Below are 144,179 nucleotides of genomic sequence, written 5' to 3'. Positions count from 1 at the left end.
CTTTCTCAAGAATTGAAGGCCAAATTAAAAGCACTTCGCACCACATAAAAAAAGAAGTAGATAAAAGCTAATTACACGGAGGCAAGATTTCTGAAACAGAATGAGGTATGGTTACAGAATAATTTTATATATCCAACTATGGTCTTAAGAAGCATTCCATCTACAAGTTCAGCGAATATTACTCCACTGAGATCTGTCGGTACAGATTTTAATACATTGTCTGTAAGATCCAAAAAAAGAAGAGTCCAACCATTAATACAACACTTTTCTTCTGACGAACTAACCTATGCAGCTTGCTTTGCTTTATACGTAAGTGGCAAATGCAATACTGCGCTATGACGGATCGGTGGAGGGACGGAAGAAAAAGTCCCTGAGGTGGAGGGCGGCCAGGGAAAGCGGTCCTCCACGTTCCGATACGCACACCCACGGACGATTTCTTTTTAACCGACTTCGAAAAAGGAGGAGGTTACTCAATTCGATCAGTATATTTTTTTTTTTTTTTTTTTTTTTTTTTATTATTTTCTATGTGTGCCCGCCGATTACGCCTAGCTGGATGGACCGATCGGAACGAAACCTTTTGCATCTGGTAGATTCTGACTCCCCATTGGTACCATTATCAAAAAATTTTTCATTTTTTAATTGCAAAGTGTTGTTATTGCAAAAAAACCGGCAACTTTTGAAATAAACTTTTCTCGATTTTAGTGCGCTTTTAATATCTTATCAGGGACATGATTCTGAACAATTTTGTTCATATAAAAATTTCGCGGAGAGCTTCAGTTTTCGAGATATTACCGAAAAATTGTTGAAAAGTTTTGAAATCAACTTTGAACGATTTTAATGTCCTTTTAATATGTTATCAGGGACACGATTCTGAACAACTTTTTCCTTATCCGCAATTAAGGGGAAGCTTTAGTTTTCGAGTTATTAGCGAAAAACTATTGTTACTAATACAGTATTCACTCCGTAAATGTTACTTTTGCCGGTCTCGATTGTACATTTACGGTAGGTCCTACATTCTTTGTAGTGTGCCGAACGTAGAAAGAGACAGCCATACAAAAGACAAAGAGGGATAGAGTTTCGAGCGTTCGGCAAACATGAAAGACTCGTGCCTGTTGTGTCTTTTAAATTTAAAAATGAAAATTCTTTATTTTTGGTTTTCCGTCAATGGAACTTTTACCATCGTATTTGTCTCGTTTTTCTGATTAAAATGATACCAAACACGATATGATTACGATCGTAATTACTTATGTAACAAGCCATAAAAGTTTGGGATGTAACATTTACGGTAGGGGTGCGAATTCCTTCTAAAGGCTTGCTATACAAGTAATTATGATTTTAATTATACCGTGTTTGGTACCATTTTAATCAGAAAAACGAAACGAATACGATAATCAAAGTTTCATTGGTGAAACCCCAAAAATAAAGAATTTTGATTTTTGAATTTAAAAGGCAGAAGACGCACGAGTGTTTCATGTTTGCCGAACGCGTCAACCTTGTGCTTCTCTTTCTTTTCCATTCGCCGTCCTCTTTTATGTTAAAAATTTTAATCACTCGTTACACACACAATTGTTAACGTAATTATATCATGTTTGGTGTCATTTTAATCAGGAAATCTAGACAAATACAACAGTAAAAGTTTCATGAAAAAATAGTAAAAAATAAAAAAGTTACAATCTTTTCCTTTGCTTGCATTAGCATGTGTCTCACCGATATTCGATCCTCGTCGTTTTGGCGACCGATCGTGTTTCATTCTTGACTGATTTCGAGGAGGATCCCCCCAGTAGTGGGGATACAATTTTAACATTTACGGTAGAGATCTTTTTAACATTTACGGAGTGAATACTGTATATTGAATTCTATGTATGCCTCCGTGCCTCTGGTGGTGTATGAGTCAACATGCAGTCGCCGATTTTCTTGTCGACAACAAACACGTCTTGTTGACAACAAACACGTCTTGTCGACCGAAAATCAATATACATGTATAATAACTATTGTTATTGCAAAATCCTATTCTTTGGTATTGTTATGTAAGAAATGCACCGATCGCGATGAAACTTTTCGAATCTCGAAGATCTTTCCAAGATGATCTCATTTGTAACAGATATTTATGGGACTCGTTAATTGTTAATAACTACTGATATTGCAAAAGATTTATTCTTACCCTGCAAGAAATATGGCGACCGTGATTTTTCAAAGTTGTTCCTGTAAGTAGACTTCGTTAATTTCTTTATCAATTGGCCGCAAATAAAAGAGAAGGAAAAAGAAACAGACTTGGCTTGTTTCTTTACGTGTCAGTCGCTGGAAGCTGATTTGCAGTGTTTGTTTGCAAAAGCAAGCGTCGTAATCTTTCCATTTCTACGAGTGCTCGCTCGTCATGAGGTTTAACTAGGATTTTGTTTGGCGCTAAATCAGATAAAACTAGACCATCTAGACTTTTAACACGACTAAGTGCAACGTAAATTTGACCTTTTGCAAAATTCCTTTTGCCAAGATCAATTACAGCTTTGTTTAATGTGGTCCCTTGTAATTTGTGCACTGTTACTGCCCAACTTAAAATAAGTGGTAACATTCTGCGTTCGACGTCCCCATAACCTTTTGTCGCCTGAAACGTTGCTGAAACTGGAGATATTGGAATGTAACCATCAATATCTTTGAACCTATTTCCAACAGATTCGTCGTCAAATTTTATAAGAACTGAATCCGGCAATTCTCCCTGTTCTAGTTGGTCTCTTCTAAGTGCCGGCCATCTAAATTTCTTAACTATTCCCATTGCACCGTTTATCAAACCATCAGAAATTGATATATTTCGCCGCAGCATGATTCGCGATCCCTCGGCTAACGTTATTGTATGTAACAGTCCGCCACAGTTATTAACATTTGTAGGAATAACATTTTCTGGTGGCCTTTTTCCATATGTAGCTGCCTCACGGGACTCGTCTACTACATCAATGATGTACATTCGATGTGATTGTGCTAATTTATCGGTCATTTTTGTATTATATTCATCGACTAATTTTATGGTTGGGAATATTCTTACCGCTTCACCATCCTCAAACTCTCCGGTTAAGGGAACTCTTCTTCGTTCGCATAGTATTTGTAGTTGAAAGGTTGTCACTTCCCCAAACCGTAGGTTATTCAGTAAGTCGATAAACTCGACGTCATCCCTTTGTCGCATGTTAATGGTGAGTTCGCAGAATGAAAATTGGTGCCATAAATTAATTTCTGCGCTACACCAATGTGGCTGTATAAAACACCAGTGTCCTTTTACTGGGGGCAACTGCATGATATCGCCAAACAGAAGTACATTTACGCCACCAAACAGTTTATCATTCATTTTGAATTCTTGCAATCTTAAATGAATTATTCGCAAATTCTCGTAAGATACCATTGATATCTCGTCAATAATCAACCACCTTATGTACCGCCACTTTCGTCTCTCCTGTTCGAGTCTTTGTCCAGTCAGTCGCCGATAGGTCATTGCAGTACCTTTTTCAATAGGCAACGAGAACAAGGAGTGCAGAGTTTTTCCGAATATTTGACGGGCAGCGACGCCAGTCAAAGAAGCTACTTCAATGAACAATGGTTTTATCATCATATCAACTGTGGGATTATAGCAGCGTTTAATATGTTCAACAAGTAATTTTAAAATAAACGACTTGCCACTACCAGCTCCTCCGGTAATAAAAAGTAACATTTGTTCTGTATCTTCATCATCATTCTTTTTAATATCTTTCTCAATTACTGAGGAAACTGATTTCAATAAATCTTTCTGTTGAACGTTAAGACTTCGAATACTATTAAGGAACACGTCTTCTGGCATTGCAAGTGTTTCTTGCTGTTGATCCTCATACAAATCAACTTGATCGCAATATACTGTTTCGTCGGCATGAATGCTGACTGGTTCTCTTAACTGTTCATTATTAGTTTCCCCTTCGTGTACAATGTTCAAAGCTACAGCCTGGGCCAGCGCCGCTTCAATAATTTGTTCTGCGTGAGTAAATTGTTCAGCGGTTGCGCTTCCCAGCATAGGTTTCAATTCGTGTCGCCGTCGAAGAAAACATTGTTCCGAAGATTCGTTTTCGGACATAAGTGTACTTTCATCACGAAATGGAATGTGACACACTATCAAGTTATAGAAATATCCTTCTCTATCACTGTTCAAGGTATAATATCGGTGGCGAAGTACAGCTGGTTTATTTCTTATTCGCATTCGAGTATTGTCCTTCAATTTTATAAACCTCGACCTCGATGTTTCTTCATCGTCATTTCTAAGTTCTGCGTCTCCATCCTCTTCTGTCCACATTCCACTTGAAACTGTTTCATATCGGACAGCAAATTCAGCTAAGCTCAAATTCTCTAGACTGTCCGGTCTCTTTGCGTAACGATCGAATATGTTATTGAAAAATGATGTTTCATATCCTTCGAAACGCAAAATTCTGTATCTCTGCTCAGGCCGACAGCTGTTTATAAATACAGCTTTTCGCGAGCTCATTTTAAGAGGCAGATGGCATAATCGATAAGCACATTCTGCAGCACTGACCATTCGTTGGGACAGAATTGCCATAGATACCGAAAATAATTGATTCCAGACGGTACCGCCGCGGCGTTTCGCACGGGAAACGGCTTCTTTAATAACGTCTCCTGTATCCTGCGGCTCGCACTTACTTGCGTATTTAGCAATATAATATGCAACTGCTGTAACATTTCCGCATGGTTGAATATCCATGTTTGCTTCCCAAAGCTTTAAAAGAGTTGGATTGTAATTATTTAGATAGAGTTTCGAGCGTTCGGCAAACATGAAAGACTCGTGCGTGTTCTGTCTTTTAAATTTAAAAATTAAAATTCTTTATTTTTGGTTTTTCGTCAATGAAACTTTACCATCGTATTTGTCTCGTTTTTCTGATTAAAATGACACCAAACACGATATGATTACGATCGTAATTACTTATGTAACAAGCCATAAAAGTTTGGGATGTAACATTTACGGTAAGGGTGCGAATTCCTTCTAAAGGCTTGCTATACAAGTAATTATGATTTTAATTATACCATGTTTGGTACCATTTTAATCAGAAAAACGAGACGAATACGATAATCAAAGTTTCATTGATGAAACCCCAAAAATAAAGAATTTTGATTTTTGAATTTAAAAGGCAGAAGACGCACGAGTGTTTCATGTTTGCCGAACGCGTCAATCTTCTGCTTCTCTTTCTTTTCCATTCGCCGTCCTCTTTTATGTTAAAAATTTTAATCACTCGTTACACACACAATTGTTAACGTAATTATATCATGTTTGGTGTCATTTTAATCAGGAAATCTAGACAAATACAACAGTAAAAGTTTCATGAAAAAATAGTAAAAAATAAAAAAGTTACAATCTTTTCCTTTGCTTGCATTAGTATGTGTCTCACCGATATTCGATCCTCGTCGTTTCGGTGACCGATCGTGTTTTAATTCTTGACTGATTTCAATTGTGGCGATACAATTTTAACATTTACGGAGAGAATACTGCATTGCATTGGTATTGTTTCGCCGACATATACCGATTTGTTTATGCTGTGTCTTCTTTTTCACTGGCTGTCCTTCTTTACGTTCGAAGCGGTCGGCAAACTTGAAACAATGTAGGAGCTGATGAAGAGTGGACGGCTTGTCCCAAAGCGTATTGCACTCTTGTTGCGTATTCTATATTTACAATCTAAATGACCTTAGAACGAAACGTATAAACAAAGTATGGAATCCTGGAATTTGCCCCACCAATTCTCTTCCTTTGGAAGTCACATACCGCAGATGTTTTATTCAGTTTCAGTTCAACCGCCATACTGTTGACAGGTAAGTACTATTTTTCATTTTTAAATAAAAATAGGGGATGAGTGCTTTTCGGAACTTTATTCACAAATGCAAATAGATTATTTTTTAAATAATACAATTTTTTTGCAGAAATATGGCTGCGAATGAAAATACTCGTAAGTATAATTAAAATTTCAATAGAAAATTAATATAATGCATGATTCAGCGATTTACTTGCCAGCGTTTTTCTCGTAAATGACTGGTAATAGAAAAAAATGAAAGAGGACAAAGTGATAGTGTTTTTTATAAACAACATAATGAAGTATGTATTTTTTTCGTGTTTATACTATTTTTTAAGATAGTTTTTCACTCTTTCAGAACAAGCTCTTATGAATGCACTACAGCAACTGCAGCTGCAGCAGCAGCAGCTGCAGCAACAGATGCAGCATATGGGCGAGGAAATGCGGGCTCAACAACAATCGCTGCAGCAGCAGTAGCAGCAGCAGCAACAGCAACAACAACAAGCGCTGCAAGAACAGCAGCATCAGCAACAGGAGGAAGGTGCTAAGCCGTCGCGGGGTAAGCATCACAGATTCTATCACACAAATGACTAACACTACAACTACCGAAGGGGTCAAAATTAATTGTTTAAAGTTTTTTATTTTTAAGTTATGAAACTTGTAAAATTGTTTCTTGAACGCTGGTAGTTCTAGTGTTAACCAATCCGTGTCGTACATAATAAAGAATTAAGTCCAAAAATGTATAACCTATCTAACAGTTCAAATTTTACATTGCAGCCAGGGGGACATTCGCTGGAACGCGGCGGAAGCCTTATCGTCGCGACAGAGGCCGCGGTGGTGGAAGAGGCGGCGGTGGTGGAAAAGGTGGCGGTGGAAGAAGAGGCGCCGGCAGAGGGGTAGGCTACCCCACTACACTTTATCAGTTTTTCAATAGTAACAAATAATACATTTTTTAATCATAATAAATAAAAAAATTGAAAAACGAATATCCATGTTGTCTTTTACTTAATTATGTTCGTGGCATTTACGCAGACAAAAAAAAAACCCGGAAAAACTATCTCACAGTATCCTATACAATTCTCCTTATTCCACTAAAAAGCGTGAAATAAAATAATTTTAAGAAAAAAAATACGCCGACTTCGAAATGCACTAAAAAGTATAAAATAATTTCTATTTCCTAATGAAGTAATTTCTATTTCATTCAATCATACAATTACGTCACAGATATGAATGAAACCTATTTACTCGTTAGGTAGTGTATTAAATACATTTCAACCTTTTCGGAGGCGGCGCAAAATTAAAAATACCTCAGTAAACGTTGCTGCCAATAACCAGTTGATTGTGGCATGGCGTATTGTAAATTAACAAATCCTGAGAAAGAATACGAACCATTATAGATATATCTGGTAATATACGTAAATGTAACGACTGCATCTTCATTTCGCAACGTTTCTGATATAAATGAAATTGAATCGACTTTGTTCGCATGTGGAAGCCATGGATCTAAGAACCTATAAACGGAGCCCACGACGCGGGGATTACCAAATTTGCGGCAGATGGGCTCTATCTTTATAGTATATGCGGCAATCGAGTCTTTCCGTCGCATACTCTATGAATCTAGATAGACCATAGTTACATTCTATACGCACTAACACCTACTTCGCGGCGTGCTGTCGAGTTATATGTATAGAAAAAAAAAATAGCTATACAAGCTTTGCCTATGTTCGGCTGTCCAAAGGTTGACATGTTCAAGAAAATCTTTTAATTTTGCGCCGCCTCCGAAAAGGTTGAAATGTATTTAATACACTACCTAACGAGTAAATAGGTTTCATTCATATCTGTGACGTAATTGTATGATTGAATGAAATAGAAATTACTTCATTAGGAAATAGAAATTATTTTATACTTTTTAGTGCATTTCGAAGTCGGCGTATTTTTTTTCTTAAAATTATTTTATAAAGGGGCACCAGTGCGAACGCACACGTCCGGGAGAATCGCCCTTCCGGCTGCTCTTACGGGAGCGGTTCTCAAAGGGGGACAAAATTGAAAGAGATAACCCACGAGTATCGATACGACAAACTTTATTGGGGCCGAAGCGGAAGATAACGAGAACGAGCCCCTCCTGGTACAAAGTTCGGTAAGGGAATTGGGTCACGATCGCTAATTGCGGCAAATATATCGCGACACGAGGGCTCACGGTACACGCGAGTGATACAAAAATCGGAAATGAAAAGAAAACGCAGTGCGCTTTGAGGAGCACGCCCTCTTGGGGGTCGTGGACAGCAAAGGGAACGCTGGACCTAAATGCAAAATACAGCGGAGAAAAAAAAAGATAACCCGAACTGGGGTCAGCGGCCCAGAATCGCAGAAAACGGGTGACGTAAATAAATACACGATATGTTCCGCGAAGACGGTCCCTAGGGTCCTCGACGCCGGGGCTGGTGGTCCTATCGCCAGGAATCACCCACATGCACACACGCTCTTACACAGGCTCAAAGATCTTACAAAAGGCAAAGATCCTACCTTTCCAATCCGTGTTCGGACGGGCGACGTTGTCCTCCGTCAGGCGGGCCCACACAATCGTTTGCACACACACACAAAAAGAAAAGAATAAAAGAACAAAGATAAAAAGAAAAAACGGAAGGGGCAAGGTACAACAAAGAAAAAGTTCGAAAGTAACACGGGGCACAGCGGAGTTTTAAGACGCTCTCGTCGCGGCTCGCTAACTTCTGTCTCGTTATCCGCGGTTCTACTCCTCGGTGCGCAGGATTCTCCCTCCGCGAGGATTTCGGCGTTAGGGATGGGCCGTCGTTTCTTGATTTCGGGCCAGGTCTTGGGGCCCCTTCGGGTGGCAGCTGGGGTGGCTCGTCCTCCCGGCCTGGCGTCTCTCGATGTTGGCTACCGGTCGCCCCCGCGGAGTTTGACGGGTGGCTCGGCGACCGGTCAGCAAGCGGCTGTGGTCTTCTAGCTCCATCCCGCGCCTCCGTCGCTCGGGTTGAAGTTTTTCCCCGCGACCGAGTGCCGCGGACTCCTCTTCTTCCGTTTCTTCCTGCGGCCGCACGCAAAGGGGGCTGAGGGGGAGGGACGCGCAAGTACAAAAAAAAAGAATAAAAAAACTCTCACACTTTCCATACACCCCGCGGCGAGGGGTTTGGCAGGGCGGAGGAGTGAGGCCGGCGGGCCTGGTGGCCACTCGTAACGAGGCATAAAAATATGCTCGTTACAGCGCAAAAAATAATAAAAACAGCAGACGAATATGTAAATGTCAGCGGAAAACGAGTAACAAGACCAATTAAATACACTTTAGAGGAAGCGTTATGTCTATTCATCGATGGCGATTACACTAAAGAGAATTAAAGTTCCATATCGTAGGAGCAAAAAAACGAAATGCTGATATCTATCCATCATACAATAATATTTGAGAGGCAAAGAAAGAATGCTATCCAACATCTATTAAAGTGAGCGACATTTCTGCTGAAGTCAATGTTCAAAATCTTGCAGACCACACAACAGAAAGATTATTTGAATATTTAGAACACACTATAGATAGTGAAAACGTACCAGACTATGTAAATTTTTTATTGAAATGGGGCTATGATGGAAGTTCAGATCACTCCACATACAATCAAACATTTTCAGATACTAACCAAACCGACGAATTTTTATTTGCAATATGTATGGTTTCCATTATTTTAAAATCGAATATTAATATAAAATAACATTTCAAATTAACGATGATAGATGGAAAAGCATTTAGTGCGATTATCGAATCATCAACTCAGTCGTGTTCAATTTGCAAGGCTACTCCGCGAATTATGAACAATATAAATATATTGAAAACATTGTCTATAAACATTGACTTTTACCAGTATGGAATATCAAATTTACATGCGTGGATAAGATGTATGGAGTGTATTTTGCATATTTCATATCGCTTGGAAATCAGAAAGAGACAAATACGAAATACCGATAAAGTACACTATGAAGAAAGAAAGAAAATGATTCAAAAAAAATTAAAAGAGGAGTTACACATACTAGTTGACACCCCGAAGCCAGGTTTCGGTACCACGAATACCGGAAATGTGGCCAGAACATTTTTTCAAAATTATGATACAGCGGCAAATATTACAGGTACATATTTCATTATCTTACAAAATAAAGAGTAAGTAGTAAGTAGCAAAGTAATTAAATAATACAATAATAAATAACATTACAGGTGTAAACGAAGAGCTAATTAAAAGAATTGGAGTCATCTTGGTGGCTTTGTACAGCTATAAGCAAATTAAGTTCATTTTATTTCAACAGTATGCAATGGCAACGTTTAACTTATACGTATCAGAGTACGACTGGTTTTATATGCCATCAAGTTTGCATAAAATATTATTGCATGGTGCAGATATAATACAAAGTGCTGGTTTGCCCATTGGAATGTTTTCGGAAAAAGCAATGGAGGCACGAAACAAAGATTTCCGAAATATCAGAAGAGACTACACCTGAAAATTTTCGCGACTGGAAACATTAACGGACCTTTTTCAAACTTTACTATAGACATCCGATATTTTAATATTTTCAATTTCGGCAGGAAACAGAAAAATTTATAAAACGCGTTCCCGTTTTAATATTTTCAAAGATGAAATAGAAAAATTAATATTAGAAGAAGACCTACATGACGATGATGATGACGGTGATACATAAATAATAATAAATAAATTTTAGATTAATAAATTAATATATTATAAATACCTAGTAAAAAATGTATCTATTTCTATTAATAAAAATTGTTTCCATGTTAAAATTATATTTACGTTAATAAAAATTATGCTTATAAACCGAACGTCCACATTGAGAGTATAGTATATTCATTAACTTTTTGAAATATAACTTATTTTTGTTTTATTTTTAATTTTATCGGTAAGAAAATAATCCGGTGTGATTAAATGTAATAATAATACTTGTTTTAAATGCTGGAACGTCGCAGCGGCCGCTATACTTTGCTTTCAAGTCTTGAAATAACGCTAAAATTGGCCATGAAATTCTTCGCTCTGGCTCACTGTGCGCCGTTTTGAAATCCATAGTTGGATCCATAGTTATCCAGAACTGCACCTTGGAAATGCAATAACGAATAGAAACGAAATCACTTTTATCTGTGCCATTAACGTCTCCACTAAACCAATAAGAATCCGGATTCCTGAAGTAGAGTTGCAACCATACGAGGAATCAACAATCAAAAACCTATACCATGAAAGCACTGATCGAGCAAAGGAATTATTCAAGGCCCTGCGTTTAGACCGCTTAAACGAAGAAGAAACAGATAATGTCAAACGTTTAATACAAAACAATGCAGACAGGTTCAGTTTACCCGGAGAAGAATTACCAACTACGAATAAAGTACACCACCGAATGATCACCACAGATGAGGCACCAATTAATGTGAAACAATATCGTTACCCTCAGTGCCACAGGGATGGAGATAAATGTACAAATTAATGATTTACTACAAAAAGGAATAATCGAACACTCAACATCCCCATATAATTCACCTCTATGGATAGTCCCGAAAAAGGAAGATTATCATGGACAGAAAAAATGGAGATTAGTAATCGGCTTCAGGCGACTAAACGAAAAAAACTATTGGCAATGCCTACCCTCTGCCTAATATAACAGACATCTTGGATCAGTTAGGAAGCGCAAAATATTTTTCAATTTTCGATTTGAGATCAGGATTTCACCAGATCCCGATGCATCCAGACGACAACACACAAAACAGCATTCTCTACACAATACGGGCATTATGAGTTCAACAGAATGCCATTTGGATTAAAAAATGCCCCAGAGACTTTCCAACGATTAATGGATAATGTATTAACGGGTCTCCAAGGGTTGGAACTATTTGTCTACTTGGACGATATAGTTATCTATGCAAGCTCGTTACAGGAACACAAAATTAAATTCAATAAATTAATGGAAAGGCTAAGAAGCTAATCTTAGTTTACAACCGGACAAATGCGAATTCTTGAAAAAGAAGTGGCATATCTGGGACATATAATAGACAAAAATGGATTGAGGCCAGATCCTAGGAAAATCAAGGCAGTCCAGGAGTTTCCAGTCCCAAAAACGGTAAAGAATATTAGACAATTTCTGGGTTTATGTGGATATTACAGAAGATTTATCAAGGACTTCTCCAACATTGCAAAACCACTCTCTGACTTAACTAAAAAAGAGCGAAAGTTCGAATGGACTAAGCAGCAAGAAGATGCCTTTACGTACCTTAGGGATGTTTTATGTAAAGAGCCAATTTTTGCATATCCAGATATCTCAAAGCCGTTTAATATAACTTAATATAACTACATCCTACTAAGTAGGATGCTATTCCTACATCTGGAATAGCGATAGGAGCAATCCTAAGTCAAGGAGAAATCGGAAAGGACCAGCCAATTTCATACGCCTCGAGAGTCCTGAACGAAGCCGAAACAAGATATTCAGCAATCGAAAGAGAGCTTTTGACGATTGTCTACGCCGTAAACCACTTTCGCCTATATGCCTAGGGTAAAAAATTTTCTTTAATAACAGACTATAAACCATTAACTTGGATAAACAAAGTCGCCGATCCTACATCCAGACTGTTGCGCTGGAAACTAAAACTAAGCGAATATGATTACGAAGTAAAATACAAAGCCGGAAAATTAAACTCCAACACAGATGCACTACATCGAGCCCAAGAGAAATTAAAAAGAAGAAGGAATGACACCAGTACAAAACGCGACCATGGGAATCAACAACAACCAGCTCAAGAAAAATCAAGAGGAAGAAGGAATGGCACCAGTACCCTACTCGAATACGACAATTAACATCTACCGATTCATTACCACAGACGAAAAAACGAAAACAGTATTCATCAAAAGATATTAGCTCAGACGAATCTAACTACTACGACACGGACGACTCAGAAGACAAATTGGCAGACAAGATCAAGAGGAAAAGGCCCTTAAGTTCAAGCACCTCACACGAAAAACACAGAATTAAGAAAAAACATAAGAGAAGTGAAAGAGAAGTACATGTTGCAATCCATCAACCACCCTCAGAATTCAAAGAAAAGACTCCTCCGCCATTAATTTTGAGGAAAAATGATCCTATAGTAATTGCAGACGAGATAGAAGAATTAGACTAAATATATATTCAAAGATCCACCAAAAATCGACTCCTCTTTTGAAACACCTAAAGAAGAATCTTCAAGACCTAAAAAATTAAAAGAAAAATCAGATTCAAGCCCCATAAGAACTGCTCCCACAATTCCCATTAAAATAGTAAAAGAAGATGGACAACTCACCGTTAGAAAATCAGGACAACCGAAAGTAATATCAGAAGAACTGGCTCATACATATATAGAAGAAACAAAAGATCATTTACGGATAAGAAAAGGAACAGTAATAATATTTTTGGACAGGGAAGGAAATCCTACTGACCCGCAGTCAGAAGAATTTATAAAGAAAAAGAAAATTATGATACCTAAATGCAACACCGGAAAAATAATAGAAATTAAATTGAGAAAACAATTAGTACTAGGAATAATAGCACCAATTAAAGAAGAGTTACCTCAAGGCTCAAAAACTCTCTCCCTTTTACTTCAGGAACGAAAGATACAAGAAATTAGCATGCCAAACAGGGAACACGTTAAAAAGATCTTGTGCATCGTCTTCAGCAATACACATATAAAAATTACACTGTGTACAGGGAAAATACAAATACCTCTGCAACAAGATAGATTAGAAATTATTAAAGAAAATCACGAAACTCCACTGGGAGGCCATAAAGGTATTAAGAAAACTTACCATCGTATAAGATATAATTATTATTGGAAAAACATGAAAAATGATGTAGTAGATTACGTTAAAACCTGCATTGACTGCCAACGAAACAAGCTTGTACGTATGAAAAATAAGAAACCAATGGTTATCACTGACACCCCCATCGAGGCATTTGATAAAATATCTCTGGATATCTTAGGACCACTTCCACTCACCAAAAGAGGCTACAGTTACATATTAACAATACAAAACAACTTAATAAAGTATTCTGTCGCAGCACCTCTTATTTCATTCACCACAGAAGAAGTAGCAAAAGCCTTCACAGATCACTTCATCTGCAAATTCGGATGCCCAAAGGCAATTTTAACAGATCAAGGCATATGTTTCACCAGCTAGTTAATGAAGAAATTAGCAAAAATTTTCCAAATTAAAACGTGCAGAACTTCGTCTTTTCACCCTCAATCCAACGGCGCAGTGGAAAGAAGTCACCACGTATATATCGAATATCTTAAACATTACATTACAAACAAAAGCAATAGGATGAACGGTTACCTCAAGCTATCTTTTCTTATAATACTAGCGTACACGAAGGAACAAAATTTACACCACATGAATTAATATTTGGTAGAAAAGCGAGACAGCCGTCAAAATTCGTCATCGATGAAGACACCAACACCTTTCCGGATTTCGTCGACAATTTAATTACAACTCTATACAATCTTTGAAACACAGCCAGGAACACTTTGCAGCAAGCTAAACATAGGCAAAAATTTTATTACGACAAAAAAATACGTCCTGTATACTACCAAACCGGCGAAAATGTCTTCCTACATAATCCGCCACGAAAAAATAAACTACAGAAGAAATACACTGGCCCACATATTATATCCAGGAACATTGATGACAACAATGTAGAAATACAAATTAGGTTGAAAACCAAAAAAAAAAATAGTTCATAAAGATCGTATCAAGAGGGCGTACGTATAAGGATCGAGAATCAATAATAAGGAAAATTCAGCCTTAAGGACGCAGGATGCGCATGCGCAACAAAGTTGCTTTCACCTTTGCGAAAACCAGGGATACAAATCGCACGTGCCGCACGATCAATCGTAGGAAGAAGGGAAAAAAATGAAAAGGGGAAGAAGAAATGCATAGAAAATCATATCTAGTCGACGCAATTTGTGTAAAAGATGAGGAAATTGTATTTTCATACAAATACGACCACTAAATGCAACGCATGTGTGGGGTCTGTGGGATACAGACCGGACCCAAAACCAAAAGCCGATGGTGGCATTCAAGTAAAAAATCAAATATACTAATTCAGGGTTTTTCCGTCTTTGAATAATAATATATAGTCAATAAAAAATATATATATATATGTTACGGTGAAAGACCGAAATCTGGTGAATGTCCGAAATAAGAGTAGTTAGCATACATATTTCGGCATACATATTTCGGACATTCACCGGTGAATGTCGACATTCACCAGATTTCGGTCTTTCACCGTAACATATATGTATATATAATACATATAATATAAACAGGGGCCCACTACCATATAATAAAGGAATATGCAAGGGAAACGACTCGGTGCATGAGCTGCGGAAAAATCTTTAGCAACCTACAACCTGCAATATCCTGCACAGAATGTAGAGACCGCATAGCGGACAGTGGCGGATTAAAGGTCCACAGTGCCCTAGGCAATCACTTTATCGGCGCCCCTGTACCGGCCATAAATGGCCATCATAATACTATAAATTTTAACTAGTTGTTTTTGCAATTACGATGACGTTGTATCATCAAACCCTAGACTTTAGTAGACCAGGACCCTTGTACTTACGCTAATGCGCGAATGAAATATGACGTTATAACTGTGAAGAAATCAAGAGGGACGACAGAACGAATATCGAAATTCATAATTCCTCTCTGCTCTGGGAAATAGGCCTTAATGTATATGTGTATTGACAGATGATGGTGTGTTATGAATATATCACTAGAGAACGTCCCGCGATTTCATCCGCGTAGATCCCGTTACCGTGGGAATAGGATTGCTTTCGACAGCAATCAAAGCATCGTGAATTTCTGAAAATGACTCTTTTAAGCTTTTACAAGCATCTGCTCGAGCTGACCAGCGTGTGTCAGGTGGATTTTTGACAGTAGGTTTATTTTTCTTATCATTACCTAGACGTATTTGTGATTGTAGAGTTTCCCATCTTTGAGTTGAAGCTGTAAAAAATGTGTAAATTTCTTGAAGGAGACCAAAAAACCAACAAGCTTCTTGAACGCATTCAGCGGCACATTCACCCACTAGGTTCAGTGAATGTGCGGAGCAGGGTATATAATCTGCTAGGGGACATAGTTCTTTTATTTTCGCCTGTAATCCATTGTATATGCCAGACATATTTGCAGCGTTATCATACGACTGGCCTCTACAGTCTAATATATTAATTTCAAACATGTCTAATGTTTTAATTATAGCATCTGCCATGTCTTGTGATTTGTGGCCGACGTGTGCGATAAACTTCAGAAAACGTTCAACGGGCGTACCATCGGCTTTAACATACCGGATCACGAGAGTTAATTGGTCAATGTGGGAAATATCTGGTGTTGAATCCACTATCATTGAATAATATTTTGATATTTTGATTTCATCTTTTATTTGTGTTAAAATTTTGTTTGCCATCAACTCAATAAATTCGTCACATATTGTAGAACTCAAGTAATTGGTACATCCCTTTCCCTTGCCGCCATATTGAGCAATATGTTTACTTAAAAACGGATCAAACTCCGCTATGAGTTCGAGCGTCATTAAATAATTTCCGTTATGAAGAGACCCAAGTTTTTCTTCATGTCCCCTAAAAGATAATCCACGCGATGCTAAAGACTTTACAGTCGCAACCACTCGTTTCAAAACTTCACGCCAATAAGTTAGCTCTTCTTGAAATTGAGCGACGAGCTCATGATCGACACGACCGACAATGTCAGATCTACGTTGCAAAGCCGAAACACATGTTTTATGTTCACATGAGTTTTCGTGGCTTTCTAATCTAATCGACGCGTTCTTGCAATCATTGAAACCTACATCTTGTTTTCCAAAGCTAGTTCCACCACCGAATAATAAACAAGGTCCACAAAAAACTTTCCCTGTGCTTGGAGAGTAAATAAGCCATTTTCTTGGACGTTTTTCTCTATTTAACAATTTCCGTTGAAACATTGTTTTTGTCAAAAAACGTGAGACTTTATCTTCATATATTCTCTTACTCAATGAAAAATCTACGTTTATATTTTGATTGAAACCATTTAGTGCAATATATTCTTGTGTTTCGTTATTGATACTCCACTTGGCTGGGTCACAATCCACGATAATTATTGTATTTTGCGACTGCTGACGAAGTAGACGGCGTGGGCACGAACAAATCTTGTGGCTGTATAGTACTAGTAGGAGTTTCGCATTGAACAGGGTCGGTAGCAGACACACTGTGAATAATAATTAGACAATTCCGAATAATCACTTTTTGGTTTTGAAAAAAATGTCTCAATATTTTTCATGTGCTTTATTACATTTTGATGTCTTTCTTCTTTTTCTTTAGCCTTCCTTTTATATGATGCACCACTAGGTTTTTTTTTCAATTCACTCATTCTTTGAGAAATACTCTAAAAGGTAATGGATACACACAAATACCACAGCAAGAACGTAAACAATAGAAGCGCGCGTAACTGACTGACGACAACAAAGCTTAGTTGCCGCCCCCGCGCCTCTACCCCGCCCGACGCTCGAGAACGACGCGACGATGCAACAAACGCGCAATATTGCATAATACGAGTATATCGATGCTTGTGCAATATAATCTATTATAGATTTAGATTATAGATCAGCATTTAGTTCTTAATCGTCGATATGTTATTTTCTTTATTTATTTAAAAATTCTGAGCTCGCGCGCCCCTTGTAACTACACGCCCCTAGGCACTTGCCTAGTTTGCCTTACGGATAATCCGCCTCTGATAGCGGATAACAGTAATACGAGTAATACGAGTTATGCGATCGCAATAATACATCTTGCAATAACTGATTCTTTACTCATCGCGCATAATGTGTAATGTGTACATGGCGAGGAACTTTCGTAAACGAATTGATGTGTAAAAAAGGTGGATATTTTTAACGTTTCGATACTAAGGACTGGACAATCGTGGTGCTTATGTGATTGTGTGTTTGTTTAGTGTGGATTTCGGAAATTGTACTATTATTATACGGAAGACATCAAATATGACAGTCACCCTTTTTACTTGACAATCCCATAGAGCGGGTATTGATATGCTCTTGTGGATTTTAGCGAGTAAATAGGTTTCTTGTCATACGACGATATACTTCAAAATTAATGAAGAATTTTCGCATCGTAAATTCACTCATGAGGTAAGCGTCCCAGTATTCTTTAATTTTATGTCGTTAAACAAATAGTCATTTTTTTTAATTATCTAAAAAAACTGCGCTTTATCTTTACCTTTATTTTCGCTTAATCCATACAATTAGTTTCGTTAATAAATTTATACTTATTAATAGTTGTGAATTTTATAACTACTTATCGGCTGACATATTACCAATGATGGTAACTATGTTACCGATATCGCGCGATTTGTTTGTTCACGACCAGGGTCAACCGTCACGCTTGCATCCGTCGCTCTCGCATCTGAGCGCGCGCTATTCTCGCGCTCTGATTGGTCAGTATTTTTCATTAATAATTCAAAAACTAAGCTTTAACCAGCATTTTGGTAAAGGAAAAAGTTGTTCAGAATCACCCCAGCTACCACCCCCTGAAATTATGCCCACCAGTAGCCGAACACCCTGTATATACAGGGTGCCCCGCAATTATTGTAAGAACCGAAAGAGGTGGGTAGGTGGGGCGATTCTGAACAACTTTTTCCTTTGCCAAAATATTGGTTGAGGCTCCATTTTCGAGTTATTAGAAAAAAACACTGACCAATGAGAGCGCGCATAGACCGGGCGCGCGAAAGCGTGAGCGACAGCTTCGAATATGACGGCCGATCGTCGTCGTGAACAAACGTATCGATACCGTCGGTATAACGTCGGTATAACGTCGGTATATCGTCGGTATGACAGGAAGCTATTAGGTGAAAGGTAAATTGAATAATGAATTAAGAAGTTAAGAATAATATTAAGTTCTTCGTAATTCGTGAATGGGAGATAAACCAATTACAGTGTGTTAAATTCGTTTGTACTGTTGTACGGAATTTTTTAAATAATGTAGCAAGTGCTAACTTTGCCTTTCTACGTGGTGATTTATTTACTTAGTGTGTTGCTTTGAAATGTTACAATAATTCTGTCTTAAAACTATTGTGCTGGTCTTTTTATTAATTTTTGGATGTAGGCGTGTATTCGGAGGTAAGGACTAAAACTCAGGTGGGAAAAATCGTTGTCCAATCATCTGTTTTTGGTAACGCGGGGGTTGTTCTTCCCTTTCCTCGGGGTACATGTTTTGGAAAAACCCAAGTTGGCGTGCAGGTAGTGACAAATTTTGCCGATGGTTTATGGTGTGGTTTATGAGAGGGAAGTAATTAGATTTTAAAGCGGACCGTAATTTAGGTTTTTTCCTTGACAAGCGTGAATATAAAAATTAGAAATTGGGAAAAAGACCCTTCCTGGTTGTAACCTAACGGCGCTCTTAACACAGTGAATATTCGATATGTGCACAAATGATCTGTACGATATGTGCACCAAAGTTATCCCCACCACTGGGGGGAAGACCCCTTCAGACGCCGAGAAGCTCGATCGCCGAGAAATGTAACATGATCCGGGGTCGGGTATATCCGTGAAACAATACATATGCAAATATAAAACTTTTTTATTTTTGATTTTTTCGAGAACCAACTTTTACCAATAGATTCTTTACATTTTTCTGATTAAATAGAGACCAAACACGACATAATTTGGGCTATATTTACTGGTTTAATTGACGATGAAAGTTTTTCACGTCGAAGAGGATAGCGAGTCAAAAAGAAAGAGACGCTACGATCGTGGCAGTCGGCAAACATCAAAAGTCTATTCAATTGTTCACAATCCTAATACGTTGCTAACTTTTTTATTTTTTATCAAATTTTTATAAAACTTTCTCTATCATGTTCGTGACATTTTCCTGATTAAAATGAGACCAAACACGACGTAATTCGAGTTATATTTACTTGCAATATCTTATTAGAGTAAAGTCATCGATGTACGCGTAACATTTGAAATTACAAGCAAATATGTCCCGAAATATATCGTGTTTGGTCTCATTTTAATAAGAAAAATGTCACAAATATGATGGAAAAAGTTTAAAAAAAAAAATCAAAAATAAAAAAGTTTTATTCTTGCTTTAGGAGTGTCCTGGTAGGTCACTGTTTGTTTACGTTCAGTCTCCTTCGCTCGAAATGTAGGAACTGTACGATATCTGCATCAGTTCGGTCCCTAGAATGGTGCACATATCGAATATTTACTGTAGTTGTTGTTTACCCAGACCAAGTATCTTGTATTTATTTTAAGCCTTCAAAAAGGAAAAAGAATAAATTCACGAAAATTCATTCTGTCGATTATTCTAATGAAGCAAATGAATAAATTCACGTTTCAAAGCGAATGAGTACCTTCCCTACGAAATGGGATAAAATTGGAATAAAATATCTAATGCAGTACCTCATTGAAGTGAAATAAATCAATTGCTGCGTACGTATAATTCTAAAAATACGGAAACAACTTAAATAAAACTTACCCATTGATTCATGAAAAAACTAGCTTCGATAAAAAATATTTGTGTCACCGGGTAGATCCACCGATCAGAGCATCAACAGTTGATATCCTGGCAGGGTCAATGAACTCTCAATTTATTTCACTGTCTCTTTCTAATAATTGCACAACATAAGCACGACCGGTAAACGGACCGAATGAAAACGCGTGAACAATTATTCATAGATATGTATGTTTAACGATACGCTATATTCTCATTATAAGGTATCCGAATTGAGGAATCGATATTATATTGTATTTTATTAGAAGACATTGTTAGACTGGCCACGGATCGCGGTTTCGTTCTCGATCGCGAGGCATACGTTGCGAACGGTTGCCATGCAACGATGATCTGTTGAACGACTGCGGCGTCGATCGACAGTCATCGTTTATTATCGAAAGAAACGTGTCGAAATAAAATGTATCGTTGGTTTTAATCGAAAATTCAGTTTTCTTGCTTTCAAGATAGTATAGTTTAAATCATTTATGAATTTTCGTTCACGTGTTTTCATTCGTCTTATTTACGTGTCGGACTCACAGTGAAAATTAGTGCAAATTAGTGAAAAATGACAGAAAAAAGTGATAATGAAAACTAATAATGAAGGGTGACAGTGATAGGTGACAGTGAAGTTTCTTGAGAGTTTTTTCAGAGCTTCTGTTATTTATGAAAACAGTAGGGATCGGTGGATTGGCCCAGTGACAGAGATGCATTTTCATCGTGATTATTTGCGGTTCAATGGGTGAGTTACATTTAAATTTATTAATTATTCAATTCAAATTTTCATTTGTTGAATAGAAAAGTTATTTAATTTTTTAAAAATGAGAATTTGTTCTTTTTCATCATCACAATATCGAACGAAAATAATTTTCCATATTTTATCCGTTACTTCTTTGCCATAACGAATAAACGTATCGAATAAATTCGATTTATTCTGATTTCGTTATTTCTTATTCAGGAATGAATGGTAATTCAAGAATAATCCAGATTTTTTATTCATTATTCGATGTAACTTTCATCTAACAGCTTTCTATTATACCGACGTTATACCGACGTTATACCGACATTATACCGACGCGGTATCGATACATTTGTTCACGACGACGATCGGCCGTCACACTCGAAGCTTTTGCTCACGCTTTCGCGCACCCGGTCTATGCGCGCTCTCATTGGTCAGTGTTTTTTTCTAATAACTCGAAAATGGAGCCTCAACCAATATTTTGGCAAAGGAAAAAGTTGTTCAGAATCGCCCCACCTACCACCTCTTTCGGTTCTTACAATAATTGCGGGGCACCCTGTATATAATATCAAAATCGCAACAAAATTAATAAACATCGGTAATTAATAAACTAAACAAAATATTCGAGCGTTCCTGTATTCAACATCCTCCTCCCCGTACAAAATGAAATTAACTTTGTACACTCGGCGAGGAAGATATTAATTTTATAATTTTGTGAACTGGTCGTGTAAGTTCCCCCGAAGCAGTCAGTAATTGACGAACGAAACTACGTTAGTGAAAATATAATTAATTCGCGAATATAATATCTCTTGTAAGAGCGAGTCAGATACGTCTTGCTTCTTCAATAGACAAATTTATAATGAATATTCGGGCCTCGCCCAAGCAATGTTCGCAACACGCTCGGGCTTTTCCGACTTTCTCCGAATTCTACCCTTATCTACCATAGCGGCTTTGCTCCTAGACCAGCTTAAAGGTCCCGGAGAACCGCCAAGCGGTTTTCCGTCCACTGCCCCTCATTACCGGAGATTTTTGACATCTTCTACTGTGGGACTTACCAGCCTCAGGGCGATACATACAGTACCTCCCCTAGCCGTTGGCCTGAACGACCCCAGGTTTGCCGAAGCACCCCCTGTGCACGCAAGGAGATCACTAGCTAGGCATCGTTTCTAAGAAGTTTACTAATGCTATCTCGCTCGCCCTTACTTCGCACTTCGATACAAAATAAAGTTGGCGCTACATTCGCTTTTACAATATAATATTCACAATATTACGCACAACGAATAACCATGGTTATTTTACATTCACTCACACATAACCCATACTTATACAATTTCACTTAAAATCTAAATAAAACTAAATAATTCTACGATAAGTATTTAACACAGTCTTCACCTTCACGACCCTCACTTGATCGTCCGATCCTGGAAAAACCTTGGAGATGGTCCCTCGCAGCCAGGAATTTCGCGGGGCGTGGAAGTCCACAATCAGGACTAACAATAAGTCACCTACGCTGAGGTGTCGATTCTTCTCGTGCCATTTCGTCGTCGGAATCAAAGTGGGAAAATATTCCCTCAACCACCTTTTCCAAAAATTATTTGAAAGAGCTTGCGCGATTCTCCATTGTTTCCTTGAGCAAATTGCTTGCGCATCGTATTTTCCTAATCTAAACTCTCCTGATGATGTACTAATCGGAAAATTGTTTGGTGTAAGTGCCCCGTTATTATTTGCATCGACAGAAACGTGAATGAGCGGACGCGAATTAACCGAATGTTCTATTTCTAATGAGTCCTTCCCATACTCCTCCCATCTTTTCTTTATCTCCTAGTATTTTGTAAGTAACATCGCAGTCTGTATTGACACCTTCTTTGACGTCCCCTTTCTCTGGTTCTGTATTCATGTCCCACATACTACGCATTACTCGACCCACATGCATCGGAGGTGTGCCATTTATTGTACCTTTGTACAACTTAGTCTTGTTCCCTTTGCGGAGCAAGTCTCCTAAGAGGATGTAGTGAGCGAGTCGTGTATTGGCATCTGCGAATTGTATGAAGCGATGCCCTTGCTCGAGATGTTCTTCTAAAGTCTTCACGGCCCTCAACAGTTGTGCCCCATCGTCCACGCATTTCTTCTTTTTGGCCTTGTTCTTCGGCCCAAATTTTGTCCCTTATCTAGCGCACCTGTTCTACCTTAGTTGTTGATCATGCCTTCAACCTCGGCCTTGGTAAGCAGTTGGTATTTTCCAAATAAGGATCTGCCGTACTTGCTAGTCAAGTGTCAAAATGCCTCGTAAATTTTGCTCAAAACCCCAGAGTCCATCCCCCCGGGGTTGACATCAAGACGTTTCTTTTTGGAACTCTCCTTCCATTTATCTGTACTCTGTGTGTGGCAAAATGTGCTATTGTGGTCGTTTATACTCCACACTCTGCCCATATACTCAGCTATCAGTCCGTTGCGAATATTCTTGGAGGAAGTATAATACTAGACTGGCGCCTCGCTATCGTCGCAGCACTATACAGATTGTCAAATTTGGATACGGCGGTTGGTAACAACCGCATTTTCCTCTTGCTGAGAAACCTCGTTGAGAATCATTCTCGAATTTTGCAGTCCCAATTCAATTCGATTGCTTCCACATCCTACAGTAAGTCCAGATTTGAACTCTACAGAAATTTAACAAGACAACCTGCCAATCTGTAAGACTTGTCTCAAGTCTTAACTCAATTTTGGAATGACATTCCACAAAAAGAAATTAGGGCTTGCATTAACATGAATAATAGGCTGCAAGGGATAATTCAACAACGCGGAGGAAACATGCGTTATTAGAATTCAAACATACACACACACAGATACTCACACACAAATATATACAAAAATAGGTTCTTGTCAGAGCCATATGATGTGCAAAATCTGTCCAGCAACCTCTCCGAGGTGCATGTCGGGTAATGCTAATGTCGGCGGTATATGCCATAAATGCAAGGGTTTCTTTAAAGTTCTGTATCTTTGCGGGAAAAAATGGTAGCGGTTTTTCACATACTGGAAATTAAAGATGAAGGTTTGTACTTTATGCTGCTGTAAACAGTATCACCAAAAAAAAATGTGGCAAGTCCATGCATTTCGTCAAACTTTGTAATTTTCAATATTGCAAACATGATCTCACATTTACGGTGTTATTGTGGTAGTGATGCATCAAATCTAAAATCAAACTGCAGGGTCTTAAAGTAGAGATCTCAAGCTTTAATTTGAAAAAAAGAGCATAACTTTGCGATGATTTTTCACGGAGTTATCATCAGTCAAATTTGGCCAATTTTTGCCTAAAATTTTTCTATGCCATATTTCTTTTGAGCAGTGTATTTCACAATGATAAATTTTAAAACAAGGATCTATGCACAAACCCACATTACAGTCTTTGCACTCATACTTAGATTCATGTCTTTTGTCGTTTGCACTGCAAACGACGCACCGTCTACTTCGATTTGTCCCTGTCGATTTGTAAACGGAAGGAAAATGTCTTTCCGTTAATCTTCCCGGATGATTATTGCCTGTTAAATGTTGACGCTTTGTAGCTTCGTGATATTTTCCCAGTATTTCCCTGATTAACTGTAATTGGAATTTTGCCATGGATATCGGTTCTTTCATTTTGTCTTTGTAAAGGCAATAGGCATTCCACACGCAAATGTCTAACAAGTGGAAGAAAAATTTGCGGTACCATTTTAAGGTTTTGCGTGTGGAATCTACCGTGCTGATGACCATGTCTGCTTTATCTACTGCGCCCATAGAGTTATTATAATCCAATACGCATACAGGTTTTCGTATAACTTTCTTTCCTCCGTGTTTGATTATCGTTCCAAATTCTGACGTAAGCATGGTAGACAACATATACACTTCTTTTTTATCCATCCACTTTGTGACTAATAAATTAGTGCATGATCGAAATGTTGCCTTTCCTCTTTTTAACCGTTCGTCAATTTTCGGCATTCCCTTCCTCCGTTTTCTAACCGTTCCGCACGCATTCGTGCAATTATTATGTAGAAAATTGAATAAAGCAGGACTTGAATACCAATTGTCCACATAAAGTGTATGACCCATTCCAAGATACGGTTTCATGAGTGTTTCAACTATTGCGCCAGATATTCCAATATCCTGATTTTCACTATGTGCCATTGTAGATGATCGAGCATAAACAAGTAAATCTAGTACAAATCCTGTCTGACAATCGCTGAGAATAAAGGATTTTACACCAAACCTATTTCTTTTGGACGGGATGTACTGTTTGAAAGACAGCCTTCCTTTATATAAAAGCAAGCTTTCGTCAATGCACAGACGTTCATAAGGTTAAAATGTTTGACTAAATTTTGTTCGTAATATATCAATGACGTTCCGTATTTTGTGTAAACGATCATTCGTAGGATCGACCGTATGGGTGAAGTGCAGCATCTGTAATAATTTGAGGTAGCGGTCTCTGGTCATTATTTCTCTAAAAATCTCACTACGAAGGAGTTTATCTTTACTCCAGTACTCTAATAGTGATAATTTTTTGTTGCGTGTCATTAAAAATGACACAGCAAAGAAACGGTATAATTCAGCTAGCCCTGTTCTTTCTGAATTGTTTATATTATGATTATTCTTTTGTGACCAATATTCATTTGTTTCTCTCGCAATCAGTTCTACGAGCTCTTCAGAGACAAAAAGCTGGAAATAATCTAAGATTTTGGCTGATCTACTGATGGTTTCTATAATTCCTGAATCTTTTGACGAAAACTTATGTATTTTAGGGAGAAATCTTTTTGACGTCCATATATCACAGCAACTGTCATTTGCTTCAATCTTCTCTGATTCTGAGTCGGAAGTACTACATATAGTTCTTTTTTTTTTCTTTCTCTGTAGTGTAACATTATTTTGATTTTGATTATCTGAATCGTTTTCTGAATCAGTAGATCGGTCACGGAATAGAATTTTTCGTCGTGACATTCTGACAAGGGGGTGCAAAAAGATTTTATAAAACAAACTAAACAAAGCTCCAAATAAAATTTTTAAATAAATATTACGAACCTTGAAAAATTAATAGCTGTTATCCAGTTTCTTGTAATGCTTCAAGGAAGATTTCTTTTTATATTACTGTATAATTTGGACCAAATACTTCACTCTCGAATAGAACACACGGAAGAAATTTGTTTGGACGTACAGAAGATATTAATTGCGTTTGAAATATACTTTTATTTCAAAGGACTGGTTCGTGCTTTGAAGCTTCGCGAACACTGTTTGTTTGAAGAAGAATGGAGCGTGATTGTTGTCCCGATTGCTTCGAACCCAGTGCATGTCTTATTTTTGGAGTAAAACAAATGAAAACGAACTAAAGAGTGACAAGTGCTATTGATGTGCTACGTGCATACGAACAAAAGAAATAAAAGTATCGCGGGGCCGTTGGGCGAGCGGTATCACGCTGGCGCCGGCTGCAGCCGGCGCTCGTACACACAGGTCATCGAATGGATGCCGGCTATATCCGGCACTCGTACACAGAAGTCATCGAGTGGATGCCGGCTATATCCGGCGCTCGTACACAGAAGTCATCGAGTGGATGCCGGCTATATCCGGCGCTCGTAACGAAAGGGTTAAGAGGGCCCACCTACCGATGAGGGATCGAGAATCGATAGAGAGATGAGCGTGCGCGCAAACAAGGGTAGAATAATTTAAATTTACCGCGCTTCGTAATTTTGCAATCGCGAATTTTCTAATACATAAGAACTAGCAACTAAGGGTGTGGCAAATTGCGGAAACTAAGCGTGTAGCGTCAGAACGCAAAAGCATTATAAACGAGCAAGACGTACGAAAGTTTGTGCTGGAAAAAGAAGAATTCCTGAAAAGAAGACTACCTTCTTGTAAGAATAATGGTCCAAAGCGCAAACATATTAAACGCAGTCTGCGTAAAGGATATTAATCTATCATTTTTCTTTAAATATAACCCATTAATGGGGAGGTTGTGCTTGAATGGCATTACCGGGGCACACCCGGAAGCGAAGAAGCAATGGTGGAGCGTAGGCAAGAATCAATTTTCCAATATTATTTTAACTAATATGATTTGATATATATATATAAATATATATATATTTGTACATATAGGCTCACACTTTATAGTAAGACAAGACTACGCTTTGCGAAAAAGTCGTTGCGTAGCGTGTAGGAATATATTATCCTATACAATGCCAGCATTAGCTTGCAGCGAATGCAGCAGTAAAATCGCTACTATGGACGTAGATGACGTTGAGGCATATGACAACGGAGTATTGCTAAACATAGAAGAGACATATCCGATTATTGAAGTGGAAAATATTGGGCCCCAAATTAATTATAATATTCATTAAAAAAAAAAAAAAAAAAAATAATAATAATACATATATATATATTTTGTTACCTATATTTTATAAAAAGAGAGAAATTTTAATTTTATTGTATTATAAAATAAATTCTTTTGTTATTCCTCATAAATAACGGTGTACAAATTTATTACCGTATAATTAAATTAAGGAAAAAAAAAAGGGAAAGGAAAGAAACATACAATATACATATACTAAACACGCGTTATTACTATATATATATATATATATATATATATATATATATATATATATATATATTCTACCATACTTCTACAATTAACGACGCCATATTAGTATTGTCGAAATGTCACGAAGGGCAGGCAAGAAAGTTTTGTTGAGAAATCTTAAAGCTAAAATGAAGAAGAATTTAAGCCAGGTAATTCAAAAACATATAAAATACATACATATAAAACTAAATAGAGCAAAATTATCGTATAATTTAGGAGGAGTCCACTAATAAGTGGAAACTGATCGAAATTGAAATACCCGATCCCCCGTTCAAAGAATATAAACAAATAGACAATCTTCAAGACCCAAGGCGAAAATACTGGAAATCGCTATGGCTGTTTGGGCGAGGAGCTGTATCACCGAGGAACAGCGAGGATAATTGCCGATGTACAAGATGTATAATTTCCAAATTCGTAAACCAAAAGTCTCTTGAGGACAAGAGACCTACATAAGGGGGAAGGTGTAACATCCCGGGAAGAGTTTTTTTTTGTGGCAGTCCTATGTTCAATTTCATTACCCGCTGATAGAAATAGTTTAGTTACCGACAATATTAGACAATTACCGACGGTACATTATATATCAATTACCTTATGTATTCAGTTCAGCGGTCGGTAACCGATACATATATATTTATTTCTATTTTCATTTTCAATAATTACTTTATATTTTCAATTTAGAAAGGATAATGTAGTTTACAAAGACAATCAAGTTAAGTTAGAACAATTAAAAACAAAATTAATGTATTATTTTATAGTCATTCGAATAAATGTATAATTCTATATGGAAAATTCCGTAATGCGATGTGCCTACGTGCCGCGATGCTCGCCCCGAATTTCCTAGTATTCTCGCGTAATCCTAGAGAAAGATAGGAGTATATTTTACAATTTCGACGTTATTGGTTATTAAAAACCATTGGTTGAACAAATCAGTTAATGCATATCGAGCGTACTAATATTATGTTATCCGGAAATAGAGTCAGATGTTAGTTTATTGCAGTGTATATTGCAAATTATAATATTGTTCAATGGAATGTTCTAGAAACACCGTATGCTTATACATTTAGCTCCAATCCGTATAGAAGTCGTGCGTAGTACATAGAGGAAGACAGAAAATGCAATTTCATTAAAACACTACTAAAATACTACTTTTATATCAACAACATAAACCATTGAGTAGAATGCGATATTGATAATGTAATTAAATCGTTCGTTTTCATAATTAATGCCTAATTGCGAATTTATACGATAATTATATATTTCGACGTTATGGGGGTTTTCCGAGAAATTGCCAGACTGGCGAGTATAAAAGGCCGAGCGAAACTCGCCTAAATCGCAGAACAGTTTTCGAAGTCGAACGAACTAGAAGTCTACAGATAAGTATAACCGGAACAGTTTTCGCTGTGAAGAGCCGCAATGATTCTTAATACTTGACTGGTAAAGCGGGTATACGCCATTTGGATACTTGGTCGTGGGTCGTTCTAGTAGCTAGTGAACAACAGGCTCCCCATTCAAACGGTCTCGTACCTGAAACTCCTTTAGGAGAGTGCTATACTTAGCGCCAAGAAAGGCTAAGATATCGAAACGATAGCTCTCAGCTACTCAAATTTGATTTTTCGTCGGATTGCTAACGCGCCGTCAGATTCTCGGAGTTCGCTCTGGGTAGTTTCGTAGCCAGCTAACGCAGGCTCCCATTTGAGCGGCTTGGTCTCTGAAGCCCGTGTCTTTTGGGTGGCAGTTCAGCAATTACGATTTTATGTTAGAATCAATTGATTTGCTACCCTGTTGAACTTATACTGTTCACCCTTTTCCTGTATCGTTGGGTCGTTCTAGTAGCCAGTGAACAACAGGCTCCCCAATTAAGCGATCTGGTTTTGGCTGTCAGTGTTCGTTTTGACAAAAAGGATCATGGACAATTAGTTGTCGAGAGAAATTAAGAAAGAGTAACTGTTCCGAGTAAAGTTCATTAGAATCAAACAAATCTTGGAATTTTGAATTAGTAAAAGAATATTGTTCTGTCATCAGCGTAATCTCTAGTAGTCGACTACACCGCGTTAGATATCAGATAAAATCATTAATCTGTCTAACTTTGCGAAAGCGTATTTAGGTACACTTAGAGAATCACACTTAGGTCGTGTTCCTCGCTACGGTAGACTATCACGCGCTAGTATTAATAATTTCGTAAAAGACTTTTCATTATATAAATTATAAACGTGTTAATCAATATAAACTTTGTAATTGCGATAACGTTCGAGACGAGAACTGAATAATATAGAATATCGAATTCAATTAATTATATAAAAGCGAAGTTAGCTTCATCCGAAAACAGACTTAGGTACGATCTAATATAAAGTATTACCTAGCGAGAGTCATTTAGTTAGATTCATAATTATCTATTACGTATTGCTTAATTTGCCAAATTCTGTTATTTCTATTATTAATATTATATCAAGTCTATTCTAGTTTCTTTAATCAAACCAGTATACTTTTCATATTTTGTTATTTGTTACTTGTTATTTGTTAAATTCATCATCTCCATTATTTTATTAAATAAACCTTATTGTTGAAAGATATTGACCTGTGGATTTCACTCCTTAACCGCACACCACACGAATCCCACAATCTTTATATTTAGTTATTTTCCAAAACGAGTCGTTTAATTGGTAAAAGCCGCTCTTTACCTTCTTAGCGTTAGTAACTATCTGAACTTAGGTTCCAGAGTCGTTACAAGGTGCTACATTTCGAGCGAAGGAGACTGAACGTAAACGAACAGTGACCTACTAGGACACTCCTAATGCAAGAATAAAACTTTTTTATTTTTGATTTTTTTTTTCTGAAAGTTTTTCTATCATATTTGTAACATTTTTCTCATTAAAATGAGACCAAACACGATATACTTCGGGACATATTTACTTGTAATTTCAAATGTTACGCGTACATCGATGATTTTACTCTAATAAGATATTGCAAGTAAATATAACTCAAATTACGACGTGTTTGGTCTCATTTTAGTCAGGAAAATGTCACGAATATGATGGAGAAAGTTATATAGAAAAATGGATGAAAAATAAGAAAATTAGCAATGTTCAAGTATTGCAAATAATCGAACACACTTTTGATCTTTGCCGACTACCACGATTGTAGCGTCTCTTTCTTTTTGGCTTGCTATCCTCTTCAACGTGAGAAACTTTTATCGTCAATTACACCAGTAAATATAGTCCAAATTATGTCGTGTTTGGTCTTTTTTTAATCAGAAAAACGCCAAGAATTAATTGGTAAAAGTTTGATAACGAAAAAGTCAAAAATAAAAAAGTTTTATATTTGCATTGGTATTGTCTCACGGATACACTAATACCCGGGTCACGTTACATTTCCCGGCGAGCGAACCTCGGGCGTCTCGAGGGGTCTTCCCCCCAGTGGTGGGGATAACATTTTTGCTTATACCGGAAAGGACATTTTTGCTTATATGGAATGAACACTGTACTATTGTTCCATTAATTAGGAAACATGCAGCAGCCGATTTGGAAACACATACGGATTGTTGGAAGAGTTATATAAATTTAAATCAATATGGGTATGTTCACAAAACTGTAAACCATAGCACTAATTTCGTAGGCCCAGAAAGCGGTGCTTATATTCAGAACATTGAATCGTCCTGGCGTGTTTTGAGAGTATGATTTAGTAGAGGAGGTATTAGACAAGATACTTTCATTAATCACGTGTGTGAGTTTCTGTGGCGTTTTCAAACAAGAAAAAATGAAAAAGATCCATTTATCCAATTAGCTAATGATATTAAACGATGTATATTCTTCATATCAATACAATTTTCATACTAATATAATTCAAGCCTTAACTTCAGTAAATTAGATTAGCTTAGGTTAGGGTAGATTAATTTAAAAAAATTATAGGCATCAGTTGAATTTAATTTCTATGGCTTGTAACTATTGATATTGCAATTACAGAAAGCAATAGATGACAGTAGGTGCAAATACTATGCCGATAAAGTAGAGAATGACACCCAAATGATAACAAATTTTTTCTCAAGTCGCCAAAAATCTTTCTTTGAATCATTATTCTTATTAAAAAGAAACCCATGCCCCAAAATTGGACTAATTTGGAGCATGGAGGTTGTAGGAAGTTTATCCTGTGCGGAAATGCAGTTTCCGGTGAAACGCTTGACTGTATGTAGGTGTCGCCATAGTACTCCCCTTTTGTAGAGTTTTTCTTCGTGATTTGTAGAACTTTACTTTATCGACGTGAAAGGGGTAAAAGAATTTCACACTGTGTTTAAATATAACAAAGGTTTCTTTATATTTATTAACAATAATAATCATAGATATAGTGCGAGTTTAAGACTTTATATAAAATGTGATCACGCACTATTGTAACTATTGCGAAACTAAGCTTTTGCTCATTTTCCTACAATTTCCATGTCTGTACGCTTACACGTACACTTTCACAAGAGAATGAAACTTACCTACGCGTGGAAATGCACTTTCTGCTGGATCGCCAAACCAGAAGTAGGTGGCGCCACACCTTTGTAGAGTGAGTCCTCCTTTGATTAAGGACCCCACTTTACCGACTAATGTTAATCGGGTAAAATAATCACTCGTTTATTTAACATGAAAGAGTTTCAAAAGTTTATTAACAATGTCTGATTAACTATTTGTTATATGAGTCTTTATATTAGTCTTTAGGATACACAATAACACATTGATTAATACTACAAAAATGTTCGCGAATAAATACAAGATTATAGCGTTGCGACACGTCTGTACTAAAAAGCGTTTTCCGGGGAAGTGAACTTTCTTTCCTGAGGGAAATTCCCTTTCAAGAAAAAACAAAAATTTAGGCGGGAGGAAAACGCACTTTTCGGCGGGACGGTTGAGCGGAAGTAGGCGGAGTCAGGAAACCTTCATAGGTTTTCCCGATCCTTCGGGGGAGGGCCAGGGAATATGCCGGATTCTTACCGGCTAAAACCTGACTATGGAGCCTTCTTCGCGAGTTGACCAGGTGAAGCGACCGAAACGCACACCCTCCACCTGTCCCCGCTACGTGCCATGCTGCACCCTTCTTCTGATCGGAGGTTATGCCTCCTCTCCAACTGTAGCGAAGATGTTCCCCAGAAAACTAATCCCGAGAATACACCCCCACCCAGGGCCCATTTTTTTGAGCCGTTGACACCTCCATGTTTGTCAACCCCCCCCCCCCCCCCCCCATGTTTCTCACCCCTTGGCCGCGTGCAGTGAACCTTGGAAACCCCGTCCAAGGCCAGTGCGACCGTGCGACCCCCGCGATGGAGACCGGCTCTCCCGAATGGGGTCGCAATCCCTCGCGAACAGCGCACGCGCGCCCCTACGTCCTAACTACGATAAAAGTGACTCCCCGGGGAATCACGGGCGACACGGTAAAGCCGCGCCGCCCCTTACCGTCAACTATTTCTGGCCTGCACGCGCGGAGTCGGTATACCCACACGCGTCCGACGACCACCCCCTCTCCCGGGACGCACCGCCCTCGCGATCCGCCGAGCCCCTCGGCGCTCCCTATCGCGCTCCACCGCCTCTTTCTTAGAGACAACCGTCTCGCAGAATTTGACGACGGCCTCCCACTTGTTGCCCGAGTCTAGCATGGCCCGGACGACCTCTCCCGGGGAGAGATCACTCCCCACCTCGCACTGGAGGAAGTGTCTCTCCCACGCGAACGCGGGACACTCGCTCAGCGTGTGCTGGGCGGTCCGGCCCTTCCCCGCAATGATGACATCGCGGCGATTGCTCCTTTCCCATCCGACACAGGTACTCAGCAAAACAACCATGCCCGGACAGCACCTGTGTGGTCCGGAACATGAATGATCCGTGCCCACGATCCATCCACTTCTCCAACAGCGGAAGGATCGTCCCCACCGCTCGCATACCTACGGCGCCACTGCGCAGGAGTTCGAGTCTCCATTGCCAAATAGCGTCGCGGCGGGCCCGGAGCCGGGCCTCCTCAATGCTCAGGTCCGGCGGGTCCCCCCCCACTACTCTCGGTCGCGTTACGATCGCGCAGACGGCGCCTGAGATCGTAAATTCCCTCCTCGATCTGCGCTTGATAGCGCCACGGCAAAACTCCCGCCAGGATCATCGACGTCTCATAGGAGATCGTGTGGTAGCCCATCACCACCCTGATGGCGAGCCTCCGCTCAACTCTGCGCAATACCTGCAGCGAGTCCCTGCTGGCCACCAGGTCGGCCGCCCAAACTGGGGCGCCGTACAGGGCCATGCTCCGCACGACCCCCACGCATAGCCTTCTCACGCTCTCACTAGGACCCCTCAGGTTGGGTAAAAGACGCGCCAACGCGTCCGCTGTGCGGCCCAACCTGGGGGCCAGAGCATTGAAATGGCCCTTGAAACTCCAGTGAGCGTCCAACAGGAGCCCGAGATACCGCATCTCGGTCCCGATCCGGACTTCCACTCCGTCAACCCGCACCACGGATCCTCCCGGAGGCTTATCCCCACGGGGGTGGCAGAAGGCCATTGCCTCCGTCTTTTGGGGGGCCACCTCCACTCCGAGCAGTCGGATCGCCGAGACAACCGCCGCGATCCCTACTTCTAGAATTCGGCAGGTCCTCCACCAGTCGCGACCCACTGCCAGGATGTTTCGTCCGCGAAACAAGTCACGTAAACGCCGTCCGGCAGCGGAACCGTGAGCGCCGCGTTGTATCCCACGAGCCACAAGTCCGGCCCCAACGCCGTCCCCTGTGGCACTCCGCGCTCTACTTCCCAAACGCGCGTTACCCCTTCTCAGTCTACGCACTCTACGTACCTGCCCCGGAGATAGTCGGAGACTATGTCCCGGAGCTCTCCAGGAACGCAGTGTATCACTAACCCCTCCTCTATCGCCCAATAGGGAAGTGATTTAAACGCGTTCACGATGTCCAGCGACACGGCTATCGCTAGACCTCCCCGTGAGGTCGCGGCCTCCGCGATCGCCCGGACTCGCCTCACCGCGTCAACCGTACTGCGTTCCTTCCTAAACCCGAACTGGCACGGTGCCAGGTCCGGGCCCACCCTGAATAGGTGGGCCACCAACCTTTCCGCGATAACTCTCTCGAAGAGTTTACCTATCTTGTCTAGGAGAACGATGGGCCTGTAGGACGACGGTTCGCCCTCCGGCCTTCCCCCCTTACGCAGGAGGACCAGCCTACCCCGTTTCCAGATTCCCGGGAACTTTCCCTCCCTGAGGCACGCGGTGAAAAGACGCGCCACCCTTTGACCGAAGTGCGGGAGCACCAAGGACAACATCCTGCTAGGTACGCCGTCAGAACCCGGAGCGTTACTCCGAGCCTTAACCCGTCTAACGGCGCGGACGAGCTCTTCCATCGTTACCTCCACACCATCGCTCCGCAGAAGGCGAAGCAACGGTCCGGTTCGCGTCGGATGTTCCTCACGGGGGAACAATGCCTCCACGACCCTCCCCAGGAATTGAGGATCGAGGGCCTCTGCCACCGGAGGGGCCCACGGGCGAAGCTTCTCCATGACAAGCTTATACGGCTTCCCCCAGCGATCGCGTTCCAGAGACCCAAGGAAGTCGTCCCAGGCACAGTCCTTGGACTCCTTGATGGCCAGCTGCAATGCCATCACGCCCTCACGATACACTCCCCAGAGGTTTCGCTTCCTCTCGGGATCGCGGTTCCGTCTCCGTCGGGCGCGCTGATACCGGCGTCGCATTGGCACGCATGCTTTGCGAAGCTCCGCAATGTACCCCGTCCACCAGTATGCCGCCCGACGTGGGCGAGGGCAGGCCCGGGGCATCGGGACATTACAAATGTCGTGCAATGCGCCCCGGAGCCACTCTGCCTCGCCCTCGACGTCCACAATCGTCTGGTCCGGAGAAGCCGGCCAGCAGGCCGCGAGGGCAGCAGCCTCTGCTAAATCGCGGTCGAGAGCACCCAACACCCACCTACGGGGTCTCGAGCGCCCGCCACAAAATGTCGACGCGGACGTAGCGATGATCGCTCAGCGTCTCCACCCCCTCTTCTACCCGCCAGCTCGCAACGAGTCGCGCGGCCGCAGGAGAGGCCCAGGTCAAATCAAAAACCGACTCCCCGTGAGGCCGCACGCAAGTGCTCACCGAACCCCTGTTTTTCAACAGGAGTCCATGTGCCGCAGCCCAAACCAGGACCGCCTCACCCCTCGGATCAGTCGTCGAGCTACCCCACTCTACTGCGTGCGCGTTAAAATCCCCGATGATCAATACGCCCCGCGATGGGCATGCTACAACGATCGAACCCACCCTATCGAGAAACTGCTCGAACTGCTCCAAGGTCCAGCGAGGCGGGGCATAGACGCCTACAGCCGCCGTGTCCCCCCATCGAACCATTACAGCACCGCGACCGGCCGCCGACGCGGTGCACGTCGGGAACCCTGGCGATTCCGCGCCACTATCGCGACCAAACCCTCCGCATCCCCAAACGAATCGTTCCTATCGGCGGGAATCCGGTACGGGTCTACTACTACCCCTATCGACGCCTGCCACTCGTCGAGGGTGTGGATCAGGAGATCCTGTGCCCTCGCCGAGTGGTTGACGGTAGCTAATATGAAGGGGCTCGACGGCCCCATTACTTACCGCTCGTGCCGTCCGCTGCCTCCACAGCACCCTCCTCTTCTGGCGTTGGATTCGCCTCCATCTCCTGGGTGGCTCCCTCTGGTTGCGGTCCCTCGCCGGTTGCAGCCTCTTCAGCGGCCATCTTCTTCACTGCAGGAATCGGGGCCGTCTCCTCCTCGCTGGCGGGGGCGGGCTCCTTCCTCTTCCTGCTGGTGACCTCGTCGTCTCCTTTCTTCGCAGGTTCTTCCCGCTTATCGCTCTTCTTCTCCGTGGGCTTCTTTTTATCCACTGGGGCCGCGGAGATCTGGGAGCAACCCTTTGCTCCCAGGCTGTGTTCGGCTGGACAACCAAGGCTGACGCACAGCGGGCATCTTAGCCTGTTTACACACTCGGCGGTGATATGTCCCGTGCCGCCGCACGCGTAACAGAGCCCGGACCGGTCCGGACCGCTGCACTTGTTCCGGGTACGCCCGGCCTACAGGCACCGGTAGCAGTGTTGTGGGCGCGGCTCAAGCACGTGGACTTTCGCCTGCGCCCAGCCGACGCGCACTTTCTCGGGCTCTCTCATCTTTTTAACGGCGATCAGTGAGCAGCGCACCCAAGCTGACCTGAGTCCCGCCACGGTTTGGCGCACCTTACCGACCCGCACCTCACTCGCGTCGATCTGCGCCAGCTCCGCAACCACGCGCACGATTGTTTCCTCTGTCGCGGAGTCGTCCAGCCTCACAAGACGGAATTCAGCCATCTTCACCGGCCTCGCGACTTGTACTTCTGAGCCCGCGAAGACCGGTTTGAGCTCTTCGACAAGGGCCTGGGCCTTCTTCGCGGCCTCTTGTCCTGGGATCCCTAGCAGGATCCCTCCTGTCTTCGTTCTGCTCAATTTGAATTCTTTGATCCCAAGGGCTTCTGGCTTGACCGCCTGGATGGCCTTCGTCAGCGTCTCTTTATACGTCGTCTTCCCATTGGGAGCGACCGTAAGGGTGACCGCAGCTGTTCTCGGTCCTTTCGGCATTTTGACTTTTGGAGTCGCCTGTCCCTTCGCACTGACTGGCTTCTTCGCCTGAGCGCTGGCCGCTGGCTTCTCTGCCTTCTTTGCGGCGCGCTTCTCTTTGCGGCCCACCACTTTGGCCCACGTCTCCTGCGCGGCTGTGGTGGCCTGGGGCTTCTGGGAGGGATCCGCGCTCCTCGCTGCAGGTATCTCCTCCTCTTCGCGGCTCTTCGTTGCCGTCTTCGGTCCTTCTTTCGGCGTCCGCGCATTTGGGGCCCTCTTCGCTCCGATCCGGAGCTCTTCGGCCAAGGACTCGAATCTCTTATCGAGCTCCTTGGTCACTTCCTGGGCGACCGCCTTGATCAGGTCCCTGATTCCTACTCCCTGAGTTGGGAGTTCAGGCACCGCCGGCTCGGCCGCCTTGAGGTGTGGCGGGCTCTCGTAGCCGATCGCCATCTCCTCTTCCTCTCGTCCACACACGTCCTCGGCTCCCGCGTGTGTGGTCGGCGCCAGGATCTTCACAGGGCTATCCACCATTTGCCTCCTGGCTCCTTCTCCCTCTGTCGATGAGGAAATCCTCTTAGCCCACTTTCTCCTCATCGACCGGCCGATCCGCGTGTCTCCGGATCCGCTGGGGACGGTGCACCTTGGTGTGGGGCTACGCCTCGGCCCCTCCTGTGCCTCTTCGAGCCTCCGCTGAAGGGCTGCACTCCTCTCCTTCTTGGCTTGTAGGGCCGCTCGGAGCTCTCGGGCTTCCTCTTCAGTCGTACTGGGGGAGGGCTCCTCCCTCCTTCCCATTTCCGCGACATATGCCTCGATTATATTGGCACATTCCCGTAGTCTGCGCACGAATGTGCCCTTCAAGTTCTTCGATCTCCCGGCGACCATCCTGACGTCTTCGACCAAGGTCAGGATCTGTGCGACCAGGTCGGAGGAGGGCAGGTTTCTTGCCTCGGTGGCAATTTCCCTGACCTCGCGCAGGGGCATGCTCCCCTTGCTGGGTCTGGCTGCCTGCATCGCCAGACCCTCCTCCTCAAGGGCCAGCTGCCGCAGTGCAGCTGCTCTTCGCTCGGCCACCGCTGCCTCCTCGGCCTGTAGAGCGATGGCCTTCTGTTTCTCGCGATTCAGTCGCGCGAGCGCATCCACGGCCCTTTTCTCCGCCGTATCCCCGGGGTTAACACCAGCTTTCCTACCTCTGGTGCTGGATCCGGGAGGCTTTTCTCTCTTGCGGAGGGAAGTTTGCGCCGCAGGTATTCCATCGGTGGACATCGTCGAGGTTGACGAGTCCGACTCTTCTCCGTAGCTTTTGAGTCCTCTTCGGGTCTTTCTTCTCGGTGGGACCTTGGTCCATCCCCCGGTGCAGCCGCCCACGCACGGCGTCCCGGCGACCCGACTCTCGATCCGACGCAACGGGCAGCGACTCGGCGCTGCTTATCACTACTAGCGTCGGTCACGATCCAGCGATGGCGCTTGGCTCGACCGACGGCCATGCCGTCGGCGGCAGTCCGGAAGCGCCTGCCGCGTGACAATCGACGCGTATGTCGTCGCGGGCTCCGCCGGAGCGCTCACTCGCAGAGCGTCACTTGAGTCGCTCGTACCGGCGAACCGGAAGACACTTGGCGCGACACCCGCCGATGTGCTCGGCACGCCTGTTCGTGTCACGCCCGACACCCCGGTTACCGTACATGGGGTGAACCCGTACGGCACTCCCGTCACGTCCGACCACGCGGCCGTAACGACCTGCGCTACTGCACTCGCACAGGTAAGGTTCCTGACACTGGGCGCCATCCCCGTGATGGCACCCCCTGACGGCCTCGGCCCGGCGCCCAAGGTAAAACACGGCGCGAATCCCGGCGCGAAGCGCTGCCCCGACGATGCAGCCGTAGACGCGGCGACGATAGGCGCCGTCTCCCCGAATGAGACAGCACGCATCACGGAGGTCGGAGCGACAGACGGTACTGTCGTCGCGACCCGCGATCCCGCACTTGTCCCCGCACCAGTTTGCGGCCCGGTCACCGCCCCGAACGCGGCCGGCGTCTCCCCGCACGAGACGGAACGCGTGGCGGGTGCAAGTCCCGTTGAGTGCGCAACGCTCGGGAACTCCTCTTCGAGTTCCCTGCGCGCGCCACTCGCCGTAGTACACGGCACCGTTCTTCTTGCTACCGGGACCCTCTTCGGGGACCCGGCGACGCTGGCTGGAGCGGCGACCCTCCTACCCTGCGCCTCCTCCATCTTCTCAAGTGTCACTCTGACCTTTTGAGTGACACTCTTGTCCTTCAGGATGACCGGTCTCGCCTTCCGGCCCATCTCTGGACTCTTGTTCTTGCGGGTTTCCGTCGCCGTCCTCTCCGATCTTCGCAGGGAGGAACCCATCTCCGCTGCCGATCCACTCTTCTCCTCCTTCGCCCTCTCTTCAGAATTTGAGTTTTCATTTTCTTTAGCCATATTAAGAGGATGCATTTCTTCGGGTTCGGCCATCATGGCACCCGCACCGCGGTGCGGGATCTTTCCCCGGTCTGAAACAACCCTAGATAAACGATGCCAAAGCCGATAAGTGGTTTGTCGGACGGTCGATCCTATTTACATCGAGTGACTCTAATTGAAAAGGTTACGGGGTAGGCCCGCGCCATAGCTGATGTTAAAGGTTTTTCCCGTCACCCCTATCGAGTGAGCGACGTCGGATCCGAACCGACGCCTGACTCAAACTTCAGGCTAGACGTGTCAGGACTTTGTATCCCTCCCTGACTACGGGTATGGGGAACCAGCGACCAACCTGGATCCCCCATTTCCCCACCCGAACACTGCCACTTCAACTCCCGGATTGGCTCCAGTCATCTACCTGCGCCCGCTTCCCCCGACATGCTGGGTCAGGGCCTCTTTGCCTATCATGTGGGACTTACGATTTGGCCATCTTAACCAGCAGCGGTCGATATCCGTTGACATACATAGACTCGGTCGGGAAGCTACTACTCCTCCCTTGGCTAGTCTCGCGGGAAATATCCATGACAGGTCGACCAAGGCTCTTTCACACAGTGCTAACACTGGCGCAAGTCCCCGATCTCCGCCCGAGCCCGCCCGACATGGTTGAACCTGCCAAAGTCCAAAGACTTCGTCGGTATGGCCTCGCACTTCATTGATCAAGTTCCTTTACCAGTGGAACACTTCCTTTCACACACTCATGCATACTTCGCCGTTCTCCCGTTAGCATAGAGGCCCTCACCCTTAAGTGGCATCAAAGTGCCACCGAAGGGCATAGAGTTCCTCTATCCCAGCAGACACCACGAGAAGGTGGGAGATCCGACTTGTGCCCCCCTGGCACCTTCGTCCACCAATATTAATCTACCCTAACCTAACCTAATCTTTTTTTTTTTTTGGGCCGAAACTCATCACCAAGTTGGGGTGCCTTGGTCCGGGTGCGGGGGAGTCACCTTTCGGTATATCTCCCGCCCCCGGCTTGGATGGTCGGCGGGGGGACTAAAGGTTAGATTAGGTTAGGCCCCTCTACCTTTCTCAACACGGGCTTGGGACCGGCTACGGCGGTAGCCCCCTGGAAGGGTACGCCCTACATCTGTGGGGACGCAGAAGGGGCCGCCCCCCAGGGGGTGTTAGGTTAAGTAAATAAAAATCCAACAACGTTAATTAATTGTAACGCTATCCTAAGCCTAACATATACATACAACCCCCACACGTGCACCTGAACAGAAAAAACCAAGTCTCGCTTAACAATTAACACACATTCTTATCTTATATTTACCTCACCCTTTCCAGTAGTGCACCCCACCACTGGTTGGGGTTCGACCATTTTCTAAATACTCCTATAATTACTTTCCCTACTATTTATGAACATTAATTACCTATTATCATTGTGTCACATTTAATGAGTTCAGATTTCATCGCCAGATCACTTATAGTATAGTTATAACTACAATAAATAAGTATCTAACTATAGTTTCAATTCTACTATTTGTCAACGTAATAAGATATATCGATACTACTGATAGGAATGATATCACTAACAAAATGTGTATCCACTGTTAAATATTTTCATACGTTTATTATTTATTTCCTACAGTATATAAAAACAAACTCCGTAAATTTGTATAAAATTCGTATGACTGTGAGTTATATGCGTTATAACTTATATTGTATACACTATATCCATACGCTACTGTTTAATAAATAATTTAACACCTCCTTATTATATAAAAGCTCTCCTCACAATGTGTTACATGCTAATTAAAGAAAAACCCCTTGAAAGATCCTTCCTTTCTTATGTTCCCATTTGCAAGACATAGTTTATTTATTAACTGCTTATATTCTTCCAATTCTACCATTCCTTCCCCCGATTCACCGTCATGCTATAGAAAACAGTTCCTTTCCAACCATAAAATGATCAGAAATGGTCAAAGAAGCCTCCACAAGCTACTAAGATCGTAATCCAAACTCTACCGTTAACTAACGTCAGCTATGCTACCATTCAAAACTGGAACCTAACCTAATCTAATTTACTGAAGTTAAGGCTTGAATTATATTGGTATGAAAATATTATTGATATGCAGAGTATACATGTTTAATATCATTAGCTAATTGGATAAATGGATCTTTTTCATTTTTTCTTGTTTGAAAACGCCACAGAAACTCACACACGTGATTAATGAAAGTATCTTGTCTAATACCTCCTCTACTAAATCATGCTTTCAAAACACGCCAGGACGATTCAATGTTCTGAATATAAGCACCGCTTTCTGGGCCTACGAAATTAGTGCTGTGGTTTACAGTTTACACATGGGTGTGTTCACAGTTTTGTGAACATACCCATATTTATTTAAATTTATATAACTCTTCCAACAATCCGTATGTGTTTCCAAATCGACTGCTGCATTTAATTCGAGCGCGCTAAACAGGCTAAACTGTGCACACTCGAGATAATTCGAGCGGCGTTGTATTTTATGCTTTTATAATTTTTCACACTCGAATATAATCGAGAATTGAAAATAACAATGTGAAAGCAAAGAAAAAAAATCGTTTCATTGACATTTATTATTTACATGGGATTGTAAGCTATAACACTTATTTATTCAAGAATAAAATATAGCCTTTTTCCATGGAACAAAACCGCAGTATATAAAAATTGATTTTTTCCCCCGATTTTAAAAAAAAAAACTGTGTGTTAAAGGGTTAATGGAACAAGAGTATTTTCATTTCGTTTGTTTCCAGGACATATTTCGAACCGATATTTTTGCTCTTCTCGCCCTATCATTCCTATTCTAAATTTTTAATACGTAATAGGAAATAAAAATTAAAAATTAATATATTAAAATAACAACAGCCATAAAAATTATACATAATACGCATGTTCCTCACGCAAACGTCCTCTTTCAAACTTCCTTCGTCCAATTTTACGCTCATCAATTTCAACTATTACACCAGGACCGCCGATTAATTCTCCTAATTCATATTGTCTGTTAAGGGCTAGAACACACAATTCTCTACATAACAAAAATCTATCAGCAATTGATTCAGTTGAAACCGTTTCGTCTTCAACGATAGGAAACTCATGCTGAGTCTGATTATATGAGAATGGCCATGCAAAAGCATACAGAGTGTTACCTGTAACGCTACTTACGATTTTTCTCCCACTTGCAGCCACCTTACGAAAAAATGTTTACAGCAATATTTGCAGGGTATGAAGTGCACAATAGATATTAGTAAAACAAATTTTTAAAACAGTTTGTTCTCTTGGCAAAGTCAAGGTCACCTTGGGTTTTTTAAATAGAAACATACATTTTTTTTTATCCATAGCTTCAGAGGACATCGAGACGAATTCAAAACATATATTACATGATATTTTTATTAACATATTACTCGATTTACAGAAGTGGAAATATGAAGTAAAAGACCGGAATATTACGCGATGGAAGGCGGCATACATTTTAAACATGTAATTAAATAAAGTGTATTTTTCGTACATTCTAGTCGCGTGTTCACATGCAGTAATCTCTGTGGAACCAAATATTGATTACACTACCAAAGTCAAAAGCTAAGTACTTAACATTTCCATTTCGGTAAATCGTGGTGTATCTTTTTGATTTTTCATCCATTGATATCTGATGAAAACCCGAATTGAGGTCTAAAACGAAAAAAAACTTTGATTTTCCTAGGTGATCTAGAATTTCATCTATCGGTGGTAGGGGCTACGCGTCCTGGTCAGTTTCCAGATTTAAACGTCGAAAGTCTATAACTAGTCTCCATTTGCGTTTGCCAGAATTGTCTAGTTTTTCAGGTACAATCCAGATAGGCGAATTATAAGGACGTCGTCTCGATCCGATACGCATGTCGACAAAGTGCGGGAAATTTTGAATTTTGAAACCACCCTACAGTCCAGATATGGCTCCCTCTGATATTTTTCTGTTCCTTCGCATTAAAAGAAGACATAAAGGACATCGTTTCGGGACAATTGAGGCAGTTCAAGCGGCTTCGACGGAGTGCCTGAAGAGTCTTACGCTTGCCGACTTCCAGGGAGCGTATGAACAATGGAAAACTTGCTGACAACGGTGTATTGATGCAGGAGGGGCATACTTTGAAGATTGTTAACTCAATGTACATATTATATCTTCAACGAATTTCATTTTAGGACATCAATCCCGATACTTATACCTAACCCTGTATGTTCAATCTGTCTGTCAATCTCATCTCTACATACGTACCTCGGGTGGCCTATGCGATTTTATGTTAATGGGTTTTTCTGTTTTTAGCTGGATTACGTGTCTGGTAAGGTTAGTACAAGGCAATTCTTCATTTTCGAAAGCGAACACGTCATTATAAGAAACTATTGTTTTTTCTAAACTGGATCTCAATTCTGGATCAACATGATGAGGGTTAATTTTCTCTTTTAACAGTCTGATTCGGTCTGGTAGGGTGGTATTTAACTCGTGTACTGGATATGTGAGAGTTTCATTGGTGGGATTGTAAATGTGTGCTACATAAAATTGTTCGTTGATGGGAATTTTTGTGGTGTAAGTTTCGTTAGGTAGAATAGAGATTTCTGTCTCATGTTGTATAGTTTGTCCGTCTAATGTTAGTTCATTGTTTGTGATGTTGTATTGATACTGTTCGAAAAATGGGAGGCCCATTATACCGTCTTCTAATAATGGAAAACCGTCTGATACTACATGAAAAGAATGTAATTTGTCAAATAGTTTTAACGTGTCTTCCCCTTTACTGTCATATCTATCGTTGCGCATCAGAAATGTCCTTCCTCCGCTTACAATTTTCCGGTCTTCACAATGTTTCGCTTTTATTATATTTAACCCGGCTCCGGTATCGAGAAGGAAACGCCCTATAATTTGATTTTTGAACCTTATTCTAATGAAGCGCAGTCTTCCTGATCAAGAGTTAACGTTTGAGATTCTGAGTTGTAATCTTCCTGTTCGTCGCAAATCCGATTTACCCGCGGCGGTGGATTTAACTGAGGCGTTATGTGAAAATTCTGACACTGATTCGCATAATGTCCTACCTTTCCGCAACGATTGCATTTTATATTTTGAATTTCGCGTGGTTTGTCGAATTTTCGCATTGGTCTCGGATTTGTTTGCTCTACTCGTACCCTATCGTTTTATGCTATAGGTCTATAAGAGACGCGTTGATTTTTGGAATCCCTTTCCCACATCTCAGCCTCTAAGGCATGGCCTTGTGCTTCTGAGATGCTATTAGGCTTATTGGAGTAAACTAACACTCCGATTTTGTACCGTAAATATTTTATATATGTTTTAGTCGCTTCTTTATCACAGATACTGAGGGCGATTTGCCTAATAGTAGACCGCCTGTGTTCGTTTTGTATAGCGTACCTATATTCGTTTAGTTGTTGCCTAAAGCGAAGAGTATAACTCATAACGCTTTCAATTCTACCTTGTATTATATTATGCATTTTATCTCGCGCGGCATCCGAAGAAACAGATGAAAACACATACGTTCTTAATGCATCGAAAAACTCGTCGTAACTAGTTATTTGCAAATGCCGAATATTTCTCTCCGCATGCCCAGTTATTTTCGTAACAAGGATTTTGTCGAGTAAAATATCAGGTTCAAAACATCGTGATTTATAACGCGCTTGACCATACATATAAAATCCTCAACACCGGAATCGTTCTGCCTCTTAAGCGGCTTGATGGTGTCGAGCAAATCGTTAGCAGATTTTAATCCCTCATACCTGAGCTCCGTAGGTTGGCCACAATTTTTGTCTGACACATTTACCTCAGTGTGTGAGCGAGACGTGCTTGGTTGGAACGGTTGAAACTTTTGCCTCACTGGTTGATCTTCTTCTTCCTCAGGACGATATACCATAGATGCAGCCGTAGTAGCATCGTCGTCTGTGAGCATTGGCTTCAGGATCTTCTGGATTGCTTGATTTTCCGTTCTCCTTATTTCATTTTCAGCCCGCATCGCGCAGGTACTTTCGCTGATCGTTTCTTGCTGGTTAGCGATAGTCTGGATGGCCTTACTTACCGCTTGAATAGCTTCTTCAATGGATGTGGACATTTTAGGTCACACAATAGGCCATAAAAGCCTATGTACCTTACGGCGTTGATTATAACCGCGTCACGCTCATACCTGCAACGCTTACAATAATTATTCAGAAATCAATTAACGGTATATGTAGAGATATAAAATGTCTAAAATATTGTAAAAGATTGTAAAAATATTGATATTTTTATTAAAAATGCTGATTGCCCCTCTTCACAGGAGGTGATTTTAAATTATATATCTAATAAACATTGCAACAAACAACAAATTCCAAAAACACGTATCCTCTATTTTTGTCCATGGTTTACGTACACGAAGTTGCAAAAAAATAGATCAACATTTAGTGCAAAAATTTAAACAAAAATGATAAATTTTCAAAATATTATTTAAACAAATAAAGTTTATTGAAATTTTTTTACGCACAAAAATTCCCTATTGAAAGACCAACAATTTACAAAAAAAAAGAATTCAATTATCTTCTTTAATTCCGGAGATATTCCCAAAAATATGATTTCAACCCCCAACTTCGAGGGCTATTTTCACTCCTTCAATGTGAACGATGGCCGATAAAAAAAAATACGTGTCAAATATTTTCTTGAGAACTATCTTTCACATAAGTTTCATTAAAATTGATGCGTCGCAGTTCCATATGTTTCCTTCTCAGTAAAGTACAAGTTTCAATAAAATGGGGTACCTTAATCACCCCTCATTATTTTTCAAAAATTTTTATAATTTGGTTGTGAAATATATTCATATTTCATAATATAGGTTGGATAATGTTAGATTATGCACATATTTTCATATTTGAAGAGCAGATGGAAAGGAAGGGTACTAAAATAATTGTAAGCAAAATATATAATATAAAAATAAAATATTTTATTGGGCAAAATCAATAAAAGAATACCAACATTTGTTGCTAGGATAAGGAAAACTGCCAAAACCTTATCAGTATTCATAAAAAAAAAATTACATTCATAATATTCAACATGAATAAAACTGAAAAACAATTTATAATAGAATTTATAAAATAACATAACAGTGTAAATAAATAATTTATAAAATAACTTAAAATATCACAATTTGTCTTTGGCACAATAGCATTATAAAATAATAAATAACTAAATAATAATAATAAAAGGAATTAAAAGAATATTGAACAAATAATGTAAAATAAAATAAATAGAAGCTCTAAGTAAACATACAAGCAAAAATATAGTATATTACAAACTATCAAATGTGCATTTATAGTATCATAGAAATTTTACGCGTTATGCAGTTCAAGATGTCGCGAATCTACTTCAAAATTAGTGCAATTAATATTTTTTGATTGAAAACTGGACCTGACTACACAAATTGAAGAAACCTTGTCGTTAGATAATTGGTTTCTTTTTTTATTTTTGACATCGGTTACAGTAGAAAATATACGCTTGGCTTCGGCGTTTGAGTGGGGCAAAGAAAGGACTATTGCAACTAATGATTTTAAATTTGGAAACATCTTTTCCCCATCGAAATTTGTAAAATTTAAAATACGTTTCCACATTTTATCTAAAGCTAAACCAATTAATTCTTTTTTATTGTCGTCATCAAAAGACGATGGTAAAATTCGCCATTCAAAAGCTAGTTCTGTTACATTGATCAAATTACTTACGCGTTTGGCGATAAAAGTTAAGTCTTTAATTTTTTGTCTCCCTTCATCATATAAAGCTATTTTCGGATCTAAAAAATGTAATTGTTTAAAAAAAGGATCTTGTAAAGGTAGACGTACAAGCATCTCTCGAACTGCAGTAGTATAAAAATTCAAACAATTTATTCTAATTTGACGGGCAAATTCTACTTTTACAGATTCTAAATAATTTTCACATTCCGGACCTATATAAACATTTTCAATATTCTGAATATTATTTACATTATCTATATCCAAAGATTCTATGTTCTTTAACGCGTCAATTTTGATAAAATTTTGCCCTATTTGATGAATTAATTTTTTACTACTTTCGAATAATTTATGTATTAAAATACTGCCAGACTGAAACAGACCATTGAAATTATTAAAAAAAATGTAGAGAGTGTTTAAGAAAAAGTATATAGGCTTTAATCGCGGGGTCGTTAAAATAATCCAAAATATAATACTTTCCGCGAAACTAGATTTCTCTTCTATTGGCTGCTAAAATGAAATAATTTTTTAAAACATCCCAATTATCTAATAATCTAATAATACATTTGTGGAGGCAAAGCCATCTAGTATTTGATAATTTTTAAATTTTTAATCGCTGAACTTCAAAAAAATCCTGGAATTCAACCAAAATTGCACATCTCTTTGCACTGCCCGAAATACATGTATAAGTGGCAACTCCTCTAATTAACTTTTTACAACCCGAAAGTAATTGGTCACAAGAGTGACTAGCTATAAGAGCGGAAGAATGGCAAATACAATTTATGGTAATTAATTCGGGAACTTCTATTTTTAAATGTAACATGAATGAATTATTGCGGCCAACCATAACTGGCGCACTACCACACGCCAGTCCAATAATATTTTGAATGGGAATTTGTTTCTCGTCTACAGAATTTTTGAAAATTTGAAAAATTTTACTCGCGGAACAATCGGTAGCATCTAATTGTAATAATTCTAATAACTGAGTTATAATGCTACCGTCTAATGGTGATACATATCTCACCAGTACGCACATTAATTTTGTATCGGAAATATCAGTACTTTCATCAATTAAAATCGAAAATCTACACATTTTTAGACAATGAATTATGTTCTCAATTTTGCGTTTAGCAATTACATTTTTGACAATTTTTGCACACTTATGTCGAGCAAGTGAAAGATCCTGTACAACTTCGGGTTCAATACAAATATCTTTTATTAACGGTATTAAATGGTCTATGGTACAAAATGCTACATTATGTTCAGCGAAAAATGCAGATAAATTAATTTCAGCTCGTTTCACTTTGTCCGTATGCAATAAGCTACTTGCGGTAACATTATTATTATTATTATCATTGTTGCTATCATTTATATCAAGTGAATTTACATTTCTACGGTGTACATTTGTTTTTTCGTGATTGTCTACATCGGTTTTGCAACATCTGATAGTTTTATTACAAGCGATACAAAGCGCTCTACATTTATCTACAGTAGGTCTTAACCATACTTTATAGCTGTCATTGTCTAACCATGCATGATTAAATCTACGGATCCTACGCTTTTTTACGGCACCTTCACCATTATTTGATGCCATTATAATTAAATATGTACAACGTACCTCGTAACGGCTGCTTTTTCGCTGCTTTCCCGCCAACGACACTACACTATCTAATGGCGCCACTAAATACATACGCTGCGTACGCTCCTGCATTTCTCGCGCATGCGCGAAAAAACCTGGCCAATATCTCATCACTGATGCCAGGCCACTACGCCTTATATCACCTTATATCGCGCAATTTCGCGGATTTAGCTGCAAGGACCGCGCTCGGCGGTGCTCGTCCTCTAGCGGTGGCGTTAAATAGTTCGCGCCTACTTACTACGTTACAATGTATTAAAAACTTTGTTAGCGCGTGTCACAAGTGGCTCAAATTTTGTATAAGGATCATATTTTTCGTGACCAGGTGGAAAACATAAAGAGCAATTGTATGAAAATTTTTCATTCCGCTTTTTTCACGCGTACATCCTACCATGACTGTACCTCATACGAATCATGGATTCGTTAGTCCATAATGTTTTCTTCTAAAATTGGGCGGATTGTAGTACATGCGTTTAATAAAATTGTATACACTTCTTTAAATTTATTTTTGTTGGTTTTATGCAGTTTTATTATATATTTAACGTGTGTTTTATGCAATATGTCTCTTTCATACAGCGTACTTACTCGCACTGACGCGAAAATGTTCGTCTTCCCGGTCCGCGATGTATAAACAAAAGAATAACGATTATGTTAATTCGCGACATTACAAATTCGCAACACTTCCTTTATCGAGATATATCATCAGAACACATTCATTACAAACTAAGTGGGTAACATTTAATGAACGCGCACAATTTATATGTCGATTCTTTATCGAAGACTTTGTTAATATGTCTGCCCTATTTTCCTCTGTTGGAACAAATTTAAGTGAAATTAAACCCTTACTTTGAGCATCTTTGGAAAAATGAAACTTAATTTCTATATGTTTGTTCCTTCGGCGGAGCATTTTCTCTTGAATTAATACTATAGCGCTCTGGTTATCACATAAGGTATCTGACAGTCCCCACACATACTGGTTACCATACATTTCTTTAATTAATCTACGCAAATGTAGGAATAGAATTTGTAGATCTATTCTTTTATTTATTTAAGAACACACAATAACAATAATAAACAAGAACACAAGAACACAATAGAACACAATATCGTATTGAACTTTAAACGTAAATCGTAAAACTGTAAAACTAATTCGTAATTCGCGGCGTTTATAATACGTCTTGACCGTTCCGTTTCCGTTTCTTAACTGACTCCACAACAACACTTTTTTCTAAACGCTAGCAACTACTTCCGCTTAACATTTCACACTGCTTTCATAAATCGTCAGTCACACTTGCAATCATACATATCATACATACAATTTCACAACGATTATCAAACTATACAAACATGTAACAACTAAACAAACATAAAATACAATTCACTCCCACACAAATGTAGAATCTCTTTCGCTGTTTCAGAAAAAGCTACATATTCGGCTTCCACCGTCAAAAGAGTTACAGCTATCTGTTTCTTAGAGAAACAACTTATTAGAGCTCCTGCCAAAATATGCAATCTATGTCTGTGTACGCATACAAATATTTTCCCGTCTCTCGATACATGTCTTTCGTAGTTTAAGGGGTTAATAAATGGAGACATTTCTTGATTTTAAATATTTTATTTTAATATATAATAATTATAATTATAAATATATAATTAGAAATAAATATAGTTATCTATTTTGATTTATAACAAAATAGTTTTTATTAATGCCTCCTCTGTTACGGCCTCCGCGTCCGCCTTGCCGCCACCGGAGTAGCCTCCTCCTCCGCGGCCGCCTCGCCACCATCCTGAGTGGCCCCCTCCTCCGCGGCTTCCTCCGCGGCCACGACTTCGCTCTGGAGGAGTCGTTTTATCATTTTTCTAATCTGAAACAAAAAAATGAAAATTTCAAATATTTTTGTTATACATTTTGTGTCAACAACTTCGTTTCTTTACGAATTCGTTCTGCAAGCAACATGGGCGCCATGCACACACACTTCACACTTCAACGTGCTAGTTATAATAATTTATTGCCAATACATAATTTAGCTGAACACATTACTTACTTTATTGCCGGAAAACGGATATTCTCTTTCCATGTTTCTTCCTTCCTCTTCTTTCTGGCTTTTTTTTTCTTTTCATTTTTCTTTCTCCTCTTTTTCTTTCTTTTCCAGTTCTATCGTGTTCTCTGCTTCTTCATTTTTTGCCGAATTTTGAACTAGTTCCATCTAGAAATAAATAATTTACATAATGTAATGTAATTAACACTGGTAAGACACCGTACGCGTGTCATTATACGTAAATTACGTACTTTTTCAATACCTTCTCGGATGCGTATAACTCCGTCCATGATCAATTTGCAATTACTGGATCGACGATCGATTCCGCGATTCGCAGCTATGCATCCCATCACTGTCCCTTAATTCAACCACCGTTCCTCGCCTCACCCCCGTCCCTCAGTTCCGCCACCATCTCTCATTACGGGTATAAATATTACATCACAGCATGCTCTGCAAAATACGTTCTCCTTCTCTTATTTTCTCTCTCGCTTCTTTTGCGTGTATGTTCATTTCTCTTGACCTGTACTTATATTTATACTTGCCTTATCGCACTGACCTATTCCAGTGTCGCGTGCTCAAGCAGGTGGTGGGAGAATCTGCCTCAGGGCGTTGACCCCAGAAGACGGATAAGCTGTTACACGTCGCTGCGTGGCCCGCGTTCTTTATTTACGAAGTATCTGCAACAGATGAAATGATATAAATACACAATTATTATTGCTCGTATTATATCGACTATTGTTTAAAATTTTATTTTGTGGAATCTGCAGGTTATTTTTTACCAAAGAACTATAATAATTAAAACTAAGTCCTACATTTTGTTTGAAAAGCATACATTACCTGAAATGCGCGAGTGGATGGTGGGCTTCTTTCATCATGATGGGATGAAATGAGACATAAAAGATAAGATAATAAGATAATTTCAACCCGTGAACAAGTTAACAGGCGCACGCCAACCAAGGGCGTGCGGGCCGGCGCCCGTAACTGCATTTTGCAGCTTTGTCCGACGCCGGATCGTTGCAACATTTGTAACGCGATAACTGAGGCGCGAACTACTCGCGCCGCCGATAGATGGCGAGAGCCGCGAGTCGCGGTTTCTCGCAGCGTAATCAGCTACCGATCGCGTATATAAGGCAGCGCGAGATACCGAACGGCGGGAGAGCGTCCGGTATCGTCCTAGCGAGCGAACCGATCCGAGCTACCGTATCGCAGCGAGCGAACCGACACCGAACCGACACCGAACATAGCTCTCCACCTATTTTTGGTTGTATCCCTGATTCCTCCGACAGGGGGCGGACACAGTACAGAGTGTGTTATCCGCAGCCTACTACCCGCTGATATCCCCTGTACCCCCCGGTCATGTCGTCGTAGCGACGCACAGTGTGTCGTTTGGCCAATCTAGCGGGACAAAAATCCTGCTTCAACGAAATGTTGATTATTTTTCATTTTATTGGTTTTTTATTAATCAAAAACATGATACTTCATTAAACATTAATGATTATATATATTTGTTAAATTATTTAACAGTTAAATAAACATACAAAATCATTATACAAATTTTTCTATTATATTATACATTATTTATTCTATAAAACTAGTATACAAAATCTTTATTATATTTTTTAAAACATGTATATATTGTTTAATCAGTCACTTTCATGGGATACATCTTCCGAGGAACTGGAATCAACTAATTGTTCTTCTAAGAATTGTCGCATTTCTAATGCATTTTTGCGGACAGTTTTCGGAGAAGTTCGTAAATTTGAAATAATTGGGTCTGAGGAAATTAATAATCTATTTAATAAATCTCTATTAGTGTCTATTCTTGAGGTTTTCCTAGTAAATAATTCTCTGTAGTTTTTGTTATCCTTATTTCGAGCTTCTTCCGAAAACTGCCCTATCGGAAGAATAGCGGTGGTAATGATATCCTTTGCATGAAATAGTATTTTGTGCACCGTAACTGGCATTATGAACCATGAATAATGTTCGAGATACAGTTCACGCGTTTTTATAATATATTCATTAAATCTACTTACATTTTTTTTGTGGTTAGAATTTAAACATTTTAATATAATATGGAAATGTTTAATTAAATCAATATTGACGCCAGTTATTTCGGCCGATTTACTTAGCATTTCTAAAAAATTTGCGTGCCGTATTACCGTTATTTGTATTGCCAGTGTGTTGCATGGGTACGTCCACTAATAAACTTAATTCGTTTCTGAATCGGTCTTGAACTAGTTTTTTTTTTTTTTTGGTCAAATACGTTTTTATTGTCAGCACCGCGTACTTGCCACGATTTTATTTCGAGCCTGTACGAAATGTGCAGTATACACTCGAAAAATCGGATCCACGCATGTAAAGGTGATAATCCAAATGAAAGAAAATTTGGATCCACCGATTTCTGTGCTATGATATTTATGTTATTCATTTCGCGGGGTTTCGCTCCGCATAAATAACATGTTTGTGTTAATGCACATGACGATTGCATACTTTACCATCTATCATGCACAACACTAGTATTGCCTTTACAAAAATTTGTATATTATTAATCATTACTTTTGTAGGTGAAAGGGACTCTATTTGTTTTTCAATATTTTGAACCTCAGTAACTATTGCATTTGTGGTTTCTTTTGCAAAAATGAATTTTATTGGTCGGCAATAGCTGGTCGATGAAGGCACTGGATTACACCAAATAATTTCCTTACGTTCATTAACGCTATTGTAAATCTGTAATGGTACCATCGAAATACTAAATAAACTTTCATCCGTATTTTGTGGATTGTCAAACGGTTGTCGGTACCGTTTTTGTTCTGCACCATCGCAGCCCCACTTTATAATGACATTTAAATTAGTACTTTCATGAAAAGATTCTACATTTTCTTTTAACGTCTCACATAGTCGTGTAATTGTGTGATCAATAATATATTGCAAAGGTATATCGGCTGAAATTTCGCTAATCTTAATTCCCATAGGGTAACACAATTGTTTGGCTGCTTTAATTTGATAATATGAGGGATATAATTTGCAGTTCATACTTTTAGCCTGCTGGCGTATTATTTTGTACTGATGCGTTGACAAATTAGCATCAATCATCAATGCCAGCGCTTGATTGGCAGATAACTGTTCTGTTTTTTCAAAAAATAAAGTGCGTGCTTTTTTTATAACAGTACCTCTTTTAGGAGATGCCGCAGAAAGTTCCTTAACTATATTCGCAGAGTCCCGCTTCCCTGCTTTCCGAAGACGTACCTCGCTGGCCATAAACAATTCTTCTTTATTTGTAGCTTCGACTAAGTCCTTTATTTTTCGCATTTTGGTTTTTGTTGCAGAAGATTGAAAATCTTTTTCAGGTCTTCCACGCCTAGAACCACTTGCGCCTTGAGAACTGCTGGGTAATGTTTCAATAACTATTCTTGAAAATACAATGTCTTCCTGAAGCCACGGGGAATTTGAAGCTAGAAATATAGTTTGATTGTGACCCGCTTTAGCCCATCTATAAAAATGAACATAGGTCAATAATATAATACTAATGAAAGAGAACGACCATAACTGAACAACAGCTAAATCTTCTTAAAGTTTGTAATTATTAATTCTAATACACAAAGTTTTCAATTAAAAAGAATGTTTACATACCTCTGTTGAATTTGTTGACAAACACTTCTAATTGTCATCTTTATACTTTTAATGGCTTCATTTGTCAACGCACAATAACTTAACTGTTGTAATACATATTCGACAGCAGCACTGACTTTTGCGTTTTTCGAATTCACAACCCATACGTCGAAAATAGATTGTCGCGTAATGTGGAACGCCATTATAAAAATTCACTGATACAATGTGGTCTGAGAACACGTTACTGGTACAAGTTTTTTCCTAATCTAATCTTTTCTAACAACCTCAGCTTCGTTGTCACCTCATCTTCGCACCCCTTCTCCTTCTTGTAAAAAGAAGGTGGGCCTTAACACTAGGTTTTACATTTCTTAAAATTATATTGACCAATACCGTGCCATCCCCTTGCAGTCCGTACATCCCTGGAGCGGGGGTGACGGACTAGTCACTAACGTTAATAAATGTTTGGCAACATTGGAGATTCCGTCAGGTCAAGATCCTTGTGGATACTAATTTCTGAAATTCTAAGGAACCCTCTGGAATATGACTTTATGATACTCGGGCTAACGCAAAAAAATAGACAATAGATGTTTTTCCCTTATGTGTCGCATACTGACTGCAGGCCGGTCGCGACCTGCTGAACTCACAAAGAAGAAAAACTAACGGTTTACGAATGACTCTATGAATATTTGGCTGTATCATAAAGTTGTCCCCTTGATGTTTTACGAACAATGCTCCGAAATTAAAAAGAAACTTATTATGACTCGCACTTCGAAAACGTCTGACACAAATGAATCACGTTCATAGAAAAACAGTGTGCTGCAAATATTTTTATGTGTGATTAGGCAACTGAAGTCGTTTAATAGGCATTAAACAAGAGATAAATAATACGTAAATAATATCTACAAAATAAGCTCTATTTTAAAAATGGCTCGTTTATATTTGATTCCCGTTCGTATTTCAAAAATTTCCGTCCCTTGTCCTCATAGTTGTTGGGATACGAAAAACTAATTTTCTGCCGGTGAATTTTATTGCAGTGTCATATACTGAACCAAGTTTAGGCTAATTGCAACGTGGAGTAGGAAATGCCACAGGTATAAAACGAATGCGAATTCGTTTATTCAATAGCGTACTATTCAATAGTTAAAAACTCTGGAAGATTTACAAGATACCATTCCGAAGTGATAATTTCAGAGTTTTATGAGACTTGTATAATGTTTTTATGATGAATCCAAATATAAAAAGGGCATTTTTTTGTGTTAGGAATTTCCTTTTCAACGAGACGCCCATGCGTCAGCGCGATATGTTTAAATAAAAATGATAGATGTCAGTGTTTGTCTGTAATGCCCTTTCAGATTTATGTTCCTTATAAGTCTAGCTTTTGACACAAAAAGTGGGAACATTATATAAAGTGCTATACTATGTTAAAAGTCTACCTATACTGTGAAATAGAATTTAAATTATATGCTAACATTTGAAAAGGTATAAAAGATTAATAAAATGCTATTTCAAAATATGACAAGTGTAGAAATTATTCTGAATGATAGAAGATAACACTACGTACACACAAATATTAATATTGGATACTGATGCAACACAATTGTCAAAAATCTCAAGCGCGCAAAAAGTGCTCGTAGAGGCAGTTGCGTCAAACTAGATTTTCAGATACTATTAACAGATCATTACACATTGTTTTTTACATTAATATTGTTATTTTCTTATAAAATGGACATTTTACTATCGATACATAATGTCAGTGGACATATCTGTGTAAGTTGGAAAATTGATTTTTGTCCCGCTAGATTGGCCAAACGACACACTGTGCGACGCTACGAAACGGGGACATCCCGACCGCCAAGGAAACACTCGTGTGTCATCTGCAGAGTGTCCTTGGGCCCACGGCCTCCTGCCAGGGGAGGACGGCGTGTGTTATCGGCAGCCGTTCCGACCTATAACCGGCGAAGTGTCGAACTCCGCTGCCAGTATTCCTACTTTCCCCCGCGGAACTTGTATAGCAAGCGTACCCGGACCTAGCGACTATGTGATTCCCGGCGACCGCGGGCTCACCGTGAGCCCACCGGTGTTACACATTTTTTATTTTTATAATTTCAACCCGTGAACAAGTCAACAGGCGCACGCCTACCAAGGGCATGCGGGCCGGCGTCTGTAACTGCACTTTATAGCGCAATCCGACGCCGGATCGTTGCAACGTTTTCGTTACTTTCTGTAACAGACCTTTTTCGCTTTTTCAAGCGCCCTCTTTTATCCATAATAAATTGGGGTTCTCTAATGGACATATCCTTGTTATACCGGCTGTCTACATATTCCGGTAACATGCACTCGTTGTAAAATTGAATCAATTTCGGTTCCATCTGATCCTTCCAAAACACGTCGTCTCTTTCGACGGTAATGCATTTTATTCCTCTCCGTGTCCAAATGCAAAATATGCATTATGATCTGCCTGTTACGTGCAGCTGTCCTTGCACTTGGTAGTAGTACTGATAGGTTTTATTTAGCGCAATACCCACATGATTTTCAAATATACGCCGGATAGATGGAATTGTCTTGATTGCCTCCTCCGGCAACAAATTTTCTGCTGTCTTCGAGCACTTTATTTCCACGATGCCCTCTTCATTAATGACACCATCCGACGATGCCCCTATGAATGAATGGGATCTGTCGATGAAGATTCCGCATTCTTTAATATCTTTTCCTGTATGTTTCTTTAATTCTTCACGGGCAACTTCCTCGCATTCTTGCCCATATTTTATTGCAGGTACATTAATAATCTTTGGATATATTATTTTTTCCACCAAATTATCACACAACGTTGCACTTCCTCAGCGGCACACACTTGTGAAATTGGATGCCGTTAGAAGTTTCGACTTGTAGGTATACTATCGTGGAATTTTCGATTGTCCGATTGTTTCTACTTGAATGACATCCTTCTTTTCTTGCCAATTACGGAGCATCTCCATATGTTTTTCTTATTGCAACTTATAAATGGCATTATCCATGTCCGGTTTCGCTGCGTTTGCTCCATAATCGGAATCTTTTTCAGAGCGGAATTGTTTGCGTATGCGTGTCGCGACTTCTGTTTTCTTTCGTCTCTCCAAATTTTTTTCATTTTGCTTGTTTCTTCTTGTTTCCATGTTCGATGTAATTACACCCGGTTTCTTCTTCATCGCTCTATTTACAGAAAACGTTTGGAAGCTCTGGTCTCGAGACTATCTCGCGTCACTTTTACCCGCAAAAAAATGGCAGCAGAACCGAGAAGCTATTCAGCTTGGCGCTCTAGTATTAATCAAGGACGAGCGCACTCCTCTAACAAAATGATCACTGTGCGCACAGCAAACGCCAATCTTGTAAGACCGATAGTTAAGCTCTGTCCTCTCCTCAATGAAAACGTGTAATTGTATACCAGGCGATAAGACGCGAAATTGAGTAACGTTTCCTATGTTGTACTGTATCGTTTCCGGGTTGCGAACTCGTTCGGTAACGGGGGGGGGGGGGGAATGTTACGGCCTACCCGCGTAAAGGTAGGTTCTTTCCTGACCTGACAGACCAACGATCCCCCTCCCAGGTGACGTAGGGCCCTACGTCACCTGGACGAAGGACAAAACCACCGATAACGGTTCGTGGTACTCAGAAAATCGTCCTCGTTACGTGCGAAAAGACAAGAACAAGCGTTAAAAGACTAAACGATTATTTTTCTGTATTCTTTATTGTTCGGTGAAATTTAGCGTTCGTACAATTGTAATTTGTTTAATCCGTGGAGTGTCTTGTTCGTCTTAATTATTGTTGTGTATTAAACTGTTAATCTAAACGTGTACTCTTTCGTTTCTCTCGAACACTTTCCTTCTCGTTACGTTACTTCTTTCGCTCCTTGCCGAAACATTTTTTGGTCGTTCGAGCCGGATAAACCGCGTCTCTCTTCTATCTACGAAGGAAGTGAAAGAAAATTCTTAGTGAAAGTGTCTCTTTACCGCTACACCGCGTTGCGTTAACGGTTGCAGTTTAAAACTTGAGCGTGCTCGACCTCTGTGAACAGTGACCTTTCAACTGAACAACTCTATTCGCGCGTAAAACACAAAACCGTTACCAGTTAAAATGTCGACGATTAACAGTCTGATCGATCGCTAATTCGAGCTTTTCTCATCAATAAGTCGTACCATCGTCAATTTAAAAAAGAAAGGAGAAGCCAACATCACTGAGGAGTATGTCAAATCCAGCTTAGCAGCTTTTCAGAATAGCTGGAACTTGTTTCAAATCAATCATTCTTTCGCAATGCGAGGAAATGGTGATCGATAATCAGGCGACTCTGAGTGAGTATTTAGCAAAATTCGAAATTAAATCGAAATTAGCACCTAATGAAAATACCAATCCTACGTCATCCGGTAATACCCAGACTCAGCAAACGCGTTTTTTCCTCAATTATCGCTACCTAAATTCTCCGGAATGTACAAGGAGTGGACTCCATTTCGAGATCTTTTTGAGTCGATGGTAGTTAGCAACGCAACAATACCAGAAGTTGAAAAGTTTCATTATCTGAAACTAAGTGTTACCGGTGAAGCTGCTCAACTGATAAATAATTTCGTCGTTACCGGAGACAATTTTAAACTGGCATGGCAACTCATTTCAGACCGTTATGAAAACCGCCACGTCCTTGACGACGCACAATTAGAATTGTTGTTTTCGCTCAAAAGGTCGTCGCGCGAATCTGCCGCCGAGTTAAAACGGTTACACGGCACAACAACAGAAGTCCTTGGCGCACTCAAGGGTTTAAAATGCGACACAAATAACTGGGACCCTTTTATTGTCTATTGGGTATCTCGTAAATTCGACTCCGACACCTTACGTGAGTGAGAATTGCACATCTGCAACTCGACTGACCTGCCGACTATTGCCCAGCTAAACGAATTCCTGGTGCAGCACATTCGTGCACTGGAATCGATGGAACGAGCCTCCGTGGTGCAAGCGCCGGCCAAACCGCGACTCTGATCAGGTCATGGTTTCTGGAAACCTATGTCCGGCTTGCAAATCGTCGCACGCGTTAACATCTTGTTCGGGCTACCTGGCAAAATCAGCAGAGCAGCGCAAGGCCTTCGTTACTCAACTTCTGCTGTGCTTCAATTGCCTAGGTAATCATCCACGAAAAGCTTGTCGCTCAAAAGGACGTTGCAACATTTGCAGAGCTCACCACCATACGTCGTTACACGACACTCCGAACGCTACAACCTCGTCGCCAACGTTTTCAAATAATGGAAATACGCCTACACAATGACAATCTTCGGAACCTGCGACAGTCCTTCACGTTGCGAAGAACGGCACTCCTCGAAGGCAAGACGTCCGAATTCTGCTGACCACCGCGCTCGTCAAGGCGTCTTCATCCTGCGGTGAATCCAGCGTAATCCGGGTCCTCCTTGATCAAGGCTCCGAGGTGTCCTTCGTGACTGAAAGCCTCGTTCAGCGCCTGCAGCTTCCTCGTCACCACGCCACTGTTCCAGTTCGCGGCATCGGAGCTGGCACGACTGTCGTAACGCGAGGCTTCACTGCGATCAACATCACGTCGCTTACAAACTCTGCCTTTAGCTGCAAGGTAAGAGCGTTCATACTACCGAGACTAACTACGTTCCAGATCACACATGCAACATTGTGGACCTACCTCACCTGCAAGGGCTGACACTAGCGGATCCCGACTTCTCCTTACCTCTCCAAGTCGATCTGGTAATAGGAGTGAAAACATATAGTCAGATCCTTCTCTCCGAGGTGATTCGGGGGCCGTTACTCACGCCAATTGCGCAGCGCACTCAGCTAGGCTGGATTGTCACGGGTCCAGCTCCGTCCAGTGACAGTGACCCCCAGTGCGCTAAAGCAACGAGCCTACAATGCTGTGTGGATCGTGAGCTAGTTGACCTTGTGCAGCTCTTCTGGCAACAAAAAGAATACGTGAATTGTAAGCAACACCTTTCCGAAAAGAATTTAGAATGTGAGAATCATTTCGTGGCCACGCATACTCGCGACAAAACCGGACGATTCGTAGTGCGTTTACCTTTTGCTCGCGATGTAAACACTCTCGGCAACTCTCGAGATTTTGCTTATTTCTTACTGCATAAAACCGAAGCACGGCTCGCCGCGAACACAGCACTGCATCAAGCGTATTCTCTTTTCCTAGACGATTATGAAAAGCTCGGGCACATGCGTCGCGTCACGTTAACTAACCGTCAATCTTCTCTCTCAGTTTTTTTGCCTTACCACTGCGTTTTGCGTGAATCGAGTGCGACTACAAAAATTCGCGTTGTATTTAATGGGTCGCATCCTACTTCGATTGGCGTGTCGCTAAACGACTGCCTGCACACAGGTCCAAAAATTCAATATGACTTAGCAGACGTTTTGTTACGATGGCGTCAATATGCCTACGCGTTTTTTGCCGACGTAGAGAAAATTCATCGTCAAATTCGAGTGCATGAAGACGACCAATTAATGCAGTGCATTCTTTGGCGGCGCGGCACGTCAGCTCCCGTGTGCAACTACGCGTTAAGGCGAGTGTCCCGCGGCGGCCATCTTGTTTGCATAGGGAAGTCCACTGATGGCCGCTGTACTCGTAAAAACATTATTTTCGCAATATTCAAGCGTTAAAGTCGAATTTCAGAAAATCGAGTCGTTTCTCTCACACCAATGTGATGTGCGAAGAAGACGAGGCGATTTTTTATTAAATTAAATCAAAATTTTTTATTAATTTTATTACATTAACATTTATTGCAATATAAATTTATAATTATTTGTTAAATTAATTGACTTCCGGCCGCGGCCGCGCACGCGGCCCCTACGTCCGCCATACAGCAGTTTTTTCAACTGAAACAGTAAAATTATAATTACACATTTCTATTTTCCAAAAAGTGTCACCGACATGTAAATTATTAAATGAAACACACACACACACACACACATACTTCCAGGCAGAATTCGATATGTTGGTAATGATAAGATTCCACGAACATGTAATTTTTTCTTAATAAATACATCGTAATAAATAAACATCAAACGCTTGGCATTATCTGTTGGCGGCCTGTCATTTTTACATTTCTGAGCTGCCGTCTCTCCCTGATCTTTTTGTATTTCTTTTCCTTTTTCTTTCTTTTCTTCTTGATTTTCCCTCTTTTCAACGTCTGCAGGTTCTGCAACAATCTCCATCTGCATATAAAACGATTTATTTATTTTTTTAACGTAATGTAATAATTAATTGCTATCATGTAATAAATATTATTTTCTTATATTCATAATGTTATACATACCTCATATGACGCGTTATCAGCCATGGCGAAGCTTGTAATGATGAACAAATGATTATGAATTTCCGCGCCTGCCTCGGCGCGACCGGCCGTGGCCTCCCCGTCCGCGCCCAGCATAGCCTCCATAGATTAATTTCTTTAGTAATTTTTTTAGTTGAAACAGAATAATAAATATTACACATTTTAATTTTCAAAAAAGGATCACCGACATGTATTGTCGACAGTAATTATAAGTTTCTGAAATAATTGCGACAATATATATTGTTATGAACACATTGAATTCTGCCGTTTTTCATCGTTTGCCAGCTGCTTGTCAACTGTTTCGTTTCTTCACGAAATCGTTGAGCAATCAACATGGACACACATTTCCAGACAGATTTCGATATGTTCGTAATAATAATATTCCACGAACATGTAATGTGTTCTAAATAAATGCATCGAAAGAAAGAAATATCAAATGCTTGACTTACCGTGCCTGTTGGCGGCCCGTCGTTGGAGCTATTTTTTGGGCGCTCCTCCGTCGCCTTGTTATCCCCTTTCATTTCCCTTTGATCTTCTACAACTTCCATCTGCATATAAATGATTTATTTATTTTTTTATCGTAATTACTATCATGTAATAATATTATTTTCTTATATTCATAATGTTGTACATACCTTGCTTGATCCTGCTTCGGCCATGGTTTCTCTTGTAATGACGAACAAACGATAATCGCGACCGATGGCGAGTCCCGATCATCCACACACATACAAGATGTCTCACAACTCGTGTAACTCAAGGTAAAGGGATGGTAGAGGATGTAATTTTGAATAAGATTTCCCTTCGCAAAAATGGGGTTAAAAGCTTCGTTTTTTAATTATTAACGAAAAACAGGGACCAATCAGAGCGTGATGATTACGCGCGCCCTGAAACGAGAGCGAAAGATTCGAGCCTAGCAGCCGAACATCATCATGATCAAGTGTCTATGCGCCAGGACAGTGTAAACGTTTATAACCGCTTACGGCAAATCTCAGTTAAATAATGAACAGCACAGTTACAAATAATGTTCACTTATTCGTTTATCATGTATTCATGGAGAATGAATAAATGAACATTACTCTTAATTATTCTGTTCATTATTTAGCTGAGTTTTGATGTAAAGACTTCTTATTATAAGTTTTTACTATTTCGAGGCAAAGATGCTTGATCACGTTCACGTTCAGCCGATAAACTCGAAGCTGTCACTCCCGCTTCTCAACGCGCGTAATCCTCACGCTATGATTGGTGCATGCTTTTCGTTAATAATTCAAAAACGAAGCTTCAAAGCCTATTTTTGCAAAGGGAAATCTTATTCAGAATTACATCCTCTACCACTCCTTTACAGGAGTTACACGAATTGTGAGACACCCTGTATACAAGTATCGAGAAATAAACAAATGCCTTCACACCAAGCATTTTCCAACCGGAAAAAAAATATATCACAGTATAGTTCGCGACATTTTACTGCGATAACGTACAAAAGTACAAATAAGGTAAAACGACCGCGAATTATAATATTTTTTTTTTCTTTTTTTCTATTTCCTTTTTTTTATTACACTATAAGTGTACACAACTGTACACTTATGTACAGTACTAACTGTACACCTGTAAACGGTGGAAAATGTGTATATAACAAAAGGAATTATGAAAAAATTGCCCCTTTCGAGAAGAAGATATTCACAAAGAAGGGCGTGGCGCAAAAGAAGAGAATGCTTATTAGCCCCTCAGAAGAAAAAATTGGAAAATGTTGACGGCATAACTAACAAGAAGAAAAATATTGATGTACAATTTATAAATCAGCCGTCAACATCCGATGGGATTTATTGTCCATCGGAAGATATTGAGGATAATACCATATCCGCGGATAATTCAGACCTGGAAGAAAATTTACTAATAGAAAAAATAAGAACGACCGAGTCAGAAAAAATGTCCTCTATCTACAATGGCTCGAGCATTGTGAATATGCGCCATATGTTTGAAGAATTGAAAAAAATGAGCAACCATGCCGAGAACAGGGAAGACTGTGGAATAAAATATCTGGAAATAACCGGCATAAAACGGTCGGGCCTGAGGACAACCTTCAGCGTAGTGTGCACTATGTGCCATTATAAAGGTGAAATCCACAGTCAACCTGATGAAGTTCAAGAAATGAATATCAATCAAAGTGCCGTGGCTGGTACGATATTTACTGGTGGCAGCTACGCCCAATTGGAAGAATTTCTTACTGCAATGAACATACAATGTATGTCGAAGAGGCAATATGTAAAGCATCACGATGAAATCGTGAATTCGTTGATTGCTGCAGCAGAAAAAGAAATGATAGCAGCGGCTGAAGAAGAAAAACAATTAGCTATTGAAAGAGGAGATATTCTTCCAGGTTCTGGAATCCCGCACATTCCCGTCGTTGCCGACGGGAGCTGGATGAAAAGATCATACCGCACCGGTACGTATAACTCTGCGTCGGGAGTTGGCGCAATAATTGGATATCGCACCAGAAAAATTTTATTCATTGGAGTGCGGAACAAAACATGCAAAATTTGTGATTGTGCTATAAGAAGAAAGGAACAACCCCGAAAACATGTCTGTTTCAAAAACTGGATAAGGAATCAAGCGTCCACCGCTATGAAAGGCGATGCCATAGTGGAAGGTTTCAAAACCAGCGTGCAAAAGCGGGGATTGATTTATTCCACACTAATCGCTGATGGAGACAGCAGCGTATATAAAAAAATTATTGATGCCGATCCGCACAAAACAGAAATTCGTGTGAAGAAAATTGAATGCACAAATCATTTATTACGGAATTTCTGCCGAAAAATGAGAGAAATTGCAAAAAAACAACAGCAGGAAGTATGAGGAAAGCTGTTGAAAATAGCATTCGGCGGATACGGACGGCGATAGTAAAAGCCGCGCAATATAGAGACAAAGAAAATGTATCGACCGCCGAAAAAATTAAAAATTTATACGGCGATATATATAACATGCCAAGCCATGTCTTCGGTGAACATGCGGAGTGCAATAAAATAAAATACTTCTGCGACGGGGAAAACAAAGAGAACGAAAAAAATGTCCCACAATTAAAGAATATGGGAATATATCAACAAATTAAGGATATACTGAAACCATTAGTAGCTCATGCAGAAAGCTTATTATACAGCTGCAACAATAATAGCGTAGAAAGCTTTAACGAGATCGGCGCCAAATATATTGGTGGAAAAAGACTGAATCTCGGAGAAAGAGGTTCGTACACGGCAAGATGTGCTGCCGCTGTATTACAATACAACACCAAAGAAGCGCTATCCCGCTTGAGTATCAGGATGAACAAGAAACCGGCCACAGCTGTATGCAATATGGAAAAGAAAAGAAAACGTGCCAACACCATAGTTAATAAAAAACGTCAAAAGAATATTGGAGCGCGAGCACAAAAAAAATTACGCTCCCAAAAAGATTTTGATTATGGACCAAACGCTGCACAAGCAGATATGAATCCAGATATTTATAAATTGGAAAAGGAAAAACATTTGAAAATGCTCCGGAAGTGGCAAGAAAGAAAAGATGCTATTGAAAAGAAAACAATTGGGTAAAGCAAAAATCAACGCTGGTACAGTTGTAAATCAAAACTTTTAACAGCGTCCAATTTTGGAAGCGTGTGTCGTCGCAGAAGTGATACATTATGTGCGAACTTGGTCCGAAGAATATTGTATGCGAAGATAATTAGTGTACCTGCAGTTAAATACGGGCAAGAATGTGAAGATATTGCCCGCCAAGAACTGGAAAAATGTATAGGTACAGAAATCAGAGAATGTGGAATTTTTCTCGATAGTTCGCATCCATTCTTGGGAGCATCACCGGATGGTGTTATTGACGAAGAGGGCATCGTTGAAATCAAATGCCCAAAAACCGCTGAGAACTTGTTGCCGGAAGAGGCAATCAAGTCGATTTCGTCTATCCGACGGATATTTACATAAGAAACAGGTTCTATGCTAAGCAAAACACATACATACTTCTACCAAGTGCAAGGCCAACTGCACATAACAGGTAGAAAATATTGTATATTTTGTATTTGGACCACGAAAGGGATAACATACACTGTCGCCCAAAGAGACGACGCATTTTGGCAATTCGAAATGGAGCCAAAATTAATTAAATTTTACATACAATGCATGTTACCGGAGTACATAGACAGCTGGTATAACAGGGGTATGCCCATTAGGGAAGCCTCATTCATAATAGAGGAAAGAGAGCGCTTAAAAAATCTGATACAGAGGTTGTAACAGTCCGGCGTCGCACTGTACTGTAAAGTGCAGTACCATCGACTTCTACCGATGGTTGACAATTGCATTCTGCAATTGTACTCATAGATCATGCTATCCATCGAGTTTCTGGACGCTGGTAAACCGCAAATAACTAAAAGCACTTTCAACCCTTTTCTTTCCTATAAAGCAGAGGTCGTAATTAGTTGCACATTTCGGAGCTATTCCTGAGTAACCGCCCACCGTACCCGCACTCCCGCTGTAGACTGCCGTGTGACATCGTTTTCCAGGGGCATCGTACGATAGATTTGTCAGAATCCATCCGTGAATAAAAATTTTGTTTGCACTGTTAATAATTTTTATTGTTACAGATTATTAAAGTAATTAATACTATATTTACGTCTATAAATATCTTACATATATACATAAAATAACAATAATATATGTTAGATATTGTTTTTATACAGGGTGTCCCGCAATTAGTGGAGGACCCGAAAAGGGGTGGTAGGTGGGGCGATTCTGAACAACTTTTTCCTTTGCCAAAATATTGGTTGAGGCTCCATTTTCGAGTTATTAGCAAAAAACACAGACCAATGAGAGCGCGCATAGACCGGGTGCGCGAAAGCGTGAGCAAAAGCTTCGAGTGTGACGGCCGATCGTCGTCGTGAACAAATGTATCGATACCGCGTCGGTATAATGTCGGTATAATGTCGGTATAACGTCGGTATAACGTCGGTATAATAGAAAGCTGTTAGATGAAAGTTACATCGAATAATGAATAAAAAATCTGGATTATTCTTGAATTACCATTCATTCCTGAATAAGAAATAACGAAATCAGAATAAATCGAATTTATTGGATACGTTTATTCGTTATGGCAAAGAAGTAACGGATAAAATGTGGAAAATTATTTTCGTTCGATATTGTGATGATGAAAAAGATCAAATTCTCATTTTTAAAAAATTAAATAGCTTTTCTATTCAACAAATAAAAATTTGAATTGAATAATTAATAAATTTAAATGTAACTCACCCATTGAACCGCAAATAATCACGATGAAAATGCATCTTTGTCACTGGGTCGATCCACCTATCCTTACTGTTCTCATAAATAATAGAAACTCTGAAAAAACTCTCAAGAAACTTCACTGTCACCTATCACTGTCATCTCTCATTATTAGTTTTCATTATCACTTTTTTCTGTCATTTTTCACTAATTTTCACTAATTTTCACTGTGAGTTCAACACATAAATACGACGAATGAAAACACATAAACGAATATTCAGAAATAATTTAAACTATATTATCTTGAAAGCAAGAAAACAAAATTTTTGATTAAAACCAACGATACATTTTATTTCGACACGTTTCTTTCGATAATAAACGATGACTGTCGATCGACGCCGCAGTCGTTCAACAGATCATCGTTGCATGGCAACCGTTCACGACGTATGCCTCGCGATCGAGAACGAAACCGCGATCCGTGGCCAGTCTAACAATGTCTTCTAATAAAATACAATATAATATCGATTCCTCAATTCGGATACTTTATAATGAGAATATAGCGTATCGTTAAACATACATATCTATGAATAATCGTTCACGCGTTTTCATTCGGTCCGTTTACCGGTCGTGCTTATGTTGTGCAATTATTAGAAAGAGACAGTGAAATAAATTGAGAGTTCATTGACCCTGCCAGGATATCAGCTGTTGATGCTCTGATCGGTGGATCTACCCGGTGACATAAATATTTTTTATCGAAGCTAGTTTTTTCATGAATCAATGGGTAAGTTTTATTTAAGTTGTTTCCGTATTTTTAAAATTATACGTACGCAGCAATTGATTTATTTCACTTCAATGAGGTACTGCATTAGATATTTTATTCCAATTTTATCCCATTTCGTAGGGAAGGTACTCATTCGTTTTGAAACGTGAATTCATTCATTTGCTTCATTAGAATAATCGACAGAATGAATTTTCGTGAATTTATTCTTTTTCCTTTTTGAAGGCTTAAAATAAATACAAGATACTTGGTCTGGGTATACAACAACTAATTGGTTTATCTCCCATTCACGAATTACGAAGAACTTAATATTATTCTTAACTTCTTAATTCATTATTCAATTTACCTTTCACCTAATAGCTTCCTGTTATACCGACGATATACCGACGTTATACCGACGGTATCTATACGTTTGTTCACGACGACGATCGGCCGTCATATTCGAAGCTGTCGCTCACGCTTTCGCGCGCCCGGTCTATGCACGCTCTCATTGGCCAGTGTTTTTTGCTAATAACTCGAAAATGGAGCCTCAACCAATATTTTGGCAAAGGAAAAAGTTGTTCAGAATCGCCCCACCTACCACCCCTTTTCGGGTCCTACACTAATTGCGGGACACCCTGTATATCACGGACTTCGTTCATTCTTTCTGCATCCTCGCCTTCCCCACTCTGTGGCCACATCCATAATGAACATCGTTCCCATTTATAAATCGTTCAAGGACAAAATACCAACGGCTAATTGACTTCAACGATTCCCCAAAAATGCATTCAAGCTAACATACATGTTATAGTAATTATTATTGTGCAAGGGCAGTGGCGTTCTGGGTGGGGGCCCAGGACGCCCTGCACGCTTCCCCAGAGGGGACGGTGGTGCCTCGGTGGTTCGGGCACTGCCGTAAGGATTAGTTTTGGTTTTATGGGAGGTAGGTCTTTTCCGATCTCCCACGGGATGACAGAAATGGTACAGGGGCCCCAATCGTGTTCTTTAAGAGTTCCTGGGGTCTCACTCATGCGCTGGAGAAGGACCATCGTGGGGGTTTTAGTGGGTAAAAGTCCCACATACCCCGCACCCTCCCCCAAGGGTGCGGGGTATCTTTGGAAGATTTCCCCCACGTTAAAAAAAAAAAATATATTATTGTAGGAGTTAAACGATAACCGTTTAACCTCGTTGTTACATAAAAATAATATTTAATATAATCGTATCATTTTATCTGTTGTAGATACTTTGTAAATGAAAAACCCGAATCAAGCAGAGAAGAAGTAACAGCTGATCTAGCAAATACGGAACAAGATCAGTGACAAATCAAGAGGGAGTTTCCTCCACTCCTATTTGAATAAAAGACATCAGATAACGAGCGGGTTGACGCGCAAATAACAGTAATCAAAAAACGGAATGCACAAAGCGTGAAAAAATAAAGTATTGTAAAAAATGTCACTGTCCTACATGTGTTTCAATGAACGATAAATAAATATAATTTCTATACAGATTTTATTTATTGCAAATACTTCACACTTACATCACTTTAGGAAGGATACTTTAGGAGGATCTCTTTAAAATATTTTAATTAAACCTGATTTATGAATATCTTAATAACGCAGTATATTTGTGTACGTGTGAAAAATTTTAAACCGGAAAAACAATAATGAAGAAAAGTATAGATTTTATTTTTTTGTAACACACGAGAGTCTGATCGAAATTGAGTGGTATCTCAGAAGTAATTGATCGACGCAGGAATTCGATTACCGACTTTTCAATACAGACATTTATTTTTGCTAATTTAATTAAATTGAAAATTCAACGAAACTTGTCTACGTCTACGTAATTAAAAACAAAAAAGTTAGCAACGCATTAACATTGTTAACAACTGACCCGAAATGAATATCGCGACCGAAAGGGGATGAGGTCCGCAAAGGAAACAGTACAACATTTACTAATATTTATTCCTTTTTATTGTTTTGTTTTTAATTTCTTATAACACCATAAATCGTACAACCAGAAATGCATATTCCGCGATAGCGTCTTCCGCGGTAGCCTCTTCCGCGGTAGCCTCCTCTTCCTCTGCCGCGGAGCCTCTGGCGGCGGTTTTACTATTTTTCGCATCTGAAACAGAAAAATGAAAATGTAAAATATTCTATATGTATATATTATATATATATAGTATATAAAATAGGGGACAAGGTTTTGAAGACTGTCGAAGAATTAATTTTATTGATAAAATCCGCGGTTGCTCAAAGCTTTGATGTAAATAATATCCATAATGAATTAAAAGCATTCCGGGCTAGTTATAATAATTTTTTTGCGAATACATAATTTATCGTAGGGAAATAAATCGGAATAAATAAATGTGAAACACATTACTTACTTTTCTTCCAGACATTACTGGTGTGTTTTGGGCACGTGGGGACGGCTCTTCTTTTACAGTATCTGTTTTTGGCTCTTCCACTTTTTCCTCCTGTTTTTTATCTTCCTGCTGTTCTTCATTTGTAACTATGTCCATCTAGAAATAAAAAATTTACATATTGTAAATTTGTAATTGACACTGGCAAGACACCGTACGCGTGACATTATACGCAAACTACTTACTTCTTCAATTCCTTTCTGCACACTTGTCATTTTGTCCATGGTCATTTTTCAATTGCTGGATCGTCGATCGATGCCGGGGTTCGAAGCTATGCACCCCACCACTGTCCCTTACTTCCACCATACATTAATAATTAATAATACATTAATTTCGTTTTTAATTGTTCTAACTTAGCTTGATTATTTTTGTAAATTACATTATCCTTACTAAATATAAAATAATTATTGAAAATAAAAATAAATATATGTATATATTTGATTACCGACCGTCGAAATTAAATACATAAGCTTGACATACTGTCGGTAATAGTTTATACTGTCGGTAACTAAACTATTTCAAGTCGGTGGGTAATAAAATTGTAACGCAATACTGCCATACTGGTAAACAAAAAGAAGAAAAGACTCCTCCAGGGATGTTACATATGGCTAACGCCGGGTGTCACAGGAAAGGTTAGGACGCGAGGACGAACCGACGTATGGCTAACGCCGGGAGCTTCAGGAAATGATATATGAACGAACCGACGTATGGCTAACGCCGGGTGTCACAGGATATGTTAGTATTTTGTGCTTGTAACAAAGATATGTCAGTATACCTCGAGCGGTTAGGATACACCGACTGGTGGGTTTGTTAGGACTTTGGTTATAATTGACACAGGCGAAGATTAAGTTTAAAATAAAAGTTTGAAAATATATTCTTTCCTAAAACCGATATTACAAATGGTTATGTGTATTTGTCGGTTAAGGTGATTTTACAAAAATGATCTTGACTTGATTTTACGTGAGTTTAAAATGTTTCGACTCCGACAAAGCGAGAATCTAATCCTGCCTAATTTTAACGGAAAACAGGCGAAACGGGGGCCCGAAAGTACTTTAGTAAAATGCCTAACAGTAAACTATACGTACTGTATGGTTACTAATGTTGCTCGAAGGGGACTTTAACCCGATCTTGCTTGTAAGTGACTTAGTTTTAATTCGACGTGAAATACTCCGAGAACATCTAACTAAACTCCGACAGAGGTTCCTCGTTAGTCCACGTTCGAGAATTAACTGGGGCCGAGGCGTCTTCTCCACAATCCATTTTATACTCAAAAATGGGTAGAAAACGAGTAGTGGTGGAGACGGTGGGAACGAATCAACGCGACGTTTTCGTCTAACGAATTTTCATCGCGTTGGTCCGAAGACGTTAGATGTTCTCGAGCGAAGCCCAATAAGGAAACCCTGGTAACTGGAAAACCTAGGCAAGACTAAACTCTCGCTTCACGGTGGTCTTCGACTATTCTAGAATATTCATCTTCGAGGAGTAAAAATCATTGGCGTACGTAACAAAATGAAAGTGACTGCATCGAAAGTGAGTGCACCGAAAGTGAGTGCAACGGAAGTGCCTGCATCGAAAGTGAGTGCAACGGAAGTGAGTGCACCGAAAATGAGCGCAACGGAAGTGAGCGCAACGGAAGTGAGCGCAACGGAAGTGAGCGCAACGGAAGTGAGCGCAACGGAAGTGAGTGCACCGAAAGTGAGTGCACCGAATATAAGAAGAAAATTATACGCCTCAACAAAGAGGTACTCCAAGAAAGGAAAACTTCATAAAGAGCGATGAGGTTTAGATGCTCCGACAAGAAATACAGGAGTACATTGCTGAGGAGTACGGAAATCAGCCGTCAACATCCGACGGAAGGGCCTCCATGTTTTCAACATGCGAGGCAGTACCAATAGCACAAAATGAAGAAACTTCAGAAGATACGATATCAGCACACACCTCAGATGGCGAAAACGGTACCTGGACCGTAGAAGAAGTAACTTCAACCCGGCCAGAAGAAACGCCGTCTTTTTCAAAGGGATTAAACATCGTAAACATGCAGCACATGTTTGAAGAGATGAAGAAAATGAGCCATCATGCCGACAATAGAGAAGACTGCGGGATAAAATACTTGCAGATAAATGGCATGCAACAGTCGGGCTTGAAGACTACCCTCAAGGTAGTGTGCACTATGTGCCACTATGAAGGGGAAATTCACAGTCAACCCGACGAAATTGAAGAAATGGACGTAAACCGTAGTGCCGTGGCTGGAACAATGTTTACTGGGGGTAGCTATGCGCAAATGGAAGAATTGTTGGCAGCAATGAATATAAAATGCATGTTGAAAAGACAATTTGTTAAACACCATGACGAAATAGCAAATTCGTTGATTGCCGCTGCGGAAGAAGAAATGAAAGCAGCGGCCGAAGAAGAAAGGCGATTAGCTGTTGAAAGGGGCGATATTGCTCCACAATCTGGAATTCCATACATTCCCGTCGTCGCTGATGGGAGCTGGATAAAGAAATCGTTTCGCACCGGCGCCTATAACTCTGCGTCAGGAGTTAGTGTGATAGTTGGATATCACACCCGAAAAGTTTTATTCATTGGTGTGCGGAATAAAGATGCAAAATTTGCGAATGTGCTGCAAAAAGACAGAAAGAACCACGAAAACACGTGTGTTTTCAAAATTGGAGCAAGAGCCGAACATCCACCGCTATGGAAAGCGATGCCATTGTAGAAGGATTTCAAACCAGCGTCGAAAAGCGTGGATTAATATATTCCACGCTAATCGCTGACGGAGATAGCAGCGCGTACAAAAAGATTGTAGACGCAGATCCGTATAAGACAGAGATTCGTGTCAAGAAAATTGAATGCACGAATCACTTATTACGGAATTTTTGTAGAAAAATGAAGGAAATCGTGAAAAAGACGACTCCAGGTACACTGAGGACAGCTGTGGAAAGCAGCATTTGGCGGATGCGAACAGCAATTGTAGAAGCCGCACAATATAGAAGCAGTGAAACTGTATCAACCAGCACCAAAATTAAAAATTTATACTACGACATTTACAATGTTCCAAACCACGTGTTTGGCGAACACGCAGATTGTAATAAAATAAATTACTTCTGCAATGGACAAAACAAAGAAAATGAAAAAAACATCGTTCCACAGTTGAAGAATATGGGAGTGTATCAACTAATAAAAGAAATACTTCAGCCATTAGCAGCTCACGCAGAAAGTTTATTATATAACTGCAATAACAATCCTGTGGAGAGCTTCAATAGCGTAATTGCCAAATACGTCGGTGGAAAAAGGTTAAATTTCAGCCAAAGAGGTTCGTACATGGCAAGATGTGCTGCTGCCGTGTTACAATATAATACGAAGGAACCATTGTCAACATTAAATAGAGCGACGAAGAAGAAACCGTCACGAATTTTATCACACATGGAAAGAAGCAGAAGTACGAAAAATGAAGAAAATGTTCGAAAACTAAAGGAAACAGGAACCGCGACACGTGTCCGCAAACAATTTCCCTCCGAAAAAGATAATGATTATGGAGCAATCGCTACAAGGCTAGACATGGATGAAAATATTTATAAGTTGGAGGAAGAAAAACATATGGCAGTGCTCCGTAATTGGCAAAGAAAAAAAGATGGTGTCCAAATGGAAACAATTGGACAATCAAAAAATTTACAGTGGTACATTTACAAATCAAAACTTCTGACAGCATCCAATTTCGGAAGTGTGTGCCGTCGAAAAAGTAGCACATTATGTGATAACTTAGTTAAACGATTAATATATCCGAAAATTGTTAACGTTCCTGCAATTAAATACGGGCAAGAGTGCGAAGAAATTGCCCGTGAAGAATTGAAGAAATATACAGGGGAAAATATTAAAGAATGCGGAATCTTCATCGATAGTTCTCATCCGTTCATAGAAGCATCGCCGTATGGTGTCATCGATGAAGAGGGCATCGTAGAAATAAAATGCCCCAAAACAGCCGAAAATTTGTTTCCGGAGGAAGCTATTAAAACGATTCCGTCTATCCGACGCATATATGAAGATGAAGAAAGTACTGCGCTAAGCAGAACTCACCAGTACTTTTACCAAGTGCAAGGACAATTGCACGTAACGGATAGATCGTACTGCATATTTTGCATTTGGACGCGGAAAGGGATAAAATGCACAACCGTTGAAAAAGAGGACAAGTTTTGGGAAACTGAAATGGAACCAAAATTAATTAAATTTTCTATGGAGTGCATGCTACCGGAATATATAAATAGCCGGTACAACAGGGGTATGCCTATTAGGGAACCCGAATATATTACAAAAGAAAGGAAGCGCTTGGAAAAACGGAAAAGATCGGTGACCGAAGGTCAGGCAAACATTCGAAAAACCCGCCGTCGGACTGGGCTGTGAAGTGCAGTTGCGGACGGCGTCCCGCATGCCCTTGCTTGGCGTGTGCCTACTGACTTGTTGGTGGGTTGAAATTACAATTATCCAAATTATCTTATCCAATATCATCCATCCTGTCCCATTTTATCCCATCCTGATGGAAGAAGCCCACCACCTTCTCGTGGTTTCCATCGTGTGATAATACTTCTTTTCAAACAATATTAACATTAACAAATATTTTTTTTTTAAATAATAATAAAGTGAAAAAAAGTTGTTGAAATTTAAATATCATAAAAGAAGTATTATTGGCTAAGAGTGGGTTCCTATCATAATTTCTTTGCGTACTAATAATTTGTTACAGATTTTAGAACGAAAAATTAGAGAGGAAATGAATTTTCGTGCGTATGGCGGTACACTATATCGAGCGAATCTCGCGGAATGCGCCGTGTAATTCCTCATTACGAAAGAGAAGAAAAAGATCACTTTGTGCATTGAAAGGGTATTGCGTTGCAGGTAATGTATGCTTTTCAAACAAAATGTAGTATTTAGTTGCAACTACTACAGTTATTTGGTAAAAAATAAGCTGGAGCTTCGACAAAATAAGATTTTGCACAATAGTCGATATAATACGAGCAATAATAATCATGTATTTATATCATTTCATCTGTCGCAGATACTTCGTAAATAAAGAATGCCAAGCAGCGACGTCTAACAGCTGATTCATCTTCTGCGGTCAATGCCCTGAGATTGGAGATTTTGTTTACTTCGAAAGGTCTACCTGTTACCCGTACGGCGCAAACACTAAAGGAAATCAGTGACACGGAAAGAGGCAGGTTCTCCCACCACCTGCTTGGGCACGCGACACTGGAATAGATCAGTGCGGTAAGGCAGGTATAATAACGAAGAAAAAAGCACGGCTGGCTGTCGTGGCGGAAAAAGCACGGCTGGCTGTCGTGGCGAGCGCACGTGTTCGGGGGTCGCTCCGCGATAAAGTTCAATTTTGGTGGGAAAAAGTGGTTAAAGTATGATAAATAATGTAGCGAAGTGAGGGGAGACCGTGGGGGAAGTGAGCGGTGAAGTTTTGTAAAAATCGGAGGTGAAATAATAAATTATAAATAAAAATCGAAATTTCGGTAACGGCGACCTCCACGGGACGCGAGGGAAAGCATGGGGTGTAAACCCATGAGTAATCGAAAGCGAGGAAACGAGTGTTCGGGCCGATCGCGGAATAAAATAAATATGTGCGCGACTTAAACACGATTATTTTTATATATCGCGAGTGAAAATAGTGCAATTTAAGGGTGAAAGTTGCCCTCGAAGAAGGACTTGTGCGAACACGTGGTCGTGCGACATGTCAAAGTTGCGAGAGAAAGTCGCAGAAATTAAATTAATTAATTAATAATGTAAATGTCATTAGGGATTTAGAGTGCGGGAAAAGGCGAATGAGGCATATTGAATGCACGCGGTGATTAGTTTTGACTGTTTTCGTATTTTCATGATTTGATAGTAAATCAATAATGGCGTCGGTGAGCATGCTTCGATATATCGTACGAACATGTGGGCATCTCCGCGCGAGGGAAAGCGTAGAGCGTAAAGGCCGGTTCGCGATTAATAATTAACTAATAAATTATTATAAATAGTGAAGTGATTAGTAGATTAATGAATAAATAAATAATAAGAAGAAATAATTATCAGATAGACAATTAATTCGGTGTAGTGTTGGGAAAGTGTTATGGGAGTGCAGTGAAGTGCTGGGAGTGTTGCGGGTACAGGGGAATATACGTGATCACGTGCGCGAGTGCAGAGGAACAGTGCAAAGCGGGAAAATGGCGGAAAGTTTTGGAAGAACTGCGGAAAACGCTCCAGCACACTGGAAACTTCGAAGTCACAACGATGGTGGAGCAATGGGCCCGCGCTGAGAATATCCGGCATGGTGGAGGAAGGAATGCTGCGAGCGGGCCTAAAGAGTGAAGCGAAGGGATGCGGCAGCTAGTAAGATGGCGGAGGCATGGCGCGCTTTTCAAATGGCAAGAGGAGGGGAAGAAGCAAGAACACAGCGAGAGGGAGAAGAGGAAGAGCAGGAGTGGAAGAGGCGGAGAAACAAATATAGTCACGACCGATCAAACGACTCAAACCTGCAAGGGAGGAAAGCGGTGTCAGCCTGGTCATAGCACCATTAGGGGGCACAAGACGGGGATCGACGGAGCAGAGGAGAGGAGGGAGAGAGGTCAAATTAAACCAAACACCCTTTCGATCAACTGCTGATTCAGCAAGGAACCCAGTCGTCAGCCTGGTCATGGCACCATTAGGGGGCGACAACGGGGACCGAGTGGAATCGACAGGAGACAGGAAGGAGAAATTTTTACCGAGAGCAATGGGCTCATGTAGCGTTGTGGAAGAAGACTGGGGTGAAATAGGCACACGCGGGGGAATTAAAACTAGAAATTACACTTAGGTGGGAAATGGTGAGGAGAGGTCGCGGTTTTTTGCCGTATGTTCGAGCCCACCGGGAGGCGGTGCCGAGGGGGCGTTACAAGGTCAGCTGGAGGTCAGCGCATTTTGCCCGGGAGCCTCCCCTAGATCTTGACGCAGCCCCTAGGACCAAAACCCTTTGGTTGAGAGCATCCATTCTCCACACATGGAACACATACGCGAGGGGTGGGGGGCGAGGGGGAGGGGGGCAGTCTTTCTTCCACAACTGCGAGCGATGGCCTAGTCCAGGTACACTATGCCTCATCCGGTAAGGAAGCCTGGCGGGTTGCCGCCAACCCTCGCTTAGCGGGGGCGGGAGACAGTTTTAGTGAGTAGGACATGGAAACCGCCCCTCTTCTAGGGGTGCCGGAAGCGGGAGTCTCACACTATCTGGGCTATCTTCCCAGATGTCCGTTACTAGGATTTCTGTCTTCCTAAATCAAGAAAAAAAAAAAAAAAAAAAAGGAGCAGCAACCCAGACAAATTCAGGATGAAGGACACAACACAAAATGCTGAGCATGGATTGAGGGTATCCTAGGCATTGAGCGAAAACGGTGCGTTATGCATCTCAGGTCAACATCACCTCCGACGGACACAAAGTGTGTCCCAAGGAGAGGGATGGCGGTCTGTAAGAGGTACTTAGTATACCCAGGACTGTAAAGTGATACAACGGTATCAGTAGTCGATCGTAAACAATACAACGGTATTGTGTTGCGACGGCAAGAGTTAATTTTACAAATGTTGTCATTGTAAAATCGTAAGAATACCGCCTTGGACGGACACGGGGAGTGTCTCAGGTAGAGGGGTGCAGCTATAAGAGGCACGTAGTATGTCCTTGCTGGTAAGCGATACAAGGGTATCAGTAGTTAATCGTGAATGGTACAACGGTATTGCGTTGCGACAACAAAGTAGTTGAAAATCGAAAAAGCGATTTAAATGTAAGTTTGAGGACAGACCCAAGTCAGTATGGCCGAATGTAAGGAAATAGAAAATCGACGAACGGTCGGCACGGGCCACGTGCTTTTTGTCAGTGCATTCCCCTTCCGCAGGGAAACTTTGCTGGGCCTAAGTGCCATAAACAACCATGCTGACGGGGGTGTCCTCAAGACGGGATCGTGTCTAGAGAGACATTCTTGTATTGGCATTTGCCGTGAAACGATTCCAGTAAAGCATCCAGTATTTCATATAAAACGCCCACTATTCATTTAACGAAAACCTTACCTTACATTTATTTCTTTCGTTTCATCTTACAGGAAGGCGAAGGATCAAACGCGGTATGTATAACATTATGAATATTAACGTAGTACATAATACAATAAAATAATATTAACAATAGCATATATAATATTCACAATAATAATGAAATAATATTAACATTACAATAATAAATTATTATATTACGGTAAAACAATAAATAAATCATTTTATTTACAGATGGAAATTGTCGAACCAGCAGTCGATGAAAAAAAAAACAATGCCGAGGAACAGGCAGATAAAGAGAAAGGCGCTGAGCCAAAAGCCAGTGAGAAAGAGGAGGCGCGGCCTATGGGGAGTGTAAGAGTATTTGACATTTATTTATTACGATTTATTTATTTACGTAAATTAGATGTTCGTGGAATATTATTATCACCAACATATCGAATTCTGCCTGGAAGTGTGTGTCCATGTTGATTACTCAACGATTTCGTGAAGAAACGAAATAGTGGACACGCAGCTGGCATAGGATGGGAAAAGTGATGCGTATGCCGGCATAGACCCGCACCTATAGGCAGAATTCAATGCGCTTGTAACAATAGATTTTCCTGCAATTATTTCCAAAGCGTATAATTATTTAAATTAAAAGGTTTCGATACCACATGTCGGTGATATGATTAAAATAAAAATTTGTAATTATTATTTTACTGATTCAGCTAAAAAAATTACTGAAACGCGTCATTTATGGCCGGGGAGGCGGCCGAGGAGGCGGCCGGGGAGGCGGCCGGGGAGGTCGCCGTAAACCAAAATGTTTACAATTTATACAAAACTGTACCTTGAAATATTAAAAATAAATATATTCATTGTATAAAATGTATTTTATTAAACTCTCTCTCTCTCTCTCTCTCTCTCTCTCTCTCTCTCTCTCTCTCTCTCTCTCTGGCAAGCTATGTTGTAGTTATCGACCGATTTATATTTTTATCGACATCGGTAATTTGGCCGAAATAGGTGGAAGGTACTACGAGCGCTGCTATCGGATAGTCCTTGAACTATATTTCATGGCTAACGGCCATCTTGCTTGCCCAGATCAGCGTCTGTCTCGCTCATGCACCTTCAAAAATTCGACTTTATTCTGTACAGAGTATTTATTACTATCTAAAGCGACCAGAGCACCCTGTAGGGAAGTCCACTGATGGGTGCTGTACTCGTAAAAACTTCATTTTCGCAATATTCGAGCGCTAAAGTCGAATCTACGAAATCGCCCCGTCTCCTTCGCACATCGCATTGGTGTGAGAGAGATGACTCGCTTTTCGTCGGAGAGCGGCCCTAAATGGTGAAGCGAAAGGATGCGGCAGCAATAAACATTGTAATTGTAAAAAGTGGATGTATATTAAGCCCCATCATTGATGTTGATTGCGCGTAGCTACGGTACTGACTTGGCGAGGAGAGCGAGCTATGGCCGCCTGGCGGAGCGTCCGTGCTCCCGGCAGATATGTTTTCCATTTACTGGACTTGCATACAGCTACAACACTTACCCCGCATAGTTTCTTCATCAGAAATGTCCATAGATTTCGATACTATATAGCAAATTCGCGCTAGACAAATAACTTTTTCTAAAAATGCAAAAATAATACGTAGGAAATGCGTACCACGGCCGTTTTTTAAACTTTCATCAATATTTACACCTACTTAGAATTATGCAATATAACAATGATATATACCAATTTAATTGGGACACTCTCCTCTATCTTTTAAAACTAATTTGAATGTCTTAGCTTTTTTAGTTTTCTCGCAATATCGCATTTTCTACCAAAAACACGTGTTTTTACAAAAGCTCGTGTTTTTAAAAAACTGAGGGTAACAGAGCAATTCGGTTTTCGAATTCTTGTTCAGGACAAGAAACTCTACAACGATCACCCAATGAGTATTGCAAAACATAAAAAAAGTTTAAATTTGTTGGACAGTGTTATTATGTGAAACTGCATCGACGTCGTTTGCCGGAAGTAGGGGATGAGTTCAAAAATTTAAAAAACGCTACGATATTAAATTAGTACGGGCGCATGGGGAACAGGGAAGTGCAGACGCGGAAAGTGCAGAAGAATTTGTTACATCATTCGTCAACCGATTGGAGGAAGAGGACATCGACGCGAATAGAATTTACAACATGGATGAAACAGGCCTACTGTGGAAGACGGTTCCATCGAAATCCTTAGTATCAAATGAAGAAGGAACATTAACGGGGAAAAAAAAAAAAGGAAGGACAGAATATCTATTGGACTGTGTGCCAATGGAAATGGCACGCATAAACTGCCACTTATGTTTAGTAATAAGTACAAGAATCCACGAGCGTTCCGGAATTGCAACGAATTGCTTGTAATATACTGACTGCAGAAGCAGGTGTGGATGACTGGCGACATTTTTAAAGAATGGTACGAAAATTGTTTCAAAACGAATGTTCGGCAATATCACTTAGAGCAGGGAATATCAGGTAAAGTAATATTGTGCGTGGACAATTGTTTCAATCATCGAGGAATTGAAAATGAAGACAATTTTGAACTTATTTATCTGCCACCGAACACAACGTCATTAATTCAGCCCATGGACCAAGGCGTAATTGCCAAATTCAAAGTATTGTACCGCCATAAAGTCCTCCATCGTATTTTACAATATGAGAAAGGTATAACCGATTTTTATAGATTATTTAACATTAAAGAGTGCATTAATTTTGTGGAAGAAGCATGGATGAACATTACGCCTAATAATATAAAAAATAGTTGGAATAAAATTCTTGGTCGGGATGGAAGGAAAGGGGGGATCGAAGAAGACAAAAATGCACACGAATCAGATGTTTCGAATCATTCAGCTCTTAGTGACGTTATACACACGATAAGTGGGGAAAGTTGCACTTATGAAGAATGTCAAGAAATGTTAGAAGCCTTAAACAGTGACGAAAATGTTAATGAAAAAAATATGGACGAAATTGTAACTCAAGAGGAGGAAGAAGAGGAGAAAGAACAGGAGGAAGCAGAAAAAGTGAACGAGCACGAAGAATAGAATAGAATGGAAGTGGATGCAAAAGAAATAGAAGATGAAGTGGTAAAAACCGAAAAACAAAATGAAATTGAAGAATACAAGAAAGAGTTAACTGCCTTCGAAAACACTATAAAAAAATTCGCAAAGGGTAATCCGACATGGTTAGCATTGGAAGTCGTTTTGAAGCAAGGTTTAGAAATGGAAGCGCTACGAAAAAAGGAGGACAATAATTAAAAAGGCTCATGTAAGTGGTACGTGTTTTCCGTTTGGAGAAAAGCCCTGCTCGTGGATCAGAGACTTCGAAAAAGTTAAGTATCAAATTATTTAAAATAAATATTTTTGATCAGTAAACTTATTCATTTTTTTTTTAACCGACTTCGAAAAAGGATCAGAAACGTTGCGAAATGAAGATGCAGTCGTTACACCAGATATATCTATAATGGTACGTATTCTTTCTCAGGATTTATTAATTTCCAATTCGCCATACCACAATCAACTGGTTATTGGCAGCAACATTTACTGAGGTATTTTTAATTTTGCGCCGCCTCCGAAAAGGTTGAAATGTATTTAATATATTACCTAACGAGTAAATAGGTTTCATTCACATCTGTTACGTAATTGTATGTGTTGCATCGCCTTAGAGTGCGATGCAGCTATCTTTTGTATTTTTACAAGGCAATAGACCGAGGATCTCGAACTGACCGTACAGGCAATAAGTTTATGAAGCCATTGACCATTTTTCGTTAGCAAAAAATACCTTCGCGTCGGTACCCAAGTTTACTGCTTGGGACCAGCATGTTTAATTTCCTATTCCGTTATTTTCAATCATCGTTGTCAGGGTCAGAGTGTTTTTTCACCTTATTACCTGCTACGGGTTTTTCCCAAATCGTGGAATCCCTCGTGCGTCACCCCTTGGTCGCGGCTACTTCCAGGGGTGACCATTTCTTGTACGAGGGAGGTGACCATTTCTTACGAGGGCGGTCACCTCTCAAAAATCAACGACCAATAAGAAAACACACCCCTTCCAAATTACCGATTCCGAGGTAATATCGACAGCTACTTTGGCGAAAGACGACAGAACACGAATATATCTCGTACAACACATAGCTAATTCAAGAAAAGAACACGATAATATTTCAACTATCACAATCAACACGCGTCTAAGTCGCGAACAGTAATCTTTGAACATCTCAAATATTACATTTAAATCACGAACGAACTCATTTGTATCTCGAGTAATAAAGACCGAAACCACGAACGAATCGACTAATATCTCGAATAACGAACTTTCAATCGAATCGTAACATCACGAATTATCACTTAAAACCAGGCCCAGAGCTCGTTAAATCGTGACTGGGTCAGAACAGTGTCGGGTGCCCGAATCCGCGCTGTTTACGCAACAGTATAATTGAATGAAATAGAAATTACTTCATTAGAAAATAGAAATTATTTTATACTTTTTAGTGCATTTCGAAGTCGGCGTATTTTTTTTCTGAAAATTATTTTATTCATGTTCATCTAACTGGTTTATGCTTTCCATTTGGAGATGTTACATACGCCAATGATTTTTATTCCTTGTTTTCCTTATTAGGCTTCGCTCGAGAACATCTAACGTCTTCGGACCAACGCGATGAAAATTCGTTAGACGAAAACGTCGCGTTGATTCGTTCCCACCGTCTCCACCACTACTCGTTTTCTACCCATTTTTGAGTATAAAATGGATTGTGGAGAAGACGCCTCGGCCCCAGTTAATTCTCGAACGTGGACTAACGAGGAACCTCTGTCGGAGTTTAGTTAGATGTTCTCGGAGTATTTCACGTCGAATTAAAACTAAGTCACTTACAAGCAAGATCGGGTTAAAGTCCCCTTCGAGCAACATTAGTAACCATACAGTACGTATAGTTTACTGTTAGGCATTTTACTAAAGTACTTTCGGGCCCCCGTTTCGCCTGTTTTCCGTTAAAATTAGGCAGGATTAGATTCTCGCTTTGTCGGAGTCGAAACATTTTAAACTCACGTAAAATCAAGTCAAGATCATTTTTGTAAAATCACCTTAACCGACAAATACACATAACCATTTGTAATATCGGTTTTAGGAAAGAATATATTTTCAAACTTTTATTTTAAACTTAATCTTCGCCTGTGTCAATTATAACCAAAGTCCTAACAAACCCACCAGTCGGTGTATCCTAACCGCTCGAGGTATACTGACATATCTTTGTTACAAGCACAAAATACTAACATATCCTGTGACACCCGGCGTTAGCCATACGTCGGTTCGTTCATATATCATTTCCTGAGGCTCCCGGCGTTAGCCATACGTCGGTTCGTCCTCGCGTCCTAACCTTTCCTGTGACACCCGGCGTTAGCCATATGTAACATCCCTGGAGGAGTCTTTTCTTCTTTTTGTTTACCAGTATGGCAGTATTGCGTTACAATTTTATTACCCACCGACTTGAAATAGTTTAGTTACCGACAGTATAAACTATTACCGACAGTATGTCAAGCTTATGTATTTAATTTCGACGGTCGGTAATCAAATATATACATATATTTATTTTTATTTTCAATAATTATTTTATATTTAGTAAGGATAATGTAATTTACAAAAATAATCAAGCTAAGTTAGAACAATTAAAAACGAAATTAATGTATTATTTTATAACCATTGTAATAAATGTATAATTCTATAAGGAAAATTTCGCAATGCTATGTGTTTACGTGCCGCGAAGCTCGCCCCGAATTTCCTGGAATTCTAGCGTTGCTTAGAGAAGGATAGAAATACATTTTACAATTTCGATATTATTAATTATCAAAAACCATTAGTTAAACAAATCAGTCAATATATATCGAGCGTATTAATATTATGTTATCCAGAAATAGAGTCAGATGTTAGTTTATTGCAGTATATATTGTAAATTATAATATTGTTCAATGGAATGTTCTAGAAGCATCGCATGCTTATACATTTAGCTCCGATCCGTATAGAAATCGTTCGTAGTGTATAGAAGGAGATAGAAAATGCAATTTCATTAAAACACTATTAAATTACTATTTTTATATCAGGAATATAAACCATTATGTAGAATGCGATATTAATAATGTAATTAAATCGTTTGTTTGTACAATTAATGTCTAATTACGAATTTATACGACAATTATATATTTCGACGTTATGGGGGTTTTCCGAGAAATTGCCAGACTGGCGAGTATAAAAGGCCGAGCGAAACTCGCCTAAATCGCAGAACAGTTTTCGAAGTCGAACCAGCTAGAAGTCTTCAGATAAGTATAACCGGAACAGTTTTCGCTGTGAAGAGCCGCAACGATTCTTAATACTTGATTGGTAAAGCGGGTATATGCCATTTGGATACTTGGTCGTGGGTCGTTCTAGTAGCTAGCTAACGCAGGCTCCCCATTCAAACGGTCTCGTATCTGAAACTCCGCTAGAAGAGTGCTATACTTAGCGCCAAGAAAGGCTAAGATATCGAAACGATAGCTCTCAGCTACTCATATTTGATTTTACATCGGATTACTAACGCGCCGTCAAATTCTCGGAGTTCGCTCTGGGTAGTTTCGTAGCCAGCTAACGCAGGCTCCCCATTTGAGCGGCTTGGTCTCTAAAGCCCGTGTCTTTTGGGTGGCAGTTCAGAAATTACGATTTTATATTAGAATCAATTGATTTGCTACCCTGTTGAACTTATATTGTTCACCCTTTTCCTGTATCGTTGGGTCGTTCTAGTAGCCAGTGAACAACAGGCTCCCCAATTAAGCTATCTGGTTTTGGCTGTCAGTGTTCGTTTTGACAAAAAGGGTCATGGACAATTAGTTGTCGAGCCAGATTAAAAGAGTAACTGTTCCGAGTAATTAATTCATTTAGATTCAAACAAATTTTGAACTTGAATTAGTAAAAGCATATTGTTCTGTCATTAGCGTAATCTCAGTAGTCGACTACACCGCGTTAGATATCAGATAAAATCATTAATCTATCTAACTTTGCGAAAGCGTATTTAGGTACACTTAGAGAATCACACTTGGGTCGTGTTCCTCGCTGCGGTAGATTATCACGCGCTAATATTAGTAATTCCGTAAAGAATATTTATTATATATACTACAAACGTATTAATCAAGATAAACTTTGTCATTGCGATAGCGTTCGAAACCGAGAATCAAATCTTATAGAAAACCGAATTCAGTTAATTACATAAAAGCGAAGTTAGCTTCATCCGAAATCAGACTTAGGTACGAAATAATATACAGTATTAACTAGCGAGAATCAGATTTAGTTAGATTCACAATTATCTATTACATATTGTTTAATTTACCAAGTTCTATTGTTTCTATTATCAATATTATATCAAAGTCTATTTAGTTTCTTTTGATCAAACCAATATACTTTTCATATTTTGTTGTTATTTGTTACTTGTTATTTGTTAAATTCATCATCTTCGCTATTTTATTGAATAAACCTTATTGTTGAAAGATATTGACCTGTGGATTTCACTCCTTAACCGCACACCACACGAATCCCACAATCTTTAGATTTAGTTATTTTCCAAAACGAGTCGTTTAGTTGGTAAAAGCCGCTCTTTACCTTCCTAGCGCTGGTAACTATCTGAACCTAGGTTCCAGAGTCGTTGCACATACGTCGCATCGGTTCGTTCACCATAGTCAACTCTTGGGGCTCCCGGCGCGGGAGTCGCAAAAAATTATTTCGGTACTCCAAGACAATAGGCAGGGCGACTGCCGCGCCGCGCCAACATTGAGTGTCACTGACAGCGGCGCGTGTTTTGCTGGACTATTTTTTTTATAAAAAAAAAAGCAAAGGCGATTTTGTAATTTCGCTTGATGCTTTCTTCTGCAGAAATTTTTACTCTGTCATGTGCGATGGTTAGATTTTCGCCTAGACCCATAGTTTTTTAAATAAATTGAAAAATATCAGAAAAAATTGGTGCGTTTTTGCTGTCTTTCTTATTTTGATCATCATTTAAACGTATTTAAATATTTACAATGTAATAACAATTTATATAGTTTTATTCAGGATAATTCACAGATTCTTCTCGTGTAAAAAGCCACTGAATAGCTGCTACGGTAAAAGCACAAAAAATTTCCAGTTGAAAATTTGCAATTTTTTTTTAAATTAATTTTCTCCAAAACTGTACGTCCATGAGAAAAACGGATTTCAGATTCGTATTCAGCTCGCAAAAATCTATAAGAATTTCATACTAGCCGTTATGAAATCCAAAAAAAGTCATAATTTGTTGTACAGTGTTATTTAAAATAAATATTTCTGATCAGTAAACTTATTCATTTTTTTTTTCATGTTTATCTGACTGGTTCGTGCTTTCCATTTGGAGAAAAGCCCTGCTCGTGGACCGAAGATTTATTTTCCGAGAAAATTGCATTGAAAAATTGTCTTACTCGTTCATAAAAGGTTCGCGTTACCGAATTGTCAAGTAACAGAATGGCTCAAAGCATAAAGTCAAAGACTGGTGATCGGTAAGTTGGTGGGTAATAATTTTGCGCCGCCTCCGAAAAGGTTGAAATGTATTTAATATACAGTGGATATTCTATATAAGCAAATCTTTCGGGTCTAAGGTTTTGCGTATATCGTACAGGTCCTACATTGATTGATGTTTTGCCGAACTTAGAAAAGGACAGAAGAGAAAAATAACACGGTCACCGTTTGCGTATATCGTAAAGGTACTACATTTCGAGCGAAGGAGACCGAACTTAAACAAACAGTGACCTTACTAGTAGGACACTTCTAATGCAAGAATAAAATTTTTTTATTTCCGATTTTTTGTTTGAAAATTTTTCCATCATATTTGTAACATTTTTCTCATTAAAATGAGACCAAACACGACATAATTCGGGACATATTTACTTGTAGCAACTTACTAGCTGGATGCTTGGAATCGATTAACTTGTGCAAATGATAATCAATTTAACAGTTTAATGATTTAAATTTATAGGAACAACTATAAATAAAGCCTATTAATGTAAGTAAAGGTACAGATTTAGTCTGTATCCGGCCCACCGTAAATGGGCGCAGATGTGCTTCCTCACCCAGTCGAGTATACGCATATAACACCTCATTTCTAGACCCCGAGTTCATTACCCCTAAGAGTCAATCTCCAAATAAACATGGCACCGGTCCACATCCCGGTGGAGCTTTCCATGCCACCTTTAGTGCCTGTGATAGCGAGAATGAACCTCAAGCAACATTAGATAGGTCACCGTCGAGGGTGTGGCTCCGAAGGACGGGTTTCCTCTACAGCACATCAATTTCTGCCGGTGGCATCCGTTGCCAGAAACTTGAGATTGGGTAGCTCCGTGACGACAGTTATATGGGTGGAAGTCGTGCTGTCTGCATCACGGACTCGTCTCGGATACTAGAGTGACTGGGTCCATCACTCCGACACCTCAGCAACGGTCGTGCATCCACCCCACGCACAATCCCATGTAAGTAGAACTCCTTCTACAACGTTTGATGGGGAACCGCAGAAGGCACTCATCGCGACACCTCTTCCACACAAGTCTGCACACCAAAGGCATCAGTTACCCAGGGTTCTGAGATTGGGTAGCACCAAGGCGGCTTTTTAAGGTAAGCGGTGCGTGGTCTCCAGGATCTCGTCTCGGGTACTAGGGCAAGCCCCGACACGTCAAGCGACGCGACAGCCCCGTCACGCAAACCCTTGGGGTTGAGTCGAGATGGCACCCAATATGCTCCTCTCAACTCTACCACACATACATACCAAAGGCGGTTGCACTTTGCCCAGATTCCTGGGATCGCGCAACACCATGCGCAATGGTTTTATGGCCCATAGCAGTGTGGTCTGGCCATGGGCCCGGTAAGTAAAGGTACAGAATTTCGCTTGGGACATTTATAATGGGACCACGTCGAAAGGCCATTTTTGAAAAAAATATTTTTTATATCGTCAGGTAACAGCCATTTACGTTTTTTTTAACAATACATCAAGAATTTTAGTTTCCGCTACGTCCTCAATAGTCAAATCCGGTCATAAACTGGGTATTTCTCAAAATATAATTTCAAAGGTACAATATAGCGGGACTTATTGACCATCGAGCCTTTATAGCCGGTGGAAAAACCCCGGCGTTGCCGGACTTGCGACCTTTTTCAGGTACGCACAGGTACCGCCCCACCCTTTCCCAAAATTCGCGTTAAGGGCGCCATGGAAAAGTGGTGGAAGGCCACGGGACACGCTAATTGGTTTTCGTTCAAATTAGAATTTCCAATCAGCGTGTATCTTGTTTTGTATCTTGTTTACTTGGCAGTACAAGAAATTGTACATACATCACTTTTGCAAAAGAAAGCGATTAGAATATTACTTACTGTACATTGTGACCGAAACTCGTGAGTGCGATAAAGTTTCAATTATGTCGAACAGCAAGCGCATTGTTTTTACAATGCAACAGCGTTTACAAATTTTAGAAGAGTTAAAAACATCTTCAATTTCAACCGTTGTAAGAGGACATAAGGAACATTACACAACTATCCGACGCAACCTTGAGAAGGCACCAGTAATTTCAAAATTTGCAGAAAAAGATAAAAGGGAGAAAAGTCGACAAAAAATAAGGTAACCCGTCTGCAAATAATTGGAGCAACGGTGGGTTACGTGGTTTACCGAAAGAAGAGCCATGTGGGATTTTATATCTGACGCATTATTATTGGAAAAAGCAGCAAAATTAAAAGAAGAAATAGGCGCATTTTAAAGCCAGTGCGGTGTGGCTAACAAAATTTAAAAGACATGGAATAAGATTAGCGCACGTTTATGGTGAGCAAGCTAGTGTCGATAAAAGTGCAGCGGAACAATTTGTAAACGATTGTAGAAAGCTCGTAGATGAGGGAAATATTGATTTGAATAATATACATATATAATATGGACGAAAGTGGACTCCTTTGGAAAGCGCTGCTAGAGAAAACTCTCGTGAATAACAGTGAAGTGCGCGTGAATGGGCAAAAACTTAAAAAAGAGAGAGTAACTGTGGGTGTTCGGAATCGTTCGAACGCGCTAGAACGCACCGCGATTAGATAGCGTCAGCGCACTCACAAGGAGAGGCACGCAAGTGTCCCCCTCCGATTTTGATGAAACTTCGTAGGTTTGTTAAGCAGGCAAAAATAAGGGACACGTATTTTTTTTTATCGGCTGAGACGCGGGATCAAGGGGTGAAACGAGCCCTTAAAGTTTCGACCCCTTTTGGCTATCTCAAAAACCATACGAGATACATTAAAACTTCTAATAGAAAAGTTGTATGGTTTCTTGCGTATAATAACAGGATGTTAACAAATTTTGCAAAATACAATTTGTTTATAACAAAAAAATTTTTCATAACCCTATTTTACAAGTTATTCAAATTTGTATAATGACAAAAAGTGTAGAGAATTTTATTACAAATCCATTGGTACATATATATACAATATTGCCTCCTACAATTCCTCAGATTTTTATCATAAAGGTTCGCGCGCCCGCCCGCATGATACTAAACCGGATCATATCGGACGATATTACACTACCAGTCAACGTTATTTTTAAGCATAAATAAAAACAATTATATTTGCGTTATACATAACTGTTAATTGTATTAAATTTGTATTACAAAACATTTATTGTTAAAGTACATAGGTATTACATGGATATGTCAATTTTATAGGTAACGAATAGTTTGAATAAGTTAGGGAACATAATCGTGGCAATAATGGTATTCTTCGAAAAAATGTTTCAAACACAACGGTTTCCGACATTAAGTATAATATGTAATAATTGGTACGTCACGGCATATGTATATGACAGTGGTTCATTATGTGATGCATAGCAAAATTCTATTGTATTTGGAAAATGAAGTGGTTTTGACGATATGAATCCACTTTTATATCATAAAATGAAATTTTCAAATCGTGGTGAAGAAAACTGATTATGAACAAGTCATTGTAGTTTTAGAATGCTATCTCGTGTGTGGAGATTAATGTCATATTACAATATAACAACTATGTCCGAAAAGCGACAAACAAAATTTTTCCATACGCGAAATCCGTACACGTATAATAGTTGTAAATATTTTCTAGTTCCAGTTAGAATCATAAATAACATTATTTCTTTATTTATCGGAATAGCTTCGTCAACCCTACGACAACAATGCGCGCTCCAAGAATCTAATAATAGAGCTGTTTTGTTGTTTGTATTTGGAGAATAAACTTCTGTTAACCAAGTTTTAAAATTTTCTTTTGTAAATTTTCCGGATGTCGATGCCATAACAAAAATATTCATCGCCTTGAACATGGTCTGCTGTAATCGAGGTTCAAATACTCCATGGTATAAAGTAGATACATATCATCAAGACCTCATTTTCAAAATCCCGTATTTTGCTATGTATCACATAATGAACCACTATGCCACATATGTAGTGACGCAGCAATTATTTCATGTGCATGGTGCATCGAAAACCGTTTGAATCATTTCTAATAAAATTAACATATAGAATATCTATGTACTTTAATGATAAATGTTAATTATAACACAAATGTAATTATTTCTCATTTATGCTTATAAATAATGTTGACTGACAGTGTAATATCGTCCGACTTCATCCGATTTAGTATAGTGTGGAGCGTCAGCGGGCGCGCGCGCGAACCTTTATGATAAAAATCTGAGGAATTGTAGGAGGCAATATTGTATATATATGTACCAATGGATTTGTAATAAAATTCTCTACACTTTTTGTCATTATACAAATTTGAATAATTTGTAAAATAGGGTTATGAAAAATTTTTTTGTTATAAACAAATTGTATTTTGCAAAATTTGTTAACATCCTGTTATTATACGCAAGAAACCATACAACTTTTCTATTAGAAGTTTTAATGTATCTCGTATGGTTTTCGAGATAGCCAAAAGGGGTCGAAACTTTAAGGGCTTGTTTCACCCCTTAAACCCGCGTCTCAGCCGATAAAAAAAAATACGTGTCCCTTATTTTTGCCTGCTTAACAAATCTACGAAGTTTCATCAAAATCGGAGGGGGACACTTGCGTGCCTTTCCTTGTCAGTCGAGAAAAATGCCAACTAATTAGCGTTTGGGCATGCGCCTTACCTACGGAAATTTTTCGAGATTTTTGTCGCAACCGATTTTTGTATACAGTCGTTGACGAATCGTTAACCGCATAACCGAACCAAACCATTATTTATTTACCAATCTTTATTATCTTCGTATCGTTACGTTCGTTCTGTTCTTTACGTGTTTATTAAATAAACTGACAATCAATTGAGCTACAAGTAGTGTCCAAAGTCGTTTTTTATTGGAAGTTTCACCGGATTGCCCTCGAAAATCCAATCTTAAAAAAGTTGATCAGCTCCTGCTTAACCCCATCATCCAACAGTGGGATTTTGTGCAAATGTGACGGGGACGCACAAAATGATGCCAATTTTTATCAATAAATATAAAAAACCACGCGCGTTACGAAACATTACTAATAACTTGCCCGTAATATTTAAAGCTCAATCAAATGTGTGGATGGACCAAGAATTATTCGTTGATTGGTTTGACAATCATTTTAAAAAATCGGTGCAATCATTTCATTTACAGAACGAATTATCGGGAAAAGTAATACTTTTAACTGGCAATTGTGCGAGCCATAAATTTCCAGCAAATTACACGCATGAAGATAAATTCCAAATTATATATTTACCTCCAAATACCACAGCCTTGATTCAATTCATGGATCAAGGAATAATAGCAAAAACGAAAAGATGTTTCAGGCACAAATTAATGCAATACGTACTCCGAAACGAAAATGGAGTTAAAGATTTTTACACGAAATATACAATTAAGGATTGCATTGACATAATTAATACAACGTGGAACGAAGTGACGCAGAATAATATCAGAAATGCGTGGAATAAGATTATTCCTCAGTCTCAAATGGAAACAGAAGCAGCTGTAGAAGAAGAAGAGGAAGAAAAAATGATTTTACAAATGCAACATACATGCACACAATTTTCTGAACAAAATATAACTATACATGATATTTCAGATTACCTATCCATATGTACGGCCGAAGAAAGCAGATATCCAAAGGAGGCTGACGGAGCTGACCAAGGAACGAGCCAGGACAAAGATGAAATAACGGAGATGATTGAGGAAAAGGGCGAAGAGAGGAAAAGAGTGGAGGATGCATTCTCCTGTTTAGATGAATTTAAAAATCGTTATTCCCTTCCAACACAGTTTATTTTAACAGGATTAAAACTAGAAATTTTAGGTAAGACCATTTTTAATATACGTAATTAAATATTGAGGAATGCGTCATTTTATTCTAAGCATAATTAAAATAAATTTTTTGTTTAGGTAATATTTAACAATGAATACATGATGCATACTTATTGAAGAAAAGACGAAACAAATTAAAGTTAATGGTTTATATTTATATTACTTTTATATTTTATAATATATTTACATTATGTTTATGTTTATAATAATTAATGGTCTATATTATTAAATCAAAAATATCCCTTAAATATATTTATTTTTACTTTGTTTGCAACCTTGAAGTTCTTCCCCTAAATTTAGATAATTAAATTTATAAATCGCTTAATATTTGAAGCAGTTACATAATTGGTTTCAATCGTGTTTTGCTTATAAATGAGAACTTTACTCCGATAAGTTATTATGTAGAAGTAAATGTGTCCCGAATTACGCCGTGTTTGGTCTCATTTTAATCAACAAAATGTTACGAATATGATGAAACAAGTTGCATAAAAAATAGATTAAAAATAAAAAAGTTAGCAATGCATAAGCATTGCAAACAATTGAACAGACTATTGATCTTTGGCGACTGCCACGACCGCAGTGTCTCTTTCTTCTTCACTCGCTATCCTTCTCTGCGTTAGAAACTTTTATCGTCAATTAAACCAGTAAATATAGTCCAAATTATATCGTGTTTGGTCTCATTTTAATCGGAAAAATATCAAGAATTAATTGGTAAAAGTTTGATAACGAAAAAGTCAAAAATAAAAAAGTTTTATATTTGCATTGGCATATGTATACAGTATTCACTCCGTAAATGTTACTTTTGCCGGTCTCGATTGTAACATTTACGGTAGAGGTCCTACATTTTTTGTAGTGTGCCGAACGTAGAAAGAGACAGCGATACAAAAGACAAAGAGGGATAGAGTTTCGAGCGTTCGGCAAACATGAAAGGCTCGTGCGTGTTCTGTCTTTTAAATTTAAAAATTAAAATTCTTTATTTTTGGTTTTTCGTCAATGGAACTTTTACCATCGTATTTGTCTCATTTTTCTGATTAAAATGACACCAAACACGATATGATTACGATCGTAATTACTTATGTAACAAGTCATAAAAGTTTGGGATGTAACATTTACGGTAGAGGTGCGAATTCCTCCTAAAGGCTTGCTATACAAGTAATTATGATTTTAATTATATCGTGTTTGGTACCATTTTAATCAGAAAAACGAGACGAATACGATAATCAAAGCTTCATTGATGAAACCCCAAAAATAAAGAATTTTGATTTTTGAATTTAAAAGACAGAAGACGCACGAGTCTTTCATGTTTGCCGAAACCCGTCAACCTTCTGCTTCTCTTTCTTTTCCATTCGCCGTCCTCTTTTATGTTAAAAACTTTAATCACTCGTTACACACGCAATAAACAGTAAAAGTTTCATGAAAAAATAGTAAGAAATAAGAAAGTTACAATCTTTTCCTTTGCTTGCATTAGTATGTGTCTCACCGATATTCGATCTTCGTCGTTTCGGCGACCGATCGTGTTTCATTATTGACTGATTTCGAGGGGGATCCCCCCAGTAGTGGGGATAGAATTTTAACATTTACGGTAGAGATCTTTTTAACATTTACGGAGTGAATACTGTATATCGTAAAGGATATTTTCGCGTATATAGAATGAATATTGTACTCGCATGTCTTCTAACACCACATCTCCCGTCGTCGCTGACGTGCCGAAGGATAAACAACCCGCGCCACGTGTCTCAGTTTTTGCAGCCGTCGAATCTTGGAAACCTTGGGAACTACGTCCAATTAGGTTTGAAAATTCACTACCCCCGTTTGGAGAACATACCGCCAACCGACACGCAATACGAACATTACAGACTAAAACATTTGGAAAAAGAAATTTGGAAGTCCTGGCCTTAACGACGGAAGAAAGTGCTGCTTGGCCAAAAGCCTGAAATTTCACTTCCTAACCAAAATTTAAAATTTTACTAATTTCCTTTGCACGCCAGGACGTGACAAAAGACAGACTAAAATACCGGGCAGAAAAAGTGTCGGGGACAATAATGTCGTAACCCGTTGAGGTGTTATAAACACGCGTTCTCGTACCGCACTGTCTTCCCTAAACGGTTAAAATTTCGAACCGTAGATGGGCATTGTGTACAACCTCGAGTCGGATATTTCGGCTTATTTTCGTTAGCGGACAAAGCGATTCTCGAAGGAACGTCAAGGCCACGAGCGAGCGCGTAGTAACCCGGCCGAATTTGTTTACAGCATGTCCTTATAACCGAGGCGGTTAACCGTCGAGTACCGATCCCGGACGTTAATAGAAAAAAAAAGCATACAAATTCTTCTTTTCAACTTCCGTTTCATATCATTGGGAGGACTGCGTACCGTTACGTTTGTTACCGATCGAGATGCTTTGAACATCCGTGTATCGTCGAAATGGATTTCTTAAATTTATTTGGTGTAGTCGTCGATTTCTCTCGCACAATGTGGTGCTTTTCTTCCGATCCCGCGATCGAATTCGCTTTCGATATAAAAGACAACGTGCAACATTCCGTCCCGGATCCGTCATGTTTAGGAATTTTCGAAGTTACTCCCGAACAATGAGGAAAATTAGATCGATTTTTCGAAACCAAGCTTCTCCCACCAGCTCTTCGACCTTCGTGCACCATGTTAACAGAACATAGAATTGATGTAGGGACTACTAGGCCGATTAAACAGCGTAACTGTTTAATTTTAATTAAACGGCTGTTAACAGCGTAACAGCCCTCGAAGTTGGGGGTTGGAATCATATTTTTGGGAATATCTCCGGAATTAAAGAAGATAATTGGATTCTTCTTTTTGTAAATTGTTCGTCTTTAAATAGGCAATTTTTGTGCGAAAAAAAATTTCAATAAACTTTATTTGTTTAAATAATATTTTGAAAATTTATAATTTTTGTTTAAATTTTTGCACTAAATGTTGATCTATTTTTTTGCAACTTCGTGTACGTAAACTATGGACAAAAATAGAGGATACGTGTTTTTGGAATTTGTTGTTGGTTGCAATGTTTATTAAATATATAATTTAAAATCACCTCCTGTGAAGAGGGGCAATCAGCATTTTTATTAAAAATATCATTATTTTTACATTTTTTTACCATATTTTAAACATTGTATACCTCTTCATATGCCGTTAATTGATTTCTAAACAATTATTGTAAGCCTCGGAAGTATGAATATATATATATACATACGAGGTGTGACACAAAAGTAACGAGACTAGTCCAATAAATCATTCTACCTGCAGAATCAGTTCTCCGTGACATTATCACCTTCAAAGTAGTCCCCTTCAGCATTCACACACTTATGCATTCGGCGCCGCTATTGCTGGTAACAATTCTGGAACGAGGTTTTTGGAAGTCCTTTCGGACGATTCTCCGTTTTTGCCTGAACCTCTTCAACTGAGGTGAAATGGGTTCCCTTTAAGCAAAATTTAACTTTAGGAAATAAAAAAAAGTCGCATGAAGCCAAATCAGGCGAATAAGGAGGATTCCCTATCACAATAATAATTTTGCTGGTCAGAAACTGCTTGACAAATAGTGCCGTGTGCTTTGTCCCGGAGCAACAGCCATCCATCGCTTCACAACTGTGGCCTTTTTTTCCTAATTTTTTCACGAAGTCTTTTTAGTATTTCAATGTAATAGTGTTAGTTAACAGTCTGACCACTGGGAAACCACTCAATCATTACAATTCCATTAATGTCGAATTTTGATTTTGACATGCGTTCTTTTTTGGATTTTGGGGATCCTAAAGATTTCCATTGCATCGACTGGCGCTTACTTTGTGAGTCATAGGTAAAAATACATGTCTCATCACATGTTACAAAAGATTTCAACAAATTTTACAAGAAACTTGATGTTTATTCGCTGTTCGGTTTTTACGTTAGACATTTTTCCGGCAGAATGCAGTTGCACGTGTTCACTAAATAACGCAATATTTCCAAATGGTATGACCGATTCAATCGAAATTGGCAACATGGATAGAGGAGGTATGTGGGATGATGCCACAAAAACAATTGCTGCTAATTCCATTGTTTTTTCTAGTTACAGACCTAGTCTCGTTACTTTTGTGTCACACCTCGTATATTCTAAACGCGACCAGGAATGTTCTAGAGCCCTCCTCAAAGAAACATTAGACAGCTAGGATTTCCAGAACATTCCATATGATAAAATAATTTTAAGAAGAAAAATGCACCGACTTCGAAATGCACTAAAAAGTATAAAATAATTTCTATTTCATTCAATCATACAATTACGTCACAGATATGAATGAAACCTATTTACTCGTTAGGTAGTGTATTAAATACATTTCAACCTTTTCGGAGGCGGCGCAAAATTAAATGATTTTCTTGAACATGTCAACCTTTGGACAGCCGAACATAGGCAAAGCTTGTATAGCTATTATTCTTTCTATACATATAACTCGACAGCACGCCGCGAAGTAGGTGTTAGTGCGTATAGAATGTAACTATGGTCTATCTAGATTCATAGAGTATGCGACGGAAAGACTCGATCGCCGCATATACTATAAAGATAGAGCCCATCTGTCGCAAATTTGGTAATTCCCGCGTCGTGGGCTCCGTTTATAGGTTCTTAGATCCATGGCTTCCACATGCGAACGAAGTCGATTCAATTTCATTTATATCAGATACGTTGCGAAATGAAGATGCAGTCGTTACATTTACGTATATTACCAGATATATCTATAATGGTTCTTATTCCTTCTCAGGATTTATTAATTTCCAATACGTCATACCACAGTCAACTGGTTATTGGCAGCAACGTTTACTGAAGTATTTTTAATTATGCGCCGCCTCCGAAAAGGTTGAAATGTATTTAATATACTACCTAACGAGTAAATAGGTTTCATTCATATCTGTTACGTAATTGTATGATTGAATGAAATAGAAATTACTTCATTAGGAAATAGAAATTATTTTATACTTTTTAGTGCATTTCGAAGTCGGCGCATTTTTTTTCTTAAAATTATTTTATTTCACGCTTTTTATCGGCCGACAAGACGTGATTATAGGAACAGTAGAAAATCGGCGACTGCGTGTTGACTCATACACCACCAGAGACACGGAGGCATACGTAGAATTCAATATATTAGTAACAATAGTTTTTCGCTAATAACTCGAAAACTAAAGCTTCACCTTAATTGCGGATAAGGAAAAAGTTGTTCAGAATCGTGCCCCTGATAACATATTAAAAGGACATTAAAATCGTCCAAAGTTGATTTCAAAACTTTTCAACAATTTTTCGTTAATATCTCGAAAACTAAAGCTTTCCGCGAAATTTGTATATGAACAAAATTGTTCAGAATCATGTCCGTGATAAGATATTAAAAGCGCACTAAAATTGAGAAAAGTTTATTTCAAAAGTTGCCGGTTTTTTGCAATAACAATACTTTGCAATTAAAAAATAAAAAATTTTTTGATAATGGTACCAATGGGGAGTCAGAACCTACCAGATGCAAAAGGTTTCGTTCCGATCGGTCCATCCAGCTAGGTGTAATCGGCGGGCACACATAGAAAAAAAAAAAAAATATATACTGATCAAATTGAGTAATCTCCTCCTTTTTCGAAGTCGGTTAAAAACCATACTAAATAATACGAGGGTCTGTAAAAGCACGTTTCTGCCGCAAAGTAGCGTCAAGTAGCTGGTAACCAACGCACAGTGGCGAAAAACGGCGAAAACGTGGACAAAACTAATATCTTCGATTCTGAGATAAATTATTTAAATGTTTTTCGATAAAATGATTACATTAGTGTTACAAATTAGTTTTTTGTGTTAAAAATCGAATTTTGATTTGTTAGTTAACTAATACGGTTAGTTAACTAGTACGTATGAATTTTTATCTCGTAAACTATTTATCGAAATTAATTAAATCTTTTTTCATTTTAAACTTGAATGTTTGAACTATCATAATAATATTTTTTTCATTAGCAAATTCATTTTTTATTATCAGAAATTGCAAATAAATTTTTATTTTTTAAATTATTTAATAATGTTTAAATATCTAATATGTAATATATATATATGGGTGTGGATATTGAAATCTCACCTACAAAACAAGACTTTTTGCAACGGTCAGCGACGACATATTTGAAAAACGTTCGAAACCGCTGTTGTCACATATGATAATAGGGCGCGCGCGTGAACATAAATGTGAATAACTCAGAAAACCGCAAATTACCGCAAGATATCTTTACAGATTCTTGTTCCGGAAGTTTCCAGCTTTCATTTAAGCCTATTTGGTAGATGAACCGAGGTGGAATTCACAACTTTTCCCTTACATAAACATTAAGTACGTTTATGGTTTATATCTCCTTTTTCAGTTTGTATCAGTGTTAAAGATAAACCTTTTGATATGCAACCTACATAATTATTATACTAAAGTACCATAAAAAATGCCAATAAAACTGGATGAATATAATAATTAAATAATAATTAAGTAGTATTATGTTAAACTTTGTTAACTGTGAAACGTCCGGGACTGCTGTTGTCGCGCGCGTTAATAGGGTGCGCATATGGACAAAAATGGGAATAGCTCATAAGACCGCAAATTACCGCAAGATATTGTTATAGATTCTTGTTCGGGAAGCTTCCAGCTTTCATTTAAGCCTATTTGGTAGGTGAACCGAGGTGAAGATCACAACTTTTACCTTACACAAACATTAAATATGACTATGGTTTATATGTTTTTCCATATCAGTGTTAATAATAAACATTTTGTTGTGCAACCTACATAATTATAATGTTAAAGTATCATATAAACAGCCGATAATAATGGATGAACATAATATTTAAAAAATAATGAACAGCATTATGTTAAACTTTACCCGGAAAAATTGACTTTAAAAAATGTTCAACTTTGGAGGCTCATATCTTCGAAATGGTAGTAATAAAATCATTAAAACTGTGAAAACAGTATGCACAGATTCCTTATAAAATAATTCCATTAAACGGATTTCAAGAATTGCGATTTTCATTTTTTGACTTTTGTCCACGTTTTCGCCGTTTTTCGCCACTGTGCAACGTCCAGAATCGTGCCGAGTGCAAAGGGTTAAGTTTTGTTAGCCGCTTGGGCAGTAGTTACATCTGCTTTATTTTATTTCATTCGATCAGTTAATATATTCAGCCGATGTGCCTACGAGTGTATCTGAGAATGGTTAAAACGCGTCGTGGAGGCAGAAAATTCAACTGCGTAAAACTTTGAATACCGCCGCGGAAAGAAAATAATATTATGTAAGGAAATAGAAAATCGACAAACGGTCGACACGGGCCATGTGCTTTCTGTCAGTGCATTTCCCTTCCTCAGGGAAACTTCGCTGGGCCTAAGTGCCTGCCATAAACAACCATGCTGACGGGGGTATCCTCAATCGTGTCTAGAGAGACATTCCTGTATTGGCATTTGCCGTGAAACGTTTTCAGTAAAGTATTTAGTATTTCATATAAAAACGCCCACCGTTTATTCAGTGAAAACCTTACCTTCACTTTTATTTTACCTATTTATCTTACAGATATGGTGGTGAAGTCCAAATATTGCAAGTCATGTGAATTTTGGAAAAACAAAATTGACACTGAAGAATATGCAGAATGGAAGAAGCAGCACGATGACGAATGTCAAGTGAATCATGAGGGATCTGCTAGTAAAATGGAGGTCGACGCAATGATGGAAATGTTCCAACACTCCACATTGTTATACAATGCAAAGTACCAATATTATATTGGTAACCGGGACACCAAGGTTTTTAAAGGTATTTTAGATGCAAAGCCCTATAACGATATCGACGTAGAAAAAAAAGAGTGCATCGATCACGTGCAAAAACGCATGGGCACGAGATTGCGCAATTTGAAGAAGCAGACGAAGGGTTTTGGAGGAGAAGGCAATCTCACAGGAAAACTCATCGATGAACTAAGTATATATTATGGTTTAGCCATCCGTCGACACCATGAATCCGTCGAGAAAATGAGGGATGTGTTTGGGCAACATTATATCATAAAATATCAACGGATGAAAACCCACAGCACGACAAGTGCCCACCTGGAGAGGATTCTTGGTGCTCCTGACAAAAGGCGAAGGCCACAGATACATTGGACAATTATAAGCACAAATCTCCAATGTCAAATATAGTGTTTACAGCCATAAAACCTATATACGAAGAACTTACCAACAACGATCTACTAACACGCTGCATTGGTGGCTTCACCCAAAATAGCAACGAAAGTTTCAATGCGGTCTATGGCTCCGAAAACGGTATCCAGTGGCAAAAATGTATTGGATATTGCTGCAAATATGGCTGTCTTCATCTTCAACGATGGACTATCCACTATAATGGAAGTGATGAAAACCTTAGATATGACTGTTGGAGAAAATTGCTACAATTTTTGCTTGCAAGCCGACGCCCGTCGGATACAGTTCTCGGAACGATCATTGAATGAGGCTACAAAAATAGCAAGATTGAGTCTTAGATCTAGCAGGAAGGAAAAGGACATGGAGGATGTGCACATGGAAGGCCAAATGTATGGTGCAGGCATCGCTGATTAAAGGTACATAACAAATTTCTTATGCTGAATGGCAATCAAAATTTTAAACGCGTTTTTCTCGAAATCACTTTATTTGAATTGGCCGAATAAATAACTCGAAAAGTTTTCAACTAATCAACTTGAAATTTTGTGGAGAGGTGCAAAACAACATAACTCAGTGAACGTCGTACGGTCTTTTTGATTAATTAACTACTTAACTTTTTATTAACAATTTAATGCTAAATTTTCTGCCGTTTTTTCGAAACTTTTCTTTATATATACACTAAACTAACAATTATTAATATTTTTTAATTTCCGTACGATGTTCCATAGATTTAGGCATATAATAATGGAAAAATTTGGATTTTTTGATTTAGGACCATGTGTTTATGAAAAAACAATCCGGCCGTGTACCCCATTCAAGGAAATGGTGTTGTTACTTGCTAGTACCTACAGCCGCCATTATTAACCCAAATTATTTATAAAAATTTACAAACTATCTCCAAAATATATATAATAAAACCTCTTTTATTCTAACCTTATAACTTGTACGATTATTACTTTAAAAATTTCCGAAAATCACCTTTTTTCACGAATATCTCAAGCATTAGAAAACAGAACAAAAACAATGGGACGAATGGTTACCTCAAGCTCTCTTTTCCTATAATACAATCGTACATGAAGGAACAAAATTTATACCGCACGAACTAATATTTGGCAAAAAAGTAAGATAGCCGTCAAAATTCGTCGTCGAAGAAGACATCAGCACTTTTCCAGATTTCGTTGACAACCTAATTACAACATTACACAATCTTCTGAACACAACCAGGAACAATTTGCAGCAAGCTAAACATAGACAAAAGTTTTATTACGACAAGAAAATACGTCCTGTATATTATCAAACCGGCGAAAATATCTTCCTACTCAATCCACCACGGGAAAATAAACTAAAGAAAGAATACACTGGCCCGCATATAATATCTAGAAACGTTGGGGACAACACTGTAGAGCTACAAATTAGGGGAAAACCCCAGAAAAGGATAGTACATAAGGACCGCATCAAGAGGGCGTACGTACCAGTTAAGGATCAAGAATCGGTAATAGGCAAAATTCGGCTTTAGGAAAGCAGGATGCGAGCCAAATGCGCATGCGCAACAAAGTAGACTCATTGTTACGAAAAATCCTGAATTGCGTGGTCGCGAAAGTTTATAGGGCGTGCTACACAAATACCGAAAGAAGGGGAAAAAAAAGAGAAGAAGAAAAAAAGAAAAGAAGAAAATAACAGGAAAAGCATATCTAATTGACGCGATCTGTGTTAAACACGAGGAGGTCGTATTCTCGCACAAGTAAGACTACTTGACAAAACGCCTGTGTGGCGTATGCGGGATGTATACTGACAAGGAACATTACCCAATCGCCAATCGCCGATTTTGATGCGCTTTGAGTATGATATAGAACGCAAAAAAATATTTGATACGTATTTTTTTTTTATCGGCCATCGTCCATGCTGAAGGGGTGAAAATGGCCCCCAAAGTTGGGGTTGCAAAATATATTCTCTCGAATATCTCAGGAACTATTAGGCCTAGACAAAAAATTAAAAGTGCAAATTTTTCTGTTTCAGAAGGCCAATAATATGGCGTAAGTGGATTTTTGAAAAATTTATTTGTTTAAAAAATATGTTAAAAATTAACATTATTTTGCAAATTTTTTTTATAAAACTTTGTACTATTTTGATCAAATTTCACATATGTAAACTATAGGTCAAAAGACAAAATACGGATAAATTGGAATTTTTTATTTCGCTTATGGAAAAAATATTATTGTCGTTGAAGTTATACGTACATTTTATACCTTCCGTTCGGTGCACAACTGATTTCTATACGTAATATTCTGGAAATTGTATTATATTACATTTTTTACACTAACTTATTTAAAAAAAGAATTTGAAGGTCCAAAGGTGCCTCCATAAAAATATGTCGTTCAAGTCAGATATCACATTTGATCCGCGTTATGGGCGCGTATTGGTGGCAGTATTCGACGCACGGAGGATCTTAACGCGTAAATTGTACTTGTGCGTAGTGTAATATCTTCATAACTATGTAGAATACATGCAATTAAAGAAATTACATCTGTTGATCAAGAATTGCTTCACGATTGTAAGATATATATTGTTAGGTTGGGTTACTCTGAAAATATCACTTTTTTAATCATTTTTTAATTTTTTTAAATTTTGATAAGAAATATCATATCGCCAAATAAAACTTTGACAGTTTTAAGCATTAAAAAATCGCTATTGGATTAATACAACCTTCTGATGTATGTGGTTATAGAACATGGAAAAATTTCGCGCATGAAATATTAAATCTTTTGCCTACGTTAGATTTACAAATTAACGTACGGGCATTGGACATAATTGTCAAAATGTGTCCATTAATTCATAATCAATTGTCCGCACCTAGGTATAAAAAACTGTTTAAGTACGCATGGTTACAGCATGGTTGCATCAGTAGCAGATTGGAACATTTTGATAATCCCGTTGACTTTAGTTTCAAACAAATTAAAACTATGTCACTTTTACAAAATATACGCTGACAAATACTGATATCCGTTTCGATTTCATAATGCATAACATTATTACATCTTTTACGTTTACTACCGTTTATAATACATTAGAAAATCATTTCAAAATAAAAGACATAATTTAGAAAATTTTGTTCGAAAAATTTCTAATCCTTTAATTTTATTGAATTTAGATATAAATTTATTCACAAAAGGCAATGTAATAAAAATTGATAAAGTTAAAGTTGAATGCTTGCTTCTGAAGATTATGCTATTGTTACTGCGTAACAAATATTGTATAAATTCGTTTAAGTGACCCGTGACCTCCCAAGGTAACAAAATTTAACTATTCAGGTAGGGCAATTTGAAAAACATATTTCGAGGAAACCTCCGAAGATCATAAAGCCAAAAAGTTCAGTATTATACATAATTACCCTTATAGATGCCATAAAAAAGGTCACCGGTTTTACACACTTAAGAAAGTTTAAAAAATTTACAATCTTAACCGCCCTAAACATCGAAGCTTCAGAGCCTACCTGAGTCTAACGGTAGTCCCCGCCAAATGTATGCCATTTCCCCAAAATAGAGAAAATCTCGAATAACCAACAGAAACGTCGTTAGAAAAAGCCCCCACTATAAGAAAAAGTTAATGTTGATAGAAAATTTTGCGAGAAAGATCAGATCAAAACATACTAGCATACGAACAACATAAAAATCATCCTCTACGTGCCGTCCGATAGAATTCACTAACTTGTACTCTGAAATTTTTGTAGTTGTATTTGTTCGAGAATCCAAACAAAGAGGTAAAAGCAAACCGTTAGAACCGCGAAAAATACACTTTTTCTAGTCACCGTTCCACAACATCAGCAAAAGTCGTTGGCGGTGTCTTGTTTTTCTAGCCTAGCTGTTGTCGCGACTCCAACCGTCAAACCGGCGCACGGCAACAGCTAAGCCAATCAGGCGATCCGCAAAACTTCACTCTTTGTTTGGATCCTCGAACTGCCGCAACGGAGAAAAATTGAATTCTCCAATCGTGGAATCCTGGCGAGTACATACGAGGTGTGACACAAAAGTAACGAGACTAGGTCTGTAGCTTGAAAAAACAATGGAATTGGCAGAAATTGTTTTTTGTAGCATCATCCCACATACCTCCTCTATCCATGTTGCCAATTTCGATTGAATCGGTCATACCATTTGAAAGTATTGCGTTATTTAGTGAACACGTGCAACTGCATTCTACCGGAAAAATGTCTAACGTAAAAGTCGAACTGCATATAAACATCAAGTTTTTTGTAAAATTTGTTGAAATATTTTGTAACATGTGATGAGACTTGGATTTTTACCTATGACCCAGAATGTAAGCGCCAGTCAATGGAGTGGAAGTCTCCAGGATCCCCAAAACCCAAAAAAGCACGCATGTCAAAATCAAAATTCCACATTAATGAAATTGTAATGGTTAAGTGGTTTCCCAGTGGTCAGACTGTTAACCAACACTATTACATTAAAGTCCTAAAAAGATTTAGTGAAAAAAATTGGAAAGAAAGGCCACAGTCATGAAGCGATGGATGGTCGTTGCACCAGGACAATGCATCCGCTCACACGGCACTGTCTGCCAAGTAGTTTCTGACCAGTAAAAATATTACTGTGATGGGGCATCCTCCTTATTCATCTGATTTGGCTCCATGAGACTTTTCTTTATTTCCTAAAGTTAAATTTTGCTTAATGGGAACCTATTTCACTTCAGTTAAAGAGGTTCAGGCAGAAACGGAGAATCTCCTAAAGGGACTTCCAAAAACCTCGTTCCAGAATTGTTAGTAGCAATGGCAGCACCAAATGCAAAAGTGTGTGAATGCTGAAGAGGACTACTTTGAAGGTGATAATGTCACGGAGAACTGATTCTGCAGGTACAATGATTTATTGGACTAGTCTCGTTACTTTTGTGTCACACCTCGTATAAGAGCGTGAAACTCTTGAGCGCACCTACTGATTTACGAATACTCACGCTAACATAATCGCGAACGAACATCTCTGCGAGATTAAGCTCCGTTAAGTGACTTAGCTAAGCGCGACCGCGTCGCCACATAAAAGACACTTACAATTAGATTCTAGTTTGGCGAAGCCGCCCAAGGCTCGACCCAAATTGTTAACCGTTAAACAAAGACAATTCATTGCTATTCAAACTGTATATATATATATTTCTTTATATGTCGTTAAATATAAAGTGTACAGTCAAATTGTTATCGTGTAATCGTGAGTGTATAAAGTCGTTCGTGAATCTAGCTTCTTAAATAAACTTTGTAAACTGTCCTTATTGCACTTTTCTTGCACCTAATCAACTCCCACGTTATCTAGCTCAGCGCTGAGCGTTCCGGCAATTCGACGACTCATCATCACCGTCGAAACAGTATTATTAAATATAATAAGTGTTACATGGAACTTTAACATATTATTCACTATCCAACATTTTCAAATATTCATTCGCCGTGAAGTCTGCGTGTGAAGTGAGCATTCTCGAAAGTATCTTTCAATATGAAAATTGACTATTTTGCTCACGAGTCAACAGCTATATAGTGTGCACAATAATGAAATTCAATGAAGAAATTCATTATTAAAAGTTAAATAAATAAACGTATATCTTCGGCTAAAAGTTTCATTGGCCATAGAAACCCATGTTCCGTATAGCGACGACAGGTACCGCGGCGGATTTATACCTGTTCGCTGGACCTTCCCTGGCTACCGATGAAACAATAAACATCTGATATTGTTCAATTGTTAAAAACGTGACAAATTATGGTATAAAAAGGGCTCACCCTCTTCGAAAACAAATCTCAAATCATTTCTCCGTAAAAAGTAGGAGAAAATTGTATATGTAATAATTATTGCTAAATTGCAATAAACAAAAAATTCTAAAAACACGTATCCCCTATTTTGATCCATATTTTTCGTATACAAATCTGCAAAAAAATCGAACTGCATTTAGGGTGAGAAATTGAAAAAAAAAGTGCATTTTTTTAATATATTATTTAAATAAATAATTTCAAAAGAGAGGCAATCAAGAGGCAACCCGCGCGGGAGTGAGACAGCTAGAACAAGGTGTTGATGTTTCGTCGATTCGGGATTTTTCACGAACACACTGTCCAACAGTCAACTGATTTCGTAACGGCTATTATGAAATTCTTATAGATTTTTGCGAGCTGAATACGAATCTGAAATCCGTTTTTCTCTAGGACGTACAGTTTTGGAGAAAATTAATTTTAAAAAAAATTGCAAATTTTCAGCTTTGGAAATTTTTTGTGCTTTTACCGTAGCAGCTATTCAGTGGCTTTTTACACGAGAAGAATCTGTGAATTATCCTGAATAAAACTATATAAATTGTTATTACATTGTAAATATTTAAATACGTTAAATGATGATCAAAGTAAGAAAGACACCAGAAACGCACCAATTTTTTCTGATATTTTTCAATTTATTTAAAAAACTATGGGTCTAGGCGAAAATCTAACCATCGCACAGCGGCGCGTGGTTTGCTGAACTATTTTTTTTATAAAAAGAAAGCAAAGGCGATTTTGTAACTTCGCTTGATGCTTTCTTCTGCAGAAATGTCTACTCTGTCATGTGCGATGGTTAGATTTTCGCCTAGACCCATAGTTTTTTAAATAAATTGAAAAATATCAGAAAAAATTGGTGCGTTTCTGGTGTCTTTCTTACTTTGATCATCATTTAACGTATTTAAATATTTACAATGTAATAACAATTTATATATTATTAGGTTGGTGCATATGAAATGTCGTTTTTTTTTTAGGTGCGAAAAGTTGTCTCCCTGTTTTCATTATGCTTTTTTGTTTTGCATAACCTTGTTTATAGTCGTATTCTCCATTCTCAGAACCACATTTCAACGAAGAAGATTTTGTCAAAAGTGTTTCCTTTCGTTATTTATTTTGAATTTTACACCGATATGAATTCAACCGATATTCGTGTAATTTTTTTATACGAGTATAAACTCGGTCATAATGCTGCAGAAGCTGCACGCAATATAAACCAGGCATTTGGGGAGAATACCGTTAACGACCGTAAAGTACAGCGTTGGTTTGAAAAATTTTTTTCCGGTGATTTTTCCTTACAAAATAAGCCACGCGATAGACCCAAAACGACTGTGAACAACAATACGTTAAAATCATTGGTGGAAACGGATCCAACTGTATCCACAAGGGAACTTGCCATCAAAATGGAAGTTGACCATACATCAATATTACGACACCTGAATGAAATTGGTAAGGTGAAAAAAATGGACAAGTGGATACCGCATGAACTCACGGAGCGACATAAGCTGAATCGGTTGAACGTGTGCTCATCGTTGCTAACCCGATTAAATCGAGAGCCATTTTTGGATCGAATTATTACGTGTGATGAAAAATGGGTTCTGTACGATAATAGGAAGAGGTGTGCACGATGGCTGGACAAGGATGAAGCTTGTGCTCATGCCGCAAGACCATCACTTCATCCACGAAAAATTTTGATTACGGTTTGGTGGAATGTCACTGGGGTAATTCATTACTCATTCCTTCGTACTGGGGAAACAATCACAGCTGACAAGTATTGCCAGTACATTGAGGAAATGCACGAGAAATTAAAAATTTTACGTCCATCACTTATTAATCGGCATGGGCCGATACTTCTCCACGACAACGCTCGGCCACATACGTCGTACAAAACGATTCAGAAATTAAATGAATTAAAGTATGAAATTTTGCAACACCCACCTTATTCGCCAGATCTCTCGCCCACTGATTTTCATTTTTTTAAACATTTAGAACAGTTTGTACGGGGCAAAAAATATGAAACTGAAGACAATCTAAAAAATTCTGTATCAGAATTTATCGAATGTAAAGATCAGAATTTCTTTAAGACAGGCATTTATGCATTAAAATCTCGTTGGGAAAAGTGTATTGAAGCCAATGGCGCATATTTTGATTGAATAAACAATTTTTAAAAAAAGATATGCGGTTTTATATATTTACCTAAAAATCCGACATTTCATACGCACCAGCCTAATAGTTTTATTCAGGATAATTCACAGATTCTTCTCGTGTAAAAAGGCACTGAATAGCTGCTACAGTAAAAGCACAACAAATTTCCAAAGTTGAAAATTTGCAATTTTTTTTTAAATTAATTTTCTCCAAAACTGTACGTCCTAGAGAAAAACAGATTTCAGATTCGTATTCAGCTCGCAAAAATCTATAAGAATTTCATAGTAGCCGTTACGAAATCCAAAAAAAATCAAAATTTGTTGTACAGTGTTATTAACGAGAATAATATATATAGTTATAGCGGTAGCGTTTAAAGAAAATGGAACTTTTAAAATGAAAGGTCAGTTTAAATGTAAAAAAATTTCTGTGAAAAGCACTGAACGAAAAAATGACATACGTCAAAAAGAGAGGTGGCATAGAATATTAGGTCATATAAACTTTAGTTATTTGAATACTTTGAGTAAACAACAGTTGCTAACGGGCATTCCAAAAGAACTTGAAACGGAATTTATAAAATGTAAGACTTGTATAGAGAATAAGATGCATATTTTACCATTTAATAATAATAGATCTAGAGCAAAAGATATTTTAGAGATTGTTTACGCTGATGTATGTGGTAGTTCTAAAACAGCGGGTTTAAATGGAGAAAGATATTTTTAGAGATTAAGTTTTTGACTGTTTTATTTAATTCGTAAATGTAAGTGAAAATTTAACTGGAAAAAGAGTAAAGATTTTGAGATATGATTATAGGAAAGAGTACATAAATAGTCCTTTCAATGAATTTGCCACAGAGAAGGGTATAATTTTAAATAATTGTCCAGCGTACGTACATGAGCTAAACGGTACAGCAGAGCGATTTAATAGAACAATAATGGATATGGCACGTTGTTTGTTAGCGGAAGCACAGGTACATAAGTGTTTTTGGCCTGAAATAATATGTGCAGCGACATATTTGAAAAACCGTACACTTGCGAATACAATAGAAAAGAAAGTACCTTATGAAATATTTTTTAAAACGAAACCAAATGTTGATCATTTACCTTTATACGGTAGTAGAGTTTTTATAAGAAAACCAGAGCAAAAAAAACTTTCTAAATGGGATAAAAAGGCAGACATGGGGATTCTACTTGGATATACTTATGTAGGCTATAGAGTACTGGTAAATAGAAAAATAGTTGTTGCGGGACATATAGAAATAGTAGAAAGAGATGTAAAGTGTATTAACCTAGATGAGAATGATTATAATAGTAGAAGCGTTGCTAGTACAGATGATTTATCAGATGACAGTTTTGAAAGCACAGATGAAACTGAAGAAAAACAAGATAAAGCGAAGGTAAGAAATGTTGTAAAAGAAGAATGTAAATCTCCACATAGGTTTACACGAGATGGAAGAAGTTCTATTAGATATCCAGAAAATGACAATTATAACATTTGTGTAAGATACTGTAGAGTAGATATTCCTTGTACTTTTGAGAAGGCGTTAAGCAGTAAAGGTAGTAAAAATTGGGAGGAAGCAATAAATAAAGAAATAGAATGCATAAATAAAAATGAAACATAGAAATAAATTCAGAGAGTAGAAGGAAAAAATGTCTTACAATTAGATGTAAAATGGGTCTATGCGAAAAAGACTGACAATAGGTATGAAACGCTAAAAATTTTGATTTTCATACTGTTGTCAAAATGATTTAAATATTGAACAAATGCACGTAGAAACTGCTTTTTTAAATGGCAAGATTAATTCGGAAGTATATGTCAATCAACCTATAGGCTTAAGATGGTACAAAACAGGTGTATAAATTAATGAAGGCATTTTACGGTTTAAAAAAAAGTCCTAGAGATTGGTATGAGTGCTTTGATGAGTGTATGATTAAGCTAGAGTTTGAAAGAAGTAAAGCAGATTTCTCTTTATATAAAAAAGGAGTAAGGGATGAAATGATTTATTTACTAATTTATGTGGATGGCTTATTAATTTGCAGTAAAAGGAAAATACAAAGCATTAAGAAACTCTTATTAAATAGATATAAAATGAAAGATTTAGGTAAAATAAGCGAATATCTCGGTATTGATGTAGAATATAATTACTACAAAAATGAAATGAATCTAACAAGGAAACATATCAAACAGGGACACATCGATTTTAATGAAACTTATGTGAAAGACAGTTTTCAAGAAAATATTTTACATGTATTTTTTTCATCGGCCATTGTTCACATTGAAGGGGTGAAAATAGCCCCCAAAGTTAAGGGCTAAAATCATATTTTTGGGAATATCTCCCGAATTAACTTCCGTTAATATTTTTTCTTTTGGACTTTTCTAATTATGTATTATATACATATAGTGTATTATACTTACATAATTTTTCCTTCAACTTTTTTTTATTTTTGTTAAAAAAATTAATTAAGATTATAGATAAAAATGTACCTCAAATTATTGTTCACTGTCAACCATTAGATTTAAAAAAAAATGTCATATTACGACAGAATCGCTATGTATCAGAATGAGAAAACAATATAATGTACCGGATTCGTAACAAGCAACTGGCCAGATCCGAGCGAGTGGCTTATTACGAATCAATGTAGAATTAAATGAATGAACGACAGAATCGCTATGCATCAGAGTGAGAAAACAATATATATGTTCTGTCCTCTTTCCACTAAACTGTTCGGTCGACCGTGAAAATTTATGATTTCTTCGGTTTCGCGGACCTCTCACTCTTTCTCGGATCTCTCACTCAGCGGCCGACTTCAAACAAAGAAGAGGGGGTAGAAATTTGCTTGTTACGAATCACAAAACTGTTGCTTGTTACGAATCAGTACTGTAGTCGTTTTTCGCTAAAGCCCCGTCTTGAATCCGAAGTGTTTCTTTTTTGTGTTCTTTTGCGCGTTGCGTCCGGCTCTGTTCCGTTCTCTCTTTTTTTTTGTAATTCAGTAGTGCGTTCCGTTTTTATCGCTTTTCTTTTCCTTATATATTGTATGTGTGTGCCTGCGTGGATTTTTCGTCGCCGCCGCCCCAGCGTGAAGTTCTTTGGTTGGACACGCCAGCGCAAAAAGGTAGGAGCTATCTCCGTACCCTTTTCTTTAGATATTTATTTGCGCGTGGGCGAGGGCGATAGGACCCCTGGCCTCCGGTGACGAGGACCCTAGAGGCCGCGGACGGTCTACACGACACCGTCCCCTCTAATCTAGTTTTTTCTGCTGTATTTGGTATTTAGGACCAACGTCCCTTTGTTGTCCACGACCCCTAAGAGGGCGTGTTCCTTCGCGGACGAATACCTCAGCATTCTTCTTTTTGTACTTCTCTATTTTCTCTATCTTTGTACTCGCGCGTACCGTGTGCCCCCGCGCCGCGAAAGCCTCCCTCGCAATTGGCGAGTCGACCCCCTTATTCCTCGACCGTTGCTTGTAACGCGTGGGGCCCACGCGAATTCATTTTTCTGTTCTGATTACGTGGCCCACTTGGAGGCCCGACTAAAAGCATTTTCTATTGGATACGAACTCGCGGGTCTTTTACTAGTTTTTTTTTCTGACCCCCTCTGATTCCCGCTCCCGACAGAGCAGCCGACGAGGCATAACCAAAAAAAAAAGAAGGTAATGAACTAAATGAAAATATGCCTCGGTACACATGTCCGTCACACTTTATAGTATGGTTAATTGTGCTAATAAGAAGAAGCGTACTGAAAGTAGCTTTCTCCTTTGGCTTTCCTTTCCAAGGAAAAAATCCCTCCTCATGAGTCTATACATCCTATGAAATGAGAAATATTCGGATATGATGAGAATACTGAAGTATAATTGGTAGTACAAGTATGGATATACTTGCAATTCATTTAGTTGCAAGTTTAACGTCTCGTTATTTTTTACATGATAATCTATTTATAAATTAATCGTTTACAAAGATTTTTGTATATTAGCGTTTAGTGTTAACAACAAAAATAATTACAAAAACTGAGTTGTGGAAATTATTGAAACAATTTTTTTTATAATGTGACGTGAATGCTCTGAACAATTAAAAGCCAAGAACTATTTATTCTAAAAGTAATGAAAATTATATCAAATATAACAAAATAATTGCCATGATAAAAACAATTGTGATTTTATTATTTACAATGTGCAAATACATATACTTAAAACAGGAAGATTGTAACAAAATAAACATGTCTCAACAGCTATAATAATTAAGTGTAATATAATTTAAATGTATGTAAGTCACAATTTGTACATATCAAAAACCTGCATTTTTTCTACGAGTTAAGTGATCGTAATATTCGCTAGTATATTTGTAAAACTAATCAGTTAAATCAACTCCTAGTTATTACACCTATGATTTAAATAAAAACGAGAGTTTCAAATTTACCATTGCAAAGTTACTTTAGACAATTGATTGGAGCACAGATTCTACGAACAATTTTCTATTGAAAACTCAATTACGTTCGTGCCATTCAAACAGAATAAAATAGTAAGTTTATACGGTAATAAATAAACGGAAAATCAGTACTGATGCAAATATGGAATACGTGCAGCATCATGGTTGATAAAAGATTTGTAAAATGTTCGGTTCATATATTGAAATCACCATATGCTACTTCAGATTTGTTCGATAAAAGTTAACTAATTTATTGAGTTAATCAAAATGTTTGTTGCCTTCTAAGGAGAAAATCGATTATAAATTTGACACACGTAAATTTTATTATACATTTTCTTTGTTTTCTGAAAGTATAAACAGATTTATTAATGATCAAGATTCTTATTTAATTATCATTAGACATCTATAACTATGCTTGCTTTTCTAGAACATGGATTATTAGAAATATAACATGTATTAGTAGAAATATTTTTTATACGAAATTTTGCAAATCGAAACTGACACTTACAATCATTTAGTGCAATCTCATTATTTACTAAATATGCCTGTCTTTTTTGAATTTCGACAACATTTCTATCTTTATGAGAATAATAAAATATTACTAAACTCAGTCTTATCTTACGCTTTTAACTATTCATAGCATATAAAATGTCCAATATACTGTGTTTTAAAATGTCTATAAAACTCTGTTTTTAGTAAGATATTTTAAGGCGCCAAAACGATGTGTACATTTATTCAAAATAAGGAAAGTGTTGACACATAAATTAATAAATATTAGGTACTGATAAAAACGACAGAATTTTCGGGTCAATCTAATAATAATAATAATGTAAAATAATATTGTCAAAATCAGTCTTTGTATCTTTCATCTTTTAACATTTGAGCAGATAAACTGCATTATATTTGGCACTGTTTTTTAATAAGATATCCTGAAATTCTTCAAGAAAATGTTTATAAATAAATTGAATAAATATTACCTATTCACAAATATGGCATAACTTTTTGGTTAACTTAATATTTATTTACTACATACTTGTTTCATCATATGTAGTAAGAAAGATGAGAATAACCAATAATACATAGGATCAATTGACTACATTCATTATAGTCTTGTTCTATTCTTCATCGCTTCTACAGTAAACAATTGTAAACTAATGTTTATTGTTCAGAATGTCAGTATTATGATATTAAAAAATTCTTTTTTTCAATTATTTCCATCGCAAGCTAATTTTTGAAAATTGTATTATTCATTCATTATGTCCAAACACCTGTTGTTATAAAATTTTTTATTCCGCAAAAACCCGTTTTTAATCATTTTTATTTACACATGTAGCGGAAAAGCGCTTATCGTGTAAATAATGTACATAGGTTAGTTATAAGAAAATGTATGTATCGTACGCCGCGTAACCAGCGTACCTCGGGCAGGCAATGCCATAAAAAACCCTTGGGCATGACAACGCACACCCGTGATTGGTTGGACCCAGAAGTCAAAAAGAATATAAATACCGGGAAAAGTCAAGACCAAGTCAGTCTTTTCCTGGAAAGTAAACCTTGACCTTCGGAGCAGCCGGACCTCAGCGGACCAGGCTCTCCACTTTTGCAATATTTCCAAAAGGACTTATAGTTCCGAGCTGCCGGACCTTAGCGGCCCAGGCTTTCGAAACTCTGAGACTTCGCAAACCATTCTCTGGAGCAGCCGGACCTTCGCGGACCAGGCTCTCCGTTTTCCTGAAAACGTCTTTTCTAACATCCAAAAAACGTTACCTAACCTTCTGGCGAAACCCTCGCCCGCGACGTGAACGTGTTAACGCGAGCGACTTTTGCGTATTTTAATCAAACGCGTTAGACACGTACTTATATTCATTCCAATTTGTAGTTTTAAACTCATATAGACGCAAACTATTTCTGGAATCGCCACCACATACATCGAGCAACATCAAATTTAAAAGTTGACGAACTGTTTATAAAAATTCATTTGTTTATGTGCATCCACTGAATTTGTGCATAGTTTGCAAGAACATTCGATATCACTAATTTAATTTATCTGCAGTGAGCAATGAATACACACGAACAAACTTACATTAACTGTTTCTCCACTCTCTTATTTGGAATAATTGAAAAATTAAGGTATACTAAACAAAATGATCAAAAACGGAGAGAGAAATTAAAAAAAAATTTCTGACATAATCGGAACCATGTTATTCGAAATCAAGCTGTTAGAGAAAGCACTGCACAAACAAGTTGTTTTAAAAATTAGTTTTTATAATTTTACAAAATGTACAAAATTGATTGAGATTTGAATATTTTCTGTATCCACTGAAATTTTATTTCGAACAAAAAAAATATTAAAGAATTTTGTTATTCCATAAGTTTTAAATAAGTCTTTTTTACACATATTATATTCATTTCCGTTTGAATAAATTTTACAGTTTTCCGACTGTTCAATAAAGTTTTATTTGAAAAGGTAGTTCTTAAAGATTAAAATAAAGAATTTTCTAGTTCTTATAAACGAAGAATGTTCGAAACAAATTTGAAGTATAAAAATAAGATTTTGTCAATGTGAAAGTAGTTTAATTGTTTCTGTTTTTTTCATCAGTTTCGAAGACAGTTCGGTATTTGAAAAAATATGGATAAAGTATGAAAGATGTTGCTTATAAAATTCTACAATTCCTGTTTGACACATTTTTTGTTTAATTAATAATTGAACGGGTATTTTAACAAAATCAGCTTCGTATGATTTTAAATAATTATTTGAATCTTCGCGAACTTGTTGTATTTTTTGAAGATTCAATTGAGCTAAAACTTTGCACAACTTTTTTCCATTCTAAGTATAGTCAAAAGTTTGAAATTAATTTTCACGAGGGATAAATAAAAACCACATTAACGATACACACGAAATAAGGAAGAGTTTAAAATATACATAAAATAGTGACAAAATAAAATAAAACTACACATAAATATAAACAAGTGTTATTTTTATGGCGAAAAAAGTAACAACATATTTTTAAGACTCACCAATTCGGTACGATCTCAACCCATTCGGAGTTATGCAGCATTATGAAATACACACCAAAAAAATTTATTGATCCCATAGTCACGAGAATAAGTAACATTTTTTTTCGTTCGGTAACATTTATTATTATAGGTAATTGTCCTTAAATATTTCTATCGACACACTATAAACTTGTATTTACTTGTACAAATCATCGTTCACTACCGTTAACGGGCGCTCTTCATAGACACGAAAAACACGTGGTGAAGCCACGGCGCGAACTAACTGATATAGGACCAGTGATGAGATATTGGTCGGGTTTTTCCGCGCATGCGCGAGAAATGCAGGAGCGCACGTAGCGTATGTATTTAGTGGCGCCACCAAATGGCGTAGTGTCGTTGGCGGGAAAGCAGCGAAGAAACAGCCGTTACGAGGTACGTTGTACATAGTTAATTATAATGGCATTAAATAATGGTGAAGGTGCCGTAAAAAAGCGTAGGATCCATAGATTTAATCATTCATGGTTAGATAATGACAGTTATAAAGTACGGTGAAGACCTACTGTAGATAGAAGTAGAGCGCTTTGTATCGCTTGTAATAAAACTATCAGATGTTGCAAAACCGATGTAGACAATCACGAAAAAACAAATGTACACCGTAGAAATGTAGATTCACTTGATATAAATAATAGCAACAATGATAGTAATAATATTAATGTTACCGCGAGCAGCTTACTCTACTAGGAACATCACTGGCGTGATGGACTGAGCGAGCGAAGCTGTCCCGGTTATCAACAGAATGATAATTATTATACTTATTACTCTTATTATTATCAATGTAACTTGTATTATTAGCCATATTATGCTGCTATGATCGATAGAACGATAATTATTATACTTATTATTCTTATTATTATCAATCTAACTTATATTATTGGCCATATTATGCTGCTATGATCGATAGATCGATAATTCTGTCCTCGGTTAGTTATGAAAAATAACTTACAAAAAAAGCATCAGCCGTATTACCCGCCGGCCTTCGGCCGGCGACTTATCCGGTCAATTGCGAAGACATATTACTGGATAAGATGTGAATTTGACCCTGGCCCTATTTTAAATTCAAAATTGGTTTCATACAATAAATAAAAAGAGTTTAACAACAAATTAATTGTTTTTTTAATTCCTGCTCAATCTTTCCAGTCTTTTAAATTCATTCAATTTTCTTTCACCTTTTTTCTTAATTTGCTCCAAAAGTTGAAGTGTAACAGTGTTTTCAATTAAAAGTCCTTCGATAGAAGAAACTCTGCTTAATGCAACATATGCAAGTCCGGGAGAAAATTCATTTGAAATATTTACAAGAGTATTAAGTAAAGTTAATCCCTGACTTTTGTGTATAGTAAATGCCCATGCTAATATAAGTGGTATCTAAAGTCGTGTAGCCTGTTTACCATTGTGGAGAAAATTCCGGGTCACAGGCGTGATAGGAATAATGTTCGTTGAAAGACCAGTAAGATTTTGAAATTGGACTAAGACCATGCAAGGAATATCATCTGGGCTTTTAGTTCCAGGTTTATAGATGATATCTTTCACAATTCCCTGAGAGCCGTTTGCCAATCCATGTCTTACTGACAAATTGTATATGAGTATGACTTTAGATCCAATAGAAATTTGCAGTGTGTTTGGAAATCCACAATCAGCAGCTTCAGCATCACGAGGCACATTTTTTGCTTCTATTAAAGCGACAGGCATTCGCGTTTGTTCCAATTTTGTGTAATTAGTCTGTTTAACTAATTCTTTTGTGCGTGAAATGATTGTGTGATTTTCGGTGTTGTCCGTTCCTTTTCTGACTCTTTGATTCAGAAAGTTAACTATTGACTCCAAATCCTCACCCCTACTCAAGTTGGTCAGCATGTTTCTGAAGGCAGATTGACTGCTACCAACTTGTCTGTGGTTTGAAGTCAAAATGAATACTTTCTTAAATTCACTTCGAAAAATCTCTCTCCCTCTTACATCCAAAGAATTAGTGTTTCCATTCATTTTAGAGAAAAAAGCAGGTGCAAGAACAGGGGGTAATTGGAATATATCTCCAACTAAATAAACAAAAACGCCTCCAAATAAAAGTCGGTTTCCTTTCGCGCTCTGTAACCTGTCGTTGATCATAGCCAAAAGTGCTGGTCTTGCCATTGAATATTCGTCCATAATCAATACACGAACAGGATTGATCATAGATTCAAATTTCTTTTTGGATTCACCCCGAAGATTAGCAAATTTCTTAATTTGAATCGGAACGATGAATGATGAGTGAATTGTTCCGCCGCCGATGTTAATTGCAGCGATACCGGTGGGTGCAACACAGAGATATTCTTTTTTGTTGCTTATTCTGTGCTGATCGCATGTTGCTTTCATCGCCTGGATAACTGCTGACTTTCCTGATCCTGCTGGACCCTGAATTATTGAGCACTGAGGTGCGTTTTCGTTGTTCAACTATTTGATCAATTGTTGAATAATGACATTCTGTTCTTCAGAAAGTGAAAAGGATGGCATTTGTTCCAATGCGCTTTCCTCATCATTCGCATTTTCTCTTAAACTTGCTGCAAAAACTTCCATTTGAGGAATATTGTCATGCGAGATGCGATCATAATTTATTTTTTCTTTAAATTAAACTGTTTACCTGTCGTTAAAACTTCGAATTTAAAAAGGTTAAGATCGTCAGGAATGAGTTTAAGTTCAGTGCAGATACCAGAGTACCGCATGAAAGCTTTTGAAACTAATTGATTGAATTCGGATGTTAGTTTTCTTTTTTCTGCAGTATCCGAACACTTTTCTCTTTCTTTATAATCCGAATGAGCGTTTGCAGAATACTTGTTAAGAGATTTTTGGGCTTCCTTTACGTTGAATTTGCCCTGGTTCCTTTTTTGTTTTCTGATCCGTGTTTTCTGAGACTTTGTCAGCGGCAAAGGTCCAAAAATCGGCACAGGTTCAACTTTTTTAGGCGAGGAAAAAAGAGGCTTTCGAAAAGATTTGTCTTTTCCAGACAAAGACGAGAACGGTACCGGGAACCTCCTTTTAAATCCACAAGCTCCTTTGATCGGAGAGATGGGGTCGGGGATGGCGATCAGATTGACCAAATCTGAGAATTTGAAAGCGGCCTGAGTATATAAAGATGGAGAAAATAAAAGAGAAATGGGGTTAGGGCAGGAATGAACACGGAACATCGAATGAAAACCAGCAACAATAAAAAAGGACTGAACGGAATAATTGGGCGAAGGGCAAAGGAACTAATGAACGCGGAAGTGGAATGGAAGGGAGAGAGAGAGAGAGAGAGCGGAACTTACACTCTGCGAGTGAAAAAAGGACTGAAGGCTAAAGGCTCCTGGCGGTGATGATGACGTAAGTGGAGATAGAAGAAAAGGGGGAGGGAGGGGAGAGAAAGGGGCCAGCCGCTCTAAGGTTAGTGAACTGCCACTAAACACAATCACTTACCATGAGCATGGAGTTGCTTCGATGGGAAGAATGGAGACGGGTTCACAATAAAGAACGATAAGTTCGTTACTTTTATTGCTAATAGGCAATTGTAGTTTAGAGGAGTCTATGTGACTGCACACTGAACTGTGATGCTCTGCCTCTTTTTTCCTCTCTTTTTATACACATGGTGACTGCATGTGGGAAGGCTCTTTCCTCTCATCCAATCAGATCACTTCATGCATGTGCTCATTCCCCCGAATCAACAGTAGCAGTAGCTGCAAAGTCAGCTTCAGGATCATGTGGTGCCTGTGTATGTGGATCAAAATCTTTTTTCTCTCCTCTTTGCCCACGTGCTTATTTCTCCCCTTCTCCCTAAAGAGTATCAGGGAAAAGAACGAGAAAACTCTTTCCCCGGATTAGACTCCGAATTCCTCGTTTACCAGAATGCCATATAAGCTCTTTTTCCGTTGCACATGTAACTACCAAATGCAAACAGGATTAAAGATAATGTCCGGACATAATAGTCAGATACGGAATGTATCAAAAGACCTTTTTATTTAGCTTTTGTTTTTTGATTCAAGAACCTCTCTTTTCGGGTCAGGCGCGTTTGTAGCTCACGGGGTCCGCTTCATCATTTTTTCTAATATTAGAATGTGCAATCCCTTTCCTGCCACAATGAATATTCTTTCATTTTTGAACTTTGATAGAATCAAATGTATTATATCAAAAAGTATGGAGCGGATGATGTTTGAAACAGCAAATAAGTAAGCATTAGTCAGAGGTGTATTAGTATACATGTATACGAATTTAAAAAAGTTGTCAGCACGCGGCATGTCTTTTGGGAGAATGCATGTGATCATTCACCCGAATCACCAGTAGCAGCAGCTGCAAAATAAGGTTCTAGGTCATGTGGTGCCTGTGTATGTGGATCAAATTCTTTACCTTTACCTCAGGATCACATGGTCAAGAAAACTATTTGACAGGAGAGAATAGCCGTTTAAATCTGCCTGACAAATCTTTTCCACCCTTTTCTGAGTGTTTATAAGCGCACCAAAAAGATCATATCATCAGTACCTCCTGTCAGCCGCTTTTCCTGACACAGGCCATTCTTATACTGATAGAAATCAGAGTAAAGAGCATACTCTGTCACAATCTTTAACATGAAATACGTTTTCAAATTAGTGCCTTACAAAACTCGCAGCAGTCTGAAGGCGAATATTTTGCCGAATGTTAGACGATGCCGGGACATTTGGAAACTGACAGAGGAACTGATCGATTTGCAGTATGAGGCAGCACGGCTGACAAGAATCGGTAAGTTTTACAAGCAATGATCGGCAGCGGGACCTCGATTTTGACTTCGGATTGAGCAGATGTCAGGTTACACTTTTTCGCCTTGTGCCAGATGTTTGACTTGTTCTTCAACTCGACAACCGGCTGGGCAGCCCGATTGTCGTAGTAGATGTTCAAAGTGTAAACCTTTTGTTTCTTTTGATCTAACATCATTTTCTTGTTTTCTTTTCTTTTTTCAAAAAAAGGGCTCAGAAATGGCAAAGAGTGGATGGATGTGATAGACGAAGAAATTTGGGACAATTTTTTCAAAAGCTGGCGTGTTTTGAAAAAGTTGAAGAGATCATTAAAGACAAACGAGATTTCAAAAGAAAATCTTTGCAAAGCGATTCGAAAAGGATGGATTTACGTCCCGTTCAGGATCAGTAAGGATGAAATTTTGGACATTCCTGACTCTATTGCATAAACATCATCAGCCGGTTCCATTAGAAGATGCTCCTTTCACCATTCAATCCGCGGAAAAGGACTCGCATCAAATACTTCCTCATGTTTTCCTCACTGGCACTCCTGTTCTATGTCCACAAGCAGAATGTCAGCCTCAGCAAATCCGGTGACAGTGAAATCAGTGCCGGAGATGAAGATCCTGAGCACCAGGCTGACCACATGGCACACATTTTCCTTTCATCCTCATTATCCGCACCTTTACATTCATCATCCTCATCGTTATCGTTATTAGGAGACAATGAAATTAGAGATGTGCAGCAGTTTAAAACAGGGGATCAGAGGATCCTGACTGAAAAGTTAAGAAGCAGGTTGTGACAGGAATTACAGCGAAAGCTGAACCAGCACTTCAGGCCTGTGATCGTTACGGCAGAACATAATCCGAATTATCGTTACAACAATAACAGCATTCCTGTGATCAGTGAAATCGGAGCAAACACAGTCAGATCGTCCGAAGTAAACATTTTAATTTGAGCCTAAAACCGTTTTCCCCATTGAGCTCCATGTAAAAAATAATTAAGTTGCAATTTTTTTAAACGCATCAGCTTTAAACAGAAAACCGATAAGTTTTTGCCATTCGTGAGGCAAATACCTTTCGATTGATACCAAATTTGTTTGGGTTCTTTGCATAGTTCGGGCGCTAAAAAATGCCAATTATTTTCGGAAAGTTCGAGTGAAGAGCTCGCTTCGCTCGCTCAATAAAGACAAGGTGAAACGAGCTGAAATTAAATTATCTGCATTTTTCGCTGAACATAATGTAGCATTTTGCAACGGACATCATTTAATACCGTTAATTAAAGATATTTGTGTTGAACCCGAAGGTGTACAGGATCCTTCACTTGCTCGACATATGTGTGCAAAAATTGTCAAAAATGTAATTGCCACGCAAAATTAAGAACATAATTGATTGCCTAAAAACGTGCAGATTTTTTATTTTAATTGATGAAAGTACCGATATTTCTGACACAAAATTAATGTGCGTGCTGGTAAGATATGTATCAACACTAGATGGTAGCATTATAACGCAGTTATTAAAATTATTACAATTAGATGCTACCGATTGTTCCCCAAGTAAAATTTTCGAAATTTTTAAAAATTCTTTAGATGAAAAAAATTCCTATTAAAAATATTATTGGAATCGCGTGTGATAATGCACCAGGTATGATTGGCCGTAATAATTCATTCATGTCGTATTTAAAAGTAGAAATTCCCGAAATAATTACAATAAAATGTATTTGCCACTCTTCCGCTCGTATAGCTAGTCACTCTTGTCACCAATTGCCTTCGGCATGTGACAATTTAATTAGAGAAGTTGCCACTTATATTTCGGGCAGTGCAAAGAGATGTGCAATTTTGATTGAATTCCAAAATTTTTTTGGAGTTCAGCAATTAAAAATTTTAAAATTATCAAATACTAGATGGCTTTGCCTCCATAAATGTATTATTAGATTATTAGATAATTGGGATGTTTTAAAAAATTATTTCATTTTTAACCAACTTCGAAAAAGGAGGAGGTTACTCAATTCGATCAGTATACAGGGTGTTACCTGTAACGCTACTCACGATTATTCTCCCACTTGCTGCCACCTTACGAAAAAAAGTTTAGAACAATATTTGCAGGGTATGAAGTGCACAATAGATATTAGTAAAGCAAATTTTTAAAACAGTTTGTTCTCTTGGCAAAGTCAAGGTCACCTTGGGTTTTTTAAATAGAAACATACATTTTTTTTTACTCATAGCTTTAGAGGATATCGAGACGAATTCAAAACATATATTACATGATATTTTTATTCCTACTCAATTTACAGAAATGGAAATGTGAAGTGAAAGGCCGGAATATTACGCGATGGAAGGCGGCATACATTTTGAACATGTAATTAAATAAAGTGTATTTTTCTTACATTATAGTCGCGTGTTTACATTCAGTAATCTCTTTGGAACCAAATAATGGTTACACTACGAAAGTCAAAAGCTAAGTACTTCACATTTCCACTTCTGTAAATCGAGTAATATGTTAATAAAAATATCATGTAATATATGTTTTGAATTCGTCTCGATGTCCTCTAAAGCTATGAATAAAAAAAACGTATGTTCCTATTTAAAAAACCCAAGGTGACCTTGACTTTGCGAAGAAAACAAATTGTTTTTAAAATTTGCTTTACTAATATCTATTGTGCACTTCATACCCTGCAAATATTGTTCTAAACTTTTTTCATAAGGTGGCTGCAAGTGGGAGAAAAATCGTGAGTAGCGTTACAGGTAACATCCTGTATATTTTTGCTTTTCCTATGTATGCTCGCCGATTACGCCTAGCTGGGTGGACCGGTCGGAACGAAACCTCTTGCATCTGGTAGGTTCTGACTCCCCATTGGTACCATTATCAAAAAATTTTTCATTTTTTAATTGCAAAGTATTGTTATTGCAAAAAAACCGGCAACTTTTGAAATAAACTTTTCTCGATTTTAGTGCGCTTTCAATATATTATTACGGACATGATTCTAAACAATTTTGTTCCTATACAAATCTCGCGAAAAGCTTTAGTTTTCAAGATATTAGCGAAAAATTGTTATTAACTTTTGAAATCAACTTCGAACGATTTTAATGTCCTTTTAATATCTTGTCAGGGGCATGGTTCTGGACAACCTTTTCCTTATGCATAATTGACGGAAAGCTTTAGTTTTCGAGATATTAGCGAAAAATTATTGTTAACTTTTGAAATTAACTTCAAACGATTTTAATGTCTTTCTAACACGTTATTAGCGGCATGATTCTGAACGAGTGTTTCCCTATGCATAATTGACGTAAAAATTTAGGTTTCGTGATATTAGCGAAAAACTATTGTTATTAATATTACACCCCGTGCTATGCACGGGAAAGGCAAGAAAGGGCAATTATAATGCACTGTACCAATACACTAACTAAGCTTTACCGCTCTGACACGCGACTTATGCAGCAAGATGAGTTCACGTTGACGTTGGTGTATTATTCCCATTGTTTGGTACAGTCTCCGTATCGTTCTAATGAAATAATTTTAAGAAAAAAAATACGCCGACTTCGAAATGCACTAAAAAGTACAAAATAATTTCTATTTCCTAATGAAGTAATTTCTATTTCATTCAATCATACAATTACGTAACAGATATGAATGAAATTTATTTACTCGTTAGGTAGTATATTAAATACATTTCAACCTTTTCGGAGGCGGCGCAAAATTAAAAATACCTCAGTAAACATTGCTGCCAATAACCAGTTGATTGTGGTATGGCGTATTGGAAATTAATAAATCCTGAGAAAGAATACGAACCATTATAGATATATCTGGTAATATACGTAAATGTAACGACTGCATCTTCATTTCATAACGTTTCTGATATAAATGAAATTGAATCGGCTTCGCGTGTGGAAGCCATGGATCTGAGAACCTATAAACGGAGCCCACGACGCGGGAATTACCAAATTTGCGGCAGATGGGCTCTATCTATATAGTATATGCGGCGATCGAGTCTTTCCGTCGCATACTCTATGAATCTAGATAGACCATAGTTCCATTCTATACACACTAACACCTACTTCGCGGCGTGCTGTCGAGTTATACTATATGTAGAATATATGTAGAAAATATATGTATTTTATATGTATACATATGTATACATATATGAATATATGTATACATATATGTAGAAAAAAAAATAGCTATACAAGCTTTGCCTATGTTCGGCTGTCCAAAGGTTGACATGTTCAAGAAAATCTTTGAATTTTGCGCCGCCTCTGAAAAGGTTGAAATGTTGGGTTCTGGTATACAACACTTTATTACGAAGACGAAACGTACAACTCGAATGCGGTTCGCTCAGTACCGAACTATTTCTAATTCTAAACTTATTCTAAAACTTGAGGGTTTTTAAATACTAGCTTAAGGATAGGTAGTGGTAGGGATGGTGGTCAAGGGACAGTATGACTCAGGATGGTTGCGAGGTCTAGGATGAGTAAGGCTTAGGAATCGTGATTAGTATGTTTGTATAGGGATGAGTCTGTGGAGTGATTTATATAGGGATGAATTGGTACTGTTTGTGAAATGATTCTTGTAGTTGGTCATACAACAGAAATGTATTTAATACACTACCTAACGAGTAAATAGGTTTCATTCATATCTGTGACGTAATTGTATGATTGAATGAAATAGAAATTATTTTATACTTTTTAGTGCATTTCGAAGTCGGTGTATTTTTTTTCTTAAAATTATTTTGCGTTTTTATATATTTTTTTATTTTTATGAACAAAAATTGAATATAATCTGAATAATAATAGTAATATAATAGCAATAATTTATTAAATAATTATGCATAAAAAGCGAGTATCGGATGACTCGCTTGGACTTTCGTTGTTTGATGGAAGGTATTCACTTGTACTTTCAACTAGATCACTTTCATCATACTCTGTATCGGAACAATTTTGTTCCAAATTATTTATTTCTTTCAATAATTTATTCCTTCGTGAAATTTTTTGCATTGTTTCTTTCGAAGTAATTTTATGGGTTGTATAGCGAATATACAGTCAGTGTAAAAAGTATTCGTACAGTAATTAATTTCAACAAAAATGTTGTGAAACGTCATTTATTAACAAAATTTAAACAAATAAAAAATACATACACATTCTTACATAGAATACATAGACATCTAAGAATATGTATGTATTTTTATTTGTTCAAATTTTGTTAACAAATGACGTTTCACAACATTTTTGTTGAAATTAATTACTGTACGAATACTTTTTACACTGACTGTAGTTGTACTGAGAGTTGTGTTTCACTGTTTCTGATAGACGACTGAGTTGTATACGGCCGAGTTTCTAATGATCGACTGAAAGTAATCTGAGGAAACTTGACTGAAGTAAATACCGCAAGTAATGACCAAGCGCAAACAGTTCAAGCCGTGGGAACAACATTTTTTTGGTTGTTGACAGATCTTTGAGTTTGAAATATTTTCTTTTACGACTAGATGATAAATTACTGTGTATCTTTCAGATTACGTGCCACAAAAATTTCCACGATACAATAGAACAGCACCGAAAACCTATGTTCCGTAGGGGGTCAAAATGACTCATCTCGGTATATGTAGGTATACTGCATACAAATTTATAACAAAATGATAAAAAAAAAGAAAACTGTTTCATAGAATTAATTATTTGTATATCTTAGAAAAAGTCGTGCAAAATTTTCAGAAACAAAATGTATCTGAAATGAGTTATAATTATAAGAAATGTCAAACAAGTCATTTTGACCCCCTTGGTAGTTCTAGTGTTAAAAACGTTTACCCGCACAAACATCAATTTTTTTCTGCTGAAGCCTATGCAGTACACGATACACTTAATCATATACGATACACCAGCAAATCCCAAAATCACGCAATTTACACTGACTCCATGAGTGTAGTTCGTGCTATAGCAAACACTGCCAAAATTAACAAAAACGTTATTATCAGGAACTCTTTAACACTATACTCAGAACTTGTCTCCTCCAAGCAAACGGCACATATTATATGGATCCCCTCACACCAAGGAATAAATGGAAACACGCAAGCAAACTCCAGCGCCAAAGAAGCAACCACCATGCAGTCCGATCTCCAGCCAACACCAATCCCACATCAGGAATTCATCCACCACTATAAAGTAAAAATTCAGGAAGAATGGAACAGTATATGGAATTCCCATCCAACCAAAATTCACAGAATAGTCTCAAACTTTTTCGAAGACATCCCACAAAAACACCTGACCAGGAAGGAAAGAATAGTTCTTGCCCGCTTAAGAACCGGCCATTGCAGACTCACACATGAGTGTCTCATAAAAAAGATAGATCCTCCCATGTGCTGTGGAACTTTGCTTACAGTTGACCACTTCCTGTACTCGTGTCAAAAATACCGTACTCAACGATTGAAACTCAACTCAACCACCGCCCTCGCATCAGAAAAACACACAAGAAATACCATAGTCTTCCTGAAAGAAACTGTCGTGATCCCGGAGGCAAAAGAAATATTCGAAGTCGATATAGATTTTTATAAAAACAGAACTTTATTAGACTTTTGACTTTTTGATGTTGACTGGATGAGGGATAAGATAATTCTGGTTCTAGAGTGAGGGTGCGAGTTCGACGAAGGAAAAAATTAAGGTGGGGGCTAAGGACTGAGAGGGGATGTTAAGGTTTAGGCTGGTCAGTGAGAGGGTGGCGGAAGTGCTCGAGGAGAAAGTTTGGGACTTAGGAAGGCGGTGATTTATGTTTTGAAGGACTTGAGGACCGTGGGCTTGCCTGTTTTGGGGTTATAGGAACGGAAAATGTTTGGGAAAGGACACAGATGTTTTATTTTTAGGCGTAGAAAATACGTTAAAATTTACAGGCGGTAAGAGTATCTGACAAAACCAATCTGTTCTACAAGATGTAAAACCAACTCAGAAACCGTCGCTAATGACCTAGCCGTTGATGCGACGTAAAACCCTCATATATATAAAAAAAGAAAAAAAAATAACTAACACCTGACTCTAGTTCTGGATAACATAATATTAGTACGCTTGATATGTATTAACTGACTTGTTTAACTAATGGTTTTTAATAACTAATAATATCCTAATTGTAAAATATATTCCTATCCTTCTCTAGGATTACGCGAGAATACTAGGAAATTCGGGGCGAGCATCGCGGCTCGTAGGCACATAGCATTGCGGAATTTTCCATGTAGAATTATACATTTATTCGAATAACTATAAAATAATATATTAATCCTTTTTAAATGAATTAACTTAACATTTAATCGATTCTATGAAACGTATTACACTTTTTAAATTGAAAACATAAAATAATTATTGAAAATTAAAAATATATACATATATATGTATCGGTTACCGACTGTCGAAATTAATACATAAGGTAATTGATATATAATGTACTGTCGGTAATAGTCTAATATTGTCGGTAACTAAACTATTCTCACGGTGGGTAATTGAATTAGAGGACAGAACTGCCATGTTGGTGACGAAAAAAAAAAACTCTTCCAGGGATGTTACACAAGCGTAAATCTTTTAATTTTCATTTGTTTACTATGAAATCTATACCAATAGGTTTTTGACATTCTTATAATTAAATCGAGAGAAAACAGAATTTATTTTCGACCCGAATCACGTTGCGTTTTCGTGGTAAACGAGCTTCGTTGCGTCGCGAAGGATCTTCTTTCCAAATGTGGAGTTTTCTTTTTCACTTATATCGTACAGATCGTTTTGGAAGAGCACCAAAGTAAAATATTTTGCCTAATTCTTTATTTCGGTGTCTTCTCAAATAAGTGGACTACAAATACAATGTTGTTCGTCGTGTTCGAGGGGTCCTACGCTTTATCAATATATCGCTTTTACCCCCCTGAACGACTCGTTTTGCAAATAAAGATTGTGGGATTCGTGTGGTATGCGGTTAAGGAATGAAATCCACAGGTCAATATCTTTCAACAATAAGATTTATTCAATGAAACGATAAAAATGAAACTAACAAATAACAATAACAACAAAATAAAGGAAAGTATATAGACTATAAATGATTAGTTAGAATAAAGAATTAAATAGCTTTTGTAATAATAATAATAATAGAAATAATAGAACTTGACAAATTAAACAAGAATGTAATAGATAATAATCGTAAATTTAACGAAATGAAACTCGCTGGTTAATACTTTATATTGGATCGTACCTAAGTCTGATTTCTGATAAAGTTAACTTCGCTTTTGTAAAATTAACTAAATTTGGTATTATATATATATATAGATATAGATATAGATTTCTTATAGAATTCTTTCCGGTCCTTAATGTGTTGACGAGTGCCATAGTAAGGATTATTTGTTCTTACATCCCTCATGAATCTTTCTATATTTTGTATGTGAACATCAGTTTAAGAATCTACTATATCCGGCTAGTTTACTGTTCGATGTATATAATTTTCATTACGCAAGGCATCGTATATACGCCATTTATCGGTATGAATAATTGAACCGGCAGCAACGTATTTTCGAATTATGGGTAAGTATTTCAGTCTTTCGATTTAGCAGAGGCAAAATAAAAATTTTACCATCTCGTTCAGTACCACCGAAAACCCATTGTCCTTGTATTACATGATCTCTATAATATTTTCTCTTGCCTATTTTCGCCTCATCTATTTCAACAATTTTGTCCGGGCCACCTATTACGTCTCGCTTAGTCATTATCCAATGTTGAAGTAACTATACTTTTTTCTTACTTTAGCAAAGAAACGTACAATATTATTTCAAAGCAAAAATAAATAAGTAGCGTGAAATGTTAACTATATATTATATGTTACCTCTTCACAAAATTGTGTCCAATCGACTATATCTTTATTATTTATTACCAGTTCGTTCATTAAACAATTATGTCGTGGTGCTTGCAGCAACAAAAAATAGATAATAAACTGTTTTCAGAAGCATGAGTTAATGCTAAATCATTCCGACAGCTTGGACATATTATTCTGTTACGAACTACTTTCTTCTCATACAAAAAATTCTATGAGGAATTATAATTATATGTTATATTGACAAATTCATGTAAATGCATGCTGGAAATACAGAAAATTTTGAAATGGTCTGTGACACTAAGCGCGTACATAGTAGCATACCAACAAGCGCGAACTTATCAACAATCACCAGTAGGCGGCGATTACCGCGATCGCGATTCTCGCGGGAGAATCGGCGCCTGCGGCATACATAAGGCCGGGCCACGGGCCGATAAGACGAGAGCACCAGGTAATCGTCAGCGTAATTGTAGCGAACCGACCGCAACTTACCGCAACCGTGCCTGCTCTCCCAGCGTTTTTGGTGCCTTCCTTTGTTTTTCTTCCACAGAGGGCAACCAAGTGGCAGGGCGTAAATCGACCACCCACTAGTTGTAAACTAGACTCCGTTTTCTTCGCCCTACGTCGCGGCTCGGCCTCAAGACGGGGGTATTCGACCGCCGATGAATACGAAGTTCGTGTTCTCGGGCCCACGGTCTTCTGCCAGGGAAGGGCGGAGCACGAAACGCAACCATCCGACCTAACTAGCGGCAAAACGTCAACTCTTCCTCCCGACTTTCCCTCTACTAGTGAATCATTTGTAAATAGCGTTTGTAAATTGTATCCCGCGTTAGATAGTAAGCCGCGTTCCGCGTTAGTTCGTAAGCCGCGTTGTGAATTTCGTCCTGCGTTAGTTATTAAGTCGCTCCGCGTTAGCTAATGAGCTTCAAACTGTACTCCGCGACTGAACCCGGCACGTCGACTGAGCCGGCAAATTTAACCCTTAACGGTCGTAAGTCACCTCCCACGTGACAACAGTACTTTGTCGCTGCGGTCGCACGTCACGTGGGAGGTGACAACGAGCGAACCAGTCAAAATTCGCGTTTTATGAAATGCGGGCACGATTGACTTGTGAGTTAAGCATCAGTAACGGAGCAATTGACATCTTCACTGACATATCACTGCCTTTTGTACTCAAATTTCAAAATATTGAGCCCAAAAATGAATAAAGAAAATTGTAGAAATTTCGATAATGATGATAGCAGTGAAAATTTCGAAAGCAGTTCTGAAAGCGATGTTCATTCTAGTGATGAGACTAGCAGTCCGATTATATTGCATTATAAGAAAAGAAAAGTTATGCCCATAAAATATTCAAGTGACGAAGAACATGATGTAAAAATAGATTTCGTATATTTACCGAAACCAGCTACAACCTAGTGAGAATCACGTATGAAAAGCTAGCGACCGATAAGGGTTAATAAAGGCAACTGGACGAAGTCCGGTGATTATAGGTCTAACCGACAGATATACAGCTATGTGATGTATTGCTATACATATATTGGACGTCTTATCGTATACAAACGATTATAGCAAACCCCAATCTACTGCTTTGTTTTGATTTCTGTGAGTATTAGTACTCGGTAGGTTGCCAAACACGCTATTATTTCGAGCACCGCCTTCATTGATTTCAAGGCATAGACAGGGAAGGGATTGTACCCCTATCCCTGTAACGTAAACCCGAAATAATAAAATCTAATTGCTGATACAGTATCTTCCTTGCCCTAAAGTGCGAAGATATTTATTTTGAAATACCAATGTTTTAGATTACCATTTATTTAGAATAATTATATTCGTATTCTAGGGTGACCCCCATCCTAAATAATAAGGTTCGAATATATTGTAGTCCGATATTTCAAAAAGTTAGAGATGCTTGAGCTATTATAACATTCGTATTATATGTAGGATCAGAAAAATATCGGACACCGTATATATACTCCGGTAGTGACCTCTGACATCTCCGGTAATTTTCATATGCTAATAACTTTTGAATAAAGAACGAGAGGTAGCACATAACTTTTCGAGGAATACTCAGAAGTGTAATTTTCATAAATTGTGCGAACGTCAAGGTCACATTGAGTATACGTATACGCAGATTGTAGTGTAATAGTAATAATACATCCTTATTAATAACTTTTTAATAAAAAACGTATGACACTTAAAACGGTCTGAAGGTCATTCGGGAGAATTACCTTGACAACGTAAGTCAAGATACAGGTCATCGGAGCTGCCTATCGTGAACGTAACGTTTACCTTCATTTGCTTCAAAGTCGTAGTCCCTTATTTGCCATTTTTATTAGGACTACTCATTCTTAGTAATATCCTTGTTTTCAATGGGTGACTAGCTACTTGTAAAAGGGACAATACCTGAAATGCAAATTGCTAGTATGTTTATCACAAGGAAGTAAAGAAAGTCGTTTTTGAGAGTTCGTTTATTTCTTAATCCTGCAATTTGTATTTTTTTGTGTCTGTCCTCAATGGTTAATTGTAACTGTTATGAACGTAAGTTTCCAAAGAACTTTAAGACCGAATCGGAGGCCTATTGACCCGGTCAGGTAGCATTAGTAATTAAATTCCTACTCTCATGTCGTCCACCCTCACTGACAGCTTTTACTTCCCACAAACCGCGTTTCAAATACTCGAAATAAGGTGAAGTCAGTTAATCTATGACACTGTCCAACAGCCAATTGGCGTTTCGATTTTCGTTCAGTGATTCTTGTACCTTTTTTTGCGCTGATTACGAATCTGCAACCCACTTTTCTCCGGAGCACCACCGCTCTTGCTTCGTCTCGCGTGTTGCTATTTTGCTTTCTGGCATTGTAAAAAAACCGACATTGCAACTTTCTATGGGTGCATTTTAAAGGTGAAAATCTCCTTTATCCCGTGGTATAGGTCAATTTTCCACTAGACCCTTACATTTTACGATACATTGAAAAATATACGTGAAAATTGGTGCAAAATCCGTGTCTCTCGGCGTTCATTGGCCATTTAAACATGTTTAAACATTCAGAATGCATAAAACAAAAAAAATGTGTTTTTTTTCAAACTCAAATTTCTCAAAAACTGTACGCGCTGGAGAAAAACGGGTTGCAGATTCATAATAAGCGCGAAAAAGTATACGTCTCGTTTTTCTGATTAAAATGGTACTAAACACGATATAATTAAAATCATAATTACTTATATAGCAAGCCGTTAGGAGGAATTCGTATCTCTGCTGTAACTGTAAAGTGTGCTGTTAATGAGAAAATGTAAAACTTTTACGGTTTGCTACACAAGTAATTATGATCGTAATTATATCGTATTTCGTGTCATTTTAATCAGAAAAACGAGACGAATATAATGGTAGAAGTTTTATTTTCAAGAAATCAAGGATAAAGAATTTTGATTTTTTAATTTAAAAGACTGAACACGCAGGAGTTTTTCATGTTTGCCAAACGCTTCAATCTTCTATCTCTCTTTCCCATTCACCATCCTCTTTCACGTTAAAAACTTTAATCACTCGTTACACACATAATTATTAACGTAATTTGTGACGTGGTATTTTATACCCGTCACAAAGAACCTCTTCGGGAGACCGGATAGGTCCTAGATCATTGGTAAAAACCGTCTAGAGAGAGAACGAAGCGCGCGTAATACTCTAAGAATGCCGCTTTATTATTTTGTATATACCGCCGTGGAATGACGTCATGACCAGCGAGGGAAAGACGTATGTCGAGGGAACGCGCCACTACCCTGCCGCTACCCCGCTTGGACCTTACGATAGACCAAGAGAGGCTGCGGAGTAAGCGGAGGGAGACCAGCGAGAGAACGACGTTCGCCGAAGGAAAGTGCCGCTACCCTGCCGCTTCCCCGCTGCGGCCCTACGATAGAGGAAGAGAGGCTGCGGAGTAGGAGGAGGTCCTGCCGAAGACGACTTCGCAGGAAGACGGAGACTCCGCCCTAGGGTGGGGGATGATCACGAGGTGTCCGAGTACCGGCATAAGGGCTCGCGGTTCATTATTCTGTATTAGGCGCCTGCCGAGTGTAGTTGTAATAAAAAAAAAGTATTGGTACCGATCTCGCTCTTGCGTGATTTAAGAAGCGCTCTGTGTTCCGGACAGCCCGGTAAGTCCCCTCGCATACATTTAATTGTAAAGAGCACGAAACCGAAAATACCGTACCGTGGGTTGTCGACCACCTAGCGTGCCAACCACGAGTAGATTCCGCAAAAGGTGACCGGAGTGTCGGCATAGAATCGTTAAGGATTAATTAGGATAAGTGAGACGGGTAATTCCGGGGGTCCCCGTTTGGGACGGTCGAGGGTCCCGACGTATCGTGAATTAGAAAGATCGCTTCCCGATGTTTCTAAAAGCCGCACTCGACAGGTTAGTGAACCTGACCTGGGGATTGGTACCGCGTAAGCCACAATTTATTTTTCTAGTCTCGGGAAAGCCGTTGCCAATATTGTGCCCTCTCACGTCTCGATTTCGTGATCTCATTGTTACGGGAGCAGATCGTAAAGTGCATGTTCCATGGTACAGGGAAATTCGTAGTTTGTCGCGCTAGTTCTCGCTTTCTCCCTATAGACGGCCACCGATACACAGGATCGATTCGCCTGTAGTAATAAGCCGCGTTGCGTGTAGTTAAGTGCGTTTGATTTCATTGCGTCTAATATAATTGCGTATTGGTTCGCCGCCGTGCGTTTCTACGCGTTTCGTCGCGTCTCGCTGCGTCTCGTCGCGTCGCGTTTTGTTTAGGTAATTGCATTGCGTTCTGCTTAGTTTAGTTGCGACGCGTACCGGTCCGAGAATCGATACCGAATCATATACCGTGTCACACCTAGGAATTAGCAATTTACCGCTGTCGGAATAAAATCTCGTAACTCGGTCTTCCACCGAGTAGAATACGTATCTACTGATTATTATCGGTGCACTCATTGTTAGTCACGCTGTACGTCCCTTCCAAGGAAACATATCGAATCGCGACACACCGATTTTAATGAAACTTATATGAAAGATAGTTCTCAAGAAAATATTTAACACGTATTTTTTTTTTATCGGCCATCGTTCACATTGAAGGGGTGAAAATAGCCCTCAAAGTTGGGGGTTGGAATTATATTTTTGGGAATATCTCCGGAATTAAAGAAGATAATTGGCTTCTTCTTTTTGTAAATTGTTCGTCTTTAAATAGGGAATTTTTGTGCGTAAAAAATGTCAATAAACTTTATTTGTTTAAATAATATTTAAAAAATTTATCATTTTTGTTTAAATTTTTGCACTAAATTTTGATCTATTTTTTTACAACTTCGTGTACGTAAACTATAGACAAAAATAGAGGATACGTGTTTTTGGAATTTGTTGTTTGTTGCAATGTTTATTAGATATATAATTTAAAGTCACCTCGTGTGAAGAGGGGTAATCAGCATTTTTATTAAAAATATCATTATTTTTACAATCTTATACATTATTTTAGAGATTTTATACCTCTATATATGCCGTTAATTGATTTCTGAATGATTATTGTAAGCGTCGCAGGTATGAGCGTGACGCGGTTATGATCACCGTTGTGAAGAACACAGGCTTTTATGGCCAATATTGTTAAAAAATAATTTAATTTAATTCTATTTTCTTAGTTTCTTAAAAAATCCCAATGTTTCCAAAAGTTCTAAATATTTTATTTAGATTGAAGACTTTACGCCTGTAAAAGTATAAAAGCAGTATTGGCCATAAAAACCTTACAGCGCGGCGCGGCGTTGATCATAACTGCGTCGCGCTCATACCTGCGACGCTTACAATAATTATTTAGAAATCAATTAACGGCATATGAAGAGGTATAAAATGTCTGAAATATTGTAAAACATTGTAAAAATAATGATATTTTTAATAAAAATGCTGATTGCCCCTCTTCACAGGAGGTGATTTTAAATTATATATCTAATAAACATTGCAACAAACAACAAATTCCAAAAACACATCCTCTATTTTTGTCCAAAGTTTACGTACATGAAGTTACAAATAAAATAGATCAACATTTAGTGCAATAATTTAAACAAAAATTATAAATTTTCAAAATATTATTTAAACAAATAAAGTTTATTGCAATTTTTTTACACACAAAAGTTTCCTATTTAAAGACGAACAATTTACAAAAAAAAGAATCCAATTATCTTCTTTAATTCCGGAGATATTCCCAAAAATATAATTCCAACCACTAACTTTGAGGGCTATTTTCACCCCTTCAATGTGAACGATGGCCGATAAAAAAAAAATATATGTTAAATATTTTCTTGAGAACTATCTTTCATATAAGTTTCATTAAAATCGGTGTGTCGCGGTTCGATATGTTTTCTTGTTAGATTAATTAGATTTAAATAAATCACGTGGTTTTTAACCAATACCGCTGAACTGAGGTTCCGTCCGAATTATTCCGGATTCATCTCTCTCGCCTGCCTTCGCGTTGGACTCCTTTACTGAAGAATCCCGCCAGTCTACCATTTCGTTCGGTGAATTGAGCTATCGAGCCGTTCCGCCGCCGATTCGAGTCTCCCACACTTTCCCGAGATCGACATAGACGGTTTTACCATCTGGCTACGGGAATCTCATTCCGCGTTAAACTTCGGTATCGTGACGCTGAGAAGCGTCTGGCGTCCAAAGACAAAGAAAATTAGAAGCGATATTGAACGGGTTCGAATCGGGCGCCGAAGTGCTACTCGCCCGCGAATCCGCGGAGGCACCGCGACGGTAGAAGTCGTGAGCGGGCTCGAAAAGAGCCGTTAGAGTATTCGCGGGCGAGGCGGGGTCGCGGGCAGTGCCGAGGTAGCCGTCGCGCGAAATACCACGCGTAGCAAATTGGCGCCCAACGGGGGGCGTGAAAGGGAAAATTCGTTGTAAAGGACGCCAGAATAATTACTGATAAGGGACATCACCAAGGTGTTACACGCGGATTTTAATGAAATTTATTATACATATGTGGTAGCTTTGCAAAAATCATTTGACACATATTTTTTTATATCTGCGGACATGCATATTGAGGAGGTGAAAATAGCCCTCAAAGTTCGGGGTTGAAAACGCATTTTCTTTAATATCTCGGAAACTAGAGGGTGTAGGAAAGTGAATTTTTTTCTAAATTGTGTAGTTTTTAGTCAGAAATTGCGTTAGTGTCAAAAATTTCGGAGATAAATTATTTATTTAAATAATATATTAAAAAAATGCACTTTTTTTTCAATTTTTTACCCTAAATGCAGTTCGATTTCTTTGCAGCTTTGTATACTAAAAATATGGATCAAAATAGGGGATACGTGTTTTTGGATTTTTTTGTTTATTGCAATTTAGCAATAATTATTACATATACAATTTTCTCCTGCCTTTTATGGAGAAATGAATTGAGATTTGTTTTCGAAGAGGGTGAGCCCTTTTTATACAATAATTTGTCACGTTTTTAACAATTGGACAATATCAGATGTTTATTGTTCCATCGGTAGCCACGGAAGGTCCAATGGGCAGGTATAAATCCGTCGCGGTACCAATCGTCGCTATACAGAACATAGGTTTTTATCGGCAATGAAATTTTTAGCCAAACGTATAAGTTCATTTATTAAGTTTACTAATTGCATCTGTTATGCTTTGTGCCAGTTTAACTTTGTTTCGATTTATGTGTGCTTCCTGCTTATTAGAGTTAAATATTTTCATTAAAATGTTTATAAATTTTACAAATGTTCAAAAAGAGAAACAGTAATACAATTACCATATACTTATATACACCCCCTTTCCTGCAACAGTATATTTCGGAATAATTTATTTACTTACTTACTATTTTCGGATTACGCCGACCAATAAAAATTTCTAAAATTTCCCACTTCCACTTTAGCAACGTATAAAAAACTGTCACGGGGACCGGGACACAAAACTTTAAAAAAATCGAAGATTGCTCCACTTACGCGGTTCCTAATTCCGTGGAAAGAGGATTAACGGGCAGAGGTTTGATATAGCCGTAACTTTTCGAAACACAATGATCTTGCTTTATTCTGTACGGGGTTTTTTATACATATTGTTTTTGGTGGAGGGGCCTAATCGGGTCCTAGGGTCCATGGTGAATCAGTTTGAAGGAGAAGGCTCTGTGATCTCTTCGGAGTCAGCGATGACTAAGAGTAAAGAGGGCTGTTGGTGACAAATTCCTTATTAGGGCGTAACAAAACCAAGAAAGAACAGCAGCGCACTGCTCAAATCTCCAGTCCTTTTCAGAGATACCGAATCATTTAAACGAGGAACATTTCCGTTCAAATTATTAAAAGTCAAATAAATAAACTTATATGGTCAGCTAAAAGTTTCATTGCCAATAGAAACCTACATACATGTATGTTCTGTATAGCGGCGATTGGTAGCGTGACGGATTTATACCTGCCCGCTGGACCTTCCGTGGCTACCGATGGAACAATAAACATCTGATATTGTCCAATTGTTAAAAACGTGACAAATTATTGTATAAAAAGGGCTCACCCTCTTCGAAAACAAATCTCAATTCATTTCTCCATAAAAGGCAGGAGAAAATTGTATATGTAATAATTATTGCTAAATTGCAATAAACAAAAAAATCCAAAAACACGTGTCCCCTATTTTGATCTATATTTTTAGTATACGAAGCTGCAAAAAAATCGAACTGCATTTAGGGTGAAGAATTGAAAAAAAGTGCATTTTTTTAATATATTATTGAAATAAATAATTTCTCCCGAAATTTTTGACACTAACTCAATTTCTGACTAAAAACTACACAATTTAGAAAAAAAATTCACCTCCCTACACCCTCTAGTTTCCGAGATATTAAAGAAAATGTGTTTTCAACCCCGAATTTTTAGGGCTATTTTCACCCCCTCAACATGCATGTCCGCAGATATAAAAAAATACGTGTCAAATGATTTTTGCAAAGCTACCACATATGTAAATTTCATTAAAATCCACGTGTAACACCTTGGTGATGTCCCTTGTGAGTACAATTGTGGTAAGAGATCGCGAGAAAGTATCGCACATTTCGCTAAAATATTTTTCCGATTATTGTCGAAAGGAGTACCGTTAGCCTCGCATTCCGCCGATTTCCGATACAAAGGAGTTCTTCCAAAAATTTCTAAACACGTTTTTTATATACCCTAGAGTTAACGTCGTCGGTTCTGGACCAAGTTTGGAAAGACGGACATAAATAGCGGGTAGAAAAAGTGTCGGGGACAATAACGTCGTAAACCGTTGAAGTGTTATAAACACGCGTGCTCGTACCGTACCGTCTTCCTCAGACGGTTAAAATTTCGAACCTTAGATAGTCGTTGTGTACAACCTTCAAGTTGGATATTCCGGTTTGTTTTCGTTAACGGACAAAGAGATTCTCGACGGAACGTCAAGGCCATGAGCGAGCGCGTCGTAACCTGGCCAAGTTTGTTTACCGCGTATCCTTACAGCTGCGACGGTTAACAGTTTCGTACCGATTCCGCACGTTAATAGAAAAAAAAATAAAGATATACAGATTCTTCTTTTTAATTTCCGTGTGATATCGTTGGGAGTACCGCGGACCGTTACTTTTGTTATCAACCGAGATGCTTCGAACACCCGCCGGGAAGGATTGGATACGATCGTTGACTTTAGAAGAATTGATGGAGCAATTATCGAGTCGGGGTTTGTCGACCAAAGGGATATTACCGATATTAACACATTCGCGACCGGCAAATTTTTCCCGTTTGTAATACTAAGTACCGGCGAAAATGATGAAATTCTGCAGCTGGTTGCCGCAAACTTGTATCGTTAAAGCAAGGATAAGAATAATAAAATTTGTTTTAAAATATCAATGTTACAATTATGTGCTGTTTAAAATGAAAGGATTTTTATAATTTGTACATTTGTTTTATAGACAATAGACCACTTGTTATTATTGTGCTGAATTTATTTAGTATTATATTACAAGTATTTTAGAAAAGTCGAGTAAAAACAAAAATTAATATTTCTGTTTAGTGTGATAAGTATAAAAACAGGAATTTTCGCATAAAGGAACTTCACATAATTTGTATTATATATATGTATACGAAGTGTCACAACGTTTTCCACGAGTTTTGCAAACTCTACAACGTTTTTGTGGGTATTTTGATTTCCCTGTTTGTGCAATTCCTTTAGTTGCAGGTATTCTACATTATTATGAAGATATTAAATTTCACATAAATACAATTTACGTGTTTAAGACCTTCCGTGCGTCGAATGCCGTCACTAGTACGCGCCCATAACGTAGAATAAATAGAGGATATCTGACTCGGACCCCATATTTTAGTAGAGCCACCTGTGGATCCCTAAGTTCTCTTTCTAAATAAATTGGTATAAAAAATGTAATATAATACAATTACCAGAGTACTATGTATAGAAATCAGCCGTGCACCGAACGGAAAGTATGAAATGTACGCATAACTTCAACGACGGTAATATTTTTTCTACAAACGAAATTAAAAATTCGAATTTATCCGTATTTTTTCTTTGGACCCATAGTTTATGTATGTGAAATTTGATCAAAATGGTACAACGTTTTATTTAAAAAAGGGTATAGCCGGATAAGGTAGTCAAATGTGCCCTTGAGTCGAATAAGAAACCCAATTCGTCAGTCGGTAGCATATCTAAAGAAAACATCTCATACCAAGTTTTAACCCTCTATCTCATCCGTGGGGGTAGGAAAAGGGAAAAAACGAAATTCCGGTTTTTGGTGCTTTTTGCCTATTTCATTTCGTACAAAAATTTTGAAAAAATTCTAAAATATTGAGGTTTAGATAGCGCATATTATAGAATTTTTTCGGATTTTTTAATCGCAAACTGTAGTCGTGAAAAATCAAAAACCGAAAAAAAATCCGAAAAAATGCGATTTTTTAGTGAAGATGTCGGAGCACTACTTTTATATTAATGTGGTAGTTAGGTATTAGTACAACTATTATTCTCTAAGTTTTTCAGATTTTTCGGTGGGGTGCGCCGTAGTTAAAAAAATCAAAAACCGATTTTTTCGCGCGAAAAACAAACTTCTGCTTTGAATGAAATTAACTTAATTAATTAGTTTTATGGTACGTTCTTTATATACTTAAATATTTGAAGGTCTTCCAACGACGTCAGTGGCACAGCGGTTAAGGCGTCTGACTCGTAAACCGCTGAGTACCGTAAGGGAGATCTTGGGACCGTCGCGAGGCCCCGCGAGTAAAATAAATACCGGGAGCGATACCGTTAATTTCAGTCCGATAGTACCGCGAAGGGAGAAACTAGAAGTTGTTGGAGCTGCGATAAAACAGGGCACGAGCTGCCAACTGTCCGAGTCCGCAACGTCGCTATTGTTATCGATGTGGGAAAAAGAATGAGACGGTGCAAACGTGTGATAGGTGTGCGGGAAATCCACGACGGAGTCGCCGCTAGAAGCCCACGCGACTACCTCCGAGAATATCAACCAGCTTCCGTTTCGGACTCCCCAGCCTACTTCGATAATGCTTTCACGCATACCAGTGCGAATTCTTTATATTTTATCGAGCTACAAATTCATCGAAATTCCGTTCGAGCATTGGTAGATTCAGGGTCGTGCCAAACATTTTTGAGGAGAACTGCGATACCGATCGTTGACTTTCCGAGACGAATGTCTCGAACATGCCGAATAATGACCGCCACGGGTCAAGTAGAGGAGACAAACACGAGTATCATCGCGCAAATTACGCTTGAGGACCAAACTCACCCTCTCAAAATATACCTCCTACCCGATCTTGCCGTCTCGTGTATCGTCGGAATGGATTTCCTAAATTTATTTGGTATCGTAGTTAAGTTTTCGCGCGCAGTGTGGTATTTTTATTCCGATCCCAAGATCGAATTCTCTTTCGATATAAAAGACAACGGGCAACATTCCGTTCTGGATCCGTCATGTTTAGGGATTTGCGAAGTTACTCCCGAACAACGGAAAAAACTGGACGAGTTTTTAAAGACTGAACTACCCCCACCACCTCTTCGACCTTCGTGCACCACGTTAACGGAACATCACATTGATGAAGGGACTAACGGGCCGATTAAACAGCGTAACTATCTCGTCTCGCCCGTCGTACAACGAGCAACCTACGCAGAAGTAAATAAAATGCTAGAAGATGGAATTATCGAACCCTCGCATCGTGAATGGTCTAGCCCAGGGGTCGGATACCTGCGGCTCGCGAGCCACATGCGGCTCTTTGGATGTGAAGCTGCGGCTCTTTAGTTCCATACGCAAATATTATTTATTTTATCAAAAAAAAAAAAACATTTAAAAATCGTTCTGAATCGATTAACGAGGATTAGGTACCGATTCTATCTCTCAACCACTTGTACTCGCTTTTCACCGCATCCCTCCCCCGTGACACGCGTCATCGCTGTCGTCAACTGTTAGTGTTGTAAGTAAATGTTTAATTGTTTTAATTTTTTACTTAAATAATAAGTAATTATCTAATAATGCCATATATATATTATCTAATTTGTTGTGAAAAACACTATGTTAGGTTTGTACCGTATAATAAATAATTAGATACACGTGTAACGATTAATGCGTCTTTATTCTCTCACGGCTCATGGCCTACTCGCCAGTTCATCCTACCACCTTTACCTAACTTCGCGCGCTATTCGCGAGTTTTCTTTGTTTATTAGGGCAGGTTCTCAACGCTCACCTAACACACTACTTATATATGAATAAATAGATATTTTTTCTTATGAATAAATAGATTAGTCTTTTTTATCAAAAAACTTTATTTATGCGAGTACTATTTATTGTTGGCAAGAACAAAATTTTGTGGCTCTTTAAAAACTTTGAAATTTTGTAAATTGTAATTTTTGACTCTTCCGACTCTAAAGGTTGCCGACTCCTAGTCTAGCCCTATCGTGATGGTAAAAAAGTCGACGGGGAAGTATCGGTTTTGTTTAGATTTTCGGAAAGTGAATGAGGTTTCAAAGAAGGACGCGTACCCCTTACCGAATATGACGGGAATTTTGGACAAATTACGGGCCGCGCGTTATCTATCCACCCTGGATTTGAGCCATGCGTACTTTCAGATTCCGTTAGAAAAAGGTAGTCGGGAGATCACTGCTTTCACCGTACCGGGAAAAAGACTTTTCCATTTTGTTCGTATGCCATATGGTCTAACAGGAGTCCCCGCCACCTTTCAACGATTGCTAGACAAATTAATCGGTCCGGAAATGAAACATCATGCGTTTGCCCATCTAGATGACATTATTATCGTAAATGAAACGTTTGAGGAACACCTGCACTGGCTAAGAAAGGTCCTCAGAAGAATTATCACCGCCGGTTTAACGATAAATCCCGAAACATGCGAATTCTGCTGATCCGAAGTACGTTACTTAGGTTTTATCGACGGTAAAGACGGTCTCCGGATAGATCCCGACAAAGTAGCGCCGGTAGTGGAGTATCCCGTTCCGAAAAATCTTAAACAATTACGATGATTTCTGGACTCGTGGTATAGTCGATTTATTCCGCAGTTCGCAACGGTAACGGAGTTCCTAACACGGTTATTACGCAAAGATGTAGCTTGAAAATGGGGAAAGTCACAGCAAAGGGCATTCGATTCCGTTCGCTCGTATTTAACCACCGCTCCAATAACTGTCTTGTTCCGATTTTACAAAACCGTTCTCGTTGGCAACGGATGCAAGTACCGTAGGGGTCGGCGCCATCCTTACGCAAGAGATAGACGAAAAGAAACACGTAATAACATACACGAGCCGCTCACTTTCGGATGCCGAGAGAAAATACACTACCACCGAACTAGAATGACCAGCCATAGTATGGTCGATTGAAAAATTCCGCCATTATCTCGAAGGTTACCGTTTCAAGTCATCGTCGACCATAATGGCCTTCAATGCCTAAGGTCATTCAAAAATCCGAATGGTTTGTTAGCTCGCTGGGCCTTGTCGCTTCTGGTATACAGGTATGACTTCCAAATAGTATACCGACAGGGCGCGTTACATCGCGTCCCCGACGCTTTATCTCGAATCTATGAGGAGTCGGTTGGTGGTGCCGAAACCCTTACCGCACCGGATTGGTATTCGAGAAAATTTATCGACGTGAAAAAATTCCCGTCCCGCTTCCCGGATTGGAAAATTTTGGACAACCACTTGTACATAAAGAGACCTCATACCGACATTTCTGATATTACCGAAGATCTAGATGAACGGAAATTAGTTATGCCAAAAGTACAACGAGCCACAATTTATCGGGAGGCCCACGACCAGCCTCA

At 38.7% G+C, this 144,179-nt stretch overlaps 7 protein-coding genes, 3 long non-coding RNA genes and 1 pseudogene across 12 annotated transcripts in view; 7 read left to right on the top strand and 4 right to left on the bottom strand.

The window, feature by feature from the left end:
• Positions 1-2,284: 2,284 nt before the first annotated feature.
• On the bottom strand, positions 2,285-4,726 carry LOC143266643 (uncharacterized). The gene has a single exon (XM_076542115.1). The coding sequence runs from the start codon at positions 4,724-4,726 to the stop codon at positions 2,285-2,287; it is 2,442 nt and encodes an 813-aa protein (XP_076398230.1).
• A 435-nt stretch (positions 4,727-5,161) lies between these two features.
• On the top strand, positions 5,162-6,863 carry LOC143266676 (uncharacterized). Of its 2 annotated transcripts, XM_076542270.1 has the most exons (4): positions 5,162-5,826; positions 5,935-5,960; positions 6,163-6,363; positions 6,582-6,863. In XM_076542270.1, the coding sequence occupies exons 3-4, from the start codon at positions 6,178-6,180 to the stop codon at positions 6,702-6,704; spliced, it is 309 nt and encodes a 102-aa protein (XP_076398385.1). In that variant the 5' UTR covers positions 5,162-5,826; positions 5,935-5,960; positions 6,163-6,177; the 3' UTR covers positions 6,705-6,863. The 2 variants fall into 2 exon arrangements, with proteins under 2 accessions (XP_076398385.1, XP_076398386.1); XM_076542271.1 differs by lacking the exon at positions 5,162-5,826 and having other exon boundaries at positions 5,936-6,363.
• A 4,944-nt stretch (positions 6,864-11,807) lies between these two features.
• On the top strand, positions 11,808-12,143 carry LOC143266642 (uncharacterized). The gene has a single exon (XM_076542114.1). It carries the CDS (start codon positions 11,808-11,810, stop codon positions 12,141-12,143), a length of 336 nt encoding a protein of 111 aa, XP_076398229.1.
• A 38,572-nt stretch (positions 12,144-50,715) lies between these two features.
• LOC143265641 (uncharacterized) lies at positions 50,716-52,763 on the bottom strand. 2 transcript variants are annotated; one of them, XR_013040290.1, is made up of 4 exons: positions 51,679-52,763; positions 51,388-51,586; positions 51,143-51,304; positions 50,716-50,962 (listed from the first exon to the last, which is right to left on the bottom strand). It is a non-coding gene; the product is annotated as an uncharacterized LOC143265641 (long non-coding RNA). The 2 variants fall into 2 exon arrangements; XR_013040291.1 differs by having other exon boundaries at positions 51,693-52,762.
• Positions 52,764-53,277: 514 nt separating this feature from the next.
• On the bottom strand, positions 53,278-59,776 carry LOC143265636 (uncharacterized). Its single transcript, XM_076538857.1, has 3 exons — positions 59,636-59,776; positions 54,767-58,682; positions 53,278-54,626 (listed from the first exon to the last, which is right to left on the bottom strand). The coding sequence occupies exons 2-3, from the start codon at positions 54,946-54,948 to the stop codon at positions 53,603-53,605; spliced, it is 1,206 nt and encodes a 401-aa protein (XP_076394972.1). The 5' UTR covers positions 54,949-58,682; positions 59,636-59,776; the 3' UTR covers positions 53,278-53,602.
• A 10,235-nt stretch (positions 59,777-70,011) lies between these two features.
• On the bottom strand, positions 70,012-116,621 carry LOC105663762 (uncharacterized). The gene is made up of 4 exons (XM_076538918.1): positions 116,350-116,621; positions 70,669-70,779; positions 70,448-70,582; positions 70,012-70,185 (listed from the first exon to the last, which is right to left on the bottom strand). The coding sequence occupies exons 2-4, from the start codon at positions 70,711-70,713 to the stop codon at positions 70,033-70,035; spliced, it is 333 nt and encodes a 110-aa protein (XP_076395033.1). The 5' UTR covers positions 70,714-70,779; positions 116,350-116,621; the 3' UTR covers positions 70,012-70,032.
• On the top strand, positions 78,487-79,255 carry LOC143265869 (uncharacterized). Its single transcript, XR_013040634.1, has 2 exons — positions 78,487-78,603; positions 78,764-79,255. It is a non-coding gene; the product is annotated as an uncharacterized LOC143265869 (long non-coding RNA).
• On the top strand, positions 100,441-101,843 carry LOC105663197 (uncharacterized; annotated as a pseudogene).
• LOC143266634 (uncharacterized) lies at positions 109,847-110,533 on the top strand. Its single transcript, XM_076542080.1, has one exon. It carries the CDS (start codon positions 109,847-109,849, stop codon positions 110,531-110,533), a length of 687 nt encoding a protein of 228 aa, XP_076398195.1.
• A 10,048-nt stretch (positions 116,622-126,669) lies between the features above and the next one.
• On the top strand, positions 126,670-127,656 carry LOC143266633 (uncharacterized). The gene is made up of 2 exons (XM_076542079.1): positions 126,670-126,682; positions 126,773-127,656. The coding sequence occupies exons 1-2, from the start codon at positions 126,670-126,672 to the stop codon at positions 127,654-127,656; spliced, it is 897 nt and encodes a 298-aa protein (XP_076398194.1).
• A 6,242-nt stretch (positions 127,657-133,898) lies between these two features.
• Positions 133,899-144,179, top strand: part of LOC143266648 (uncharacterized) — a 12,255-nt gene continuing 1,974 nt past the window's right edge. Inside the window, exon 1 of the long non-coding RNA XR_013041592.1 lies at positions 133,899-134,050. This is a non-coding gene — a long non-coding RNA (uncharacterized LOC143266648). The remainder of the gene's footprint in view (positions 134,051-144,179) is intronic.

Source organism: Megachile rotundata, chromosome 2, assembly GCF_050947335.1.
Source record: "Megachile rotundata isolate GNS110a chromosome 2, iyMegRotu1, whole genome shotgun sequence".
NCBI lineage: Eukaryota > Metazoa > Arthropoda > Insecta > Hymenoptera > Megachilidae > Megachile > Megachile rotundata.
The sequence above is the reverse complement of the archived record's forward strand: the minus strand, read 5'-3'. Positions and strand labels throughout refer to the sequence as shown.

What these genes read in the sequence shown, in the direction of transcription:
- LOC143266643 (XM_076542115.1), bottom strand. Translation starts at nt 4,726, where the DNA reads ATGGATATTCAACCATGCGGAAATGTTACAGCAGTTGCATATTATATT.
- LOC143266676 (XM_076542270.1), top strand. Translation starts at nt 6,178, where the DNA reads ATGCACTACAGCAACTGCAGCTGCAGCAGCAGCAGCTGCAGCAACAGA. An exon ending in AGGTGCTAAGCCGTCGCGGG is followed by an intron (nt 6,364 to 6,581) that starts GTAAGCATCACA and finishes TTTACATTGCAG; the next exon opens with CCAGGGGGACATTCGCTGGA.
- LOC143266642 (XM_076542114.1), top strand. Translation starts at nt 11,808, where the DNA reads ATGCGAATTCTTGAAAAAGAAGTGGCATATCTGGGACATATAATAGAC.
- LOC143265636 (XM_076538857.1), bottom strand. Translation starts at nt 54,948, where the DNA reads ATGGCGTTCCACATTACGCGACAATCTATTTTCGACGTATGGGTTGTG. An exon ending in TGTCAACAAATTCAACAGAG is followed by an intron (nt 54,627 to 54,766) that starts GTATGTAAACAT and finishes TCATTTTTATAG; the next exon opens with ATGGGCTAAAGCGGGTCACA.
- LOC105663762 (XM_076538918.1), bottom strand. Translation starts at nt 70,713, where the DNA reads ATGACCATGGACAAAATGACAAGTGTGCAGAAAGGAATTGAAGAA. An exon ending in TGCAGAAAGGAATTGAAGAA is followed by an intron (nt 70,583 to 70,668) that starts GTAAGTAGTTTG and finishes TTTTATTTCTAG; the next exon opens with ATGGACATAGTTACAAATGA. An exon ending in CAGTAATGTCTGGAAGAAAA is followed by an intron (nt 70,186 to 70,447) that starts GTAAGTAATGTG and finishes TTTCTGTTTCAG; the next exon opens with ATGCGAAAAATAGTAAAACC.
- LOC143266634 (XM_076542080.1), top strand. Translation starts at nt 109,847, where the DNA reads ATGGATATGGCACGTTGTTTGTTAGCGGAAGCACAGGTACATAAGTGT.